The 144,179-nt window shown below is 39.9% G+C and overlaps 2 protein-coding genes across 2 annotated transcripts in view; one reads left to right on the plus strand and one right to left on the minus strand.

The window, feature by feature from the left end:
- Window positions 1–10,459: 10,459 nt before the first annotated feature.
- Window positions 10,460–93,937, plus strand: bmp1a (bone morphogenetic protein 1a). The gene is made up of 20 exons (XM_036578510.1): window positions 10,460–10,670; window positions 40,239–40,352; window positions 44,440–44,583; window positions 46,218–46,335; window positions 51,765–51,943; window positions 55,566–55,671; window positions 64,769–64,893; window positions 67,694–67,809; window positions 68,130–68,232; window positions 69,365–69,481; window positions 70,663–70,808; window positions 72,524–72,719; window positions 73,150–73,275; window positions 78,673–78,833; window positions 79,585–79,765; window positions 81,195–81,320; window positions 81,857–81,984; window positions 83,307–83,520; window positions 84,657–84,907; window positions 88,541–93,937. Exons 1-20 carry the CDS (start codon window positions 10,532–10,534, stop codon window positions 88,676–88,678), a joined length of 2,928 nt encoding a protein of 975 aa, XP_036434403.1. The 5' UTR covers window positions 10,460–10,531; the 3' UTR covers window positions 88,679–93,937.
- A 3,535-nt stretch (window positions 93,938–97,472) lies between these two features.
- The window catches only part of disp3 (dispatched RND transporter family member 3), a 78,923-nt gene continuing 32,216 nt past the window's right edge, over window positions 97,473–144,179 (minus strand). Inside the window, exons 2-21 of the mRNA XM_036578511.1 lie at window positions 139,994–141,019; window positions 137,814–138,033; window positions 133,988–134,124; window positions 133,228–133,362; window positions 129,987–130,147; window positions 128,638–128,777; window positions 128,437–128,528; window positions 127,261–127,425; window positions 121,137–121,298; window positions 120,580–120,720; window positions 118,199–118,335; window positions 117,112–117,281; window positions 115,650–115,780; window positions 111,948–112,123; window positions 106,740–106,866; window positions 105,377–105,522; window positions 104,288–104,447; window positions 102,373–102,486; window positions 100,681–100,850; window positions 97,473–99,321 (exon numbers count right to left, since the gene is read on the minus strand). Of these exons, the coding sequence (XP_036434404.1) occupies window positions 98,965–99,321; window positions 100,681–100,850; window positions 102,373–102,486; window positions 104,288–104,447; window positions 105,377–105,522; window positions 106,740–106,866; window positions 111,948–112,123; window positions 115,650–115,780; window positions 117,112–117,281; window positions 118,199–118,335; window positions 120,580–120,720; window positions 121,137–121,298; window positions 127,261–127,425; window positions 128,437–128,528; window positions 128,638–128,777; window positions 129,987–130,147; window positions 133,228–133,362; window positions 133,988–134,124; window positions 137,814–138,033; window positions 139,994–141,011 (4,059 nt within the window). The 5' untranslated portion in view covers window positions 141,012–141,019 and the 3' untranslated portion in view covers window positions 97,473–98,964. The remainder of the gene's footprint in view (window positions 99,322–100,680; window positions 100,851–102,372; window positions 102,487–104,287; window positions 104,448–105,376; window positions 105,523–106,739; window positions 106,867–111,947; window positions 112,124–115,649; window positions 115,781–117,111; window positions 117,282–118,198; window positions 118,336–120,579; window positions 120,721–121,136; window positions 121,299–127,260; window positions 127,426–128,436; window positions 128,529–128,637; window positions 128,778–129,986; window positions 130,148–133,227; window positions 133,363–133,987; window positions 134,125–137,813; window positions 138,034–139,993; window positions 141,020–144,179) is intronic.

Consider the following 144,179-nt stretch of genomic DNA (forward strand, 5'->3'; position numbering starts at 1 on the left):
AAATTATTACTTTGAGATAACGAGTTAACTGTCTTATAATCTCAAGGTAACAAAGTTGTTGTCTCGAGATCACAAAATAATTAACTCGTTATCTCAAGATAACAATCCAGAATATAATAGCAGCAGCTCATGGCCTTTCTGGACTGCTGTAGCCAAGACATATTTGGTGTCAAAATTTTGCTTCTTTATTTTACAGCTTGGGCTGTGATGCTAATGTTGCTAACAAACACTGGGAGTCAGTCCTCTCCCAAACAGAGATGTGGACTCAAGTCAACTCAAGAACGTTTGATAACTTGCGACTCGACTTGAGAAAATTGAGAAAGACTTGTGACTCAACTTGGACTTCATGACTCGGGAAAAACTCAAGACCCGGAGGTGAAGAATGTGGAGAGACTGGCTGCAGAGGGACTCTTTATCATCACTTACTTTTCATGTGAATGGTTTAGTTTCCTGTGGTTGGCAGGCCTGAACTGCACCAAATTAAAAACCTGAGACACAGCAACATCGTCAAATGTCTGTCGCTATGCTTGTCTTTGCCTCATTTTATTTCGGAAGCCAAGCAAAGCGTGAAAAGTTCAAGTTTTCCTCGATAAACTTGAAAGAAGCAAAGCAACAATATCATAAACGGCCTCGCTCAGCTCTTAAACTCCAGTCTTACTGGAGACACCATTTTCCTCATGGCAGCTAACAAAAGGAAACAGCGAGGTCTGAGCCGATTGGCGATAGTATGTCCAGTCTCTGATAGATTCCATCTATCCCAATGGTCAGATGAGTTGGACGATTTATATGTTAGATTACGCTGTACGTGGCTTTAAGATGCACAAAAGTAAATTTGTCTAGCAACCTTCCAAGAGTTTCCTTTGAAAGTCCTTGACCTGAATCAGTCCTGATTTGTTTTCTGGCTTTAAAATGTTCTGTAACAGAGCGAGGTAGAACATTTTCCCCCATCTATTGTTGTGCTTGTTGAACTGCGAAAGCTGTCCAGCAGCCTTCCACACACTAAGAGCATGCTAGGCTGAACGAATGGCCGTATGCAGATATGTTTGTGGTTGTGACATCACAACCATGATGAGTCAATAAGGAGTAGGGGGAGAATGGTGCCCTTAAAAACCTTAACAGTGATCTGACATCCAGATTTCAAAAAAAGTGAATTTGTTTTTCCGTAATATGGACTACACATAAGCAAAGGAGGACAGCTGGCTCAATATCAGGAGGATTTTGGGTCACTACTGTCCTGTGGGAGATTTCTGCCATTTATTTATGCATGATCAGCTCAGAAGATGGACTGTGTGAATGTCCCTCTTCACAGGGAAGCATTACCCCATATCAGAAGCTCTTTGTAGGAAGTTTGAACAGGTTGACATGACAAATGTTCTGAGATAAAGACAATAGGTGGCACCTGAGTCAGTGAAACGGTCACTGCCTTTGTCCAGTAGATGGTCACAAAACATGGGCCTTCAAATAAGCAATAAGAAAGAAAACGCAGATAGAAAGCAAGTGAGACTTGTGAGTGAGAAACACTGTGGCAACTTTAGTTTCCTGTGGGTTTCAATGAGCTGCTTTGACAGGAAATGAAACAAATTAAGGGGGGGGTCTCTTACAAAGAGAACTGAAGATTAACTGAAAATTAATCAAACTGTTATTGTTTTACTATGTTTGTCATATATTCTTTCAGATAGTCGTCTGATTGGCTGTTTTGTAAGGTTCTTGGCAGGGCTTGTTCAGCTGCTGGCTTATTTTTCAGTGTAATTTTAATCGGTAAAGACACTGAGGGTGATTTCCCTCCTGACTCGAGAGGAAACAGGAGGCTGACACTTAAGCTTGGACTATAAACAGACCAAACTGGGTCATTTGATTGTCCAAACGCTGAGAGACGCACACAGAATTAGTCAGAAGCAGCAACTCAGTTGCAACTTGTTTGCAAACAGTTGATGATGAACTGTTTGTGATCATTTCTGATCATTTGGATTTCCTGGTCACTACATATGACTCATCACTGACTCATTTGATAGGAAGTGTTACACTTAAAGGTTTTATGTTTGGATGGACCCCTTCCAGCATGAGCTGCATCAGCACCGATTCAGGAAGAATTCTGAAATTATTGTGAAATTATGAGCTGAATGATGGTCATATTTTTCAAAAAGTGACATCAAGCTTATTTCACCAGCGAATCCTTGAGAACCCAGATATGAATTATGACACTACTGTCATCTGTTATTGGTCATGAATGATCACTGACTCATATACTAATAAACATTGCACTTAAAGTGCTTACGTGTGAAATAATACGTTGAGCTGTGTCAGAGTGGATTTAGGAAGGAACCTGTGGTCAAGGGGGCTGTATGTGGTCATATTCTGGGAAAAATGGTCTGCATTGGTGTTATGACAGCATGTTATGAGTAATATGATCAGTTGAATTAGTTTCATCATGTTTCATGAATGACATCAGTACTTCTAGAACTCTAACCCACTGAATACATCATAAACTGACAGATTTAGGCCAACTGTACAGTGCATGTAAGCAACAACCAGTATGTAGTAGCCACAAAAAATACATGCTAACAAGTAGCTGATTGTAGCTGATGGTCAGTCCATTATGACCATCCTATTAATTGATTTTTCTCCTCTTTCTTCTTTAATTGTTTATTTTTGCAAATATTGAATAAAAAATCGTTCTGTCCAAATTTTGCTTCTTTAGTTTAGAGCTGGAGCTTTGAGGCTAATGTTGCTAACAAACACTTGAACTCAGTAGTCACCCAAATAGCCCAAATCGTTTCTGTGAAAATGCATCACCAAGATTTCTCTCAAACTTCATTCAGGTCTTCTTTAAGGTCACCTATGTGGTTGAGAGCACAGTATTCCTTAATATATGCTACAAAAATGAACAAAGAAGCCATTTCAGACAACATTTTATTCACAAAGCAGGACCGATCTTGGATCAGATTCCTCTGTATTTATGACGCTCATTGTCACAAATACTGATTCTAGATCAGCACTTATACACCTGAGGTGGTTTGTGAATTGTTTTCTAATGTGGCTGCCTGCAGTTTTATTCAGTTCAGTTCAGTTTTGGTGATTTTTTTTTAGAAACAATTTAGGGCTAACTGGGTGACTATTGAGTTTCAGTGTTTGTTAGCAATGCTAGCTGCACTGCTCCAGTTCAGAACTAAAGAAGTAAAATTTGGACTTCAGACGTGCCTCGGACAATCGACTACGTAGGGGGTAAGAGGAAAATGGGGTAATTTGGATTTTTTGCCATGTCGTTCCTTTCATTTTTTAGTTTTTTTGAGTTTTTTCCATTGTAGTTCATTTTTATTCAGTAGAAACATGCTTGTATTTAAACAATACAAATATTACAGTACTACTATTGTTTTATTAGTTAAGTTTTGGATGGAAACAAAGAGATCAAATTCTTGAAACTCTTGAGTGGAAAATTGGCCAATCAGGGATTGTTTTTCTCTGTTATCTAGGTAGATATAGCTGAGCAAGCACTCCTATTGGTTAGGACTTCAAGAGCTAAAGAGGCCTAAGGCCTAAGATTATCTATCAACATAATTACAAAGTTCCTGTGGAATCAACCGATCATGTTTTTTCAATTTTCAATAGGCAAGACTATATGAGAAAAAAACATCAATCCAAGTCTTCTGGAAGTCTCAGATACATCACTGACTGTGAATACAAGTGGCAGCCTAATCATTAGGTTGTTAGAAATGGAAAACAGTGACGGCAGCTCTACTCCAGCCTCCCTGAGTCACTGTGAAACTGCTACAAGATATACTCATGTCTGTCAGAAGCTTCAAGCAAAACATGGAATGTTTTTAGCAGCTTCAAATGTTTAATCTAGAACGGCCAAAAATATTAGTGAATTGGCCTTAGCTTAGTGCTGACAAACTACTAGAATCCCATAGGAACGCTAGCAGAAGTTAGTATTAATGTAGTGGTGAATTTTTCCTCATGTTTTCACTGAGTTTTGTTTTTGAAGGCCTCACGGTTCACCGCTGATATATATCTCATTATATTCTTGCCATATCGCCCACCCTTAGCTTGAAGCCTATTTTCCCATCCGTGCTGTACAAGCGAATCCCTGAGAACGTGACGTGGGCGAGGGCTAATTTCAGAGTCAGAGTAGCAGTCGGAATAACATGCTGTTCCGCGCAGCTCCTGCGCCGATGACTCACAACACGGAGACTGAGGAGCGAAGCAGGCAGCTGGACCCTGCTTACATTCGGTCTGTGCTTTTTAAGGCTGGATACATTAGGCCTGTCAGACTGGTTTCAGCAGAACTGAAAGCTGTATTTATGTTATAAAATGGTTTTATGGCTTTAAATTGAAGGTGAGACCACAGGTCACCTAGTGACACCATCCATCCAAATGTAATGGACATCAAAGCCCATATTTATGACCCAGGATCAGCTCCACACCAGCCATATTACTATTGAACTGAACAGTCTCCAGTTTCATAGATCATTTTGTGTAAAGAAAGTGATTAAAGTTAAGTGAGATGCACAAAAAGACCGTAGCCCTCCTGTTGTGTTGTGGGTTAAACTGTCCTGTTTCAAAGTTTAAAATGTCTAAATAAGAGTAAATGAAACAAATGTGTTGAATGTCTAGTTTTTGGCATTGTACAGAAAAAAACACTTAAAAATGATTTTATATTGAAAAATGAGTGCATTGTAATAAGTAAAGCCACAGTCATATGCAGAAGTTTGTATGCGAAATGTTTGCATACAACTGTACACTTGTTCTTTAAAATCAATCCTGGAAGCGCTATTAAAAGAGCGTGACTCTCATTTTCCAAAGGATTTTAGACCGTACACTGAAAAATGAAACAATATTGCACGAATGTTGTGTCTCTTTATTTTTATTCTACTGGCATTGTCTAACTGCAAGTATTAGCACACAGAAAGTTAGCCTACAAGATATCCATCTGCAAAGCAGCAGTCAAAATGTATATTAAACTGTGTCACTTCAGGGTTTCTCTTACCTAAGGGAAACCCTTAAGACACTTTATAGCGCATTCTTATTTAATAATCGAGGGAAATCTGACTCTTGAGTAAGGGCATTGTGTAAGGTTGTGTACAACCAGGCGCAGGCCTTTAGAACATGTCTGTTTGTTTTCAAAGCTGTTTGATTGTTGCCAGTCGTCGACGCTGCCAACATAATCACTTTCAGACCAGGTCATGGAGGTCACATCCCAGTTGGCTGAGGTCACTTTGGGCCTTAACCTTTGAGCTTTTCACCCTGAAGTCGATAACAAGACCAGCATGGCCTCTGAGCAATGTTTCACAGCTGAAGTAATGAAGACTCGGAGTGACATCACTGTGGTAATGCCTTTATGCCACGTATCATCTGATACCAGAAAGAAAAAAAGAAAAGGAAATTCACATCATAAATGATTACACGGCAGTGCAATGACCGGATAAATATTTGTACAAGTGTACAAGCCACAGTGGAAGTAGATCAGAGGTTGGTAAACCCATGTTCAACTTACTTTAAGGTTTATACTTTAACCTGACTTATACAGTTAAATGCAAATGCTTAAATACACCCTGTCAGCTTATGTGTTTAGTTGCAATGACTTTAGCACAGGACACATTTTATATTTCATTTTTCCCAATATGTTAAATCCACGAGTGATTGTGCAGTAAAATGTGCAGAGACTTATTCTCACTTAGAAAATCCACATGGCACTCAAACTGTATATATAACATATATTAAAGTTATGTGGTCTTTCATGCAGTACATATTCTGTAACTGGGTTTGCCAGCTGTCATATTTTGTTATCAGACCTTTTTTTTTGAAAGAGTGTATGGTATGGTATAGAATGTTATAGATTAATATAGCAAAGTTTAGTTTAGTATATCATAGTATAGTTTTCAAAAAGTTTAGTATGGATTAGAATAGTTTAACATACTGTAGTATAGTATGGATTAGAATAGTTTGATTAAACATAGTGTAGTATAGTATGAGTTTGTATAGTTTGGTTAAACAGTGTAGTATAGTATGGATTAGTATAGTTTGGGTAAACATAGTGTAGTATAATATGGATTAGTATAGTTTGGGTAAACATAGTGTAGTATAATATGGATTAGTATAGTTTGGTGAAACTAGTAAAGTATGGATTAGTATAATTTGAATAAACAGTGTAGTATAATATGGATTAGTATAGTTTGGTGAAACTAGTAAAGTATGGATTAGTATAGTTTGGATAAACAGTGTAGTATAGTATGGATTAGTATAGTTAGGATAAACATAGTGTAGTATAATATGGATTAGTATAGTTTGGGTAAACTGTAGTATAGTATGGATTAGTATAGTTTGGATAAACAGTGTAGTATAGTATGGATTAGTATAGTTTGGTTAAAAATAGTATAGTATAGAATATTATAGTCTAGTAAGTATAGAGTAGTTTAATACAGTGCAATATAGTTTAATATAGTGTAGTTTAAAATAGCGTAGTGTAGTTCAACATAGTATAGAGAATAGAGATGAACCACGGCTATGAATTTTGAAGGAGACTAATAAGGAAACTTTGTCATCCTGATTCAGATAAATAATTCAGATTTCCTCGTCACTGTTATCATCTAGTTTCATATGACTGACTACTGACTCTTTAAATATTAGTGAATATGTCAACATTATATTATGCCTATAGTACACCACTTTAAGTGATTGCATTTGGATTAAAGCATTTGAATATCATCTCTGTTTGCTGTTGTATATGTTGTGAAATGAAGTGCTGACTGGTTTACAAACTGCTGCTAAAGGGCCCATATCTGACCGTTTTCTTGCCATATGCAAAGGAAATACATTTTCATGTATTTTTCAAAATTGATGTGAGGTTAGTAATATATTTCCATTTCTTTGACATACACTCACTGAACACTTTATTAGGAACACCTCACTGTCCTTCTCCACTCTTTGTCAATTTTATCAGCTCCACTTACTATATAGGTGCACTGTAGTTCTACAATTACAGACTGTAGTCCATCTGTTTCTCTGCATACTTTGTTAGCCGCTTTTCACCCTGTTCTTCAGTGGTCAGGACCCCCACAGGACCACCACAGAACAGGTATTATTTGGGTGGTGGATCATTCTCAGCACAGCAGTGACATCAACATGATGGTGGTGTGTTAGTGTGTGTTGCGCTGGTGCAAGTGGATCACATACAGCAAGGTCCTGACCACTGAAGAACAGGGGTAAAAGGGGGCTAACAAAGTATGCAGAGAAACAGATGGACTACAGTCTGTAACTGTAGAACTACAAAGTGCACCTATATAGTAAGTGGAGCTGATAAAATGGACAATGAGCGTAGAAACAAGGAGGTGTTGCTAATAAAGTACTCAGTGAGTGTATGTGTAAATACTAAAAATGGCACTATTACATATATTTAGCACATATATGTTTATAATGTGAGCAAATATAGTCACATGCAAAAGTTTGGGCACCTCTGGTATATATATATATATATATATATATATATATGTGATCTTTTTCCGACCTCTCTTTATATTTAATTATTAAACAGGCTGTTTTTGTTACTGTGCCTTTAAGACTGATATGTGTAAATGGACTCTGTTCAGTCCAGGCTGAAACACTCCTTATAACTTCTGTGTAAATGATCAGAACCATGAGCTTTATTGTTCCACTGTGTCTTGACAGTGTTGTGCAGTTTGATGAGTCCACATCTTACTTTATAACCAGAAAAAAATTGAATGAATTAGATTTCAACCTTTCTGGCTAATTTCACACAGCATTGATTAGTGCTATTAACACAAAGCTGCGGCGATACACTGAGATGGTGTACAAGAACGTCAATATCACACTCACAGACAGATCTGTCAGCGGATCAATAGAGTCTACTGTTGCTCTGCATACCAATTAGCCCAGCGCCGTTCACTGATACTCATGCATTTGAGAGCGCACAAGAAAGTGAGCAGCATATCTGCTAGTTTTGGGGCGTGACGGCACATTATGCATTCTATTCAGACTCATTTTAGCATTGACTCTGTGTGCAGCCGTAACTGGCGTCCATCTCTGCTCATTGTTTGTGCACACACACACAGACACCCACATGGCTTTGTCTGGGGGTTTGGTATCATGTTGCCATGGAGTTTATAACAGGAATGTTTTGAGGCACCATCACCTGATTATTACAGGCAGGTTATTCAGAGTCCAGCTGGGAAAAGCTTGTTTGTGTTTTAAATAAAAGACATCACCCTGTAATATTAGTAAAGAAAAGGGGGGAATAATAATAATAATAACAACAACAACAACAACAATAATAATAAATACGTTTGAAGTGAGGTCAACATTAAAGGTAAACAAAGTGTACCCCTCTAAGAGTATAAATAACAACCAAACAAATGTGAAAACAACAAACACTTTTAAACCGCAAACATATACATACATACATACATACATACATACATAAATACATAGGGGCTATAAAGAGAAAAAAAAACAAACAAACAAATAAATACATACATTTTTTGAACAGAAGTTGACGAAAGATTAAAGTAAAAAAAAGTAAATAGAACAAACAAAAAACACGAAACACTGAACTTTGAACTGAAGAATAAAATAATAACATATTTAATAATAATGATAATAATAATAATATTAATTACCTATTAAAAAATATATATTAAATAAACACACAAAACATAAAACAAAAAAAATAAATTTTACAATCCACTTTTTAAAAAATAATAAAGTTCATATTTGGAGTAACAATGAAAAAATGATTGAGTGAATCACTGACTGACTGAATGAGTGAGTAAGTGAATGAATGAGTGAGAGTGGGTGAATGAGTGAGTAAGAGAGTAAATGAATGAAGGAGTGAAGGATTGAATGAGTGAAGGAGTGAATGAGTAAGTAAATAAGTAAGAGAGTGAGTGAATAAGTGAATGAGTGTGTGAGCGAATGGGTGAGAGTCAGTGAGTGAGTGTGAGTGAGAGAGTGATTGAGAGAGTGAACGAATGAGTGTCAGTCACTGGGTGAGTGAGCGAATGAGTGAGCAAATGAGTGAGATTGAGTGAGTGAAGGAGTGAGTATGTAAGAGACTGAGTGAGAGTGTGAATGAGAGAGTTAGTAAGTGAGACTGAGTGAGCGAGTCAGTGAATAAGTGAGTCAGTAAATAAGTGAGTCAGTGAATAAGTGAGAGAGCGACTGAGTGAGAGTCAGTGAATAAGTGAGAGAGTGAGAGACTGAGTGAGTGAGAGAGTCAGTGAATAAGTGAGAGTGAGAGAGAGACTGAGTGAGAGAGTCAGTGAATAAGTGAGAGTGAGAGAGAGAGACTGAGTGAGAGTCAGTGAATAAGTGAGAGAGTGAGAGAGACTGAATGAGTGAGAGTCAGTGAATAAGTGAGAGAGACTGAGAGAATGAGAGAGTCAGTGAAAAAGTGAGATATTGAAAGAGAGAGACTGAGAGAGTGAGAGAGTCAGTGAATAAGTGAGAGTGAGAGAGACTGAGAGTGAGTGAGTAAGTGAATAAGTGAGATATTGAGAGAGAGAGACTGAGTGAGTGAGAGAGTCAGTGAATAAGTGAGAGAGTGAGAGAGAGACTGAGAGAGTCAGTGAATAAGTGAGAGAGTGAGAGAGAGACTGAGAGAGTCAGTGAATAAGTGAGAGAGAGACTGAGAGAGTCAGTGAATAAGTGAGAGAGAGAGAGAGAGAGACTGAGAGAGTCAGTGAATAAGTGAGAGTGAGAGACACTGAGAGAGTGAATAGGTGAGAGTGTGAGAGAGACTGAGTGAGTGAGAGTCAGTGAATAAGTGAGAGAGTGAGAGAGAGAGAGACTGAGTGAGAGAGTCAGTGAATAAGTGAGAGTGAGAGAGAGGGAGACTGAGAGAGTCAGTGAATAAGTGAGAGAGTGAGAGAGAGACTGACTGAGTGAGAGAGTCAGTGAATAAGTGTGAGAGAGAGACTGAGTGAGCGAGTCAGTGAATAAGTGAGAGTGAGAGAGACTGAGTGAGTGAGAGTCAGTGAATAAGTGAGAGAGTGAGAGACTGAGAGTCAGTGAATAAGTGAGAGAGTGAGAGAGAGACTGAGAGAGAGTCAGTGAATAAGTGAGAGTGAGAGAGACTGAGAGAGTCAGTGAATAAGTGAGAGTGTGAGAGAGACTGAGTGAGTGAGAGTCAGTGAATAAGTGAGAGAGTGAGAGAGAGACTGAGTGAGAGAGTCAGTGAATAAGTGAGAAAGTGAGAGACTGAGAGAGTCAGTGAATAAGTGAGAGAGTGAGACTGACTGAGTGAGCGAGTCAGTGAATAAGTGAGAGAGAGAGACTGAAGGCAGCAGGTCTGCCGTGGTGGCTGAACTCTGGCTCTGATCCTGCTGCTCGGCCTCCACAAATCACAGCGCTGCTGCGGAGCCCCGAGCGCGAGGCGGAGAGGAGGCAGAGCCGTGCTGTTAGAACCCGCCCTCCGCGCGGATCTCATTTCCCCCCTAAAACCTCCCTCCCTCCTCCCTCCCTCAGCTCTCAGTCCTCCACTCTCTCCCTCGCGCCGTGTCCCCACTCTCTCGGTTCAGTCATGGATCTCGCCGCGAGCTGCGTGCTGCTGCTGCTCTCCGCCCTTCGCGTGCTGCTCAGCCTCGAGCTGGACGCGCTCGAGCCCACTTACTACGAGGAGCCGCCGGATGCCATCGACTACAAAGACCCGTGCAAAGCCGGTGAGAGCCCCGCGAGCGCTGCCTTGGCTTTTTTAACCTGCTTTCTCTCTCGTTAGCGTGCTTTTTTCCTTCTCTCTCTCTCCCTCTCTCTCTCTCTCCCTCTCCCTCTCCCTCTCTCCCTCTCTACCTCCTCCCTCCTCCACCGCGCACAGCCACGTAAATCTGGAGCAGTAACGTTAAGTGTGCATGCAGTGCAGACCGAAGGCTTTTGCTGACAGCGGTGAGGAGCCCGGGTTTGCAGAGCGCCGCTCGAGCTCCTACTTTTCTTGTTTTTGTTCGCTTGACTTGAACGCTGCGCTCTGCGCGTGCACACAAAATTAACCAAGACAGTTAACTAAGTGAAAAAAAAACAACGAAAACAGGAGCTGACAGTCAGAGCGCGAGCTGAGAAATCGCTCGTGAAGTTGATTGTTGTTGTTTTTGTTGTTGTCATTAACGTGACTTAGTTTAAGCGAGCGCGTGCAAAGTTGCTCGTGCAGAAAAGTTTAGTTAAATAAGAAGTTTCCGAACTCTTCTGTATTGCCGTGCTGTGACGTCACGTGCTGCTGTTGTTGTTTGTTGTGGTGTTGTTGTTTTGCACTTTGTTGCAATGCAAATTCCTCCTTTGGTGCTGTTAAGTTTGCACAGATGGGTTTTCCTGCTCGAGCTGCTTTACGTCACGGTGCCCCCTGACACCCCCCCCCCTTTCAGCAGGTCATTGTTGTCCAGCAGAACTTATTTTGAAGCATAAGTTCTGGCACCCGTCAGGAAGACTGTTGCATTATCTTTGTGGACATAGCACTGGTCGTCATCTCAGTCTTATGGCTGTAAAACAGTCAGAATGATCTGGGTCAAGCTTGTGGGGTCAGTTTGGGTCCAGCACGTTGAGTGCAGTGTGTGGCATTACTGGAAATTTGCTGTCATCTGATAGAGGGGCAGTTTTAACATGACTTCAGCCCCCCTCTCTCTCTCTCTCTGCCTCGTTCTGTTTTTCTGACAGGGCTGCTCAGGAGACGAGTGAAGTCTCCTAGACCTCCGTCTCTATTAACTCCTCTCCTCTCCTCCTCCCACCCCTCGTTCCCTCCCTCCCCTCTCTTTCATCCTGCTCTTTTTCACTCTTTCACGGCCTGGCTTTCTCCCGTGTCCTCATTTGCAGCTGAAAGGAGCCCTTGGCTGTTCATTTTTACATTTTCACCCCTTGAGAAAGGCACTGTTCCCCCCTACAAGTGGCTCAGGGACAATAATCCCAGCCCACCGGCCCGTATTGGTATTCCGGGCAGGTTACCCTGGTTGACCCGTCAAAGCTCGGGTGCTGTAGATCTTTCATATGAGGATTAACTTTGTGGATAGCTGTTCTTCAGACTCTTGAGCTGTTCTTAGGAGTGATATGGAGCTTCTGGTATTTGAGTGGGCGGATTATTTAAAAAAAAATATATATCAACATATCGCTGCTGTCGGAACAAAACCTTGTATCTCTGTTATTGTCGTTTTTCAGTTTTTCACATAATCTGAAAATGCCTGTTGCCCTTAACATTGTATGTAAATTTCATAGTGAATGAACCAAAAGAAACGGCCCAAAATGGCTTGGGAAAAATTCTGGTTCCATTGACTTACATTAAAAGTAAAGTAGGTTTTTTCCTTCTCCTGTAAAGTTACCATTCTGGGGATACGAGGTTTCGTTCTGACAACAGCGGTATGTTGTCAGTGGTGGTGAGCGGTATGTCAAATCATATGATATTTAAGGGTGGTTTCACAAAGCATGATACGTATCACAATGGTTTGACACAAGGCACAAGTAGAGCTACCTTTAAAAAAACAGCTATAAAACTGTGAATACAGTGGGATTTATTTAATCCTGCACTTCATTCAATTCCATAAAACTAATTGTGCTCAGTTTGTAATGAAACATGCAGTTGACCACTATAAGCAATATGGTCAGAAAAGTATGTAACAAAAAACTCATCACAATAATGGTAGAATATCATCAAGCTGCCCACCTCTAATTATTCCAAAACTTGAAAAGAATGTATTATCATGCATATTCAGGATGTGCTTTATTTTGTTTGCGTCAGTCATTGAATCACAAGCTGTTTTGAATGCAGTGTCACTTTGTGTGCTGCTCACCTGATTTGGACGGTTCTTATGTCTTAATGCCAAAATCAAAGTGGTGCTTGGCCCCCTTTTGCGTCAGACAGTGCTCATTGTTTCTAAAAAGAGATAAACATTTCTCAGGAGTCAAAGCTGGGAAGACCCTGTGACGTGAAATTTGAAGTGCAGTCGGTTTTACACAGCTGCTGCCCCCCCCGACCCTTCCTCTTTGCCAGTGTAAACAAACAAATCCATCGCTTTTAAACAGCCTTGCTTCTTGCATCATCAGCTCTGTCCTTTCCTCCATTGCCATTTAGTAGCTCTACCAGATTTGGATACATGGCACGCAAAGGGGAAGCGAGGCCCGAATTTCACAGCTGAGAGAGCTCCAAAGCGGCCAGGCCTCGGCGGGCCAGTAAGCATCGGGCACGAGGGGATTCCGAGTCTGGCTCAAGCCCTTTGCATTTTTTGAGTCCCTTTACTAGGGTTCATGCCAACACAGCGAAAGAATTAGCGAATGTGCCTCTTGGGCGGCTTTGTAGTAATATGAAGTTATTAAACCCTTTCATCTTTGCCGTCCCGAGGGGCCGCTGGGAAAAGGCTCCAGATGGGGGTGTCTTTTCTGTACATTCTTAGAAATAAAGGTTCCCAAAAAGGCTCTTGCCTTGGACATACAGTTCTAGGGGGACCTTTACATTATGCGATTCTTCCATTTACAAGGAACCATCCCTCATCCCTGGTTCTTCTGTGGCATCCCTCCAAATGACACCTCATTTTGAAGAATGTAGTGGACTTTAGGAGAAGGTCCGGCGTACTGATGTTTTGTTTACACACTGTTCAGGGTTGAGTGAACCGTTCCTTTTCTCTTGTTTGTCAAATACTGTATTGATCTGCTTGTGCAGAAATGTTCCTGCAGTTTTGGCAAACCAAATCAGGACCCGTTGGGGCTGGATTTCATGGCTTGATTTAAGATTCACATATGAATCAGAGGTACAAACTGAGGGAAGTTACTAAAGCTTACAAGGGATTGCAGTAACTATTGCGATATTTTTGTTAAGTACAGCATGTTTGTTGTCTCCTTCCTTCCTGACTGATTTATCAGTTGGCCAATAATATCAGCCAATAGTGAGGTCCCATGGGTTGTTGGCGTCAGCAAAAGTGTTGCATATAATGCAGCAATATGTAACGTCTTTTTTAATATTGATATTTTAATAAGTTGTATTTCTGTCATTTTTTTGAGTTTAAGAAATGTGACAATAAGGGAATGCGCCAATATGGGAATTGTGATCTGATATTTTTCATATATATGTTTTTGGATGCTGATAGATAAACATTTGTCAAATGTAGAAATATGAACTAGATCCACCTGGAGTAGCATTGTGGAATAAAAAATATTTATTAGTCATTTATTTGTAGAGCATTACAAATCCAGAAAAATGAATAAAAGTAAGATATTTTAGCTCGGTAGCCCACCGTCAACTTAAAGGGGAATTCCACCAGTTTTTCAAAGTGTCTGAATGATTCAGAAGTTGAGATATAAACAAAGTCATTCAGAGTGGATTGCTGTGAAATAGTTCATTTATAGAAAAATTTGCAGACTCTGATTTCTTTATAGTGACGGTGATAGGAACCAGGGGTCCCAATGTCTACAACACAAATATAGACATTTTATTTACTATCCAAAATGATCAGTGAACATACATATACTTTCTGAGATTTTTCTATGTAATATTAATTGTGGCAAAATAGTGGAAAATCCGGAAAAAAAATTCCTTGAGGACTGTTTTGCCTCCATGTATCCCTCCACCATGAATAGATTAAAATAAATTGTTAAGAATCTAAACATTTTAGGCCAAACCTTTATAAAAAAACTACTGTAAAACACTGTCTCAGGCATCAGGCTGAGTATTCATAACCATTGCATGTAATAACTTTCTGTGAGGGGGCTTTTAGAGGCCCTTTAGAACTCTTCAGACGTCTGGTTCCTATCACCACCACTGTGAACAATTCTGACTCTTAGAGTTTAGTAGTTTTTCTAGAATGAAGCATGTCACAAAACCACTCCAAATGACTTTGTTTACATCTTAACCATTTAATTATGCAGAAATTTTGAAAGATTGATGGAGTTCCCCTGCCACATTCTGTTCTTTTGGACTATAATAAATACATGATTAGATATAGGTTTTAAAAATTGGCCAAATCTAAACATCTCTCCAATATTTAAGCAAATATCTGATATGATATGATTCCAAAAATGATATGATTCCAATATAATTGTACATCCCTAGTGACAATCATATTTGACAGTGCATTTGACAGCTAGCAGTTGTATAACTAAATTGTTGGTTATCGGAAATTCTTAGTCATTAAATTCTTAGTCAGAAAATGTTCATATTGGTTGGGCCCTTCTTCCAGCACAGTGGGGATTTGGGTAAATTCCATATTTTAAGAGTGAACTCTGTTGCTGTGGTAGATACAGTATCTGTCTTCATAGAGTGGAGAGAACATTTTAAAGGAGGCAGCCTGGCTTCATCTGTTTCGCAGATGTCCTCACGGTGCCTAAACTCCGCTTTAATCCAGACAGCGCAGACGCACTTCCATGCAGGACTTATTGTCCCTTATTTAATGAAGCCGTTCTCACTGCTGGCACACGCTGTACCACGCAGACTCTTTCCTAGCATGGTTTTAATAACAGAGAGAGGAAAAGACTCTTTGACCTCAATCCCTGTTGCAGCACTCACCCAAAATGTGGTTGCTCAGTCCCATCTCTCTTGTTCCTCCAGATGCTTGGAAAAACCACACGGGCCATGTGCCATGCATGCTGGTGACATCACACAATCCCACAGTTCTATTTTTCTGCCAGAGTGGCAAAAGGACGAGGCGAGAGAATAGCTGTTAAATGGATTTTCTCTTTTAAAAAGATTTTGTGTGTGAATTTTCTGTGAATTGTTTTTCCAGTTTTCAAAACTACCAGATTTTTGGTTTTTTTTTGTAAAATGTGTGCTTTTAAAGTAACATTGTGGGAAGTGGGAGCTCAAAATTGTGTCAATTTTTTGCGTGTCTGTGCCGTTTTATTTTGGATTTTGTCCTTTTGGAGGTTTTTCCTCCGAATTCCGAGTTACAAGCTTCAGTCAAGCTGTAATTCCGAGTTACAAGCTTCAGTCAAGCTGTAATTCTGAGTTACAAGCTTCAGTCAAGCGCAGCGTAAGATATGCTAAATGAGCTAATCTGTTATGGGCTTCTGTTAGCATAAAGCATAGAATTGTATCTACATCCTGGTTAAAAATGGTTTCATAAATTAAAAAAAAAAAGGTAGAAAGATGTTCTGCAACGCCACGTACTTGAGTTCTTGGGTGAATTTCAGTATTTTCACTGAAAATATTTCACGTAAAACTGTTATTTACCTGTTAGCCTGATAGCTGTATTGTATGCTAGCTTCGGTTTCCTGTGTTTCTCCATTTGAGAGTGAGAAAAGTGGAAAGTGATGCCAAACACGATGCTACTCTCAGCCTTCAGCCCTCAGATGAACCCACGGCTGTAAAACAGCTGCAGTTCTAAGATTTTTCTGCGTCTTTTCTTTATCAGGTCACCATAAGATGGACATAACAGCACAACTGTTGTGAATGTTGCGTCACTTCATTAGCGCTATGCTAGTGTTGCTGTGCACACTTTAAAAAAAAAGATGGTTCTTCAAGGGTTCTTTAGTAAAGAGAATGCTTCTGTTTTGAACTATGAGTTCTATGTAGAAGCATTTCATGCTTAAATGGTTCTTTGCATGGTAAAAAGGTTCTTCCTATGGATGGAGAATGTGTTGTAGATGATTCTATAGAGAACCTTTTTGAAAATGGCTCTATATAGGACCAAAAAGACGACTTCTGTTGTAACAATGTCAAGTTTGTAAGAATAGAAAAAAACGTTTTTGGTGCTATATAGAACCATTTTCAAAAAGGTTCTATAAACACGCTTAAAAAAGACGGTTCTTCAGGATTTCTTTAGTAAAGGCAGTGGTTCTGTTTAGAACCATGAGCTCTATATAGAACCATTTCATGCTTAATTGGTTCTTTGAATGGTGAAATGGTTCTTGTATATTTTTGAAAATGGTTCTGTATAGCACCACAAAAGGCTCTTCTAATGTTACAAGCTTTACTTTGTAACAATAGCAGAACACTTTTTGGTGCTAGAACCATTTTAAACAAATTTCTGTATAGAACCATATACAACACATTCTCCAATTCTCTAAATTGAACCATTGTCTCTACTAAAAAAACCCTCAAAGAACCATCCTTTTTAAGTGTGTAGAACCATATACAGCGCATTCTCTATCAATCTGAAGAACCATTTCACCATGTGAAGAACCATTTAAGCATGAAAGCATATAAATACAATTATTGTCTTTACTAAAGAAGCCTTGAAGAACCATCTTTAAGTGTGTAGAACCATGTACAACACATTCTTCATCAATCTGAAGAACCATTTCACCATGTAAAGAACCATTTAAGCATCAAAGTGTCTAAATAGAACCATTGCATTTACTAAAGAAGTCTTGAAGAACCAACACATTCTCCATCAGTCTGAAGAACACTTTTTTGTTACTATACAGAACCATTTTCAAAGAGGTTCTAGCTGTACAGAACCATATACAACACATTCCTCATCAATCTGAAGACCTATTTCACTGTGCAGAGGCACATTTAAACATGAAAGAGTGCACATGTAGAGCTCATGATTCTGAATAGAACCATTGCCTTTACTAAAGAACGAGTCCAGAAAGAGTCCAGAGGGAGGTAATTTGCATCATATTTCACTTTAGTAAACCACTAAAAGATGCCATTTTCTGTTGTTCGTCTTACTTCTTAGGTAGATTGTGTTTTGTTGGCGGTAAAATGCATTAAGAACCGTTGGAGCCTGTTTACACCGTTCCAACCTGCCATGCTTTCCTCCCGCTGATGTGTTAGAGGCTACATGGAGAGCGAGAGAGAGAGGAACAGCATGTGCTAGAGAGAGAGAAGCCTAATATGATTAAATACTAAAGTAAGCATTGCTTTTTTCAACACGCTGAATTCCATTATGTCATTCTCGGGAGAATTCGAGCTGCATTCACTAAGAAAAACCATTGTCTTGTCTTCTTGGAGCTTGTGAGTGTGCGTATGTACGGGCAGATAAGGAGGCCTAGGAGATAAAGATGTTAAAGAATGCCGACCGCAGCACAAACGCTAAACCTTAATTATGCCTTTTTACAAGGCACCTTAATCAAAGCTGCGCAGTTTGGGGTAGAATCAAGGCCTTTGTTTAGTGAGACCTCAGCAGCTCGAGCATTACGTTGGCTTCTTAAAAAGACGGAAGCCCTATTTCATAGCATCATCATAGAGGAACGATATAAGTTTCGAGGCTTGAAAGCATCCCAGGAGCTCTTTAAAGATTGGGCACCATAATGAGCTCTATGAGTCTGTGAAGAATGAATTGACGGCGTCAAAACTTTTCCTTTGTAAAGGGAGTTGAGAAGTTTAGCTTTTCTTTGGGGAGCTGCTGACATTTTGCTATAATTGAGGCTAAATATCACTATGAAGAAGTGCCGTTACTGCGCCCAGGGCGAGTACAATGCTTGTTTTCGAAGCTAAATTTAGAAGTTATTATATGCACCAAGTGCCTGCTTATCATTTCAGGCCCATCAACTCTGATGCCAGTTTAGCAAACTACCAAGGGTATACTAATGAGGTTGGAGGAAGGGTCACCAACCCTGCTACTGGAGATCTGCGGTCGTATGCAAAAGTTTGAGCACCCCGGTCAGATTTCATCTTGTAAGAACACACTTCTGCACATTTAATGCACAGCTACTTTTTATTTGGTCGATTTAACATACTGGGGGGAAAAATGTACCTCCATCACTAATCAACTGCACCTGATCCATCTGATGGAAGTCTATAGAAGTCCTTGTTTGGCTGAATGAGGTACGATAGATTTAGGATGGAGGTAAAAGCCTCACACCTTCACAAAAGTAGATCTCCAGAGGGTGATGACCAACTTTCTGGCTGTTCTTGGCCAAATGCTGTCTTGATCGGCCAACTTTAATACGTTGGGCGGCCTTGATCATAGCATTCTACGAAGTCAGGGGCCTGTCAACACTTGCTACTACCCTGACATAAATCTAAAGATATATCTTGTCCATTCACTGTCGTATGATGCAGAATGTGATGCTCAGTTCTAATGTAGTGTGAAATTGAGCTTGCGTCTTCACAGCTGTTTGAGTTTGATGCCGTTTGATTGAAATCGAGCACAGTTGTCTATTTTAAGCCTGAAGTCACTTTGGTCTAGTCCTGTTGAGCATGCTGACGGACTTGGTTGGCTCCTTTTAGCCTCTCTCAGCTCGTTTTACCCAGCAGACATTCGTGTCTGCAAAAGGATGTGGGCTAGATTTACACTTGGGAGATATAATGACTTCTGTGGCCCAGCGCTTCTGCAAGGGCATTTCCTGTTTGACTTTGGGTGGTTTCACTTGTAATTTGCTTCTTTGTTGCAGATTTCTTTTCCAGGTTTTTACAGAACATGCTTTGTTGCATGTGGTGAATAAACATGAGCTACGAGCCACGACCCCGGTTGATTATAAGTCTGTGCCTGTAGTCGGTCTTATGGTATCATATGACAACATCTGGGCCATGTGGTATCACATCACAACATCTGGTTCTTGGCTTTAAGATCCCTTTGGCAGGTAGCAGGGTTCATTTAAGCCAGGGTTTGTGCTTTACATAATGCTGTTTAGAGCCAATCCTGAAATCTTCAGGAAGAGGATTACATTTGAACAAGTTCAGAAACAAAGGAGCCAGAGGGTTCTTTTGGGTTCCCTTAAGAACCCTGCAATTGAGATCATAAGAGAAAAGGTCGGAGAGTATTGTGTTGTCTTCTCTTCTCTTCTTGTCTGTCTGAACAATCAGAGAGAAGGAAAACCGTTGGAGGGGAGAGTCACCCATGATGTGGCACAGAGCAGGGAGTCCAGACGTGGGTAGGAAGGGAAAACGAGTGAGTGAGTAAAGAGAGGAGTGAAGGAAAGGGAGAGAGAGAGAAGGGGGGGGTGGAGAAGGAGATGTCTGCAGACTGTAGGTCATTCAGAATGTGCCAGCCCTGGCCAGTCCAGCAGCCCGAGGCACGCAGGGTTGCGTCGGCCAGCTGACGTGACTGCAGGTCGTTCAGGGTCCTCCTGGCTGGCTCGCTGCAGCTTGTTTACACCACTCAAAATTTGCTACACTTTTCTGCTGCTGATGTGGGACCTGCTTTTACAAATTAGCACAAGCATTATAATACAGAAGTACACTGTAATAAACAAAGCATTGTAGTACAACAAGAGAGTATGAAACAAGACCCCTATCTTCCTCCCTCCACCCACACGTATGTGCAGATGCCAGAGGAAGATAAGAAAGACCCAAAAGAAAAAGAGAAAAGGAACAGAATGGATAGAATGTGCATCTGTCACAGTGCTCACTGCTAGAGGCACTATGCTGTCCAGTTCATTTTCTATAAAAGAAAAGAACAAATGCTAACTTTATCCATCATTTCAGTAAATCTGATCTTTTTCTAGCTGTTAGCTGTTACATAAATGGTGCATAAACATTTCTGATGCCTCTGTGCTAGTATGTTATACGTTTTTAAGTTTGCTAGGTTTACTCTTTAATTTGTAAATAACATGTCAGTTATCTTGTTTGAACATGGTTATGTGGGCTTCATTGGGGCTGGAGGGCTGTATATGATATCTGCATTCTTGTTGATGTGTACACAGTCTTGATATTGTGTTGTGGCTTCCGTTTACATAGGATGATGATGACTGAACTGCTGTCAGCAGTAGGTTACAGCCCGATGTCAAGGCATTGAGGGACGTAGCATGTTTGGAAATTTATAACAACAGTGTTGGTGCTTGTATATTAGATATTCTACCCTTATAGCTTTCTTGAATATAGGAATGTTTTGGGCAGGTTTGAGTGGAGATCAACACAGGATCAACCCTTGTGCCAGAAAAGTTTGTTGGAAAAAAAACATTTTATACATTTCCAAACACGCTGTGTCCTCAGTGTACTGACATCAGGCTTCAGCCTACTGCTGACACCAGTGCAGCCTTCCTAATCTGAAGCTACATCACAATAACAGGACTCTGTACACATCATTGAGAACACAGGCTTCGGATAAAGCCAACCAGCACCAATGAAGTCCGCATAACTGAGTTTGTATCAGACAGCTGAGAGGTAATTTACACAACAAGTAGGGAAAACAACTAGCACCTAACTTAAAAAAACAAATAGTTAAGCATTCTAAGCTATGCCATACTACAACAGCAGGCGTTAGAAATGTTTAATCACTATTTGTATCTTACCTTTGAAGACTTGATGTACATAGACATTTGCCTTGACAGACTATTTAAAGCATTTTTAGTAACAGTGACAACAATGACACAGACAAGGCAACATATTTCTCATACAAGCTGACTTAATCCATTGACATCAAGCTTACAGAGGACATTTAGCCATGCTCAGCTTTTTCAGTGCTACAAGTTGAGGTTAAAAGTGTTTCTGATCCTGATAAAAGCGAGGTTAGGGGAGGACAGGGAGTGTCAAAATATTTCAGAGATGACATCTGTTCTTGGTATTTCATTTCACGAGGCTACACAGATAAGTTTGTCAGCACCAGCCCTAAAATATGAGTCCCCAGCTGTGATTTTATTACGTCTTACGCATTAAGTCCATACCTCGAAACACCTCAGCTGTGAAAGAATTATTCCAGGCTATACGTTTGCTTGCTGTTGGACGAGTGCTCTGTCAGTTATGCTGGAAAGTTCATTATGAAATATGCATTTAATAAAGGCTTAGATTATGTGATGCTAGTGTTGTTGTAGTCCAGGTTAGCATGAGGATTGATTGCTCCTTAAATAAGAGGCTAAAATGGAGAGAGTAGTGTCAGCATTTCTTCCACTCAGTCACTTGTACAGGCCTGCTCCTGCCATTTATTCAAATAATGACACAGCAGGCCCCAAAAAACAACATGGGGCCCCCCCTAGATCTCTTAAGCATATGTTTATGTGGTGGGTTGGAGGGGCTTGTATGTGTTGAGTGAAGAAAGGACAGCAGCAGAAAGTGAGAAGCTGAAGTTGTCTGAACGAAAGGAAGAGCGGGGGTATGGCTACTGATGCATGTGTGATGAGTGAATTTGTCAGCGGCAGCAGTATAAGCAGACAGTGAGCAATGAGCAGAGGAGGCATTCCTGTTGCAGTGAAGTGTTTAAGTAGGCCTGAGGATATTTCTAATCTCTACATTGTGTACAGAAAGCAGGGAGAGGGCAGTAGCTGGTAAAAGTATGTCCTGCAGCAAGTGCTTTCCCACTATGGCATATAACTAAGACCCTGTTTACACCTGGTCACTTCATGCATCTTGAGTATCAGGATTATATCTGGATGAGGCCAAACCACATAGTGTAAACGCACCCATTTAGAACAGATACAAATCGGATCGCTCAAACCACTTCAGGAGGTGGTCCGAGAGGCATTTGAGCCACATTATAGCAGCGTAAACACATCCGTCTCTCCAAGACACATTAAACAACCGAAACCCCTCCCAGTACAACCAAAACTCCTCCCCGCTGCCGTCACTGGGCACATAATCCGTGTCTGCGAGGAAGGTAATCGTGGAGGACGCACATGGTTGGGGACTGGGTGAAACGAAATGCTTAATCGCAATATGGACAGACGCTACTGTGCAAAACAAGCTGCTGATCAGTTGATAAACAGTTGGTAACTGGATTTGCACATTCCGCCCCACACGGCAATCGGATTTCAGTCGGATTAACTGGAGACGCTTTTGACTACCTAGTGTAAATGCATGCGTTTAAAATTTTAGCAGCATATAATCCAGATACTTCACAAAGTGACCAGGTGTAAACAGGGTCTAACAGTATGGTAGTGTGAATGTGGGGAGTTCAGTTGTGGTCGCTGTGAGGGATGCACTGATTCCTATTTTTCCGTTCTGATATTGATTCAAGTATCTACACTAGTATCGATACAGATACTAACTTTACATATATCCAAATAAAACAATTTCAGATGCTGAAGAAAATCTATTTTTGTAAGTTAACAGTGGCTAACAATACCCCTGCACTTTTAATACGAACCATATTGTACAACTGGAGTAAATTAAACATTTTTAGTTGTTTAATTTAGTAAATACCTGTAAGCACGTGGCAGCTTCTCTGGCCCTCCAACAACGGTACTAGAATGTTGTTTCTTTTGTCCCGTATGCGTGTCCCGTACCTTTGCTCTTGCGTCGGTGCACATCAGACTGTGCTGAAGTTTAATAACTATACAAGGGAAATTTCATTTTGAAACTACTAAATTGACTGTAAATAAATAATAATTCAAATACAATACAAACAATAAATACAAATATGAAAGCAAAGCTATCAATAATGTTTTTGATCAGATGTTTTTCTGTAAACATCATGATTGACACAAGCAATTTAAAAGAAAAGACAAAAGAACCCCAAAATATGTAGATCAATAAATTTGATTTGCTGCAGGTCACCTGTAGCTGACACATCCAAAGCCTCGTCTTAATGTTGTTTAAGTGAATTCTCTGGAGGCCCCGGTTTGGGTTAATTAAGAATATGTGCATTGCCTTCTAAACAAAGACAAACTGTGTGTGATGCATTAGCGAGAACAATATGCTTTGTTTTCAGTGTGAAGCAATTCTGAAAGCCATGGGAGTGCTCAATCCAATCACCTCACTCACGCCCAATTAGGCCCAGTAATTAGAATGCAAACTGACGAAGAAATGCAGGCCTTGATTTGGGCTGCGTTGGCCCTCGCACTGCTGCTGCGAAAGAAGACGCCTCCGCAAAGAGTTCATTTTCTCTGAATACATGGAGAAGAGAGAGGAGAGAGAGAGAGAGAGAGAGAGAGATACACACTTGTAATCTATGGTAAATACCTTGGTACCACAACTTAGAGCTGTATTCTTTATATTAGAAATCAAACAATCTAATAATAACTTCTGAATCTAGAAAGTTTTTTTTAAGCCAAACAATAAAAATAGAAACAAGCCATAGCTTTTTTTAAGGAGTCCCAAATACATTCGATGTAAGATTAAAAAAAAGAAAAATGTAATGTGGCCAGAAATGCATAGAAATACCTGTGGCTCAGGCTTCTGTACTGTAGGAGGGTTGTTGTGAGGGTATTTATTTATTTATTTATTTTTGCTAATGACATTTTTGACGTAATGCACATACACAAACATGCACAAGAAACTCTGCAATGTAACAAAATTAATTGGGGGGTAAATAAAAACGCCACATATCCAGCAATATGTGGTAGCAATTAGATTTTACATAGGTTTGTATAGATATTTATTGTCTCTCCATACAAGATGTTTAACAATGGAAATTTCTTTGCATTTCATCACTGTCCAAAAACAAACAAACAAACAAACAAACAAAAAAAAAACAAGTATAAGTGGACTGGTGACGATTTGTCCAGTAACAGATTGTTGCTGCTTTTACCTTATGATATCTGGCTGTATTTTAGAGTCTCTTAATAAAAGTATGCCTGGACTTAAAGGAATATCAACGTTTAGAAAACTGGACATGGTTGTGGTTTTACATAAACCCAGCTTGAAATGAATTGATTGATGTGACAGATTTTTGGAGCAGATGAAATATCACGCCAAATCAAATCTCAGTTTGGACTCACATTGAGCTCCTTGTTCCAAACTGGAACCGCACCTAAAACTGGGCTTTTAAACGTAATAAACAAGTCAGACAAATATGAGACCAGGTCGATTTACAGTTGTGCAGATGCTGAAAGTATTATAACCGTCTGGTGAATGTTATAGCAGATGGTTACAATGGTGTTACAAGGCCGTTGCTGTGGTATCCCAGGTGGTTGCTAAGGTGTTTCTAGGCCATGTTATGGTAGCCCAGATGGTTTCTAATATATGTGTGTGTGTGTAATGTAAGTCTGTGGGTAATGGCTATGAGGGGCTGGGTGAAGTTTCCTTTGTGACATCATTTTTGGCCGTTAGATTTGAATTTTGTCGACGTTCTGCCACTTATTTCCTTCGGGAAAATGTGTTTTTATTATTTTTTTGTTTGTTTATTTGAATGAATGCTGTACGAAAACTTGTGATTGTTCCCAAAAGCACCTGCGCACTGTTCCCGTATCGGCCCCACGATCCTGTAAAGTTTTGTTGTTCTAGCTTGGGAACATCAAGTTAACAAAAGGGAACAGTAAGTTGGTTTTGCCAGCCAATTTAAAAGTTGGCCCTAATCTCAATTTTTAAAAACATGGTACAGAAAAAAGATTTGTATTGCATTTATTAAACTCAAACACTCAAAAAAAAAAGCCCTTCCACGAAACCCATGCCTCAGTGGGTTCAAAACGTCGCTGGTGATTGGTAACATTTGTCTGCTTCACGATTTCAAAGCAGCCTTTAAGCTCATCAGGTGTCAGATGTACACGTGTGCGTTTCCGTATAAAAGTGAACGCCTGGTTTGGTGGTGTGTGTTGGATCAATAGCTCCTTGTGTTTGCAGTAATTGGGTTGTTATGGTTTAGCTGACCGCAGCCGCTCTTCCGACCCCCTGCTACCTCCACAACAACTGTTTCCATTTATCACACTCGCCCAGTGTGTGTGTGTGTTTCTGAATGTGTGTACGTGCATATTCGTAGTGTGTGCTGCCTTGTAATTGTTGTAGTTTTTACATCAAAGTGCAAGATGTGTGTGACTTTTATAAATTATAGTTCTTATGGTTTGTATGAACCCTGAACTAAGGCAAAGCTGTGTAGAGCATTTGTTAAGCATTAGGATCTTTGCTAGAGATGGCCCGATACCACTGTTTCTCTTCTAATACCGATACTGAAGCCTTGAGTATCGGTCGATACTGATACAGATATTTGATGTTTCTTCACTTGGAAATTAGTAAGCTTTATAATCAGCTAGATTTGTTACAAGATTGGATTACATTCGTTCTTTTTTTCGTTCAGCATTTTCCGCTGATATCAACCTGATACTGATACCGATTAATTCGGGCTGTTAATCATTTTGTATCAAAATCACAGCTTGCTAAAGCACAAGAGCTACAGTTTTAAATATATGCTACATTATTTAACATTGTCATAACATGTTTTAAGTGGGGAAATTTAACCTAGTAACACAAAGCTGGTGAACTGGCAGTCTGGCATATTATTCAGTATTCAAGCCTCAAGCCTGAAAAAAATGCATGTGCTGGTCCTCTTGAGGGAAAAAGGCCTCTAATTTTTAGAAAACAAACAAATTTAACTTACAGTATTTATCGGAAAAATTGCAATTAGATATTGTCCCCATTAGTACTGATATTATGGATGTAAAAATATATTGTATTGTAAAAAAATGTAATCTCAGCGCATCATATAATCATAATACAATCATTTAAAAAATCATATAATTATAATACAATCATATAAAATTGTATTATGTCGTATCATTGTATCTTGACCAGCATCCTAGCTTGGCACCCATGTGTCAGCTCAGGGCTAACATGTTAATGGCTAGAGCACTAGATTGGGACACTATAAAGCACATCTTTTGTTTGTACATTGTACAAAGTTGAATACTATGATAAAATGAAAAAAAAAAACCTATACATTACATTTTTAGCCATGTTTTATTTTTGCTCTATCGAATCAAGACACCATGGTGTTGTATTGGATCGAATAATGAATTTTTTGAATCGTTGCACCCCTGTCGGATGTGCAGTCTCTAGTCCTAGAATTATGTGACGATTAAAAAATATATATGTATCTTTTTTTGTTTTTTTTTCTAAATTATTTGAACATGGGAGCTGTCCATTACATTGTGTGAAAACTGAATGATGAATGGACCAATAGAAATGTTCCAAAATTACTTATAATGTCTTTACATGTCTTTACAATCTCCTCTCATTCATTATGCACTGAAGTGGTCAGTATGACAGCCCCAAACAATATCCGAATGGGATAAGCACTAAAGGTCCTCAAATTGTTATGGTCCTGTTTTTGGCCCTCTGACAGCTCTTTTCTCAGCTGGAAGAAGTTGCCAAACGACTTGTTTGCATTCCGAATGACAGGCAACTAACTGGTCGCGTGGCTTCTGCAGTCGTCTCTCTTGCCCTCTGGCCGTCTATTAGTCCAGCCGTCTGTAAACCCCCCCCCCCGCTTCACTCTTTCTTCCCTGGCGTCCCTCTAACAAGCCCTAAAGGCACCGCAGCGCTTGTTATGGAATAACCCCCCTCCAGGGGCTCGTCCGGGCCTGGGCTGTGTTTACGGCTCTGAGGAGATGCAGCCGCGTGAGCTCTCAGCTCCTCTAGCCTGGGGTTCAAATCATGGCATTAGGAAACGTCAAGGTAAGCATTTGCTAAAGAAGAACAGCTGGAGATGCTTCTACAGCAAAGACAAGTGAGGGGGCCACAGTGTTTACGAGATGTTCCTGTCCGCGCGACAGGGAGCAAGAGACAATGACCATAATCCAACACCAAGAAAGGCTATTTTCAGTTAGAGACTGTGCAATTACTGTGGTTTGTGCTTGTGATTTGTATACCATAAAGACTTAAGATGTGCTACAGTTAAAGTTCACTTTAGATTCAACCAGCCTGGAAGGAAATTGCCAAAAAAAAACAACTTTGAGATGTTCCACTCCATCTTGGATAGTTTGTCAGGGAAAATATGAGATTTTCGCAACGTCTGTCATAGTCTTGAAACTGCTAAGAACATGTTCATAAATATTCGAGTTCATAAGCATCATGCAGATCAACAGTATTCTTATAGTTTAGTACATTAGCTGGAGCTCTGTGGTACATCAAACAGTTTCATTGTTCTGTTTAAAGTTCTTTGACTTTTTTTACTACAGTTCTCATTATGTGTCTACGTATCACTGCTGTCGGAACAAAACCTCATATCTTCAAAATGATAACTTTACAGGAGAAGGAAAAACATACTTTACTTTTAATGTAAGTCAGTGGAACCAGAGTTTTTTCTCCAAGTCATTTTGGGCCGTTTCTTTTACTCCGTTTAGCATGAAACGTACACACGATGTAGAGGGCAACAGGCACTTACAGAATATGACACTAATTCAAAATTGACAAAAATGGAGATGCGAGGTTTTGTTCCGACAGCAGTGATGTGTTTTTTCATTCTTGATATTTATCATGTTTTACTTTTTTTTAGTTGGTCTATGGCTGTAAGGTGTGAACCAAAACATCCAAATGTTATCTTGCACAAGTAAAAAGAAACACCTGTGGCTGTCAGTGTGTAGCAGTAATGACATAAAATTGCAAAACACTGAATTTTGCAAAGAATATACAGCCATATGCTGAAGTTGGTCAAATTGCATGTTGTTGAAAACAAGTGAACACATGGCAGACTTCAATGTGGCCTTTTTCTGTTTATTCAGTGCACAGTTTGTATTTATTTGTTAAACATATTGGAGAGGGGACTAAAATATACTTTGCACAGGCCACGTTTTATGTTTCTAAAGCAGTAGTTGTCCATGAAAATGTACAGATGTCCATTCCCTGTAGCGGATGTGTTCACTTACTTTCACTTGGACAATCAATTAAACAAGTCATTTGATCAGGCGCGTCCAAACTTTTGTATATTTTAATGAGTAGCTTTAAAATACATAGTCCGCTGAAAGTAGATAGATGGATAGATAGATACTTTATTGATGCCGATGGAAATTTAGAAAGTTCACAGAGAGAAGTTGTGGAAAAACTCAGTATACAGGTATATCTTTAAACATCACTGGGTAGCGGGAATAAGAATTTAACTCACTTAAATTGGAAAATGTAACTAAAAATTATTATAAAACTATTGTTTGGATATCCAAAAAAGAGCTAAAGTTTAGATGTTTAGTTAAGTTTGCTCCCAGTATTTCTCATGTTTGTGAGATTAACTCGTTTGTTTTAAGTTGTCTGTTGACTCGGGGAGAAACTTTGAGATGTTCCAGACCATCTAAAGAAAAGAGTCAAGTAGTTGATGACACGTACAATGCTGGTCTTTTGTGACCTTCGATGATTGACCCTCCTCCTTCATCTAATACACTGCTACCATTGACGTGTTAATGCTGCGTTTGTATTTAATGGGGCTTAATAGGTGTAACTGGTATTGTCATGCACGAGGACCTTGTTGTCTAACTCAGATCTCTGGCCCCCTACCCCCCCTTACCTCAAAGCCGCTGAGGGGGTAGAAAAACCCTAATTTTGTAGGCGGCAGCTTTAAGTACCTGTCTAGACCCCTCGTATTATGCCCATGGGCCTTTTCAACAGTAACCGCTGTGGGTAAAGTAGGCGTCTGGATGGCTTTTGTTTTTGTCCTGTAGAGACTGCTATAGGAGCCAAGGCAGAGACGCTGGAGTAGGCCCGGGTACCCGCAGTGAAAGAGTGAAAGTGAGCTGAGGGGAAGGGGAATACCCTGAGAAACCTCAGGTGTTTTGCCTGTCAGGTGTTAACTGTAATGTGCTTTGTGTCTCGCCAGCAAAAGTCCCAGAGTTCTTTCCTTCATCCAGCAGCAGCTGGAACATAATTCCCGCGGTCTCTGACATCTGCCGTCATCATACTTTGCAATTTTTTTTTTTGTAAGACATCTTGTTTGCCTGTACGGATTTCTACTGTTTGTATTGGTCTCAAGAGCTGCATCTAGTTAGAGATGCTCTTCTCAGAAAGAAATGAGTCAGTGTTGTGTGGCTGATATCAGACGGCCTTTGTACTCTTAAAGATGACTCATGATTTAGGGGATTTTACCATGTCTGAGAAAGTCAGAGTTATATGGCTTAGGTTTTAAGAGATGCTCAGAAGAGATTTGTGCTATGGGTTAAGCCAGGGGTGTCCAAAGTCCAGCCCCAGGGCCAAATGCGGCCCACGGACAGATTTTAATTGGCCCCTGACATTTTTTCTTTACAGTGTATTGTAAGTGGCCCGCCAGCCAGTACGTTACAGTTCTTCCCTTCACCTGATGGTGGCGGCTGACCAGACCTGCCTTTTGTCAAGACTGCAGACATAAAGCTCAATCTAAACACTGAAAACTGATTTTGGTGAGATGCATAACTTCTTATCAGAGCAAATTCAGTAGTGAATATTAATCCTTTAAGGTTGAACAAAAACGTGGCTACGCTGTGTTTATTTCATATGTAAAGAACATTACCTAACAAATCCAACAATTTATAGATTTATGTTTAGTTTGTCTCGCAAATTATATTTTTTGACAAGGAAACACTTACATAGGAATATGATTAATACATTAGACATGTTGTATTGTTACTCAGCAATTTAATCATTTATTAAAAGCGCTTATCGATCCAAACTGTTCTGAATGAACAGTAGAAGAAGCCTCATGCATCTTTTATACAGCGATAAGAGACAGTAGCTCACAGAAAGCTCAGATTCTATGCGCTGATGTTCTGAAAGCTTAATATTTTGAATCATTTGTGAATAATATGTCAGCCTTCAGGTATTTCAACACAGTATAATCTGGCCCTCTTTGAAAAAAGTTTGGACACCCCTAGGTTAAGCCAAACTGATACTGTAATCATAAACAAAGTTTCCTAAATGGCCTGGACAGAAGTTCTAGTGCAAACCCCAGCTGGTTTATATTCTTTGGAATCATAAGGCTCTCATCTCATTTAAATCCATCGAAAGGTTCTCAGTTGTTATTGTATAGGGCTCCCAAGAATTTAGTCAGAATTCAGTTTTTTCAAAATTTCTGCTTAATTACATTATGGTGTAAATGGTCATTCCAAGTTTGAAGTGTAATGTGCCATTCTCCAGAAACTTAGAACGAATTATTCACTGTGGTGTTGATAGGAACCAGACGTCTGAAGAGCTTCATGCCTCTAAAAGCTCCCTCACAAAAAGTTATTACATGAAATGGATAAGAATACACTGCCTGATGCCTGAGATTGCTTTACATTAATATAGTGGCCTATATTTCAAAGGCAAAATAGTCCCCCCAAAAAAACTTACCTCTATTTTACCACCATAAACATTACATATAAAAACCCAAGACACATATAGGTTCACTGATTGCTTTGGATGGTAAGTAAAATGGCTCTATTTGTGTTGTGGACATTGTGACCCCTGGTTCCTATCACCACCACTGCAAAGGAATCTGAGTCTGTAAGTTTCTCTACAGTGAACCATTTCCTCAAACCTCTCTGTTTGACTTTGTTTACATCTCGACGACTGAATTCTGCAGGAAGTCTGAAATTTAATGAGTAATTTAATGAGTTACCCGCTGAGTGTGACACTCTCTGTAGCATTTCTGTCTAACCTTTTAGCCCCATGAAGTCAACAAATGACTATAAGCCAGCTCAGTGGTGAATATTTAAAACCGTGTATCAAAATCCCATGGTCCTCTCCCAGTCTCAAATATGAAATCTGGTGTATTCCATGGGTGCCAGTGCTAAGCTGCAGCTGTTGAGTGTTTTGTAATGAATGTGTCTGGAAAGCAACCAGCCAGACCAGGCCCCCATCTGCCACTCCACTCGTTTATTCCCTTTCATAAAACACTCCATCCCCTGTTCCCTTGCTCGATTAGTGCCCGTGATGTATTTACTTGAGATCATTAGTTCATGGCTGCGGTTGGATTTGCTTGATGTCTTTTGGGCCCTGTGCGAAATTTTGCTCCTTCTTGCAATTCTGTGCCTTTTCTCCAATAAGCCACTTCTGCGTCTTTCTCGCCACCGAACGCCGGGACTTTAGTTGCCATGATCAAGAGCAACGGCTGAAGCAGCGGAGGGAATTAATGCAGGGAAAAACACTGCGTCTCCACGACAACCGTGCAAAAAGCGAAGAAAAGGAGAGGGAGATCAGGCTGGTGTCGGGTCGCCTGTTTGTGCACTTGCCCTCGTCGGACTTGGCCCTGGAGAGAGAACAATTACATGGCAGATTAAGAGCTTGGCCCCGGTGGAGAAATATGGATAGTTGGGTCTCACCTCTGAGGAGGGTTGGATTTTGGTTCCCTGGAGAGTTCCAGAAAAAAAAAAGAGCCGCCTGTGCCGGGCAAGAGGACGCGGTCTGTCCATGCCATGTGTGGTTGGCGTTCCGCCTGGTGTGGTGGCTTCGGCCTTGGCATCAATAGTTGTTGCTATCTGGAGAGTTCAGACTCAGAAAAAGTGAGCGAGGGGGCCAAGCTCTGGCAACTGTTTGTTTGGGTTTTCTGTTGTAACGTCGCAGGGATTTGTAGCCCTGTTTAGTTCAGTTGAGGCATGTTTTTAAGTATTGTTAAAGGAATAGTTTGCAGTAAAAAAATCAAATTTACAGGCATTTTCTGCGTACCTCAAAATGTAATCAGTCAAGATCGGTCAAGGCACGTTTGGCATGTGAGGTTTGCTTGTTTAGTTTTGCACTGGCCATGAGGCTAACGTAGCTAGCAACTAATGGAAGCTCGTACCTCACATAAGCAAGTCTATTTGAGATTACACTGAGGCAGTAGTGTGACGATGCACTTTGCATGATTGCAATTCATAGTGTTAAAGCTTTCATTGCTTGTCAGCTACATTAGCCTCGCAGCTCTAGTGCAAAATTGAAGTAGCAAACTTCAGATGCCAGACATATCTTGGCTGAGCGACTGCATTCGCGATAAAGAGAAAATACTCAGTTTGAATTTTTGCCAGTCTACTCCTTTAACTTTTTCAGCCTCTTCAAACATCCTTTATTTCGTTGAAGACAAATCACTACCTTGTTTTTGTCCAGGTCATCAGGGAGGCAGCTCTGTGATCCCGGTTCAAAAATAATTCACCTAAATGGACTAGTGCAGGTCCTGCACTAGGACCCAAGAGCTTGAATTCATTTCTTTCTTGGCTTTGGTGTAAGATTCTGTCCCCAGTGACATCACCGCCACCATCCCCCCACATCACATTTCTCTGGCAGCTACCTAAGCCCTGAAGTTTGGAACATTCATGGAATTTCCAACTGCGGTGCTGCTCAGATGCAGACGTGCGGTAATCTTCTAACTGATGGTGGTTTTCAGCCACTTGTTATTTTGCGAGATTCAGTTGCTCTCACATGGGACCCAGTAGGGGCTAGATAAATGGAGGAGGGAGACAGATGCCCACCTGGGTACATGCTACAATGAAGCTTCATGTGCTTCTTTCACATGTGGGAGCAGTTTCTTGCAGGATTTATTTTCGGCTGGATGCTGTTAATGGTGTGTTGCTGTATGTGGCAGAGAAAAGCTGTAAGCGTTTGCTCTCTTTCAATGAAATTCAAAATCAGATTCTCCCTTACTCTTAACACAGTCCCTCAGCCAAGACATGTTTGGAGTGGCACATTCTGTGTACAAAATCAAGAATGTTGCATAGCTAACAGTAATATTAGTAGCGGCCATCTTGTCGCCTGGTTGTTTTTCTGTACTTTTTTATCCGTTTTGCTTGGAGGAGGAAAGAAAATACAGAAACTCATTCATTCACATGGTTACAGTCACAAACACGTCCCAATTGTGATGTGTTTAAAGTAAAACCCATAGTAAACATGCTAAATTGCTAACCTGCTAACAGGCTAATCCAGTAGTATTCAGAGTTAGGCTTTAAGTACAAGAATGTACTGAAGGTTTAACTGTAAAGTACATATAAATGGAAAAATACTTCACCTCAATGTGTTGGAAGGCTCAAATGTCCACAATTAGGCTGGAAATGATATTAGCAGTTTAGGCTTATAGATGCTACATTCAAATTCAACTAAGCTAAAACTATCTTTTAACAAATACAGGAGAAAACCACAATGTAGGCTGTAGAAATTAAACATTGAGATCGCCCTGAATGGAAAACAGATTGAATCATAAGGTGCTTATAGATTCTCAACCTTATTTCTTAGCAAATCACATGTTTTGAGGCAAAAGTGTGATGATCTGGTCATGCAGTTAGAACAATGCTAATTTGAGAGGAATATGCTACCACTGTTAGCCTCGTAGCTCCAGGGCAAAACTGAAGAAAGAAACTTCAGACACCAAACATGTCTTGGCTGACTGATTATGTTTGGAGCAAAGGGAAAATTGTCCATGTTTCTTTTGGTCAAACTGTTTGGTTTAAAACATGAAGTGTCTTCAATCTGCCAGAAATATCTAAAGGTGTCTTTGTAACATGCCTGGTCTTGCTGAGGGAAACATAGACCTTTTACCATACACATTCAGTTACATTCTTTATGACACACATTGTTTTGCTAGAGATTGGAGAACATGAGCCGAACCTTCTTCCCGCTGCCAGGAAGTGTCTCTTGCTTTTCCACCATATTCCTCTATCTCTCATTATTCTGTAGTCTTTTAACTCTCTTTCCTGCTCTTGCTATATCACTCTCTGCCTCAACCTTTGTTATGACAACCTTAAAGCCCGGTTAGTGTAGCACCATCCGGATTATGAGCAAAAAAACGATCCTTCTTGCTGCCATTCCTCCTGGAGCGGCCCACTCTGGGATTAGCCAGGATTGACTCTGCCTGTCTTTCTTGACTTGTGTGTGCGTATGTGCCGGCCTACAGAAGTAAAACCCTGTCATTTCAGGCCTGTCATCCATTTTTAGTCAAGGCTTGTGTGCAGTCAAACCTCAGTGAAGCTAAAAGCTAGACTGCGGGCTCTGAGATGAGTTTCAGCTGAGTTTAGCACAAACAGAAGTCGACAACGCACAACTGAGCTTTTAACCAGTTACTTGAAGGTTTTTTTTTGTGTCCTGTGAGCATCTTGATCAATCATAAATTTCCTTTGTAAGGTTGTCACGACACCAGAATTTTGACTTAAATAGTGATAGTAAGTGTAGTGTAACAATGTGCGATACCAAAACAATGCTGTGTGGTGTTGACCGTACATGATCATTTGCCTCTCTTATTTATCCCTCTGAATTAAACAGGCTGTTTTTGTTACTGTGGCTTTAAGACTGATATATGTAAATCATTGAATTCTGATTGGCTACTCTGTATTGTGCCCCATTCAAAAAGCAGTCCAGGCTGAAACACTCCTTATAACTTCAGTGTTCACATACAACATCAAATCCAATATATATTAGTATAATCACAATGTGCTATTTTGTTCATATTGTGCAGCCCAGAATACTGAACTACAGCAGCCATAAAATGCAATTCCTCTTCTGAATTATGCAATATTTATGTTTTCTTCAATTACATTGATGGAATATATTTCAATGCGGATCTGCATGACTAAACTAGAAGCGAGGTAGATTTTCTAGCTATCAGCTTAACACAGAGTCACCACAAACACAAAGAGAGCTGACAGGGTCCTAGTTAAACTGATAACACAGTTACAGGAAAAATGTTTTAATTGGTGATATTACTTAAAAATATTAGAGTCGGTTTTTATTCCTCTGGCGTAGTGACCACAGAGTTTAATTCCTTCTCAAAATGCACCTTTTCCATTGCTAGAATGTTTTTGACTCCTCCTCCCCAAAACATTGCAATATGTAATGCAAAAAAAACTTTGTTTGGAAAATGTATGTTTTTTTTTCCTCACCCATGTTGCTCAGCCTTGGTTTGAACTTGGACTAGAACACAGACAGAAAAAGAAAAAGAGAGAGAGAGAGAGGGAGGAAGGAGAGAGAGAGAGCGAGCTTGTGTGTGTTTGACGGTAGACTTGGCATTACAGGGTAGAATTCTGTTTGTACAGGAAATAACAGGTCCTTGCTCTGCTCTTCTGCACCCTCAGGCAGGGGTTGTGAGGTGGGCAGTAGCTCTTTTTTGATGGCCCACATCTCCCACATTCAGATTCCTTCTCCAGCAGCATCAAGGCAGTAAACTGTGGAAGTGCCTTGGTGTTAAAAACAGTAATGAGACACCAGCTACTTGAAAACTTCTCACACAGCCGCTGGCACAGAACTTTTAGTAAGGAACTCTAGGAGCCCCCGCGTTGCTCTTAAAGCCTGTCTGGGGTAATCTCCGCCTTCTTGGTCTTGTTAAGAGAAAGAATGTGTCCTACTTCCCAGGTGTATGCTGACTAAACACTGTAGCTTTTTTTTCTTTTATCTCCTTGGATCATCCTTGGCAGCGGAGTTGTTTGGGTGCCATTACTGGAAGGATTTGGCGGATAATTTTCACCAGGTATGAAGAAGCTCCCAAGGCCACATGTAGACCCAAACAAAAGACAAATTCCCAGAGGCTGTTGGAAATATTCAGGATGACTCAAGCTGTTTTAGGGGTTTTCTTGTGCTGGAATATGAGGATCTCCTGCTGTTCTCCCCCCAAGGAGAACCATGTTTTCTTTAGTGCGCAGGGGTAGACAAAATAATGGAAACACTAGCAAGTACTCCCGTATCAGTGACAACTGGATTAGCTTTTCACTTGAGAACAAATCTCCTTCCTCTTGGAATTCTCATGTGTATAATGTGCAGTTTCTAAGAAGAAATTCTTGGTTTTCAGAAATGCCAGTGAGATGGGAACAGGAAGCACAGCTGCTTTTTTGGAAAAGAAAAAGCCATCCAGATGTTGAACAAAAGAGTAAAAGGCTGGTTATCAGAGCTTATTACACCTCCAACTGCCAAAAAAAGGCTTTATGTTCATAACACTATGTAAAATCGTATTTCTTTGACTTGTACTCACTTCTTTTGGTCATAGCCAGTTCCTATCCAATAGCTAGGTTAACCCCCATCATGCAATGCTACCAAGCGGGGAGGGTGAAGGCTATCATTGAAGCACACTCCCATGTCAGCTCAACACGCTTGGAGGAGAATGTTAACTGCCAGTTCTGTAAAGTCAGCTAACAGACACACGCACTGGCTAGCATTGTGCTGAGTGATTGGTGGGGGACAGGGAGGGCCATCCTGCCCACCCAGAGAGACAGCAAGGACATTTATGCTTTATTGGACAACTCTCTTGCTTTCTTGGACTCACAGTTTTCCAAAGTTGGGGCCAACGTATGGACAGTTGCGCCATTTGGGAGCCATAATGTTTTTATTTTGACACTGATTTGGTTGCAAGTGGTTTCCAGATGGCAGGCCTGTTATAAATGTCACCTTGTGAAACAAATTATGTACACTTTGGGGCGCTGGGGTTCCAGGTCTTCCTGGAGGTTTCTGTTTTCTTTAGTAATTTTCCCCTGCCCACCTGTCTCTTTCAGCAGACGAGCACGGCAGTCTTTTCAGCATCCAAGTGCCTGTCCTCTTTCACAATTTATTAGATGTTGTATTACTTAGGAGACTTCATAAAATGTGACTTTTTTTAAACACCATTTGAAACAGCAGCTGTCCTTTAGATTGTATGAATGTTTCATTATGAATGGACTAGAGCTGGGAGTTTTATCATTTTCTAATAGCCATGAAAGTTAAAAAATGGTGAGGATTGAGCTTCACTCTAATGTTAGACATTCTCTTTATTAAGAAGCATGAGATGTCTGAACTCCTATGCTCCACCAGAGGGCAGTGAAGACCCTGCATCTTACATTTTGGTTAGAGTTTCTGATCAGTTTTGTCCAGAAAAGAAAGCCCCGAAAGATTACTGTAGCTATCTAAAGGCTACCACACCAATTTATAACATATCCGCTAACTAACTCTTTACAAATGTGCTATTTTTGCAGCTAAAATAAATGAGGAAAAATAAGATATGATGTGACTAGGCTAATAGCATTCGCCAAGTAAATAATGGATACTTAGTATTTGTCCGTTAACATTAAAGACTTTAGATTAACTGCCTTTCTAAAGTGTAAATTCGGGTCTGGGTGTAATATTGTACAGTAATTGTAAGAGCAAGATGCCGAGTGGTGCATTTTTTCCGGCTGTTGGTCATCTGACTGACACCAGAGACCTATATAGAGATGGAGGAAACCGGTCACTTGTTGAAATATGGGAATGGGAAAGCTCACAACACTCGAGAGTACTGTGTAGATTTTTATGTTCTATAAGGGGGTATTTTTCAAATATTTGCTGAATAATGTATTACAAATTTGACCGAAATGCCCATATCCGGAACAGACCAATATAAACGGTTTGAAAATTACTAGAAGAATCTTTCCAGCAGCGTTATGTACTGGGACTTTATTTGAACATTGGGCTATATATATTGTTGCTAACGGAAGCAAACATTGTACCTCCTTTTTCATCATTTTTTATTTTTTTCCCCATATTCCTTTTACATTGCATTCAAATTTCTAACAAATGGACTGGTAGAAAGGTCCAGAATGACTTACAACAAAATAATGTTACATTAGCTTACATTAAAATTTAAGAAAGATTTCCTGTTTCCTGTAAAGTTATTTTTTTGGAGATACGAGGTTTTGCTCCGACAGCGAGGATATGCTTACGGAAAGTAAACGATTTATATTTGTATTCCTTGGTTTGAAACAGTGCCATGTTCATCTGTCTGCTCTCCAGACAGACTGAGAGGGCACTGTACGGCTGTGTGAGCGTGGACGGGGTGGCGGCAGGTGCTGAGGGTGTTACTGAGAGCTTCTTGTTCTGTAAGCTGTTATGAATGGGGAAAGAAATCTGTATTTCATTAGGTAGCTCTTAATCACCGCACCTATGAGTCAGAGAGAGGGAGAGGAAGGTGATAAGCTGTTTATATTCACCCACATAACACGTTATTACAGGTCACATAGCTGCATATCCATGGAACTGAGGTCAAACTGCACAACCTGCAGTAAATAGCAGACCACAACGTGGTTCACCATCGTCTGACACCAAAATTACCATCTACACCTTTTTAGAAACCCATAATGCCTGGATAACGCTGTTTAAAACCTGAATTAAAGATTTCTCAGGATTTAGAATGACCTTCAACTGTTTGAGTCTGTGAGCCAAGTGACCTTGCAGTGTTCTTCAAAACCGTTCCTAAAGTCAACCTGAAATCTTAATATCATTATTATAACCTTTTTTACCTTCCTTGTTACTTCATATCCCTGGACATATTAAACAGTTCATCATGTAATATTTGAAAGTGTAGATCACATATAATGACTTTTTTTCCCACCTTTTCTGATTTGTGCTTACATCACCGTGCACCAGTGGGTGGTGATGTACCCACCACCCTAACCTGTCATCTTGAGAAATCAGAGACCCACCCTGATGTAAGGGCTGCAACTATGGCTCGGCAATATGGCTATATTTAACAATATTGTAATAAACTACATCACAGAATGCCACAATAAGCTTTCTTAAGAGAAAATTACTATAATAGATACATAACTAAACTCTAAAAACATGCACATTGTATGTTGTGCAATAAAGTAATTAAAACATGAAATAAATTAAATTAAATTATTTAATATTTAGCAGCAACAAAGTAACCATTTTAGGTGTGCTGGGATGTATTCAACTATGTATCAGACATATGTATGTGTGTGTGTGTGTGTGTGTGTGTGTGGGGCATAACTAAATATATATTCATTCATGTTGCATATATGTAAGTATCACATACTGGACGTATATGTATATATATGCCTGATTTGTGTGTATGTAATATATATATATATATATATATATATATATATATATATATATATATATATATATATATATATATATATATAAATGTCCAGTATGTGATACTTACATATATGCAACATGAATGAATATATATTCAGTTATGCCTAACCCTTCGTGATATATGTGCATATATGGCCATATTCTGTGCAGGATCCCTAGCAGTGGTAAAATCACTGCCTAACACTCATGGTTTGCTGCTTTGTTTACTTCTGTTTGCCCTAAAAGACTTAGGAATTGTAATTAGAGCCTGGACTGTGATAGAGAGAGTGAGAAGAACGGCTGAAATGAGGAGCTGATTATGTAACTAGTCACAGTGCTTGGCTGGAAGCGTTGGAATGTTCAGTTCATTACTTACTGTCCATTTAAACTGTGAACGAGAAGAAACAATTATTTTATTGGTTTTAATTCAGTGCTATCACAGCCTCACAAACTGCATAAAGGCTGGATGGCTCGAGTCTCCTGCAGCGCACAAGGGGCTTTAAAGCGCATTCTTGGCTTCTCTAATTAGCTTCACACATGCGTCAGTCTGAAGGACATTCTGCTAGAGAAGGTTTTCCTGCTTTTCTCTGCCGTTAATCAGCCCAGCCACACTTCCAGAGATGAAATGAGTCCCCGACGAGCTAATTAAGGTCTATGCATATGCATACGTTTCCATTCAGGCCATCACGACCACCACGGCAGCAGCTTCAGAGATTATAAACAGTAGAAGGAGAGCCAAAGTGTAGCGGCGCGCTAAAATCACTAACGCTAATCAGCTCCACGCTCTCTGTGGATGAATTATTGAATATGCTTTGGTACGAGTGTTGAACCCAGATATATACGGTGTCACAAATGATTAAAGAGTGATGAGATGTCTCGCTGCTTGGGAGGCCCGGTCGGCAAAGCCTTTTTTTAGAATTGACTTTTTGAATGACTGGCGCTCTTCAGCGCGGACCCTCGGTAATTATAGGTGACGCTGAATGATGAACTCAGAGTGTTGACACTGTTCAGAGAGCCCTTACTTTGCAGTGGAGATGTGATGGCTCATGTCAGGTGTTTCTTTTGTCTTTTTCAGTGGCCTATTGGGGGGACATAGCGCTGGATGATGAAGACATGCGAATGTTTAAAGTGGACCGCATCGTGGATGTGGTCCAGAGAACCGTCACAAACCTCAATCAGACAGACACAGGTACGTGTTTTTAACTTTCTGACTGTCTATGTTTTTAGTCAGTCGAACTTTAAAAATTACACTATTTAACACTATTTAAAAGTGTAGATCACACATGCTGATGATTAATGGAAGCTCATTTCCCACCAATTAGCATCATGCAAAGTTTGTACATAAACTGCCACACACTTGCTTCAAACTGTATTGAAAATGGACAGAAGTACCGGAAAAATTCAGGCTTCAAGATGTACGCTACTACTGTTTTAACTACGGACTCTTGTCCGTTCTTATTGATTGGTCAGTGACAAATAAGGCCTTTACAATACTAATATGATGTGCATTTTCTGTATCTGCATGAATCAGTTCAATGTATTAGCTTTTGGTTGATAACTTTAAGAATGGTATGAACTCATTTTGGGTCAGGATCATCAGTTTTACCATCTAGGTAAATGTCATGTGGCGCAACCGCACATTAAAAAAAACTATATTCTGAAGTTGTTTCACTACCCTCATCTCAAGTATATACATACGTTTTTACAAGTGAATAAACATTTTCATTGTTTTCCTGCAGTCACACCACCTGACTTGGTCTGCTGAATCACCCTAACCAGTGACTCAAAAAAAAACATTATTTTCAATTTTTTGTGGAATGGCTTCTAACCTTGAAGGTCACCTGAGGTCTTCTTTATGATTCAATACGCTGCCTACACTTATGTAAAAGCATGACAGAATAAAAGTCCTTTGTTGTCGTTGGTTGTGCCGCATGACATTTTATGGACAGAAGTTTACGGACAAAAGAATACTTTCAAAGCTGCCATATTTTGCTACTGAAGGTTTCAAACATAAAACCATGCCAAGCTATTTTATTTAGTATTTTATAGAATAAATTGCCCTTTTTAATAGTTTTTTAATCTATATAATTGGTTGGTTGCACCAACTTACATTTTTAGACTTTGAGGCATAAATGCCTAAAATGAATTTTACTTTAGTACAATAAAATATTCATATAAAGGAGGTATTGTAGAACAGTGTGATACATGTCATATGTTTATTAAATTATTGAATAGAAAAATAGTGGACAAAAAACAAAGTATGACGTTGATTCATTTAAGCAAGTCTATTTTTTTAGCTCAACACAGTTTGAGAGGCGATAATTTAGGCATGCAGTTTGCATGATACTACTTGGTGGGTTGTGTTAGCTTCCCTTACTTGTTAGCCACATTAGCCTAGTAGCTCCAGTGCAAAACTAAAAAAAGCAAAATTCGGACACCAAACATATCTTAGCTGATCGACTACGCTTAGGGTAAGAGCAAAATAATGTGAGTTAGTTTTTTGCTGGTCTGTTTTAATAAGTGAAGCCTTGGCAGTCTTTAAAGTGGATTGGAGATGATGGAGTGATGATATCAGGGTTTGTAGATGACTCAGCTGCAGCGGTTGGTTTTAAGGGCTAAAAATCCGGCAAGAATGTAAGTCCTCATATTACTATGTTTTGATGAGCTCTGCAGTTCCCTCAGTTAGTCTGCCCTTGAAAAAGGCACTTAGGGTAGAACTGGAGAGCATAGTCGTCTTTTTTGCTATGTAAATGCCAACTTTCGTACAGTAAAGGATATTCAGCTTGTGAGGCGTGTACATGGCTTAAGTTTACAAGCTGAGATCCCCTCTACGAGTTACATCAGTAGAGTTATAGAGACAGTAATTTCCACACTCCAAAAACACCCCCAACAGCAGCTTACAGAGGAAGAAGCAGCATATTTGTGCTATAACGTCAAGTCAGTTATGTAAAAGCTGTGTGAGATGATCTTACCTCAGAAAATGAGAGCGAGAGAGAGAGAGAAAGGGGTACACATAGAGACAGCGATGAGTGTGTAGACTCCAGCAGTTGATGGGTGCAACCTAAGGTCAAGCATCATTTCAAACAGTTGCTACACCTGCCGTCTTGTCTGTGAGCAGACTGCTAGAACCATCAAGAAATATTAGCCTACGAGTTGTTGTGTATGACACAGTACAACGTGTCCTTTGTTCTCACTATTATTCATAAACCCACACCCAACATCATTAAGAAAATGCTCTCAGATTATCTAAATGTGTGTAACAACCAAAGTAAAGCTGTTTTCTGGAAGAGTAATAATATTTTTTTCCCCACTTGTCAGCACTAATAGGCCAAATAAGCCTACAGGTGCAAACAGTTACTTTTTTTGGGGTAATTCTTCATGGATTTTTTTGCAGTTGCGTAAATTATTCTTAACCAGTTTTAACAACAAGACACCAGACTATCTGGTGAAACTCTTATTAGGATTAGTTGCTTCAGCCCAAAAGCAAATGTACATCATTTTCCCACAGTTTTACCTTAAACAAAGTTAATCAGGCAAGAAACGTTTGGCGTGTGACGTTTGGAGTGGAGCTACGATGCTAATGTAACTACCAGTATTGGAGGCTTTTAGCAGCTGGGTTAACATTTATGCTTCATGCCTAAATCATTTATCACGACCGCATCAAGTAATCCTAAATATACTTGAAGTTACTGTACTGTTACCTATAAAAGTGGATGAAAGTACAGACAGGCTTCAAAATGGCTGCTGCGACTTCTGTTTTTAGCATCTCTTTGGGTTTGTCTTATACATCTTATACATTGTTACAGAGAACAGTATGTCGTACATTGTCATAAGCTAAGTCTACTTGAGGTTACTAAACACCTCTGTTGGTTGAAGTGAGTATGTAATGATTTAGAGTGATAATTTGTGGCTGTGAACCTTCATTACGTGTTAGGTAGAGCTCACTTGATAGCTCGGACTTCTGATAGTCTCACTTGATAGTCGGACATTTGATGTACAAATTTTGCTTGTTTAGCTTAGCGCCGGAGTTAGGAGGCTAATGTTGCTAGCAAACACTAATCACCCAAATCTACTCCTTAAATACATCCTCGAAACTTCTCAGCCCTCTCCAATCACATCCAGCTCTTGGTTAAGGTTGCACAGACTTATCACTGTGGTTTAGGACAAAGTATGACTTATTGTGAACTATAAAGAAGAACAAAATTTCATGTGTGGGCAGCTATTTGAAACAACAGCCCCTTCACTTGCACACACGTCAAGCAGGCACATGGATGCTAACGGACATTCAAAATTTCTGTTGATTCTAATTTTAAATATAGAAAATTCAAGATTAGCAATTTATAAATGGAAACAACAGAAGTTGTGAACGAAATCTATAGTACCCATATGCCTGCGTACATGTGAAGTGGAGGCAGAATTCAACGTAACACCCCTAAGTTTGTTCGTTTTTATAGTTCATAGTAAGCCGTATCGTGCTAGTGTTTGTTAGCAACATTAGCCTCATAGCTCCAGTTTAAAACTGTTGAGGCAAAATTTGGACACTAAACGTCTTGGCTGATAAAAAAAAAAGGTGGGGTAGGCAGAAAAAGTGTAAAGTGTGTGAATTAATGAAGACCTGGATGTGCTTTGAGTGGGTTGAGAGAGGTTTTGGGGATGTATTTACAGGAATTATGTGACTTCTAGTGTTAGCAACATTAGCCTCAAAGCTCCAATTTAAAACTATAGAGGCAAAATTTGGACACCAAAAATGTTGGCTGATATAAAAAAAAAAGTGGGGTAAGCAGAAAAAGTGTTAGGTGTGTGAATTAATGAAGACCTGGATGTGCTTTGAGTGGGTTGAGAGAATTTTTGGGGATGTATTTACAGGAAATATGTGTGTGACTATTGTCTTCTAGTGTTGGCAACATTAGCCTCGTAGCTCCAGTTTAAAACTAAAGAAGCAAAATTTAGGCTCCAAACATGTCTTGGCTGATCAGCTGCATCTGGGGGAAAAATGTAAAATGTGTAAATTAAACTTTTTGCAAAACCATTCCTTTAAATGGGTAGAACTACTGTTACATGTAGGTTTAGGGAAAGGTGAAGCTGATGTTAATAGATACTTGGTTGAATGTAAGTTGATGACAAGTTAAGCATCTGCAAAGCATCTACAGCGTTAGCATAGTCTGTTTCAGGCTGCTGACGCACATGTAGGATTTAATTTGAGTGAATTATGATGACTGAACCTGGTGATTTTCATAGGCGAACCCTCAGTGTTTATTTGATGTCGTAAATGACAGGTTTGTCTGCCAATGAGACGAGTCCAAACACTGCGGTATCCAATCGGCAGGGCTCCCGTCGCAGAAAGAGGGCGGCGACGTCCAGGCCTGAGAGGGTGTGGCCTGAGGGAGTCATCCCTTATGTCATAAGTGGGAACTTTAGTGGTAAGTGACCCAATTAAGCAAGCCTCTCTGTCTAGAGGCTGTATGTACAAGCGTGTCTGTCTTCACTGACCTATTGTAAAATCTGATTTATGTCCTCAGCACTGACCTTAATCTGCTCTGAATGAACGTCTGTAATTGCCAAGGACTGTGTCTGCATGTCTTTCTTTGTTTTCAGCTTGGGAATTATGTTTGTGCATTTGCATATTGGGGTCTGCACAATAAATTATTTGCTAATTGTTATCAAAGTAGTGATCTTTGCAATGTGTATAATTTATTCAGCAATATGTTACATATAACATGAATACTGATATTGTAAAAGGCTGTAATATGGAAAAGATGTTTTTATTGTGTGCTGTGGGCTCCAGATGAGTTTCTATTGGTGTATTTTTTTTGGTCAAAATAATGTAGGCCAGTGTTAGAGGGCAACTCCATTTAAATTTCAACATTTCTGTGTGGTTGAAAAGTGTAAAGTCATTCAGAGTGGTATGATGTGGAATGGCTCATTGTAGAGAAACTTACTGGCTCAGATTTCTTTACAGTGGTGGTGATAGGAACCAGGAGTGGCAATGTCAACAACACAAACATAGCCAGTTTATTGACTGTCCAAACTACCAGTAAACCTATTTGGTTTTTATATGTAGCATTTGAAAAAAAAAAATCTTTTGGGACTTTCTTGCCTTATAACGGCATTCATGTACCTTTGCACAATGATTGATTGGATTTAAAAAAAAATGCATTTTAGCCCAAAACCTAATCTTGAAACAATCGTAAAACTATATTTCAGGCATCAGGCAGTGCATTCATAACCATTTCATAGCAGAACTTTCTGTGAGGTAGCTTTTAGTTCTACAGTTCTGATTTGGTAAGTGGAGCATTTCAGATCAAACCACTCTGAATGACTTTGTTCACGTCTTAATCATTTAAATATGCAGAAATGCTAAAAAATCAGTGGAATTTGTCTGTAAGCATGTATTTTGTATTGTTAGTCTACTAGAAGGCATATTGCAGTATACAGAAGTATATGGTAATTTATCCATAATTTGCAGCCCTATTTTCTAGATGTCTGTTTTCGTTCATGCTTCTTTCATTGACCTTAATCTGACCTGAACAAACTCCTTCAGTGCTTCGGGCTGATCCCGCCCGGTTGAGCCCATTGGCCCCGGTGTGGATTTCAACAAATGCTGTTTGAAACAAATACAGTGAAGTGAGCGCTACACAAGAACAGAGCGGCGCGGAAGTGCTGAGTCAGCATCGCATTCCCGCCCTCTTGCTCACTTGGCTGCTTTCGCTGCTTTGGTTCAGAACAGGCTTGTGAAAGCACTAAGAACACACGGCCTTGTTCTGGATTTAACTGTACAGAGCTTTCTTTTTGTTTATATATGGATGGCCTGGTTTTTCCAGACAAGGCTGAGCTCAGTCTTCTACTAACTGCACTGTCAATTAGTTGCCCTGTCGGTTAGGTCAATGTACTATCAATTAGAGGCCTTCAATGAAAATCTTAGTTTGTGTCTAAATAACTACATGTGGCATTATGCAAGTTATCAATTATCATGGTCTAGACTATTATTTAGCTCTCTGGACCTCATCTTTCCTCTAGTCGTCTCTCCTCCTCATTACCAGTGTGTGTTTTGCAGGTAGTCAGCGGGCCATATTCAGACAGGCTATGAGACACTGGGAAAAACACACGTGTGTGACCTTCATCGAGAGAACCACAGAGGAGAGTTACATCGTCTTCACCTACCGGCCGTGTGGGTGAGTGAGAGCGCACGTGTTTGTTTTTGTACGAGATCAGCAGGATTAAAAAAAAAGGTTTTCCTATGTAGGAAAACCAAAGAAAATCAGGACAGGAAACCGGCCCATAGATACCTACATATCACTGCTATCAGAACAAAATCTTCATTTTTTGTAACTTTTCAGTTTTTGACATCATTCGAAAATGCTTGTTGTCATTTACATTGTGATTAAAATTTCACTTGCACAGAATAACTTGGAAAAAATTCTGGTTCCTTTGACTTACATTAAAAGTCAAGTATGTTTTTTGCTTCTCCTGTAAAGTTACCAGTTTATGAGGTTTTGGTGTGACAGCAGTGATATATAATACATACAGGATATATATAGCAAATTACACAGAAGCCTCAACACCTCAACATATAAATATAATATAGTATAATAGTATTTAATGTGTCACTCTTTGCCTTTATTACAGCATCCATTCTTTTCAGGAGACTCTCTTTCAGTTTCTCTAAGAAATCTGCAGGGATATTTTTCTACACCTCCAAAGTTCAGTCTTAGAAATTGGTTGCATTTTCTGAAACTCTTGTCACTTAATTCCTTTTTCATTTCCTGTCCTTTTGATCTTATTTTATCTATTCTCCTTAGAAATATCTTCAGAAAAATTATTATTAAAATTAATATATATTATGGCCATTTGACTGGAAATGAAATAACTGAAGGACTTTGGCGCTTTACTGTTCTTATATATGGGAACATATTATATGCAGGTACTTGCATGTCGTCCCTGTTCAAAGAAAAACAAGTATCTCCAAAATGGTAACTTACAGGAGAAGACAAAACCTTTCTTAACTTTTCATGGAAGTTAATATAAAGAGATTTTGTTTCAAATAATTTTGGAGCACTTCTTTTGGTCCATTCGTTCTGAAATGCTCAAACGTTCAAATAGTACAGAAAAATAAAAATCGACAAAAGAAAGATACATGTTTTTTTTTTGTTTCATTTTTTGGACAGTGATAAAATATGCGTAATAGATATTACATATAGGTATATTACATACAGGTTTTTCATATATATAATACGTATGGTAGATATGTATGACCCTGTGTCCAAACAAGGTACTAAAACTGTGTGTGTGAAAGGGCACATGTGAGTGTGTTTAAAACTCCTCATGCTTGCTCATGCGTTTCTCTCACTTATCTTCCTTTTCTTTCCATTTCTCTCCTTTCCTCCTGACTTATCACCTAAGTGCTTTTCCATCCATCCTCTTCCTCACAGCCATTGTTCCACTCCTGCTTATCCTTGCTGTGTGCCAGACATGGCTTTGTGTATATGTGCCTGTATGCGGGTCGCTGTAATAGCCACCCTGCTGGTTTGGCTTACAGATCGCTGTATTCATTGCTGGAAAACGTCTGGCTACTTTGTCTCAACACTTCGGAACTTTCATTTGAACACGCATGCGCTTTAAACCCTAGGAAAAGCCTGCAGAGACACTGTGTGCGCGTGCAAGTATGTGTGTGTCATGAGTTCAGACCTCAGCCTGTCAGAACAGCACCCTTGAGAGTCCAGTCAAGCTTTGTTTGGCCTCATTATTTTCGACTCAGCCCCCAGTTCAGCTGTCTTGCTGTTGCTGACCGCTCACTTAGTCATGAAGTATGTCTTCATCTCAGGCAGGCCACTCCAGTAATGAATAGTGCACAAAGGAAATTAGAGGGTGTAGCAATTAAGAAACACTGTTGAAACTAATAAAAGTAAATAAAATTAATAAAAGTCTAAATTGTTCTGACAGGAGTTGAGGTGATGTAATATAGGTGTGGGTTATTATAAAGTAATGTAATAAAGTAATGTAGCCTCATGCATTTCCTCACAGTATGTTAAATTGTTAAATATTATATTCTACCAGTGTCCACTGATATTTCCCTTAGTTAAATGGTTAAGGTGTAAACAAAGCCATTCAGGGTAGTTTGTTGTGAAATACTCAGAGTCTGAATTGTTCACAGTAGTGCTGATGGGAACCAGATCTCCAAAATAATTAAAAAGCTCCCTTACAGATAGTTGTTATATGTAATGGTTATAAGTAATAATAATAATAATAATAATGTTTTATTTATATAGCGCACTTTTCATGACAGCATCAACTCAAGGTGCTTTACAGACAAATTAATAAAAAAACACATCTTAAAGTCTTATAATTCAACTTAAAAAGATCCAGAATTTCTTTAAACAAAACCCATAAAACACTTTTAAAAGGAAGATTCTTAGGATTCTTATTGAAAGATCCAGAGTTTCTAAAACAAAGCAACATTAATTTATTAGAACAGGTCTAAAAAGAAGTCTTAAGATTCTGCCTGATGATTGTTTTACTATAATTTTGAGACGTTTTACCTAAAACATGTTTTGAATGTGCATTCTTGACAGAGAGGTACATGCAGGGTGTTGTCAGGCAAAATAGAGCCCAAAGGAAACTAATTTATTTCAAATTTACCACTATTTTACCACCAACACCACAAACTTGACCCCATGCTTCTTATTGCCTCCACTGTAAGGAAATTTATATTCTCTAGAATGGAGAATTTCACATCAAACCACTCTGAATGACTTTCTCAAGCGTTGAATTATACAGTTTAATTAGTGTATCTTCATCATAGTGCAAACGCGCCATCAAAAACTATGGGCACAGTGCTTTTTATTCCCACATATTGTACTGGATTAAATCCAGTTAAACATGACTAATAATGCTCTCTTTTTAATGAAACATGCAGTTGGTCAGTGTTTTATGGACAGTATCCTCGATATACTCAGAAAAGCATATTTTTTTAACTATGACGATAAAATAAATCGCGATAATGATAAAATACCCTCATATTGCCAATCTTTAATATAGCTGCCCTTTCAAATAAAGTGATAATGATTGTTGTTCCTGCACACAGTCTATAGCAGAGGTGTTAGACTGGGAAAATGTTTAAACATTGTGCTGTTCCTGGCTATCAGGAAGCGAGTGTATCATCACAGCTGTCCAAAAATAGCTACATGTCCAAAAAAAGAGACCGAAGTTTGTTTATTCAGAGGTCCTTGAGAGATGAAGACAGGTTGGAAAATGGTAATGTAAAGTTAAATGACAACTATTTTTGGTATATAAGACCACATAATTATGGAGGAGATCCTATTAAAAAGAGCCAGTGTGCAACATGCAGTTTAGTTTAATGGCAATGTTTAGTCATCGTCACTGAATTTATTTTTCTTTAATTTTCCACGGATGCTTCCTGACGCTATTAAGCCATTCTTATTTATCTTTGCTGATTATTCTGTTTGAGGCTGTGATATGTAATTACTTCCTGCTTTACTCGGCGCTGCCACAGAAATAAAACTCCAGGGGAGAGAGAAATAATACACTTTGCTTTAATTAGCAGGGTTTATTTATTTGTTCGTTTATTTAACTTTTTAATATCATGCAAAATAGTCATGTTTCCCACCAGACATAGTTTTTGTTCACTCTGACATTATTTGTTTATCATGTTCAGATTATTGATGGTGTGCACGGCTATGTGTAGTAACGTAAAAGATTTCCACTTGTCCTATATTTAAGCTTTTGGCCTGTTTGCGCATTAAACATTGCTAGTTCCAAAAAAGTTGGGGTAGTTTGTAAAATACAAATAAAAACAGACAAAAAAGTCAGTACAAGGACAAGATGTTTAATATTTTACCTTATTGAGTAAATGAGCAAGGATGGGTTGAGGCTCAGCTCTTTGCCAAAAAATACATTAGTGAATAATCCAGCAGTTTAAGAACAATGGGCCTCATTCACCAATATCTTCTCAAGTTTTTTTCTTTAATGTGTTCCTGAGAAAGGTCCTAAGAGAAAGTCTGATAGATTCTTGACGTGTTCTTAAACTGCAGAATTGTTCTCTCCTTTCTGCTCTTGAGTGTGTGTGTTCTTACCTAAGAACAAATACCAAATGGGAAAACATTGGTGAATGTGAGAATCTTCATGAAAACTGCGTAAAGGGGTTTTAAGAAGAAATTTCTTCTTAAGAACGCTGAATGTGGTGAATGAGTCCACATTGTTCTTCATTGAGCAATTGGAAGGATTTTAGACATGTCTGAAATGGACAGATGTACTGTGGGAGTGTATATTGTGGTCTGGTGAGTCATCCTTCGATTGGTAATGGAAATAATGGATGTCATGTTCTATGGGTCGAGGCAGAAAAGGACCATCCAGATTGTTACCAGTGTAAAGTTCAAAAATCCAGGTCTGTCATGATGTATTAGTGCCCATGTCGTGGGTAGCATGCACATCTGTGTGTGTGTGAGAAAAAGAGAGAGAGAGTGTGTACGAGAAAGAGAATGTGTGTGAGTGAGTCAGTGAACTCTGCTGTGTAAAATTCAAGGCATCGTTTTTTGAGCCACTGGATGCTCAGTAATTAGAGAGTGGCCTGTTGCACCCACACACACAAGCTGAGAGTGTGTGTATGTGTTGACTTATACCCGTTAGAGAGAGAGAGAGAGAGAGAGAGAGAGAAATTCTGTGTGTGTGTATGTGTGTGTGTGTATGTGTGTTTATGGTCCTGCTGGGTGGCCGGTCCCTCTTCTTTTTCTGACTAGACTGCATTTATCAACAGTGTTCTGTCTTCTCTTAATTCTGAAACGCGTTATACAAACCCTGACATTAAAAGTTTAGGGACACATGAATTTTTTTTTATTTTCGCTTTTTTTTACTTCATACAATTATGCAAAATACCAGCAAAAGCTTTGCATATAGCAGCTATGCACTAATATTGGATATATTTAGCTTCAACACTTTTCAGCTTCATATTCATCACACATTACTCTTCCATTATATGAAGGTTGTTTTTGTGAGTTTTCTCTTCCAAACTATTAATAAAGGCACATATTGAAACTCCTTTGGCCCAAATGTGGTTTAAACACCTGAAACATTTGAGTGCTGATGAATGCTGATTCCAGTTCCAAATTGGAATTAGTAGTTCTGGGCCAAACTGACATTTGCAGTTTGTAAACAAAAATCGTGAATGAGACAGGCATAATTATGCTATAGCTTTTTGGTACAGGTGTAGCAGTAGCACTCAAATACTCAGCGAGTGCACTTACGTACCTCATGTTATTGTCATGTAAAATTACAACACAAATCGGCCAACATATACATAATAAATTGGCAGATTGACAGTTGCTTGTTTAAAGTAAAAATATGCCAGTTCTGATCTTGGCCTTGGTCCTGCATGCCTAGCACCAACATCCCAACAAGGGTTGTACTTGGCTGTGCCCTTGGGCAAGGCCTTAATCCCACACTGCACCATAACATAAGACTTTTGTTAGATCAAATCCCGACTTATATTTCAATGGCTAACCTAACAAGTTCTTTGTATTTAACGTGTTGAATAAGACGTATGACGATGATGATGAGGTGAGTCGTAATGATGTGGCTCTCCTCCCAGGTGTTGTTCATACGTGGGCCGCAGGGGCGGGGGGCCCCAGGCCATATCCATTGGGAAAAACTGTGACAAGTTTGGAATCGTGGTGCATGAGCTCGGTCATGTGATTGGATTCTGGCACGAGCACACACGGCCCGATCGAGACGACCATGTGAGCATCATACGGGACAACATCCAGCCAGGTAAGACAACTACCAAACAATGTACATCTGTGTCAGAAAGAAGTCACATCACAATCTTAAGCCATGCAAATGGTCACTCCACATTCATGATCAATCCAAATTATTTTTGGGGGGAACACTTTGTCTTATAACAGCCTGCATGTACCTCTCTGTCAGGAATGGTTTACAAAATATGTTTAAGAAGGCTAAAACCTTCTCAGAACTATCATAAAACAGTGTCTTAGGCATCAATCAGCAAATTCTTAACCACTTAGTGTAGTAACTTTCTGTGTGGGAGCTTTTAGAGTCATTAAACTCCTTAAACATCTGGTTCCTGTCACCCTCACTATGAACACTCGATAAGTTTCTCTAGAATGGGGCTTCCGAGTGTCACGACTATGGAAGAGTTGGCCCTATCATCCGGAGATTGCGAGTTCGATCTCCGGTGATTATACAGCTGTCCTTTTGTCCGGGAGTCCATGAGAGCACAATCGGCCCCGCTCTCTCATCCTTGCTAAGGGTGGGTAGGATGGCCCTCCTTCTCCCCCATCACTCAGCGTGATGCTAGCCAGCGCAAGCATTTGTTAGCTGAAGTAACAGATCTGGCGGTTAGTGTTCTCCTCCAAGCTCGCTCAGCTGTTCAGTGACATTACGCTAGCAGCAGTTCCAAAAGATACGGTAGTGCTTCACATGACTCGGAGGAAGCTTGTGCTTGCCTTTGCCCTCCTAGAGCTAGTGGTGTCGTATGATTGGGAGAGTCCTAACTAGTGTGTGGAACTGAATACAACTAAATTGGGGAGAATTTTTTTTTTTTAATCTAAAAAATTCCATACTTTAGAACAGAACATTTCAGATTAAACCACTCTGAATTACTTTGTTTACATCTTAACCATTCAATACTGTAGAACTCCAAAAAAATAAGTGGAGCTCTCTTTCAAAATTTACACCCCCTACAGATTATATATGGAATCTACGTTGCAAAAATGGCCCCTTTTGAAGTGTGGTAATGATGTCACAACCATGAGCTATTGACATATAACAGCCCTTTCAGCATAAAGCAGTTTGGCACACATTAGGATTGTTGCTGTAGTGGAGAAAAACATTCAACTGTTCCTGGCTCTTGAGAAGCAAACGGACTAATGCAGCCTTCCAGAGAATCCAGATATCTGAAAGGAGGAGGTGGCTGACGTTCCTGAGAGTTGCAGTGCAAACTTAACATTTTGTTCTGTACATTTCAGCCGGGACTGCTTTTTGATAAAGCCACAGGGCAGCCAATCAGAACAGAGGTTTCTAACATATCAGTCCTAAAGCCTGTTTAAGGAATAAACAAAGGTTGGAAAAATGATTAATGTTTTTGGTCATAAATCCTCACTTTCCAGAGAATAAAACATAAAAATGCCAGACAAATGTTATGAATATGGGCCCTTTAGGACCATTTTGTCAGGGAACATTTTTGTTCAAGAAACAAAAGAGAGCACATCTTCTGCTCTTAGACTGGTGAGAGAACATAGTACTAACGTTCAGTGAACATTTCACCAGCTGTTACACTGCAGGCCTGGAATAACATGGCTACCTTTACAAGACACATTCTTGGCAAACGGGATCAGGACAAATCCCCCCGTGTGCCTATTTCTCAGTCTGCTTTAATCCTAGTATTTAGGAAGACGGGCCAAAAACCTCTGCTCTGATGGTGGAACCTACCTGCCGTGGCCTAATAACCTACTACTCATGATTATGTGGTTGAGTAACAGCTCAATAACATCTCATTCATGAATACTTGGATGCCACTTTGTGCCAAAATCCTCTGACCTTAATTCTTAGGTGTGACCTGCATTCATTTTTTTATGGGTGTGTGACTCATGGAAGCAGTGCAGCCAAAACCCTCGGTGTAATATTGAGATTGGAACACATTTGAGATTAACCCTGTGAATTTATCATGCTGACTTAAAATAAATTTACAAGTTTACGATACTATTTGCGGTGAAAATGGCCGTTCAGTTTCTGTGAGGTTCCATATGTGGTTAGCTTTATGAACACTTCACCACTAACAGCCTACTTTGCTTAATTCCACGCAAAACCCACAAAATATGAGAAGTAAATTTAGGATTTGACATTGATGTCATTGAGGAACCTGTAGATCGTTATGGGCTAAATTAAAACATCAGTCTTCTTGAAACTGACTGCAGCTGCGGCCTTGAGTGTTATCATTTCCTGTGATGTTTTGGAAGGTTCCTTGTTTCAGCTGTAGTACGCAGGGTGGAAAGTAACAATTAAGAGCTATGCTCATTATAGTGATTATGTAAAATTGGCCTTGGCACCGTACTTTTTAGTGTAATTATTATAGGTCAGGGTAATTTTACTTGAGTAACACATTCATCTCTGCTATTGTAGTTCTTATTAAAAACCTATAATGTTAAAAAAATCTGCTTTTCTCAGTCCAGCTTCGGGAATAAATTAGCTGGCTGGCTGACTAATCCCACCTTATTTATTTTACCTGTTTCTTTGCAAGTGCCTGTTTTATCAAGCTAATTACTAACTAATGTAACCTAGCATTCAAGGTAAGCTGATGGGTATATCTGCATATAATTACCATAAGAGTTATTGTAAGAGTGTTTTCTTATTTTAAAATATCAGGAACAACAGCTTTTTAGTGAACATAAGGCTGTCAGTTATGTTCTATGCAAGTACCCATGTTAGCTAGCTAATTTAGCTAATGTTAAATGGTTTTCATGGTAAGCTAATGTGTACTTTTTTTTAGTATAATTATAAATCATTTCTAACAGAAATTCACTTCATTATTTTAATTTTAAATAAAACTTACAAGGTGAAAACAGCCACTTTTTACAACTCCACTTCCAGCCTTGGGAAGACATTACAGTTAGCTGGCTGGCTAACTAATCCTAGCTATATAATTCTAGCTGTGATCTTTGCTGTTTACTGTTTTACTCTTATTTTGCCATTTTAAAAGTACAAGCACGACAGCTTTTTAGTAAACACAAAGCTGTTGGCTATGTTCTGTGTGAGTGCCCATGTTAGCTAATTTAGCTAATGTAAACTGGCTTTCAAATAAGCTACTGGGTAATTTTTTTTTATCATAGGAGTTATGGTAAATTTACTTGAGCTTATTTCTAACAAAGTATTCATCTTGGCTGTTTTAATTTTTAATAAAACCTACAAACTAAAAATCCACTTTTTCCCACTCTTGGGAAGAAACTGGCTGGCTGGCTAACTGTTTCTAGCTAGTTCATCCTTGCTAAGCGTTTTACTGTTTACTTGTTTTAGATGTTTGTCATTTTACAATAATAAGCGCAACAGCTCTTTAGTAATCATGAAGCTGTTGCATATGTTCTGTGTGAGTGTTTGTGTTAGCTAGCTAGCTATTTTAGCTAATGCAAGTTAGCTTTCAAGGTTAGCTATGGGCTATCTTAGCTAGCCAGTAAGTTAGTTAACAATGGACTTTCTTTCTTTGAAGTAATTACTTAGTTTTTCCACTGCACAATTTTCACTTGAGGGTTTTTCTTTATTAATACCTTTACTTTTATTCAAATGAATGATCACTACAGTAGCTTAAGTTGAAATTTTAAGTGGTTTCCACTCCTGACCACAAGGCCTCATGCAGCATCTCTTTGATTTCACCACATAGGACAGGAGTACAACTTCTTGAAGATGGAGCCTGGCGAAGTGGACTCTCTTGGGGAAGTCTATGACTTTGACAGCATTATGCACTATGCCAGAAATACATTTTCCAGGTAAGAGGCTTCATTATCTTCCAGTAGCTTTTTTCCTGACCTACTTTGTGCTGTTGGAATCAGAACTAAAATAGGGTGTAAAGCAGATTCCTCAAATGCAGAACTGTTGGCTCTAGAAGAAGCAGGAATGGAATTGCAGGTTAATATTTTCTGTTCAGAACAGTTGGAGTCTTTCTCCTTGCTGCTGATACGTTACTGTCTTTCATTTTCTCCAGCATGTGCTTATGCAGGTTTAACGCTGAAGTACTGATGGTTCTAAATTTTTTCTGTCCTCCAAATTGAGCTGTCCATGCTCCACCCACAAACGCATTCTTTCATAGTAGTGGTTCCGAGGTTGGGCAAGCTTGAAGAAAATCTCTTCAAACCTCATGACTAATTGTAGCACACAGCTCAGTTTTTGTGGAAACACCTATACTTACTGGCCAGTTTGTTATACTATACTGTACAGTTTATTAGAAACACTTAGCACGTTAAGCTTGTCGGTGTACAGTTATATTCTCTAGCTCTTCATCTGTGGTCAGTTTCTGACCACAGGGCGGCTCTTAGGTGGATATTTTTGAATGGTGGTTCTGTCTTAACCTAGCAGTGACAGTGACATGTTTAAAAACTCCTGCCAACATCATCCAGAATCCAGCAACAGATGGGCTTCTTATTTGTATTAGTATTCTTATTTGTTGTCACATCTGCCAATTTTTGATTAGCTACAACACAGTGCAGCCTGATGGTGTAGCGTGGTACACAGAAAACGCATTTCACATTGGGTTGAATGGAATTCAGCACTCTTCATGCTACAACCGACTTTTAGTCACTAGTGCAGTTTCACTCAGTCGTTTTGTGCAAACAAAAGTCAAGATCGTTTTTCGGGCGGAGGTAATGATTTAAACTTGGATTAGGGCTGTTTATTTACATGCTTTTGCTCTTTTCAGATACACTGAACTGATGTACCGCCATCATGTCAGAATCCTCCTGTTTTTGAGTTGCTTGTCTTAAAACACAATAATCTCATCCTCAGATACACAGACTCTGTATCATCTCACTCACTGTCACAAGAAGTCTGTATCTTCTTGTCTGTTCCCTCAGAGTGACCTTTTAAATGCCGCGTCAGCGAATCCCCTGGACTAACACAACTATCCTGCCATCTTTCTCTTCTTACATGTTCCTGCTGAGCTTTCACAATGAAGCTGTTGTACTTCTCATGGCGCTCGGTGGAGATCAGGCTGAGAACAGGGGGGCCGTGTATGCATTAAAGTGTGTGTATATGTGTGTCAGCACTCGTGTACATGGATTGAAGGCTGGCTTTATATGGTGAAACTTTTATGCAGCTTTAGTTGCTTGAAACCTACATGAAACTGAATTGCATTTGAGTTGCATAATGTGAAGTGTCCTGCAACTGAGCCGCAGCGGTTGCAACTTTGTGAAACAAGCCAATCAAAATGGCAGTAACGCATCAGGTGACCCATGTACTTGATGCACTTTAGCCATTTCATGTGAAACCAACCAAACCAAATGAGAAAGACCCGATGTGATCAAATTCAAACTCTAGTCTGGACATTACAAAATGAAGATAATGTAAAAGAGGCAAATCGTATGCAGATATAAATATGTCTGTCAGTGTTGGTGTTTGTTTATTTAGGTAGTAATTAAATACATTTGGTTGGTGAACCTTTAATTGAGATTTTAGACATTGTTTGCCTCTGGTTTGATTTCTGCTTCTGGCTTGCTTCCATGGCAACAGGCCAGCAAGCCCGATTGGGTTTTAATCAGGCCCTGTCGCCCTCATTGACACCACAGCTGCTACCAGGCCTGGCTTTTACACAGTTCTTCTGCCATATAAAACCACAACTTAAAGGACCCCCTGTATTATTTTTTTTTTAAAGTTCACAGTGCGAATAGCCTCGTCACTGAGAGTAGCCTTTGAAGCCAGCCTTTGAAGGCTTGTAGCCGCCGGGCGGCTACTTCAGGCGTTTAATGTGAGCTCCTGTGTGAAGGGCCGGCTGTTTAAAGCTCAGATCGAGCTGCTCACGTGTGGAGACAAATGTCAAAGCTGCTCAGCTGGACCATTAATTTCCCTAATCAGCCAGGTTTTAATTCGCTCGGCTGTGATGTGAGGCAGGTGTGGAGGTGACAGCTTCAGAGCTTTTCCACCCATTATGCCTCAGCCAGCATGAAGAAGAATGATGATCAAAAACTGTGTTGTTTTCCATTTAACGGCTGATTCTTTTGAAATATGAAACGCGCTACATGGAGGCCTGCAGCTGCATGAAGTTCAGCGCTGTATAGTACAGATTTTGTGTACAGATATTTTTGTTCTTTGCTTCTTTCTTTTCTTTCTTTTATTCTTTCTTTCTTTATTTGTTTATTTATTTTGGGTTTTTTGTGTATCGTTCTTCTTTCTTTTTCTCCCATTTTCCCCATAAACCAGTCTATTTTTGAGGTATTCATTGCATTGAAACATAGAGAGTCTTTCTTTGTTTGTTTCTTTCTTTCTTTCCTACTTACTTTAATTCTTTCTTTCTTTCATTCTTTCCATCTTGCATTCTGGCTTTCTTTCTTTTGATTTTGTTCTTTCTTTTCTTTCTTTTTTTTCTTTTTTTTTCATTTTTCCCATAAATCAGTCTAATTAGGTGTTCATTGTATTGTGACATGGAGTACTTTTTCTGTCTTTCCATATGGGAAATAAAAGAAATGTAAAGAATGAATGAAATGACAAAAGAAAAAACAATTCTTTCTTTTTTTCTTTCTTCTTTTCAAATTCTTTTTTCTGTAATAATTTCGTTGTAACATGGAGAGGCTTCTTTCTTTCTTTCTTTCTTTTCTCATACATAAAGCAGATTTTGAGGTACGTATCGGGGCTTATTGTACTGTTGTACTATTATATTGTTATTACAGTACTGTACTCTGTTTCTTTCTTTCTTTCTTGTTGTTTTTCTTTCATTCTTTCCATCTTGCTTTTTTGCGTTTTTCTTTCACTTTCCTCATTAACAAAGACAACTTTTTAAGGTATTTATTGCATCTAATGGGGCCCTTATTCTTTGCTTTCCCTTTCTCTTTTCAACTGATTTTTTAACGACTAATAAAAGCACGAGTGAAGCACTGCTGCTCACTAATGACCGCTTTGTGTTGCTGAATTAGCCTGAGTGTTAAGCGCCCGGCACGTGTGCCTCGCTAGTCATAATAGGCTGCAGGGTTCCAGAGGTGTTTGAGTGCATTGCATAATCCTCCATTACCATGATGAGGTTTATGAGAACACTCGATTTCACCAAAGAAACCCTTACTTGTGGAAAATGACACAATGTGGCACGGGGGCGCATGTTCTTGTGACATTAGCTCTGAGAGAATGAAGTAATGCCTCCTGCAACATGCGGCATATTTCACTTTGGCTGTACAGTTAGCAGTGATGATGTTGAGTTTACAGAGAAGTGCACCACAAGCCCTCATTGGACGAGTGAATAATCCAGTAGCTGGGACCCTTCTTAAATCCATGAAAATGCTTTTGCTTCAGAGATTGGGAATTTCCTGAGGTGTAGCATGATGTATGAAGTTAGCATTCAGTCCTCTTTCATTATGCTTTCAGCATGGCTTGGGCTCAGGAAACCTAATAGAGTTGTGAGATATTCACATGCATGTTTTATCTACCACGTCATATGAACATACATGTAAACCTGAAAGAAGCTTTTCAGTCAAGCTCGGGTTACATGGCTTTGACATAAACACTGAACTCGTGGTAGTGACTGAACATAAGCTCCCCTTCTTTGGCTGAAGGAGGATGAATGTTTTATCTGTATGGCTGGGTCACTGTGTCCCAATGGACTGATCGACCCCATTTTTCATCCACACAGACAAAGGCACTCATTCATGTCTCTTTGTGACATCTGTGAAACTCCTCAAACGGTTAGCACTGTCATTTTGCAAGATGTGTTTTGGGGTCAAAGAGACTCTTAAAGGTGTGGGTCAAGGAGGGCTACTCAGTCCTATATCATGCTAAGCTGAGGTTCTTTCATTCTTGATGGCTTTGAGCCCTGCAGTAGAGGTATTATGTATGATAATGCTAGCAATAAAAGCACATGCTAACAGCTTGCATGAGAAATACCCTTGGCTCTGCACTGAGCCAGATAATGACACACAGGTGGAAGAGAATGATCGTCCTGACCCTGAGGTGCCTTGAATCTCAAATAAAGCTGGGCAATATTACAATATACACTAACTGAGCACTTTATTAGGAACACCTCCTTGTTTCTACACTCATTGTCCATTTTATCAGCTCCACTTACCTTATAAGAGCACTTTATAGTTCTACAGTTACAGACTGTAGTCCATCTGTTTCTCTGCATACTTTGTTAGCCCCCTTTTACCCTGTTCTTCAGTGGTCCGGACCCCCACAGAGCAGGTATTATTTAGGTCGTGGATCATTCTCAGCACTGCAGTGACACTGACGTGGTGGTGGTGTGTTAGTGTGTGTTGTGCTGGTCTGAGTGGATGAGCCACAACAGTGCTGCTGGAGTTTTTAAACACTGTGTCCACTCACTGTCCACTCTATTAGACACTCCTACCTTGTCAGTCCACCTTGTAGATGTAAAGTCAGAGACGATAGCTCATCTGCTGTTGTACAGTTTATGTTGGTCATCCTCTAGTCCTTCATCAGTGGTCACAGGACACTGCCCACAGGACACTGTTGGTTGGATATTTTTTGTTGGTGGACGATTCTCAGTCCAGCAGTGACACTGAGGTGTTTTAAAACTTCAGCAGAACTGCTGTGTCTGATCCACTCAGACCAGCGCCACACACACTAACACACCACCACCACGTCAGCGTCACTGCTGAGAATGATCCACCACCCAAATAGTACCTGCTCTGTAAGGGTTCTGACCATTCATGAACAGGGTAAAAGGGGGCTAACAAAGTATGAAAACAGATGGACTACAGTCTGTAATTGTAGAACTACAAAGCGCACCTATATGGTCAGTGGAGCTTATAAAATGGACAATGAGTGTAGAAACAAGGAGTTGTTTGTAATAAAGTGCTTGGTCCATTTAACTAGATTTAGTGCAACACTGTATACAAAACATTGAATAAAAATCTCGTTCACAACTTTTGATAGTATTTTTTAAAATGTCGCGCTACTGTTTTTCTGATCAGATGTCTGAGAAAATAAATATTGTCACATATTGTTTATCATGAAAATTTCCTGAAGTATCGCGATATATATTTGTCATATCACTTACCCCTAATCTCAAAGCAAAAAATAGTTTAATTCACCCTGTTTGGAAAAACTTAGCTGAGCGGAAGGGAATTCAGGGAGGATTTTCACGGGAGTTTTGTTGATTGGATCGAAGAATGTAATTCCCATTCCATGTGTCTATCCTGACTTTTCCTGACTGATTTTGACAGCCTTAAGCCAACTCTTGTTCAAATAAGGGGAAATGGCTTTGATCCCTTCAGTAGGGGTATTATGTACGTTAATGCTAGTGATAAAAGCACATGCTAACGGCTTGCATGAGAAATACCCTTAGATCCACACTGAACCAGCTAATGGCTCAAAGGTGGAAGAGAATGATCGAGCTGACCTTAAGATGCCTTGACTTCTGAAGAAGAAACTGGTATTTTATTCTCCCTGTTTGGGCGAGAACTTAGCTGAACGGAAGTGAATTCTGGAAGAGCTTTCAGGGGTTTTTTGGTGACGGGATAGAAGAATGTTATTCCCATTCCATGTGTCTAACCTGACTTTTTGTGACCGATTCTGACAGCCTGGACGCAAAGTTCCCCTAAAGTGAGGGTAACGTGAGCCGAGGCACACGCAAACAAGGCCTGCAAAGGGGGATTGGGGGGGGCTAAGACTGGGATCGTTCCTACATTGCCTCTATATGAGAACCAGCTGTTTCTTCTTCTTTTGTTCTTATTTTTTTTTAGCTCTTTCTCGTTCCCTCTCCCATTCTTTCTCAGTGCCTGGGCAGCTGCCCAAATATATTTCAAATAAATTGGATTGCAATAAATTAGGAAGATTCTGCTAAGAGGGAGAACATTTGAAATGCCTCACTTGAAGAAACTGTAATTAAGCTGTATATGTGAAGCAAATTTCATGCAAGTAGACACATGATTATTATTATACCGTATAAGGCTCTGGGTATGCCAGTAGATGTTGGGTAACAGTAAATAAATGTTTGAGTTTGTTCCTGCCAAGTTTGCAACCAATCCAAAATCCCAAAAACTAGCCACTGAACGGCCTCTGGAAAACACAGATTAGTTAGAGCCTAAGCGGACAGTTGGAGGTGTAACTAAGATTCATAGATAGGTTGGTGACCAGTATACAGCCTGTTTATGTTGATGGCATTTGATTTAGTTCAGACAGCAGTGCTGCTGCACTGTCTCTCTGATGGTCTTCAGGCTGTCTTCTGGGAGTTTTGCTGGAAACCTGAGCTAAGTATAGTAACTGGATGATGAAACGAGCAAAGGCTCATCCCAGAGCAGAACCTGGGTCTTTATGAAAACCTGTCTTGCCATAAATGTAAAATCAATACATCAGGCTGTTTCTGCTTGTACCTTCTGACTTTGAAGTTCTTGAAGCCTTCATGGAAATTCCTGCCTTTTTTTTTTAAAAAACTGAGATCCTACAACAAGAGTTTAAAACCTCAGTATTCAGACACGGCAGACTTTGTTAGCTTTTCTCAAGTCAATGCAAGGTGTCTGATCTCTTTCCATCTTCTTCCCTGAGTTCTTATTGGCTCCCGCACTTCTAGGAGTGTCAACAGGGCTCTCGGATTTTTCCCATCATGCACTTTTGTGTTTGGAGAGTGCTCATACTGTAAATCTCCGTGGGAAGCTGGGTCATTTACCCGTGCCTGTGTTGGGAGGATTTCATGGCATGCCCTCAGGTTCTCAACCTTTCCTTTAGGCAAAGGGGTTAGTGCTCCTGGGTGTTTGTCTGGGGCATGTTTTCTGATCCCCTCAGCTGCCTCTTGCCCCCCGTCCTTCCAGTTCTCCTCAGGGATACTTTTATTCCCGGGACTGGTACATATGGATCTGGGCCAAAGCAAATAAAGAGCTACCAGCTCGTCCTTTGTGTGAGCTGACACCAGCTAGAGCGCTAGTGTTTAGCCGCGCAGCTAGCGGCAGGCTTTGAGTGGGACTGGAAAGAGACCAACAGGCTGGGCAAGCTAAAAACTGTCACCTAGGTTCACTTGCTAGTTTAGCAAGCCCTGAATGTCAAAGCTGTTTTATCAGCTTTTACAACTACACCGTTAGCCTCAACTGAACCGTTACAATCCTGTTCCTTTGCCGTTGTTTTGACTGGTTCGCAGAGAACGCTTCATGCAAATGTTACCCCAGATTACAGCAATGTCTGCCTCTATTTTGCAGGCCAGCTTAAACTTTGAAGCTTTTGCTTTAGCTCAAATGGTTAGCTCAGCCTGCCTGTTTGAGCATGCCTGCTGTTGATAGGATGGTTCCCATGGGAACGAACAAATGAGCAGGCCTTTGCCAACGACCATACAGAGAAAAGCAGGACGATAAACTAGCAGAAAGTGTCAAAGTGAGAATTGGAGGGTGAGAAAGGGACAGGTTTTTGATACTGAATCATCCCGTTGTACTGTACAAATGTTTTTCCTTTTCAGTGCCAGGCCCTCATGCGCTAGCTTTTTTGTGGGCCTTTGTGGCTTTGACACAAGACGCTGAGGGGAAAACACTGGTTAGTGGTTTGTTAATCAGTGGGGGAAACTTGTGCTTTCTGTCTTTCAGTCCACACTTCTTTTTTTCTCATGATATCATGATTGACCATTCGGGAAGTTGGTCATAGCCCAAGAGAACGATACGGTCAGTGATGTCACATGGGAAGCTGTGGTGAAAATCGAATGGAAAATTACCTAAAATTAATCTCTATGTTAAGGATCCTGGTGTGTCTCTTCTCTTGTAATGATCCCAGGGTATAGATTCTATGTTAAGGGGCATTCCTTGAGCCTTACGTCTGACAAGAAGCAGGATGGGAGTGACGCTCGGATTGTACTTATAATAACATGGTAGGAGTCTTGGGACTTTCGAACCTTGGAAGTTCCTTTTTTCTTTTTCTTTATTTTTTACCACATTTACAGGCATCCACCTACAACTAGCATTGGTCTCAACTTGGTCATCATCTTAAGGGTGCGGTTTGAGGGAATTCAGATGTTCCACGTCATAATCTTCTAAATTCTGTGAAACATTTATGCTGCAGTCATTCTGTGCTGAACTTTGTTGCGAGCAAGTTTTTTAATTAATGCACATTTGAATCCAATCATGAAGAAACCAAGAAAAGATACAGTATCTCAGTCACCCAGGTGCTCTCAATGATGTCCCCAGTACTTTCCTATTTGTGCCACCCTCAGTTCAACAGACACAAGTGCAGGAAATCCAGAGCCTGTGAAACTTTGTGTCTGCAGACAACGGGATTTGGCTTCAATCCCAGTCGGCGAAGTGTCAGTCTTAAACAAGTGAATGTGCCACCCAGTGCATTCAAACCTGCCATCCTCTGAACCCTGTGCCTGTGCTTTCTGCTGGAACTACAGGAGCTTTGTTACCGACTGGCATCATAACTGTATAATTTATGGTGTGTTCGGAAGGTCTTCATGACCTCGTAAAGTCATAACTGCCAGTTGTTATTCAAAAAAAAAGATTTTGGTTGCTTACTGACAGTCATTTATGCACGTTATGACAGAAAGTGTCAAGTCTTTATCGACTTAAATTGGTGAATTTTTTGCTGGCTTGATCTACTGTGTTGATGTGCTGCCTTCAAATGCATCATAACTTATAAACTTGAGTTCACCTCTTGTATTTCCTACTTTGCCAGCCAGTTTCTTTGTTCACAAGTTTACGAGGACCAGGCAAATACTCCATTAGTAGTATTGTGGGTTCATGTTTTGAATCAAGCGCAGTCTTGTTTTTTGAACCACTATCTAGTATCTGAGAAGGTGCAAAAGACATAAGGGCTGTGAAGGGAGAATATGAGGGAGAACGATACAAGGATTTGGAACGTATAACAAATAGATCACTGCCAGTGCCATACCAAGAGATCGGGTTACAGTTAGACTTACATTTATGAGTCTGTTTATTTTTGCTCTTGTCTGATTTGCAGAGGGATATTCCTGGACACCATCCTACCACGGTACGACATAAATGGAGTCCGTCCACCCATCGGCCAGAGGACAAGGCTGAGCAAAGGAGACATCGCACAGGCACGCAAACTTTACAAGTGTCCAAGTAAGAACAATAGTAATATAAACTTGTATTCAGATGCATAGGCATGTAAGCTTTTTTGAGTTTCGAGCCAAAACCTAAGCCAGTGTTGTAAAGGAAAGGACTGGATAATATATGAGAGATGAAAGATAAATATACAAGTGCTGTGAGTCACAAGTCTTTGAAAGTGTCCTCTAGCATGATCCTGCAAACTTTATAACAGTCTTGGGACATCATCAAGCCAGCTTGTCAATTACTTGTCAAAAGCCGAAATGCCACTGTCGTGCAAACTTTACAAGTGTGGTGCGCCATCCGGCAGTAGCTGGGTATTCCTTCATCTGATTTCCCGATTTTGTCTGTAGCACACATGCAGTGGGCAGCAGTTTGCAGTTTCTGATGAAGAAGAAAAACCCTCGCCGAGGTTTCCCAGATGCAGTTTACGTTGTCTGGAAATAGCCGAGCATCCACGATTGATGTGGTGCCGTATCTTGGCGACGGTCGCCTTGGCTCCCAGGCATGTGGAAGGCCGAGTAAACATTGGCCAAGCACAGGAAGTTTGTCATCCCTCTTTTTTCCCAGATAAAAAAAAGAGATGAGAGAACAGCTGCTCTCTGGGGTATAGTAATGCAAACGAGAGCAAGGAGGTCAACACATTTACAGTGTAAACTTTACAGAGACGTCCTAACATACAGCACCGCAGAGTCAAGCAACCCATTACTCAGAAGGAGAGACAAGTATGGGAGACTTGAGGGTTGTATATCAGTCGGTAGGCTAAATACAAACTACAGGCTTCATTCAGAGAACAGGAGCACAAAGTCAGTTCAAATATTATTAAATTGAATGGCAGCAAATTTCCTAGAGGTCCATCCTGGGAAGAGCTCACTCAAACCACTTCAAACGATTCCTACAAATAATTGCAGTGCCGGCAGTTGCTCATGCTATAAATGGTCACCCGTATTTAAAGTCCATTTGAAGAGCCTGCGTCACGTGACTTTGTTTCCTAGGAGTCAGTGCTAACAGATGATGTGGCGCAAGGGGGGGTGATGCTGAAAACCGAGCTATGGAAAAAAAAGGGGGGGAAAAACTTCCCCTTGTAGCGTGGCGGATCCAAATTTTGCACAGCATTCCTCACAGCATCAGTCACTCCCTGTGGCTCGCCAGGCCGCTTGTTAATGGTTTTAAACATCATGGGCCTCTCCGATAGGCCTTGCGGGCCCGGGCCCTCAGCAGCTTCACTTTTATACAGCTGCAAAAACACGCCTGTAGGAAGGTAATGAGTGTAAACAGAGCAACGTGGCCCATTTATGAGCTCTCTAGTGGGACAGAAAGGGGGAAAAGTGAGCCGCTAGGTGATTTTATTATAAATACCTCAGTCCCAAATAGACTACCTCTGAAGTTGTGACATTTCTACTGCTTCTTTTATAAGCACCTTTTAGTCAAGACTGAAGTAATAATTGGTCCTGTAGGCCGAAAGGTGCTCTTTGAAGCCTCTGAGCTTTACATGGACTTACTGTAAACTTTCACAGTTCCTCAAACTGGTCAAAAGGAGCACTGTGTACTTTCCTATGGAGCTGTAGGTGTCGTGGCTAATTTATGAAGAACTATCATAATGAAGCTATATTGCTGTGGCTGTATTGATGTATTCTCCAGATGGCCGGCAGTGTTTTTTTTTTTTTATTTTCTAGCACACTGTGTGCAGTTCAGTGCCTTTCCTTAGGGATGCTTTATTTATAGCTTTCTTGGTTCTATATTTAAAGACTATCCAATACAATTCCTTCTTTTGTTACCTCACTGCATGGTTCAGAATTGAGCACTACACCTGTTGTCTATAGTACCTATAGCGCTCAGCTTTAGGTTATATTTTTATTTATAGGTTACATTTTTATAGTTCACACTAAGTCATATTTTGCTCTAAACCACATCACCACATCATCACATCAGCACAACCTTAATGAAGACCTGGATGGAGTTTGAGGGGGTTGAGAGAAGTTTTTGGGATGCATTTACAGAAAACATTTGGGTGACTATTGACTTTGGATCTTTGTAGCTTTAGAGCTCCAGCGCTAAGCTAAAGAAGCAAAATCAGGCTGATTGTCTGCATCTGTGGAAAACTGCGTACAGCTTCCCCAGATGTAGTCAATTAGCCAAGACATGTTTGTTGTCTGAAGTAACAAGTAATGGAAGCCAATAAGCATTGTGCATAAATAGTTGTTCACTGGATATAGTGCTTGTCATGACCACAAGAAACTAAGTCTGTTTGAGATTTTAGCATGACTATTTAGGCAAAGTCTGTACAATGCTATCTGCAGCAAAACTGAAGAAGCAAACTTTTGACACCAAACAAAACTTGGCTGATCAACTACAATTATCATAAGAGGAGTATTACATAATTTTATTTTTTGACTATTCCTTTTAGACACTGCAGCCTGAGTCTTTAATTTCTACCTGGATCAGTGCAACACTGGATCTTTTATAGTAGCAGTGTTCAAAAATGTGACATGGTCACGTACTGCATAGTGTACCGCTTAATATTAAGAGCAGATGTGCTTCATAACATTCAGTACTCAACTTGCTTTGTGAAAAAGAATATCTACGTCATTGTCAAGCTAATCTGTTTTGGTTTCTTTTTTGTTTTCTTTTTTTCTTTTGTGTGACGTGGGGCTAGATCACAGTGTATAGCCTATGCTGCACTCCCTTTTAACGATGAACAGTTAAGCACACTGCAGTCCGTTCTTGTCCTCATCATTGTTGATTGTAAATCACCTTTAACCTGAACTTTCTTTTTTTCTTCTCCCTTCCTCTTCTTTGTTTCTTTCTCTAATAGGATGTGGAGACAGTCTGCAAGAAAGCAGCGGTAACTTCTCCTCCCCCGGCTTCCCTAATGGCTACTCAGCGTATATGCACTGTATCTGGAGAATCTCAGTAACGCCAGGCGAAAAGGTGAAAATACCAGACGGACTGACTTATCTGTCTAATTAGGTGCTTCACGAAGAGTTCAGTTTTAATGAGCTTCTGCTGGTGACGTCCTGCCAATAATGATATCAGAGCCTTGGACCATTTTTCTTGGTTAATAAGATGGATAAAGAACTCTCGAAGTAATTAGAGCATGCAGAAAATCAGACAGCTCTTCACTAGCCCCTTAAATGTCTCAGAATTATTGATGATAGTTTGACCACAGTTATTAGACCCATATTTCTCCAACTATAGCTGTTAAGTGATTGAATACAAGTTGCCTGAATTTGTGTTTGATTTCAATTTAGATCATTCTGAACTTTACCTCTATGGACCTCTATCGGAGCCATCTGTGCTGGTACGACCATGTGGAGATCAGAGATGGATATTGGAGGAAAGCTCCACTGAAAGGTCTGGCTCAGATCAGTCTTATCACAGCCTTATCAGATATCCTCTGGATGACAAATGTTTGCTCTGTATCAGTGGTCTAATGGGCGCTGCCCTTAACCACATCCTCATCTGGCCGGCAAAAGGCTTTTTATCATCACTTATTGTCTTTAAAGGCCTCTAATCTAGTAGATTTATGTGACATCTCGTTTTGAATGTTTGTGGTGGTCAACCATGAGTTCTTGCCAGGCATTTTAAAGAAGTAGTAGTGAAATACACCAATTTCAAGAGCTTACATTAGTAATGTTAACATTATGTTAATAATGTTAACACAGCACTATTATCTATCAGTTAATGCCACTGTGACTAACTAGGCCTGGGGTTGGCAACCCAAAAGTTAAGAAGAGACATTTTGTTTTTTAAACAAAAATCAAACCCACTTGGGAGCCACAACATTTAATGTCCATTTTATTGAAGTCGCGTTTTACCATTTTGGCTGAAAATATGTCTTAATGTGTGCTAGCTAATGTCCTAGTATAGGATAAAACGTATAAACGGAAAAAACGCAGACTTACTTTGCTCTGTTTTAAACTTCAGCTCTTTAACGTTAACTTTATTGTATCTACTGCAGGAAACTTTTCCTCAAAAGTGGAATAGTTTCTTTTAAAAATTCTCTAAAAGTTTGACTTTTTACGAGGCTGAAGTCAAATTCTCTTTCACCAGCTTCTCGTTCGTATTTTCTGGTTCCACCTTAAATAGTGTATGAGGCACCAGAATGTAACTGCTGCACCATTTAAGGTGAAATGGGAAAAATTTGAACAAGAAGCTGGCGAGGAGTGTTTGCCGCGTGTTGCCGACCTCTGAACTAGACTAACTTAGTGACTGTTTTCTAGCTAATGCTATAGCTGAACACAAAGCTCATTTGTTTTACCTCCTCATGTTAACAAGTAACAAGTTTTTTCTTCCTTAATTTGCATAGGAAAGATAAAGTTATGTTATAATAAAATAATAAATGCTTTTTTAATAAACCAGCTTCTATAGGTGAGCTTATTTTACAAAAAATGTGCTTGTGCCTGAGGGCCACAAATGTTCACTCTAGGTTATTCCAAAGTGGTTAATTTGTGAGTGAAATATCTGCTGTTGTCTGCTTTTTCAGGTCGATTCTGTGGAGATAAGCTTCCTGAGCCAATCATATCAACAGACAGCCGTTTGTGGATTGAGTTCCGCAGTAGCAGCAACTGGGTGGGCAAAGGCTTCTCTGCTGTCTATGAAGGTACGCAAATCTACACAGCACCCAAAAGCTCTTGACCTTACATGAAATATACATTGTTTCACAACTGAAAGAGGGATAGACAGTCATATGCAGAAGTTTAAACACCCCAGTCCAATACAGAGAACACACTTTTTTAATGCTGAGTTTAACATATTTGACATTTTGTTTAGTTTTTTGTGTTAAATTCAGCAGTAACATTTTTAGAATACAGTTAATTAGTGCTATTTATTATTTTCAACCTATTCATTAATTTAACATAGTGAAAACAAAAAAAGAGAACATATTAAATGTGACATAACCTGTGGTTATGCGGTTTACTCGAAGTCACAGTGTATGACAAACTAACTTAGCGTTATTGAAAATTCGCATTAAAGATGTCAATCATGTAATTGTTTTTGCCCCACCGATCTAGATCTGGCCCCGCTCTGCAAATATTGTACAGAGAAGAACAGAAGGGCAGTTCTCAATGCAACAGATGTGGCAGTAAAGACACAGTTGTCTGCAAAAGTTTCAGCACCCCTGGTCAAATTACACCTCTTGTTGATTTTCTAAGTAAAAATACGTTAACACATCCTCTACAGCTGGCATGTCAAACTGCGGGCCAAAGTGCTGCGGAGCATTTACCCTCATCTAATGCTCTGAAAATATTTCATGAAGTCTGCAATGTTTTGGCCCACGAGGACTGGAGCGTGACGCGTGCTCTACAGAGAACCCACTTAAACATGGCATGTTTCTGCAAATTTTAGTGCACAATTTCTATTTATTGTTGAACAGTGGAAAATAATAAAATGTCTAATATAAAATGTGCCATAACTTGCAGAGGCGACTTTTTTTATAATGAAATATGAAATTTAGCAAGTAAATAGTAAGTGTGCATAAAATATGCAGAAGTGGGTTCTGTAGTGGACATGTTTACTTATTTTCACTTAGAAAATCAAAAAACATACAGTATGACCGGGGTACCCCAAAGTTTTGATGTGTGTATAGCGCCATCTTTTTTTGAGTGTACATTGATATTTACTTATAAAGTGTACAGTATCAAAGGTCCAGTTTATTGTAGTGTGGATTCATGAATGTTAAAATGACTCTTAGTTTAATGTGTTTAATGTTGTCTCTGAAGAGTTCAGTGTGATGATGGTGATGATGTTGGATGATCAGATATGACGTGTGTTACCTGTTAGCTATCTGCGGTGGTGAAGTGAAGAAGGATAATGGGCAGATCCAGTCTCCAAACTACCCAGATGACTACAGACCCAATAAAGTCTGTGTATGGAAGATTACTGTTGCTCAGGGATACCATGTAGGCCTCATGTTCCAGTCCTTTGAGGTAAATACTGTTATAAATGCTTTGTAAATGTTATTAATGCTTTATAACTCATCTATTAATGCATTATAGCATTAATTGTTTACTGATATGTAGATTAGTCCTTAACTAAAAAAAAATAGAAATGAAATCTAACAGTATTTTCAAAATATCAATTCATGTATTTAATTATGCATTAATGATTTAAATGAACCCCTGGTACCATGTCGCTGTAATATTACTGAACAAAATCTGACATGACAGCTTATAACAGCTTATGTCATCTGCTATGATATGTATTATTATGTAGAAGGGCTACATAATAAGTGTTACCCAATATTGCTTCTTATCTTCATTAGTGTTGATAGATAGCAAGTACTTAGTTAGCCCCAATGTATGTCTTCAGATTGTTTGAAAGAACAGGTAAAAATACATAAAAATTAAATAACTAGAAAGTTGATTTTGATCTGGTTAAGGTTTACAATATTGTGTAAATTTCCTTTGGTATAATTTTAAAAGCAGAAACAGAACAAAGCAGATGAAACCTAATAAGGTTAGCTTCTCTAGCAAAGATACTCAGGAGGCAAGCGTTTATTTAATTTATGAAGGTACAATCAAAGTACAGAGTGATTCAGAAAGATTCATCCGATTTCAAAGCGCCTTATTTTTGCAATCGTGAGGCCCCTAGGAACCAATCACATACCAGTTGAAAGAGGGGATCATAGAGTTTCTGGCTGTCTATATGGCAGTGAACCTCCAACAGCTCAGCGTACCAACAATTCCAAGAAAAAGGTCACCAGTATCACCAGATCTCACGCCATTTGACTTTTTTGTGGGGGAACGTTAAGGATTCTGTATGTGCCACCACTCCCAACAATACGGGGTGATCTCCGAAATCGCACTGAAAGAGCCGTAAGTACAGTGACACCCGACATGCTCAATCGAGTATGGGATGAATTTGACTATGGCGTTGTTGTCCGTACAGCTGGAGGAGGTTCATATTGAAAACTTGTAAAATTACATAATAAATTTTATGCTCACTTAAACCATTTACAGTTTACTGCATTGTTCTGTAATAATTTACAAGTGAAATAAATCATTTTGAAATCGGATTAATCTTTTTGAATCACCCTGTATATCAACTGAACTTAGTTGGAAAATACTAGTATACCAGTATATATTGGCATATCAGCCAGCACTAAGCCCAGCACTGTAGATTTTTTTTTTTGTTTGGACTGTAAGGTTGTATTTGTATAATTTAGATTTACTCCTTGTTTCATAGTCACTGTGACAATAGCGAATAGCAATACAAATTGGATACAAAATTGGACTCAGCTAATTAGCTAGAGCCTGAGATATCGGGTTGCTGGATTGGAAACCGCACTGCCTAGATATAAATAAAGCTAAGCTTAGCTTTGCCTGTGCTTCCTTCTCTACTCCTTGCCTCATTCCTCTGATTCCAGCACTCTGTTCCAGCACACTGTCTCCGGGTTCGTTTTAGATCGGGTCCTGCTTCCAACCAGCTGGTGCAAATAAAGACAGAGCCCTGCATGATCCTCACTTAGGAGCACAGGCTGCTGAGATTCTGTCGCTTTTAGCATAGCATTTACAGTTGAAAAAAGGGAGTAATATTCAGTCAGGAAGGAAATGTCTTGAATAAAGCAGATTAATCTGGCTGTATCAGTTGATTATATTACCTTTTATGACATGGCCCTTTCTGTTTTACCCCCTTTTTGCAGATTGAGAGGCACGACAGCTGTGCTTATGACTATCTGGAAGTTCGGGACGGGAATTCAGAGACTAGCCCCCTGCTGGGCCGCTTCTGTGGCTATGACAAGCCTGACGACATCAAGACCAGCTCAAACCAGCTGTGGATGAAGTTTGTGTCCGATGGCTCTGTCAACAAGGCCGGCTTTGCTGCTAACTTCTTCAAAGGTGAGCATTCAGACCACATCAGAACGGTAGACATAACAGCGCGTGTGTTATGACTGGGGTGGTCATGTTTTTGACATGTTCGTTTAATCTTTAAGTTTTAGAAGTGCTACATGAAATGGACAGATTCACTGTGACAATAGCGAAAGTTACATGACTTTTCCTTGTTGTTTTGATCAGTATTCTGTGATTTGTTTGTCTCCGTTTGCTTCTTAATGCATGTTCTTAGAGGCATGACATTCAGTATGACTGTTGCGGTTGAGTTTTTGATGTTTGCTTCAAAGTTCTACATGAAAAGGGCCTGATTCATCATGAAAAGAATGAAACTTGCATGACTTTTCCTTGTGAACACAACATATTTTTTGGCATGGACCCTAAATTGGTTAGTTTGATGAATCTGCTGCAATTTGCTTCTCAATGTATGCCGTTGCAGAGATGGACGAGTGTTCCAGGCCTGACAACGGTCGCTGTGAGCAACGCTGTGTCAACACACTAGGCAGTTACAAGTGTGCCTGTGACCCAGGCTATGAGCTGGCCGCTGACAAACGAAGCTGTGAGGGTGAGTACACCATGATTAGCCTCAATATGGCAGACTAGTCCCATATATCCACAGTCAAAAGGTAGATGTCAAAGAGAAGCCCCTTGTTTTTGTTTCTGTATCCCAGAGAGATGACAGAGATGGAATGTTGAGTGGCCTGTTGTTTGATTTCTCTCATCTGTAGGGATTTTAAAGCTGTAACTCTCCAAGTGTCATGAAATTCCAGGATCTCTAAAGCCTTAGTCTTTCTGTGAAAGTGAACTAGTGAAATGACCTCGCAATAATTTGATTCAATTATTTTTTAAAGAAATTGTCCTCAATTCATTTTTATTAGATTTTTTGACAATTAATATTTTTTTTTACAAAAATACACCAAATACACAGACTGAATAAAGCATTTACACTTCAGTGGAAAATAGACAGTAAAAAATAGAGAATGTGAGTTTGGCCAAAAAAATCTTTATGGACTATTATTTTCCTTGATTGTTGTTAATTATAGCTTTAAGTATAAACTTAATGTAACTTAATGTAACAAGCCAGCGAATACTTGCTGTGAATTGATTTTGTTCAGTCTTCCACCTAATCCCCAGAAAGCACATGATTCAAGTTCTCCTTTTCCGCTTTCTTCCCTCCAATTGTGACCACACACTGCCCCTAGTGGCCAGCCAGGTCACTGCTGCTGCATCCTCTTCTTTTCTGTTATACCTGGCTTTACCAAATTTACATCCCACCAAAAAGCTTTGACCTTTTAAAAGTGGTTGAAGCACATTGCTAATTTGTTATGATGATCTGTTACAGTGATGTCAGATTTATCTGAGTTACTTAACCGCTGTCAGAGTTACTTAACCATAATCCACAGTGGCGGTGGCACCAACAATGCTATTGTCATACCCCCACGCGTAAGAGCTGTGAAAAAGGCATGACTGAATCATCACAGAGTTGCCTGAAACTATGTTGTTAAGTTTTTTGTTAACACTTTACTGTAGGTAGTGTTCATAAGGCTTCATAACACCTACATAAGCTCTTCATAGCAACTGACAGGCCTACTTAAACACTTAGCCATGACATTTTCAGGGGTGACACAGTGAATAAAAGTGAACGTTTTCTGCGGTCCTTAAGTAAACTGAGTTTTTAATGCTGCTTTCACATGTTTGCGTTGAAAAAACCCTCAGTCCACACCTCGCCAGCAAACGTTGGCATACTGACAGCTTTATTGGTGAAAATGGATAATTATCAGAGAAGAGCTTTAGCAGTTTAGATTGTTTGTTTATTTAAGGTGGAAAAAAGCAGGAGCATGCTCTATACTTTATTTATTTATTTATTTATTTATTTATTTAGTATTGGGTTTAGATGGAATTCTACGAAACGTTTGCCATCCACAGCGTCCAAAAAAAAAAAAAGAACATTCTGCAAAAGTTAGGAAGATTGACCTCTTGACAGAGCATTCTGCTTTCCACTGTAATCTACAAAATGTTTCTGCTGGTGCGGACCGAGTTTTTTCATCACGACTCATTGAACATTGGAATATCTGGTTTGCTTTCAACTGACTACTGCCAAAATGTGAACACAGCATAAGTCACACTGTCAGCATTATGTCACTGTGATGAGCTACACTGAGCTACAAAGTCACTTGTTATAGTGTGATGTGTAATTTTACCCTAAAACGTATCATTATACAATCATGTCAGAAAATAAATTGCCACCTGATGAAGTTTCCATGTAAACTTGACATAAAAATTGACAAAATCAGTCTTTTATGAAGCTTATGTAGGTGTTTTGTAGCCTTGTGAACTCTGTTGTACAGTAAAGTAAAAGTAAAGTAAAATCTGTGGAACAGTCAGGCTTCAAGGTTGTTTTTGCTACTGTTTTAGCTGTGTAATGTACTTTTGTCCAATTCTCTAGAACGTTTGGTCGCCCATCACTGTATACTGTGATCACTTTTTGTTGTATAACAATAAACATATGATAACACAGCACTGTTTAATGCAAAAACCTTTACTTCATAAGTACTTTTTGGTCACCAAATTACCACCGCGAGTCTTATTTAGCACCAATCCAATGTTGTACCTCTTCTCATGCTGGGGCTGAATCTCAAATTGCTCCCTGCTCCCTACATAGTGCACTATGTAGGAATTCAAATACTTAATCCTGCACCCCAACAGTGCATACTATAGCTAAAAATAGTCATTTGTGATTCAGCCACATCTATACTCCAACAGTAGTACACTACTTGGCTGTAGAGGCTAGAATTTCAGAACTTCCACTATTTAGGGAATACAGAGCCTTTGGGGTTCAGCCTGGGTTTGACACTACTTCTGACTGAAACATGGATATTTGACGCGTGTAAGCCATTCAAGTGGGATTCTTTAGATTTTCATATTGCTGTATTACAGTGAATTATATAGTGAATACTTTAATTCAATGATAGAGTTGTTTAGGCTGTTAGCTACATTTTAGCCTGTTAGCTAGCTGACCATCCAAATAAGTTGTCAGCCCCTCAATTTAAACAAAAAACAGGTTCTTACTTCATCAGTACACTCAGTGCTCCTTGCAAGCAGCATGAGAATCAAAGATTATTCTACTAAAAGCACAAGAATTTTTCTGACTTGGCATATTAATACAGAGTTAAGTTGCTGTGAGGCGGTCATAGGTGTGCGTATATCGTGTATTTTACGACGACTTGAAATGCGACTCAGCCAATCAGATTTTAGGAACTATCCTTTTTATCACAGCCATTTTACTATTACCAGTAATTGTCATGACAGATGTCATGATGTTTGATGTCATGAAAGCTCACAGTAGTGCACTTAGCAAAAATGTGCATGTGACTTAAGCAGTCATGGTAACATGACACTAGTTTATTACTGAATAAAATATGTCATGACAGCTCATGACGTGCCATGACATGTTTATGCCATTGGTATGTCAGTGTTATGTAGCAGGGTTCAAGTAAAGTGTTGATGATGACCGTATGATCTCCCACTGTTTTTTAGTGAGGTTTTCTGTGCTGTCATGAATGTTTTCTTTTGCGTTTAGAAAGCTGGCTTAACATTTAGCTGTCACCTGTTCTGCTGGGCCCAAACGGACTTGGTGTCTCCTCAGCCGTGCCTGCAGCATCTCGCCGCTGACTCACTTGGGGCTTCAACTTAGCCTGCCAGGAAGAGTGCGATAGAGGAATCATCTACTATTATGCGAAGGGATGATTCACTCGGCTTAGCATGTTCCCCCAAGCCTGTCATATCACCGCTAAACTCTTGACACGGCCATATCCCGGGGGTTCCTGCTTGCTGCCTCTACCCCTTTTCCTTAGAAAGCATGTGCAGTAAAACAGAAGGAAGCTGTTGGGTCGCAATCAAGCGGGGTTGCTGCAGGCTGGAAGCTAAATGTAGACACGGCCACAACTTCAAGGCCTAGCCCCTCTGATGGCATTTGTAAGTGGCATGGTGGTAACCATAGAAACTCCTTTCTTCTCCCCCGGCTATGCGTAGTCCACATGGATGGCCGACGGGGACGTTTGCCGTTAATTGATTTGGATCAGACTGCAAATAAATGCCTGTGTTCAGACGGTTCAAATGTCTGGAGGGGGATTTTTAAAATAGTTTTTAATTAAAACGGGACTGTCCTAATTGCAAAATGTTTTAATGCGAAGGCCAGAGTTTTATGCCAGGACATTCTTAAAGGATAATTGACAGGCTTTCATATCCAACAGTCTTTAATGAAAGTTTTATTGTCTGCGCCTTTTGACTGTCACAGCAGAGTACTGTCGTCGCCGTTCATTGGGTACAGCTGCTATTCATCTTTCACGTGCATTCTGTGCTGCGGCTTTGGAGATTGCAAGTTTGGAGCGATTCGGGCACTGTATATTACAAGCTGTACTGTAATGTAAAACATTCTTCCTTCTTATTTTCCTCCCTCTTTCTCTCCCTGGTTTTTTAGCACGGCTTCCACTGCCTTCAGGGGATTATCTCCCATCGTCATCTTAGCCACCTAGGTATCTTTAGCAAGTCAGATATATAGATTTCTATTTTCCTTCTGCACTGCTGAGTGTGCTTACATGATAAGGATGCATTTAAGTGCATCTGCAGCAGACATATAGAAACCTCAGTGCCCAGAAAGTTGTGACAAGATGTGAAATGCTAATAAAAACAGAAAGCATTGATTAGTAAATTCTGTTTATCCTGTTTTAAATAGAAAACAGTGCACATATATTACACGTTTTGCCTTATGAACTTTATTATTATTACCATATTTTTTTTTAGTAAATTAAAGCTCATTCCAAATCCTTTGACTGTAGCCCATTTCAAAATACTTGTCACAGGAGCATGTTACCTCCTTAAATAAAAGTTTTATTACATGCTTCTATAACCTAAGAATAGCTAAGCACTGTAAAGTTTGCACTGAAGACCGTGTAGTTACTGAGTAATAAGCCTTAGTATGTGATAAGCCTGAGATTTTAAGGGGTTAATATATTTAATAATTGTTTGGGGACTGAAGACACTAATCAATCCAGTTTTGAAAGTGAAATTTTTTGCCATTCTTCTGTTATGCCACTCTTTCGCTGTGCAGCCATACTTTGTTGTCGTATTTTGTGCATCATAAAATGACACATGTTTTCAATTGGAGACAGCTAAGCTGTCATAACACATCCAGAATGTGGCTTGGCGTTGTCAGGGTGTAATAAGCTTGGATGTTCCCGAAACAGACTTCATCTAGAAGGCAGTATTTGTTGCTTTAAAATGTGTTTCTATCCTTCAGAATTAATGGTGCCTTCATAGATGTACAAGTTACCTATTTATACACTGCCATATCATGATAGACCCTGGCTTTTGAACTTTACACTGGTAACAATCTGGATGGTCTTTTTACTGTGGCCCAGAGAATACAATGTCCATAAGTTCCATATACAGGCAGAAACTTCGGCAGTGTTTCTTGACATTGTTGACATATGGCTTCTGCTATGCATAGTACAGTCCTGTCCTGCATTTGTAGATGCAGTGACAAACAGTGTTTTTTGGAATGTGTTGATGGCATCAATTTCAGAATATGCATATTTTAACATTGTTAATGTTAGCTAGGTAATTAGCCTGATCTATTTTTAAATCTTCGTTTTGTCTTGTAGAATCGTCACAGATGTAAGCAAATATCTATGGCCTAATTGATGACTACTTAAATTATTATTGTGAAAAATAAAGAATTGTATTTATTTAAAAACTTTTATTAGTCAGACACTATTGTTCTATGTTAACCCTTAAATGGTGGGTCCAAACATTTATTACACATTTCTGTAACTTAAGAATATCCCAGTAAGTTTTCATTGAGGTTTATGTAGTCATAAATAATAAGCCTTGCAGTGTAATAAGCCTGGGACTAAGTGTTTGCCTCATCTCTCACTGTCATTGTGTCTTATTGTCCTTCTAGCTGCCTGCGGTGGCTTCATCACCAAGCTGAACGGCTCGATCACCAGCCCCGGCTGGCCCCGGGAGTATCCGCCCAACAAGAACTGCATCTGGCAGCTGGTGGCCCCGACGCAGTACCGCATCACACTGCTCTTCGATGTCTTTGAGACCGAGGGCAACGATGTGAGCACTAGATTTTTGCCTCGACGTGGGGTGGGTTTGTCCGGTTCATTTACATTGAAGTTGGGTGTAAAAGGTACCGGGTACTAGACGGGCAGCTTCACAGAGTGCTTCTAAATTTTCATCCTTCTGTGGATGAAATGCTTGAAACGTGGTGAGGGGTTGGGTACTTGTGCACTGTGAAAACTGTGGATGTAGCAGTTTAATAATGAGGAATGGAGGAACCTCGGCCTCATTAGGGCTGAAATACAAGGGGCACAGTCTCAAACATTACTTAGTCACAACCAGAAGTCTTTCACTGTGGGAGCACACTGGAAAGAAGTTTGGAAAAATGGCATTAAAGGAGTAGTCTGGTAAAGTTTTCCCCTTTCTACAAATGCAGATAAAAAAATCAAGAGTGCTACTGTTTACTGTTTTTAGCCATACTTAGGTCCATATTCATAGATAATGTTATGTCATGTGGGGCTACAAACTGCATTACCAAGTCTGCTCCACGTGGTTTGATGCACGTGTTGATTTAGGCTTTAGACACCAAATATGTCTTGGCTAATCATCTACATATAGTGTTATGGGGAAAACTGTAAATTTGATTTTTTGCTGGACTAGTTCTTTAACTCTCCCTTTAAGTCAGTGTTCTCACTCACTGCATGTGGCACAAGCGTACTCAAATGAGCAAGTAAATCCAGTTTTAACTTCTTTAGACAGCACATTCATATAAAACTGTCTGACCCTTCCTGTTCTGTCCCCTGCGTAGGTATGTAAATATGACTTTGTGGAGGTCAGGAGTGGACTCTCTGCGGACTCCAGGCTACATGGGAAGTTCTGTGGTGCTGAGAAGCCAGAAGCCATTACCTCTCAATACAATAACATGCGCATCGAGTTCAAATCAGACAACACTGTCTCCAAGAAGGGCTTCAAGGCCCAGTTCTTTTCAGGTACAGTGGTTAATTTGTTAAGAATGAGTTAGACCCTTGGTTCTAAGACCTGGTTGTGAAGAACCCAGGCCCTGTGCAGGGATCTTCCCGCTCACCAACATGATTCAATCGATGGGCTTGTTAGCTGACAGTCTCAGCCTTAGGGGCTCCACTCACATGTACATGGACTCCCTGATATCTACTGCTCGCTAAACTGGCCACAACTTACGAGTTTTTCATTTAGTTCCATTCTTATTGGCTTTTTAAGCAGCTGTGTTTACTGGTTTTGATCAGTCTGACGGGAAACAAACTTCACAAAGCAAAACGGGAAACAAGTTGCAAGCAGTCAGGAACCAAACCCGTGTCCTTCTATTCTATTCTATTCTATTAATAACCTATTAATAACTTTTTAAAAACAAAACATTCCTGTTACTGTTTACGATATCTATGTTCAATTGTATTTATTCCCACTGGTTAATAACATGATAACGTGAGAAATTTTTAACACCACTGTTTTTTAATGCCATTAATGTATTTTCCTAGTTTGACCCTTCTAACCATCCATTAGAAATAAAGGTACTGTGCAGGTACATTTTTCATTCATCAGGGTACAAACAATGTAAATGTACCCTCAAGTGTGCAAAAGTGGTTTTAAGGTCCAATTGTATACCTTAAATAAGGTTTTACCAGTGGAAAAGAACATATTTGTACCTTTTCATAACCTAATATTTTAAAACGGAACGATAAAATAAAAAGTCTGGAGACGAGATGGGGTGTGTGGAGTCAGTACAACTTAATAATTTCAGTAGATTATGGTACAGTTATGTCCCCTGACTAAAGGTACTGAGATGTACACTTGAGGGTAACACCTTAGTGACAAGAGGGGCACCGCCCCAGTGAGAGTTTCATACCTTTTTTCTGAGAGCGTAGGAGGTAGAGTCGTGAGTAAGCAAAGCAAAGCACTGATTCCGGCAATATCAGTAATGTTAGCACTAGGGGACGCCTTCAGGAGTGAGAGGCTATAATTACAGAGGAGTTGGAATAACTGATATATACAGTCACTGGTTGGAACATGCAGCCACTGTTGCTCTCTCTGGACATCAGTGATGAAAATTGGAAACTGTTAACACTGGAAATCTGATTTCCATATTCAGGTTCATGTGTACTCTGTGTTCACACAATGAAATGTTCATTGTTATTGATGTGTTGAATGTAATACATTCCGTTGAAGCTTATTTTGTTCACATTTTGTCACACAGCTATAACAAAATGCAAATCTTTTGAGTTTAACCACACAAACTAATTAATCATGATTAATTTAGTCATTTGATAGCCTTAAGATATTGTAATGTTACACTGTTTCTTTGCTGCCTAAGAAATATATGTATATATATTTTTTTGCACATGTTTGTGAGCGTGGTCACTGAGGTTCTCGCCTGTCTCCTCACAGATAAGGACGAGTGCTCGAAGGAGAACGGCGGCTGCCAGCATGAGTGCGTGAACACTTTCGGCAGCTACAGCTGCCAGTGCAGAAGCGGCTTTGTGCTACATGAGAATAAACATGACTGCAAAGAAGGTACACACACACATGCATACCCTCTAGCATTGTACAGGGATCATCCACGTTACCCTTCCTCTGCTGAACAGTCTATTTAAGGAGATTTTTCCTCTCACTTTTGAGAAATTGACTTGTCTTTGTCTCTCCTGCTTTAGATAAACCTGTAGCATATATTTGTTTGGTAAAGAAGCACTATGTACACTGTTGCTCTCTAGGAAGATAAGAGTGGTGCGCTGAGGGTTATTTAAAACCCTCCCCATCGATTTCAGCTCGCTGACACTAATTGCCAGGAGGATATTTATAGAGAATCCATCCCTATTGTGGAGGGGCAGAAAGGGGAGGGAGGCAGAAAGAGAGAGAGAGAGAGAGAGAGAAAGAACAGAGACTGAGCGGGTAGGCAAGTGGTTGGCTCAGGATGCCAAGAACAACACTGGCTTTCAGCAAACAGCAGAGAGATGGAGGGAGCAAAAAAACAAAAAAGGAAAATAAATAGAAAGAAAGAATGAAGGACTGGGTTTTTGGTGCTTTGTTGACGTTGCTTATGTGCTCCACAGCCGGCTGTGATCACACGGTGAACAGTGTGAGTGGGACCATTACCAGCCCCAACTGGCCTGATAAATACCCCAGTAAGAAGGCCTGCACCTGGGCCCTCTCCACCACTCCGGGACATCGCATCAAAATTGTACGTTCCAGCTAGCCCCTGCTAGTCTTTTGTGTAGCATTCCACTGTAGAATACCATTTTCTGATTGAAGTATGCCTGGGCAGTATGTTATATTGTAGAATTCTTGATAACAACTAGCTGGCCTTATTTTTGTCTAGGGGTTGCCGATATGATGATATTTATCATAATCGTGATAAATCACAGCATAATACGTAGAGATTCACCAATATGGAATTTTTCATATGATAGCCGATAATTGATACCTTGGTGACACTTTATTTTGAGAGGTCCTTTTAGATGAAACAAACACTCAACAGACTCTCAGTAATATGTCAAAAACATATGAGGGTTAGGATTAGGTTTTGGGTTAGGGTTGGGTAAGGTTAGGTTTTGAGTTGGGGTTAAGGTTAGGGTTAGGATTAGGGCCAGGGTAAGGGTTAGGTTTTAGGGAAGGTTGGGTAAGGTTAGATTTTGTGTAAAGGAAGTAACATATTAACAACACATCCACTTAATGTAAGTAATGTATCAACAGAACATCTACAAGATATTTACTTCAGTGTATTCAGACGCTTCACTACTGCTACTCCACTGATATATTTTGTTGATGTGTTACTGATACTCTGTTAAGAGTTTATTAATCATCTACAAAGGACCACTCCAAATAAAGTGTTACCGATACCTTATAGTAACCGATACTAATCGTAATTGAAACCAGTAATCAAAATGATTATTTAAGTAGTTTCTTTGATGTTTTACAATACTTTAAGTAGATGTTTTATATTATTCAGCAGACACTTCTATACTTCTATACAGAACATATAGAAGAGAATATGTAATTAACTAACTACAAACAACTGACAGTGTACAAGGTCATCATTACCAAGCAATGAACCTGATAAGAGGGTGTAAAAATGCCTTGATTGATCAAAACACAAACAGAACCCTCACATCTATGATTGCTCATTCACAGTACAGCACAAGACATTTTGTCGTTTTGTGTGCAGCCCTAAATGCCACCAGAATGCTTTATATGTTCTTCTTGATTGGGTAAGCCATCAGTCCCCAGCCACAGTGTACTCCTACAGCACCTCCTACAGCTCTACCTCACCTGATCCAACTAATGAGCTGATTAACAAGCCCTTCCCTGAGTTAAACAGGGCAGAGACAGAGCAAGAAAGCATTAAAATGTGCAGATCAGGGCTACCAGGATCTATTTCCTCTTTAGGGCTGTAGGTTCAGCAGAGTACCAGTCCTAACATATGCAATATGCAAGCAATATAACAGCCTGATGCAGGTGACGAATTATTTCACTATGTGCATCTACCAAAACTGTCGCTTGCAGGCTTTCAATGAAATCGACATGGAGCCTCATTTAGAGTGTGCCTACGACCACATTGAGATCTATGACGGACGGGACGGGAAAGCTCCCAGCCTGGGACGCTACTGCGGGTCCAAGAAGCCTCCTCCGGTCACGTCCAGCGGCAACAAGATGTTCATTCGCTTCTTCTCTGACAACTCCGTGCAGAAGAAGGGATTTGAGGCCTCTCATACTGCAGGTAGGATAGTATGTTTTAGCTAGAGTTAATTATTGTGACTGGGTTTCTTTGTCCACTTATGAAAGAAATCCCAGTTCTGCATCCTTGACAAACACATAGGTCCACTATGTAGGTTTGAAGCTGCTTGCTTAAAACATCTCAAGGATTATCCTAAGCTAAATGCTGAAGGGATGAATGTAAAACTATCCACTGGTTTGTAGCCCATCTGTTGTCATGCACATTCTGTTAGCTACCCTCTACCCTACACGTCATTGGTCGGTTTCTGACCACAGGACCGCTGCTGACCAGATATTATTTGGGTCATGGATCATTCTCAGACCAGTAGTGACACCAACATGGTAGTGTGTGTGACAGGGCGATTGCTACAGGGCGGCTTGGGGGGGCCTAGGCATCCTCATATAGAAGCCAGGCCATCTCAGATTTCTGAGTGCTGACGGCCATTAAAATGTTACAAAACATAACTTGTCTTGTACTCTTATAAAATAGGATGAACCCAAAGGCGCCAAGGTCTTGTATGCTTGTGTCGTTTTCCACCATAAACAAAGTAAAGTGACCGCCAGGACTCTCCTTTGGTCATCACAAATTCTCTGCAGCAACATGTACATGGCTTGACATGCAGCATAACTCTGCTCAGTTGTTTTTCCTGCCTGTGGGAACTTATGCAAATGTCTGGGCCCCTTTGGTCAAATCATGTTTTACTTTTTCTTTTCTGAATATATAACATACTGGAAAGAAAAATGAAATAAAAAATATGACCTGTGCGAAACTGTCTTTATGGTAGCTACTCTGAAGTAAGCTGATTGGTAGTGTTCAACTCCCTAAAATGAAATTCCGGCTACGCCACTGTGGCGCTGGTATTAGGATATCAAGCACAGCAGTGTTGCTGATGTCACTGCTAGGTTGGAAGCAGTCCACCTCAGAAAAATATCTAGCCACAGTTTGTTTCTAATGAACATTTAGAAGCTAAGTAAGTCTATATATCAGTTGACTGAACATTGTTTATTAAGCATTGCTGAACCATTAACATCTTAACAATTATCCATTTGGGCACTTCAGCCTTCAGTGACCCGCTGCAAACATAATTGTCTTGTTGGATTATTCTGAACATCTATTGTTTTCCCTCTCTGTGTCTCCAGAATGCGGAGGAAGGCTAAAGGCAGAGGTGAAGACCAAAGACCTCTACTCGCATGCTCAGTTCGGAGACAACAACTACCCTGGGGCATCGGACTGTCAGTGGGTGATCTCAGCTGAGAAAGGCTATGGTGTTGAGCTCATCTTCCAGACATTCGAGATCGAGGAGGAAGCAGACTGTGGCTACGACTACATGGAGCTGTTCGACGGAGCTGACACCAAGTCCCCAAGACTGGGCCGCTACTGTGGATCAGGGGTAAAGGCTCTAAAATGGGTTTACAGTGGGATAGTCAGGCAGCAGTTCTAGATTTAGCATCTTGCTGTACTTTCAAATGAGAAGTGAGAATGTTTCTATTTAAAAAATCTTATACTTTTATAATCATAGATGTGAGGGTTAATCTTATTATTTTATTGGTGCCATCTTATTATTCATCTTACATGGTTTTTAATTATTTAAAGCATTTGAGAATATCAGCAGACTTACGGGTAGGATCATTTTGTAACAGATCTCTCTTGCTCTTTCACACTCATCATCTAAGCCGCTTATCCTCATGGGTTGTAACAAATCTGCCAACAGAAATTTAGCCAGCAAACCATTTAAAGTTTTTATGGCATTTTGTATTTGGGACAGGAACAATATGCTGCTTACAATTTTGAAGTTAACAGATCAAAATGAAAACTGTTTCAAACTGTTGCTACATCAGTAAACATGCCTCTTAGCCTCTTTTGTTGGGTGTTGGTGCATCAAGAGGGTTAAGAGTGAGTTTTTCTGGTTTTAAGGCTAGGAAAACCCTCTTCTTGAAGGTGGGAGGGAGGGAGTTTTAGTTTTTCTGCGAGCTAGCTAAGGCCTTATTCACACCTACTGCTTCTGTGTGGCGTGAGCGACGCAGCAGCGGGAGTGCTACAGCTGGCCTTTCATACACACAGCATTTGTGCTGGTAAGCGGAGCAGCCAGAATGTTATACAGACGTTCCTGTTTCCAGACAGATGAATGGTCACATCAGTCACTCTGTTCAATAAAAATATAATTTATGAAAGTACATGGTATGCTTGTTTGTCCTCGACAGCATTCTGACTTGTGATTAGGCAAAAGTTTCAAGCGTGGTAGACCAACCGGGAAATCTGTCTGCAGCACAGAATGTTTAGCATTTCATAATGAATTAAATTCAATTTTAAAAAAACTAGCATTTTTAAGTTTGCATACGTTTTCTTTTTAACTTTCACTGATTTTCATGGGTTATTTCAGTGTATTTTGCTGTGACGTGGGAAAAAAACGGCACCGTGTCTGTTCTCTAAATACCGTGCTGCTTCAGTGCGGCGCCTGGGACTCTGCCGTTTCACACACAGCCTGTTTGAAAGCGCTGTATGTGTTAATCAGGCCTAATGCAGAAGGAAGCCAAAGTCATGTCTGCATTTATTGCTATCAGTGGTATATCAGTGGTTTTACTTATTATTTACTTTTTATTTGCAGAATGCATGCTGGGTATTGTAGTGAGAGAAAACTGATGGGTGATAACACAAACAGGAGAATTGTTTCAAACTGTTGAGACTGAGGCATATAATATTACACTACAGAATATTACATATACATATTAATAACATATTAATTGCTAGTTTTGTACCAGAACGCCCCTTTAAGTTATGAATATTTTTCCATCGTTTGTAAAGTTACCACGTTTTTGTTTTGCTTTGTTTTTTTTAAACAACACCAACAATATCTTGTTCACACCTGAAATGCCAGCTAACATTATCACTTGTTCTGAAAAGTCATTGCCTGTCAAACGCTACATCAAACGTTGAGCCTGTTACGCTAAGGTGCTCTTGCGATGCAAGTTAATTCCCTTCAGGCAGGAAGAACATCAGTTGAACCCGAAATCTCTTGCTTATACTCCCTCCGTAAAGCCTCAGTTAAGCTTGTCCTGTTCCTGAGGGCTGCCCGGCCTTATTGTGTTGTGTCCGCCGGCCCATAGAGCCGGATAAAGAATGGCAAGGCAATCGGAGGCTTTCTGCTTCCTGTCTCTGGAGCCGTCGAGTAGAGTTAATAAGCGTAGAGGTGGCGCTACGCTAGGCTAGGAGCAATAAGGGCTCAGGGGGAGAGGGGAAATGAGAGAGCGAGCTCAATAGGTTGCCGAACAGCTTGATTCCATTTAGCCGGGCTCAATAATAAAGGCTTCCTCTCGGCTGATGACTGGGTTTTTGTTCGACGGGATCTGTCAGGGTGACCAAAGTATGTGTTGGACTGTTGGGGCTGTTCAGCCATTAGGAAAATCTCCTTCATAAAGAAGGAGTTGTCTGGCTAATGAGGAGTGCGAAGATGGAGTGGGAAGAGCAGAGATTCATTAGAGATGAAGGACTATTAATCTTCTTAGTGTGTTCTGGTAAAAGCTTTCATGTCTGTTTGGTGTGTTTTGATCTCATTAAGAGTTTCATTTGGTTGTTGAATTTGGTTTCAGCTGAACTAACAGCCCTTGTCTCAAATCGACATCTGCCTTAATCTGGGGGATATTTCACACAGGATTTCTCAGGTAGCCAGATAGCTTAAAAGTCAGGACTGTTAGGAGTGTTTCTGTTAGACAGTCCTCACTTTGGGCTTAAGTTGTCCACTTTGCGGAGATGTCCTACTGTGTGAACAAGGACATTTCTGTACATCTGGAGGCCCTGAGTAATATGTCCCATGTAGTATTCCATGGGCAATAAAGAAAAAGGGTTAATACTTCATACTTCATTCAGTTGGGATTGAAAAAAATATATGAAAATGTCTGTGCTTTTTCAAAAAAAAAAAAAGAGAGAAAAAAACTGCACAGTTAAGCCTATTCCATTTCATTCTAATTTATTTGTATAGAACATTTAACAGTGGGCATTGTAACAAAGCAGCTTTACAGAAACCCGGGTCCAAGGCCCAAATGATCGAGCCAAGGGCAACAGTGGCAAGAAAAAAACTCCCTCAGTGCAAGAGGAACAAAAAAGACAAAAATTGGCCCGTCATTGGACAGAAGTATTTAGATTAACCATAAATAACCAACAACAGAAATATTCAGGTTAACCAACGTATAAATGACAGAAGACTTAGATTAATCAATAGTAAACAATGACAGATTTAAACTTAATCAATAATAACTGACTGATGATCACTGTTAGAAGCATATTAGAGTTAACTTCATGAAAACCAACGACTACTGTCAGAAGCTTCACTGCAAGCAATGGCATCTTGTCAAGTAAAATGATTTTAAATATACTCGACAAATTCTGTTGAAACTAAGCTTAATTTAAGATTGTTTACCTTATTTGTTGACACAGCTCACTTGTTTTAAGTACAGTTATCTCACTGTACTGGCAGATAATTTTGCTTGTTTTTAAGAAATGTGCTTGAATCCAGCTAAATTATCTGCTAATACAGTGAGATGATTTTACTTGGTAAAATACCTAAAACACATAAATAATGTCTAAAAATAAGGTAGATGATCTTGTAATAAGTGCAAAACTATCTCAAAACGGGGAGATATTGGATATATCGACTAGATTTAAGATCATTTCACTTGTACCCTTTTTTGCAGTGTTATCATGACGACACATTAGTACGAATATGTGAGGTACTCAGTATCGTTTGAGGCGCATAAGCAGTGTCTATGCTTGAGTAGTTCTAGACAGAGTCAGTGCAGGCACCAATCTCATCAGTAGGGTGAGTGGGGCCTGCAGGAGCAGCTTTCTGCCCAGCAATAGGGTGAATGGACATGCAAGCCCTAAGCAACTGTTTATGCTGCTTATTGCCAGAAGTGGTCCTGTTAGCGAAATACCCCTCTGGACTGTTAATCGACATGTTTGTATTGACTTCAGTTCAGAGCTAATCCAACATCTCTGGATCTTTCGCTCTCTGTTTGTGTGCTCACAGCCCCCTGAGGAGATCTACTCGGCCGGCGACTCCATCGTCATCAAGTTCCGTTCAGACGACACCATCAACAAGAAGGGATTCCACGTTCGCTACACCAGCACCAAGTTTCAGGACACTCTCCACTCACGTAAGAAGTGACCCCTAGTGGCCGGGAGGGGCCGAGCAGGGCCAAGGGGGAGGAACAGGGGCCCCAAGGGAAGGGCCCTGTCCGACGCTCGGAGCCCCCCGGCCGCCAAGACCACCCAGACTCAACGGACCAGCCGCAAGAACGCCAACCGCACCTCAGTAGTTCCCAGGGGCTCTGGCGCCCCCTACTGACTGTGAGGAGTAAAGCCATTCCGCAGTAGACCTTGTTTTTACCTTTTTTATGATTATGGTGGGGTATGATGGGGTGGGTTTGGGGTAGGAGGAAGGGAATGTATCCAGATTAGATGGATATTATGGAGTATTGGGGGTGGGGGCACGGGTAGAGGAGTATAGATCATATTCTGATCACCATTGGATTCTATTTTTTTTTTTTTTTTTAAATGAGCCGAAAACGCGATTGAAGCAAACACAAACACACACGCACACACACTCAGAGGGCCCTCAGGATCTCTACCAGGACAGTGAAGCGGTCAGCTCATACTGAGCCACATAGCCACAACACATCATAAACACAGACTGAGACAGGCAAAAAGAACGGATGGAAGAATTGATGGAAGGATCAAGGGATGGATCAACTTTTTCCCCGGTGCATTTTGGGAAATCTCCATCTTTTTCTCCTTTTTACGCCGTTCCTCATCCACACACAGTTGTACCCGGCTGGTTCCATATCTTCTGCTACTTGAGTTAATTGACACTGTATGTCAGAAAGATGCATGTAATAACAGATATCAGGACAAAATGAAAAACAAACAAAAAAAAAAAACAACACCAGCTGCACCAGCATTTGTAATTTCTCATTATTTTGTTACTTCTTTTTCTTTCTTGGTTAGCCATCCAGGAAGTTCCCTTTCATATTACCGTAATCGAGGAAAATTAAAAGAAGCAGTTATCGTATTAAAAGACTAATAAACGAAATGTGGCCCATGTCTGCTGGCTGTTAATTGCTTTTCCATAAAAGAAAAGAAAAGAAATCAGTGCCCGGAAATGTATTTAATTATTATGACCTTCAACATACATCTTCCCCAAGCTTCTGTTAATGTGTCCCCAATTCGCACCGGTAATTCAATCTGCTGTGGGTAAGTGCTTTTCCCTATTGAGAGCAAATTATGTCCCCTTAGCTGAGATTCAGTGGGACTAATTTCTTGAACTGTCTTCTCTCGTCCTCACATGGTACCCCGGTCTCTCTTTCTCATTACTTTCCTCAGTTTTTTCTGTTTCTTCTACTTTTGTCTTTGCAAAATGGTAGTGCTTTTCTTAACTTTTCTACATTTGTTTGTCCTGATTCATCCCTTCCATCCCTCACGTCGCCATGCGAACACCTCACATAACCTGGGCATACCTCACACCAGCAGTTTCAAAGCTCTCAGTGAAGCTAAGCTGTCTTGATGTCTTCAAATGTACAGTAAGAATTGTCTGGGTGAAAAAAGGGTGTAGGTGTGAATATATATGTATATTTTTTAAGTCCACAGTTGCCTTTTGAAGATCTCTTCATTAATACCTCAGGCTTTTGGTGGTGGTTGTCCCTTATTCACTGCAGCCAAAACCACTATGGTTCCCAATGGTGAGCCTAGAAGTACACCTCACTTCATCAAGTAGAAGAGGAGATATTGGATTGTGATTTGAATTTGATGGAAAGTCATTGTGTATAGTCTTGTTTAATGGAAAGATAAGCTATCCCAACGTCAAAACAAATGAAAAAAGTCGCAGTTGCACAAGCGTGAGCCAGAGTGTAAAGTGACTTTAAATGTAATTATTTGCGTAACATACTATGTAATTATGTAGTTATGCAATTACATTTAAATAGTATACAAAAATGTAAGCAATAGCGTAGTGCTCAACTTCTGCAAGATAAGCAGATTGGGTCAAGTTTGTAAGAAAAAAACACCAAAATATTATACTGTCATGCCAAAACCTCATAACTCTGAACACCACTTGCCAGCTGCCTTTACGTTGAATGAACATTCCATGGTGAACGAACCAATAGAAAGGGTCCAAAATTACTTGAAAGAGTAAAATCTTGTTATAATAACGTATTAAAGTCTTTCCTCTCCATCTCCATTTCAGGGATATGAGGTTTTGTTACAGTGACTGTATACAGGGCAGGAGGACTCCAGGAGCAGGTTAGGGACCATTGCGAAAAAGACTTGAGACTGATTAGTGACAAAGGGGAACCTCGACCACTGCAGTACCTCAGAGAGAGTAGGAGAAAGGCTGAATGGTGCTTTTGGAAAAACTCATTCATCACCTGGTTTTTATTTTAGAACTTATTCTGCATTTCTTGTCTGTTTTATCCCCTTTTCCTCTAGTCAAAATCATCTCTCCATTCATAAAGCCACAAGCAATGGCATAGTGTTTTCAATTAAAAGAGTCAGTAATCAGTTGATTTACTTGAGAGGCCTCAGAGCAGCGTCTCAATGAGCAGCGTGGCTATCATGTTAAATCATCTTGGTGTGCTTTTCTGCGTGTATCATAAAAAGACAGTTTAAGGCAGGTATATAGAGCCTGTAAACAACAACATTCAGTGTATAGTAACTGCATAAACTGCACAGTAGCTGATTGGATGTGAGCCCATTATGACACCATCTTATTTTATTTAATTATGTTTTAGTTTATTATTGCAAACATTTAATAAATGATCATTGTAGTCAGTTTCACCGTAGCCTTTTTAAACATGGTACTGCTGTTTTGCCTGCACTTTTTCTTTTCAAACTTGTTTGCAAAACTAAATATCGTGATGCATATTGTTTGTCGTGAAAGTATCATGATATCTTTATGCTATATCACCCACCCTTAACACAGCATGCATTTCTGAGGTCAGCTGTGAAATGTGAAATTTCAGGCATGGCTGGGTCATTCTCACCACATCAAAACATCTATAGATATTTGAGTGTCATAATCATCAGACAAAAAATACTTACATAATTTAGCAGATGAGTGGCAGCTGTATATGGTCCAGCAACAAGCTGAAGTATACATTTTTCTATATTAAAGTTTTTTTGGCATTTTTTTTTTTACCCCAGTTTTCATCACTGCAATGCACCCACGTATCTGTTTCTTGTTACTGATATATATCATTTATTTTGAATTTTTTTTTATTCATAAAATGTGTTACTTACTGTATTTTAACTGGTTAAGCTCTACTTTTCCTTGTACACTAAAAGATGTGAACCAAAACAGCAGAATAATATGTGGTTAAAAAAAAAAACGAAAGCTGTCAGTATGTTGCGATGATGAGATAAAATTGCAAAATGCTATATGTTTGAAAAAAGTATGCATTTTAATAATTAGCTTAAAAATACTTTGACATCAGTTCACATATTTAAAAAAAAAGTTGGGATTTATTTTCAAACGGAAATGAGAATTCGGTCATTATAATGAGAAAACGTTACTAAAATCAATTTGAATTGATTTTTTTTAAATGATTCAACATTGTTTTAGCCATTTCCATTTTTTTGAGTTGGGTCCCAATATTAGTCATATTTGTGAGAGTAACCCAGCTGTTGCATGATTCTAGGCCTACTGCAATATTGAACCCCCCCTAGCACTGCATTATTTAGTTTTTTTAATGATCTGACACAACAGAGCCCTATAATTAGCCAATAATTATGCCCCAATACACTGAATTATGCTCATTAGAGTGAGGAAAATAAAAAATTCTGATGCAGGTAGGCCTCCTCTAGACCAGTGGTCTCCAACTCCTGGAGAGCTACTTACCTGCAGAGTTTAGTTCCAACCTCTGTTTAACATGCCGCCCCTCCGCTTACCTAACAGTAATGCATTTGATCCAGCCTATTTAGGAAGTTAATTAGCCGGAGCTGGTGTGGTTGGAAGTAGACACTGCAGGACCAGGGTTGAGACCACTGCTCTAGATTCCTTGTCGCTGTTTACACCTTTCTCTATATTGATTCGTATGTCGGGCGGCCTCGCGACAAATGTTGCTTGCTATCCTCCCATAATGGTAGAGGTTGTACCAACTGTTCTTTTCCTCCCTTTGCTCATTCCAGTCTTGTGTTTTTCCCCCCAGTCATCCAATCTCACTGTAATTTGTCCAAGTCCTTTTTCAGAAACAGGAGCTGATTACAAGCTCTGTCAGACGAGTGGAAAGTGAGGCTGTGTGTGTGTGTGTGTGTGTGTGTGTGTGTGTGTGGTCCTTGAAGGTATACATGGCCCGCCTGATTGGTCTGAAGCATTCCTCCTCAGATCTGGCTCGAGAATCAGCCACTCCCTGAATTATTTACCAGCCGTCACCTCGTTCCCTCTTGCAGAAATCTTTAGAAGGCAACTGGCTTTTACTTTCATCTCATGCTATGATCTTATTTCCCTCTGTCTCTTTGGAACTCCTTTTAGTCTCAGGTTCAGGGCATTGCTTTATTCTCCCTCCGACTCACTTCTTCTCACTTTGGGACTTGCTCAGTTCTATTGACGTGACAGCCACTCTCGGGCTGCGAGCTGGTGCAACGTTTGAATGAAGTTAAAGGCATTTCAAAGGGGAGTCGTACGCTATGAATAATAATGTTTTTTTTCTTTCTTTTTAAAGTAGGAAATTCAATTAAACGCTTCTTCCCTTAACTTGACCCCTGTGTGCAACAGCGTTTTTCAGCTGTTTGCACCTTGCTTTAGTACCGATACAGCATTGGCTCACTAAACTTCAAGCAACAGTCTGATGCACACTGACTACCAAATAGGTTTTCTCTTGATGAGACCTTTCGAGTCAACTTGATACGTTTGTCTTAAAATTGTGTTTTATTGTAGCCTTTTTTTTTTTTCTGTTTATTTTTAACGGTGGAGCACTTGAACGTTTTTGCTAATCAGAGCAGGTCCACCTTAACCTTGTGGCTTCGGTAGAATATTAGTGTTTCTAATGCCTCTTGATTTGTAGATAACTCATACGATGATGCAAACAGATGTGTTGTAGGTAGTACTTAATCCAATGAGGAAGAGTAAGATACATTTATCTACTTTAATATGTGTGTGGTTGTGTATGGTTGATCTAGTCACCCTAATTGATCAACGTCACTTATCGAATATGGGAAATGTTTATGCCTTTCATCGTATGTATGTATGTAAATATGTTTTAATTGTTGTATTCCGAGCACACTAAACCATAATAACCTGTTGAGAAATACGGCTATGTGTAATTGCAAACAGAAGATGCAATTTATTTATATTGTATAGCTGATTATTGCTGATGTATTGCACATAGTATTAACAAGTGCATCTATTTCATAAAATGTTATTTTCATTTTAAAATGCCTCGTCACATTTTCTTGACTTGCAGATGTGGCAACTATGGTAGGTCTTTTTTTATTTAATAATTAAATTTATATAAGTATAAAATATACAGAGTAAAGAAATAAAATTGTTCCTGTTATATTAGCATCATGTTGGAACATATTCAGCCTAAAAGCAAGAGAGAAAGTGCCAAAATCACTTTATTAAACAGTGGTGTTCCTCAAGGATCACAGTTGGGTCCATTCTGATTTCATAAAAAATAGACGTAAATCACGTATCTATCATACATCTGCATAATATCGCTACATCTGTTGTTAGTATGCCTACTTGCGTCCCACAGAGGTGCTGAATTAGTCTCTAAAGTGAGATTTTTCACTTTAAAAACTAGGTGAACACGGTTCTGATGTGTCTGATTATTCAATTATGTGCAAACAAGAGGTTTTGTATCCTCATTATGCTAACATCTTTTTTCCTTGGGGTCAATTTGACCCCAGTGATTTAAACCTCTGGGAAATATCAAAGTTGTGGTGGGAATTATGTTTTCCCCTCCCCCATGTGGTGTGAATTATCAGTGGTTCTTGCACTACTACAGGTATGGTTCTGTTAGGTTAGAACCCTGAAGCAGAGTTTTTTTGAAGATTATAAAATTGTTCTAGTGACCTCAGTATCGTCCAAAATAACCAAAACAAACTGTGTATGAAATGTTGATATTTATGTTTTATACAGACTAAAACAGCCTGGAGTCAAATTGACCTCAAAGAACACCAATGCATACAAAATGTGTACAGGACATTGAAAATATACCATGTTCATTTTATGTTTGCACAGATGTCCTGATTAAATTGGGAAAAGTCATTAAATATGAAGCGCAAAATAAATGTTTTTCATTTAGAGATGCTGAATGGGTTCAAATGTATCCCTAAGATAATAGGAGGGTTAATTGCATTTGGAGTCCATTACTATATTTTGGTGGTTAACGTAGTTATTAGCCTGATTTAAGAACTTTTGTACACCACTCTATTATCACTCCCCTCGTGCTGTGTTTCGTTTATTGCTTACAAGCTTGGTTGGTTGTTTATTGTGTATCCTTTTCCTGTGGTAGCAACAAATTTCACAAGAATTCATGTTCCATTTATAAACAGTCTGACGGTTGCCAGGCGAGACCCTACGGCAACATTTCTGCTGTATTTCACCCAACACGCCCGGACCAAGAAATCAAGGCTGTGAAGAAATACCGATTATCTGGCTCGTGTGTATTGGACGCTGCAATGAGAAAATAACAAGTATGGGGCCTGGCTAAGGGTCACTGAAGAATGGACTTGGGAACATTAACTTACCTTCTACATTCAACCAGTTTTGAACCCCTATCAAGATCAATATATTGCAGTTGGGATTCACTGTAAGTGGTATTTTTGTAAACTGTAAAAAAATATTAGAATTTTACTTGTAACCTAAACCTGTCTTACATATATATGCCTTTCAGGTATGAGGTATCAGTGAGATTTTCAGTACGAAATCATGACAGTGGAGCAAAACCGTTTTAGTGCAGCCAGACCTTATCATTGGAGCATCCATTATACATGGCCTCCAAGTTGCATTATTAATGGCTATCTACTGTTTCAGGCATTAAATATTAACCAGAATTGATGGAAAAGTCCAAATAAAGTCAAGTAAGCGCTTTACTTAATGTGAAGGTGATGACAGATCCCTGACAGGCTGGGCTTGATTCTGTTACTGATGGTACCCATACAAATAAGAAGGGGCTTTCACTCAAGGGCAAAGGATACATTGAAGTCTCAATTAAGATACAGTGGCCCCAAAAAGTATTTGGATACTGACCAACTGAGCTAACTTTAATAAAGTTATTTTGTTATTGCTGCATAAATACATTTGTTTCAGAGAAAAACTGATGGTAGACTCTTTGTGGAGAAAGCCTGGAGAAGAATTCCAACCAGACTGCACTATGGATTCTGTAAAGCACTCGGTTTGACATTATTTCCAGACACTTTTTGTTATTCACTACACTACCAGAGCATTTACCCACTTCAGCTATACACACATAATGTCTTCTGACTTTGTAAGTTTAAATATAAAGCAGCAGTTATGTGGACAACAATAAGCAATAAAATGCATTCCTACACCTCACACAATACTTCTCTGCTAAAGATTCGTGTAAAATTTGCAGAAAAGCATTTGGATAAATCAGAACTATTGGAAAAATGTAGGCCTTCTCTGGTCAGATACAACACTGGCAATAATTCAGCTCATCATGTCTGGAGAAAGAAGGGTTGATGATCCCATGAGCACCGTCCCCACAGTGAAGTGCGAAGGTGGGAGCATCATGGGGCTGTTTCTGAGCAAATGGTTCTGGAGCATTAGATATCAGCCAAAGAAACATGAAGAGAGTGAAGTACCGGGAAATATTAGGCACTGTTCAGACTGTTTTTCAAATCAGATCTTTTGAAACGACTGTCCACACTGTTATTTGCAAGTGATCAGATCAGATTTATGTGTCCAGACATTACCAGCCTATCTGCATGGGTTGCTGTGTTAATAACATAAGCATGAATCTTTGGCGCTCTTCTTGAATCACAGCACTTCCATCACTCTGGATCTAACATTGTCGATGTTTGTCATGTTGCAAGTGATGCGAAAGAAATCCAGTTTGAGTGGCCAGAGCATCCAGACTGAGATGCATCTGTTAAAATCTGATTGGAACTGCATTTCAAACCACCTCCAAATGTGGTCTGGATCCGTTTTTTTGCTGTCCAGACTATCAAAAATCAATCTGGATACAATCTGTATATGCCAAAAAATCAGATTTGGACTGGCAGTCTGAACAAGGCCTTAGAAGAGAGTTTAAACTCATCGGCCAAGAAACTGAGTCTGGGATTGTGGACGTCTCAACAAGACAATGACCCCAAACATACAGCCAAGGCTGGTTTCTAAAAAAAGACTGTGAAGCTGCTTGCATGGCTTTTTCAACCTCCTGACCTCCTGAATCCTATTGCAAATGTATGTTTTTAATGTATTTTAGAGCTGTGAGTACATCAGAGGGACCCATAACCTTGGGGATCTGAAGACGGTTTGCCAAAAGGAATGGGTCAAAACTGAACCGCAATGCTGCAAAAAGCTGATCACTTCTTACTGTAGATTCCTCAAAGCTGTAGTTGCCAACAGTGGCTTTACAACAAAGTATTAATGTTATTAAGTGCAAATCATCAAATCATATAAGTACAATGTCAAAGGACATAAAGTGGGTAAATTTGAAGAGGATATATGTGCTGGAAGTACCTGAAATAACAAAAACGTGTTTCCCTTCACTGTATGGTACACATATTTAAACATAGGCCATGTGTACAGTAGAGTTTGTTGGTGCATAAACAAATCTAGGTTTTTCCAATCTTGATGACCAATAGATGATAAATGGTTTTCTTCCTCTCATGAATCCAGATTTTAACCGTGAACCCTTGCAAAACATATATGCAGTTATTATTACACTGAAACTGGAATTGTTTAATTATTACTGGCAATTTCAATAAGCAATCCCATCTTTTTGAATCAGACCCTTCATTTATTGAAAACTGTATTCATAACAACCACAGCATAAAAAAAAACGAAAAAGGAGAAAGGTGAACACGCTAAAGCATGACCATTTGAGCAGGTAAACATCATGAGTAGGCCAGTGGATCTCTTTATAAGTGCTTTTTTTCCTCTGCGGTAGAGTACATCAGCTATTCATCGCATAGTGACAAGCTCCGCAGAAGGGCGAGAGAGTCCAAGACAGAGGTTGAGGAGCTCTGAAATGGAATATCATCTCCAAACTGGGTCAAGTCTAACAAGGGTCAAGTCGTTCCAAGCGGGGGCAGGCGGGCAAAGCCCGTTGTTTATGCACATCTGTTTACGAGACGTATAAATCACAGCATACAAAAGAGTGAACATGCCCTCGAGGTAAGTGGATTGGTTTGGAGAAGGAGAAGCACGCCACACGCCGTCAACACATGGTATAAATGGCTTTTAAAATGGGCTATTTAACAGAAACACTTTCTTTTTAAGCATGACAACTACTCCGAACTAGTTTTACAGCAATTTAAAAAACATTACTACAGCCAGTGTTTGCCACAGTTCCACAAAATGAGCCATTGTACAAAATACTTGAGGAGCCCATACTGTTTTATGTACAACAGATGTTAGAATGGAGCCGTTAACCTTTCAAAGGAAATGCTGTCATTTGCCTATACAGGTTTCTCATAAGGTATTCTTTCATGAGTATTCGTTTATAAGCCTATCACCAGCGGCCTACAAACAGAACCCTCGTCTTCCCGAAAAAGAGAAAGAAAGATTACCCATTCCTTTCCTCAGGGCCACAAAGGTACACCACTGTCAGAGCTGATGTATGTTAGAGTGGCATTTTAACAATATTAGTTCAAAAGACAAACTGCCGCTGATATCCCACAAGCACAGATCTGGGAAACACAGGACCTAACATTTCTCCCTCTTTCCAAATCTCATTTCTTGACTTTTCTCTTCGCCTCCCCCCGCTAATCTTCAATATTAAATCCAGGGCAGGTTCTTTTTTGCCTAATCTAAGATAAATCTTTACATAATCCGAGATAGACCTCATTCCATGGCACTCCACCTTCCCCCCTGGACCACCCTTTAGTTACCATTTTGAAATATGTAGCAGATAATAAACCATGGAAAACCATCCTCAACTTTTCCTTCGATGCAGTATATGGGAAGATCTTGAACAGCTGACATTCACTCAAGTACGCCAACTCACGCATTCATCTTAACCGTCCCTAACATTCAAATTCAGTCTATTTAACAGTGGTGTTCCTCAAGGTTCACATTTTGGTCCACTTTGATTTTGTCAGAAACAACCACATATCTATCACATATCTTTAGAAATGTACATACAAACTACATTCATGGTCTGTGTTCTCGCCACACAGTACATGTAATAGTTCCATCTTCTGTAGTTCCTCCAAATTTTGTTGTAATCTTGGCTCCCATATTTCTCCTACATTTACCCATGGACCAACTTACGTAATGAGCGAGTTCCAGCTAACAGGGAGGAATTGTGATCCAGTCCACCAAAGGAGGCACCCGGAGGCTCCCACTGCCAGCACCACCAGGCTGGCTTTGAGAACTGCTCTGGGAGGCCGAGTGAAGTCAGAAGGCCCCATTGTGGCTAACAGGGCTGTGGTCACAACCAGGGTGAATAATATAGAGATGGCAGTGTTGATAGCCACAATCTGGCCAAACTTGGAGAAAGGCACAATCACGCAGAAAAAGAGCGGTACTGTGGAGATCACTGTGGTTACCGCGCTGGATACAATGGCAACACCCACATGATTGACTGCTTCCACTGTTCGTTGTTGACGCTTGGTTGATGGATCCTGTCAGACATAAACACACGAAAGCCTTAAAGATCTCAAACATCGGCAAGAATATTCCGTAGCAGGTTAGACGATGCTAAAATAATATGTTGGGTTTGTGTAAAGGCCTTATTAAGCTTGTACTGACATGGTGCCATTTTATACCTTATTAGTGGGAAACTAAGCTTAGGCTGTACTGTGTAAGATTTTCTTGTTAAAAACCAAAATGTGGTATTTGTCAGCTGCTATGAGTCACCTGGTAAAGTCTGAAATAATTGTCAGAGCCATAAATAAAGGTCAGAACCATCATGTTGGACCATGTGTTACATCTTCACAGAACATCACACACAAGAAAGCTTCAAAAAGAAGGTCCGCCTCGATTTTTATGGTGGTCTCAAATGCAAAATCAACATGATACTAATGAAGATATGATGATAATAGTAGATAATTGTTGTACACCCTCAGAAGACACAATATTCACCAAGTTCTGACAGAGTTCTCTTTGAATACACTTTCAACACACTCGCAATCATCAGATTCATCCACTCAGGCAGGGGTCCGAAGCATGACCCACATAACAACGTGTTCTACCACATGTTGCGTGCAATTCCACCAGAGAGGTCCCCAAATCCCAAAAACGTACATAGTGTAGCCTTAAAGTTATCTTGCTAAGTAAGAAATCCTGCTTCGTGCCTCAGGCCCCAGGGCACAAGAAACTATGTTTGTTCTTTTACATGAATTGATTCTTGACTCGAGCCTGAAGGAGGTTTTTGCATTTCATGAAATGGAGCCACAAACCAATATTTCTGCATTATTTAACAGGCATGTACACACATATGGCATTGAACAATATTGACTTTGCTTCTAACATAAGCTGTTGGTGTATCCAGGCTCTAAGATCATGCCTTACAGAGGCAAGCCTGCAGGTTTTTCAGTGACTAAATTATTTTCATTATTTAATCAATTTACTTCCAAACAAAATGGAAAAAATAGATTTTATGGCACACTTCACATTAGAGGGTGTCTGTGGGACGTTCTCTCCACATTTCTTTCATCTCCTAAAGCCGCCCACTGCACTCGAGGCAGCTTTGCGATAAGTGTTACATTTTCATCCCAAGCACTGCATCTGGTTTTAAATCTTAAATTGAGATATCTGGAACTGCAAGCATGTTTGTAACCATTCCACAGCTTTTTTTCAGCAAATGCCACATGATTTTAAACCGTCTAAGCGCTTTCATGTATTTCTCCTTTTCTAAATGTGTGTCTTTTGTGAAGAAACTATTCTAGGAAATATTTAGAGGAGCATAAAGGAGAACCATAGGAACTAGAAAAGTAAAGGAGAACATATGAATGCATTTATCTCCTAGTTTTGGTCCATACCATGTTGTGACTGACCACAGTTGTTAGATCTCCAGCAAGCAGATAGCCCTCCACCAGGTGCAGGCAGTAGTCCACAGAAGATCCCACCAGGATGGAAAGAGAGATGGCCTCCACTGCACCCATCTCCCAGCCCAGCCAGTACATTACTGCTACCACCAGGCAAACCACACCTGAACATATGCAGATTTTAGACAGATATATCACTCTTAGTGAGTTACATCAACGTTCATCTTTTCTCATCACTTAAAGGACAACAATATGGCAAAAACAGCACAAAATACATAAAATGTACCACAATGGTTAGCTTTTTTTGTGGATATCGATGACTTCACTGCCACCATTTAGGAACTTCGAGTTCACTTAGCTAGCAGTGCTGTGGCTGTGTGTAATGAGATAATAAAGCCATAACCAATCCAGCAAAGGCAGTAAACCACGTTTGTAAGCCTTTTTATATTTTTAAAGGACATCAGTGTATTTGAGTGTACTGACTTGATTTCATTTGATTTGTGATTGTAGTGATGACAAATAAAAGCTATAATCTAAACGTCTGACATTTCCTGTGTATGGAAATACCATGCATCCAAACAAAAAGCTCTATACAAGCCCGAATCACACAATCAGAACGGACAATCTGGAGTTGGAACGGCGGTGGTATCTCGAAAACAGCGGGAGGAGCAACGCGGCAAAAATCCGGCAGAAAAATAAGAATAATAAAAAAAGGAACAATATAAAATGAAGAGCAATACACCATAATTATTTGATAACTGTTATACAAATTATGTAGTTATGAGAGTAAGATGAATTGTGAATTGAAATGTGGGTCTATTAAGGGCTTAAAACAATGCAGAATAATCCCACGTGTCTTTTTTTGTCAGTTCTTTTACTTGGAGACGAGATCAGTAGTGCGTGTTGTAGCCTTGTCTATTTCTATGGACACATTTGCATTGCTTATAACCAGATATTGTACTGCTTTACTTTCCAAATCCGTGTCTTCCTTTATTTGACTCCTGACCGGTCGGACTGGCTGATTGAAAGTGTCTTTTCATTTCGAATAATTTATGAATTCATTACTTTTGTGTAATCGCCAATTGTGATTATATTTTCCAGCACTTATTAACCGTTTGGTTTGGTATATTGCATTAACATATAAATGAGCTGGAAATAGACAGAGGTTTCAAGGGCGAATGGTTTACACCATCAGCATGTTTAGCCAACAAGTGGCTCAGGTCCAACAGAACTGCCCATACACGCTAATATCCAATAGAACTGCCCGTACATGCTGATATCTGAACCTCTGAATAGGACCCTGTATGAGAAGCTTAGTCGGGCCTAATCAAGGAACGTATTTCGAGGATGTTTTATTGAATTTAGATACATACTCATGTATTTCAAGCCACATATTTACATGAAACAAGTTTAATTAAATTATTGCTTTGTACTTGATTCTCAAAATAATTTGTAAATCGCACTTAAACAGTTTTCAGAATAGCATCTTCTAAAAAGTGATCAAAGGAAAAACAAGGACGTTGATCAGTGAAGACGCACCTCATGCGAATAATTGCTGTAGTAAAGAAAGTTTTAGTCTGGTTAAATAGGGAGGGAGTAATTAGAGTGGGATATGCACAAATGTGCAGGGCAAAGTGTTTTGAAGCGGGAAACCATGCTAAAACATATTTAAGGGAAGTTTCTTACCCAGAATGCTAAGTAGGATGGGCAGCAACAGCAGCGGATGAGCAGTAAACACAGCTACAGACGCTATGCAGATGGCCAAGGACAGCAGCAGACTGTAGAGGGCGCTCTCCACACCTACAGCAGGAGATCAAAGGCATTAAGGAGAATTTAAATTTGATTGCATATTTTCCTCAATATCATGATCAAAGTAAATGGCCTGCTCCTCAGTATAATCCTTCATAATGATGGTCATTCGTTATAATAGCATAAGGCTAACCTCATTCATTACCCTATATCAGGGGTCAGCAACATGCTCTCTTTTACTGCGCTGTTGCAGCTCCACAGCAGAACTAGATGAAAAACAGGTTGTGAAAACAAAATGATCCTCCTTTGCAGTAAAATAAAGCTCTGCTGATCGTTCAACACAGTTTTAACAATAAACGGTCTGAACACTGGAGTTTATGCAGCTTATATTGGCTAATTCACCTTTTAACCCTGAGGTTTGGCATGCAGACTGCTGGTCACCATAGCAACGCAGATAATAATTACGCCTAGTAAGTAACGAAAAGGAAAAGAGAAAGATTTAAGAATGGACTTATTTGCATTTATAATCACTCCAGCTGGTTCCTGATACGTTTAATCTGAAACAAGAAACTGTCAAACACTAAAAAGTCATGCAGCTGAAGTCAGCATCTCATTCGCCAGCTTCTTGTTCCAATTTTCCCGTTCCACCTTAAATGACGCAGCAATTCCATTCTTTTTCTTAAATGATGCAGCAGTTCCATTCATTTTAGGTGGAACGGGAAAATTAGAAACAAGAAGCTGGCGAATGAGAAGTGAGTTCAGCCTCGTAAAAAAGTCAAACGTTGAGAGACATTTTATAAGAAACTGTTCTACTTTTGCAGAAAAGTTTCCTGCCAGAGATGCGAGAAAAGCAGCTATATCTGAGCTAAAGCTTAAAGCAGAGCAAAGTAAGTTTTCTTGTGTTTTTGTTAATATTATGTTTTTAGCATATACTAGTACATGAGTACATACTGAGACATATTTACAGCCAAGATAGTGAAACAGACTTAAAATGTTGTGGCTCCCAAGGTGGTTTGACTTTTGTTGAAAGGACAAAAAGGCTTTTTAGAACATTTGGGTTGCCGACCCCTGCCCTGTATAAAAACACTAGGGAAGCACTGATACAGAATTTCTGGGCTGATAATGATAACCAATAATTGACACCCTGTTTTGGTTGATATCGATAAATATTTTAAAACATGATAATGTTTACATGATAATCCAATATATGAAGTGCAGAACGCCTGTTTACCTAGCATAGTGCATTTACCACCACAAAGGTAATGCTGAATTTCCACTGTTCTTTACTGGATTTGCGCTAATAAATGATGGTGCATTTTTACTGTTCCACTGCCACATATAGCGGCACATATAGCCATCAGATTGTTAGGCAGAGTGAGTATATAAGCACCTCAGTCTTAATCTATAATCAGAATGTATTCAATCAGATGTAAACACAGCCAATGCTTTGGCCCATTGGTGTCGGCTTTATGGTTGTTTTTACCTTGCAAAGAGATAATTTGATTGGGAAACAACTCATTGTTATGTATGCAATGTGAATGAGCGTGTGATTGGATGAGAGGGTCAGGATTGTGTGAGGGATGTGTGGGAGGGGGGACATTGAGGGCTCGGCTCTGCAGCAGGTAACATCTGTGATGACCCTTGCTCTACGCCATTCAGTGCTTGCACAAGCAAAAACAGGGCACCACGTTATCAGCTGTTGACTGCAATTCTAATATAATGCTGAAAACCATAATTACATTTTCCCAACCAACGATAAATCATGTACCCCTCAAAGACACTTTACAATGTATTCTCTCTCTCTGTTTCTCGTCTTGTTCTCACTCCCTTTCTCTCTCAAACACACACACACCTATGATCTCCATAAAGATCTGCTTCCAATGTTGGCAGGTTTGGAACCCTCGACGCAGCGCTGAGGACTCTGGGAGTGATGCTAACTGTTCCTGCAGGAAACGCTCCCATTGGAGGAAATCAGAGTGAGTCTGGAATGAGGACTTCCCTTTGTAGGTGGTCTGGGTTTTCAAGACAGACAAAACAAAAATGTAGACCATAAACATTCAGCTTTACGCATGACAGACCAGTGTTACCTCCTTCTGCAGGCCCTCTAGTGGCCACTTGGATATTTTTAATAATTATAATAATTCCCCTGTTTTACTGTGTTACCCAGATTAACTAGGACATTATTTGCACGCTCTGCGTGAAATGTTGTGGCTCTTTGTTGAGCTGCTGGTGAGCAATGAGGGGTAAACAGGAAGGGGTGAGAATCCCTCGCTGTAAAAAAAACTATTTACACCTCTCCACAAAGACAGCTGTACTAAAGAGATAAAACAGACACTACGACTGCAGTTTTCTTCATATTTAAATACTACGTCAACAAAAATAGTATTTATATATGTTAAAAACTCTTTTAGAAATGTTGATTTGGTGTTAAGTAAACACAGACTCACTCATGTTGTCTCTCAGATACTGTTATATATAAATAATAACAATGTATAATAACAAAAGTAAAGGTTTATCTGAAACTAGACTAAAGACAGGAATCTCAAATACATATAACTGGGTCCTGCTTGGCTGCCCTGTATTGTGCCTCATTTTAAAAGCAGTCCAGGCTGAAACACTCCTTATAACTTCAGTGTGAGTGGGTGGGGCTAAACTGCTGTTGTAATGAATAGGCAGATATATTCAAATGTGTGGAATTCAAAAGTTTTTTTCAGCTAAAATTCCATATATGGACAGTATGGATTGGGGAGTGATATGAGCCCAATATCAATACCTGGTATCACATCAGTTACCTGCTCTTGGCTGATCGACTACAGGTAAAATGAGAAAACTGTGTGCATCTGATTTCTGACTGAAACTTATAGCTACAGTACAAAGGGCTGAACTGATTTCTGCTCTGAATTATTGTTTCCCACTGAGTTTGAAACCAAGTTGAACTCACTGACTCAAAGGCCATGGATATCCAGTGCACTCTGCCTCCCTGCATGCCCACTGCACCATGAGACAGCTGACCGGGCAGGAGGTTTGGCTCAGGAAGAGAGTGACAATCAGGGTGGAGGAGAGGAAGAATAGAGGAGAGACTGTTACCTGAGAGAGAGAGAGACAGCAAGAAAGACAAAGAAAGGGAGAAAAAGTGAGACACAAACAGAGAGTGAGAGAGACACACAAAGACACATACCGACCAGCCACTTCATAAAAACCACCTCCTTGTTTCTACGCTCATTGTCCATTTTATCAGCTCCACTTACTATATAGGTGCACTTTGTAGTTTTACAGTTACAGACTGTAGTCCATCTGTCTCTCTGTGTACTTTGTTAGCCCCCTTTAACCCTGTTCTTTATTGGTCAGGACCCTCACAGGACCACCACAGAACAGGTGTTATTTGGGTGGTGAATCATTCTCAGCACTGCAGTGACGCTGACATGGTGGTGGTGTGTTAGTGTGTGTCGTGCAGGTAGGAGTGGATCAGAGGATCAGACACAGCAGTGATGCTAGAGGTTAGAATTTCCACTCACTGTCCACTCTATTAGACACACCTACCGTGGTATGTTAAGTGGAGCTGATGGAGTGTAGAAAAAAGTGTAGAAACAAGGAAGTGGGTTTCAGTGTGGGTTCATATATATATATATATATATATATATATATGTATCACTCTTTTTCAGTCCTGTAAAGTTACCATCAACTCAGAAAAAAAAATGCAATTTGCAAATCAATCAAAGAAGCTTCTGCTGTTCTCAGAACAATGGACTGACCACTCCAGAGTCCAGACCTTAACATCACTGAACGTGTTTGGATTACTTGGATTGTGAGAAGCAGAAAATGCTAAACCAACTGACTGAACTTTGGAGGTATAAAAAATATCCCTGCAGATTTCTTTGAACAACTGAAAGCAAATCTCCTGGAATGGAAGCTGTAATAAAGGCAAAGAAATAAATACTGAAATATTTGGCCTGTTTAGTTTAGTTTAGCGTAATCTTTTGTTAAATATGTTTCTGCTTCTCTTCCTGATGCTGTAAATTGAATAACTTACACTTAATGGCAGTTTTGACCAGAAATGAAATAAATGACAGGTGGTATCTGACTTTCACACAGTACTGTGTACATATATATATATATATATATATATATATATATATATATTATATGTGTTTATATAAAGAGAGAAGGAAAGAAAGACAGAGAGAGAGAGAGAGATTTAGAGAGGAAAACAGGCCTGAGAAAGCGGAGAGGAACAAAAGAGCTTACAAAGAGAAGTGACCTCGGGTGATTTGATTTAATTTGTGTGTGTGTGCGTGTCTTTTCACCTGAAGGTAAACACTGTGCTCCGCCGGGCTTGACGAGCTGCGTGTTGGCGCTGATGGCTTTGCAGAGTTGGCATAAGTGACCGATTTCATTGAAAAGATCAAAGTCGGGATCATAGATCACACTGCCCTTTGTGGAGAAAGTCAACAAAAATCAATCAGAATGAACTGAAGCTGGAATCAAAGCAAACCCCACACATCTGCTGCATACTGACTCATTCCGGCCACTTCTTCAACTCCGCTCTCCAGCAGTGAAAGCGCTGCAATGCTCTGATATTGAATCTTTAGAATGCCAGTTACTAAAAGAGCACACAAAGCGTTCAACTCCCTCTTTCTGTTCAGATGCAGTCAGTAATAGTGCAGACATGACAGCTATTCTGGAGGCCTGTACAGCACATTCTTCTCTACGCATGAACAGGCTTGTTGGCAAAGGCATCGGCTACCCACAGAAGTAATTTAAGTTTCCATAACTCTAAAAGCAAACACAGTATTTTGGATAAAAAAGTTAAAGTGAAATCCATATCAGGAAATATAGTTCCAAAATTTTGGCATCCCTGGCCAAATGACATATTGTGTTGCAAATAAGCAAACACAAACTCTGCAGGTTTAAAAATAAATAAATAAATAAATAAATAAATTGTGGCATGTGCAAAAGTCTGGACAGATACTAAAGCTTGCAAATGCTTTTCGTAGCCAGCTAGTAGCTTTTCTCTTGTTGTTTTAGGAATTTTCACCCCACCTCCCTCGCAGAACGCTTTTAGTTCTGCAATATTCTCAGGCTGTCTTGCATGCACTGCATGTTTAAGATCTACCCCCAGATTTTCTATTAAAAACTGTGATGACCATTTCAAAAGCTTCAGCTAGCATTTCTTCAAGTACTACATGGTGGATTTTGGTGTATGTTTAGGATCATTGTCTTTTTGTAGACACCAGTCAGTTTTCAACTTCAGTTTCCAGAATTTGCTGATATTTAGTGGAATCCATTCTTCCATCTACCCATGCAATGTTTCATGTGCCACTGGCTGCCTCTCAACCCAATGTATAACAGATTCATCCCCATGTTTAACAGTTGGCAAGGTGTTCTTTTCATCAAATGCTGCTCGTTGTTTTTCTCCAAAGAAATACCTTTGGTGACCATAGGCAAAGAGTTCCATCTCTACTTCATCAGCCCACAGCACTTATTTCTAAAAAGTCTCTGGCTTTATCCAGATTTTGTTTTGCAGACATTGTCTTCAGACATTGACTTTTGTGATGAGGTCGCAGGTAACGTTTTCTTCTGATAAACGTTTAATGAAGATCCATCTTTGTGCAAGATTGCTGCACAGCACAACAGTGCACCATCACTGCTGTGTCTTTTAAACCTTCCTGCAAGTCCTTTGCTGTCATATGGGGGTTTTGGTTTGCATTTCTTGCCAGCATATGTGAAGTTCAAAGTGATCCGTTTTTTTTTTCGTCTTGCAGGTTTTGCCTTGACTTAATGACATTTTGGATAATGGAAATTGCAAGCAGGAATAAAAGATAATATTATGTAGTCTTCCCCTGCTTTTTAGGCATCACTTACTGTCTGCTAAGTAGTCTATACTAAACCTAAGGCTAAACTTTTTGTCATAGTGGGGTCAAAGTGCAACGTTTGTGGTGCCCCGTGGGCCAGAAACACAAAACTGTATACCGTATATAGTGTATACAAATAAAGAAGTTTTTTTTTTTATATGTCATTAATATAATTTAAAAATACACACTATAAAAAGATACATGGTATAAAAATATGTTCTCTCATTGGTTGGGTGGGGGGTAGGTTTACGGCAACTTTGTGGTCGGCCAAATCAAACATTCTTATAGCCAACTTTGGCCTGCAGGCCACAATCTCACAGTTATCAGATTATTATATGCTCGTATTCATACTGACTGACTGACTGATAGGTAAGGAGTCCTGCTAGGTACAGCTACTTCATAGAAGTAAAGATATTAATAAAGTTACTCAAGTAATAGTAAATAAGTCATTTACAGAAAAACTGCTTGAATAATTTTTTTGAATGACTTTTAATTAATATTCGTCTCACTGAAAGAAGGTCCAGTGCTCAAGGCTTCAAAGACTGTTTGTCTACCTATGCTAACTCTTAAGCTTACTTGTTAGCTGGACTCTCTTTAGAATAGTTAGCTTAGCTAGCTAACAGGCACTCACAATAGAGCACAGGAGACACAGCACTGGATTTAAAAAGAGCTATTGTGGTTGCTATTCTTAAAAACTCAGTAGCTGTTTAGATTAATTAGCCAGTCTAACTGCGTCTTTAGGAGTCATGAAAGCAGAGATTCTCTTAACTGCTAACTGCTCATTTTTTAAATGAATATCAAAAGGTTTATTATAAATTTTATTTTTTTCCATCTGAATTTACATGACGAAATCGTAAGGCAAATTATTCAGTAACTGCATATAACAAATGCACTTTTTTTATTTTATTTATTTATTTATTTTTTAATAAAAGCACCCCTCAAATTAACAGAACATGTGTTTTATGATCACACATATTTCTATATGCTTACAATTTACTGCTGAAAGCCAAAAATCTTCTGATCACTGAAGAGACGCCATCTGTTTATAGTTTATAGCCCAGTTGTTAAATGTTAACGTTAAAATGACATCACCCATCTATTTGACTGGAAAGAAGACAGTTACAGCTCTCATATGGCACCCACCTTTAGAATGTAGCTTATGAAATATGAAAGTTATGAAGAATATGACGGAGTATGTTTTGGAACCACCGGTGGTCCCAAGGAGTTGAAAAGGTTAATTATTCTAAAAAAAATCATTACAATTTGGAATTTGTTAAAATTTAATTTGTAACTTGTTGTCCAATAAGAGCCAACCCAGCCAGAAAAAACAGTAAAAAATATAGCCGCAAGCGGCAATGAGCAGGTTCAAGCATGCAACAGCAGTATGGGCCCTTCTGCAGGTTTCGCCCATTAGGCCTAAAAAGGCCTCAAGCCTTTTATTATATTAGGCCTAAAAAGGTCTCAAGCCTTTTATTATATTAGGCCTAAAAAGGTCTCAAGCCTTTGTATAGTAAGTCTTTGTATAGTGAAATCTTTGAATGAATAAGCCAAAATAAAAGACAAGCAGTGCAATTTTTGACAGAACATGTAATTAGAAAGTTGTTCATCTTAGTGGACTGAGTCACATGGCACCAATTATTTATATGTCGACCTTGTAATAACACTGTAATAGCATTTTTATTGATATTTCAGTGTTTTTGAGTGCTGAAGCGCCTCCAAAGGCCAATCTGGACCAAACTTAGCATACTCCATCAGAATCTCAATTTGTATAAATACTCAAAGTTTGGACAGGATCTGATCAATGACTGATGAGTTATAGCTAATCAAGCTAACAATGCCATGTATGCAGGAATTAAGTGATTGATCCACACGACCCTGAGTAGAAAAGTCAACATGTTTTTCATAATTATTTACCTACAGATGCCAAAGAATTGTTCTTGACCAATTTTGAAAAGATTGGATCAAAATCCTGAGACTAGTTCGAAAAGTATGGTTTTCAAACAGTTATTGATTACAAAAAAACTATACAGATTTGTAATAAACATGTATTTGCAAAATTGTTTGACAAATTTCAACATATCCAACTGTCCTTATAGATGCCCTTGTAGTCTGGCCAACTGATGCTGTGTGCAAAGTTTCATCTTGATAGGATGTACGGCTGCAGAGAAAATGCCTTGTCTCTGTTGCTCCGCCCCCTAATTACATATGCGCACAAAAATCGAATGGCTACCTCAGAATGGGCTACTGAATAGACCTGTCAAGTTTGAAATTTTTTGGCTGAAGGATTCTTGAGTTACAGATTTTTCAATTAATTCTAAATTATTTTGAATTTATCCAGAAGGGTTCATTTGCATATGGCAGCCATGTTGTATGGAAAACTTGTTTTTGATAATTATTGACCTTCAGGGTCTTCTGAATTTTTTGACACCAAAAACATGAGGATTGGGTGAAAATTGTAGGACTAGTTCACAAAAGTAGGTTTTGCATATTTGGCAATATTGGTAAAAATCTCCGTGGGCGGAGCTAAATGGTCCAAATAGCAAAGTTGTTTGTTTGGACCCAAGGAACTAGGAAAAAAATATGACTTAGCTGGCAAAAATCTAGTTTAGGAGTTATGAGGCAAAACTGATTTTCCTGTGCTATAGCGCCCCCTTGTGGTTGACTGTGCTGATTTCTTGCGCCTGAGAAGCGGGAAGGACTACTACCTATTGACCAAGTTCGGTGTCTCTAGGACTTACGGTTTGGGCTGTGCGTTCCGTTTCAGGGAAGAAAAAGAATAATAAAAAAAACCCTGACAATTCCAATAGGGTTCAATGCATTGCATGCTTGAACCCTAATAAAGTTAGAATTCTGGCTTAAAAACTGATAGATGTTCTCTAACTAGCATGCAACCTACGTAAACGTTTGTTTATAGCGTGCTTTGTCTTTTTTCTTGAATTCTCTTTTGATTCAAGCAGCCGTGTTTTGACTGAGTTCTGCTTGTTGGTGGGGTTAAAACGTTTAACCACAAAAGTCTTGCACTATTTCAGTGACAAGATCAGCTAGTGGAGCTTGTCAAATACCAACTTGTCAAATGACAGCGCAGATTCTGTCAGACACGCTCCTTTTCTAGCTTCAAAAAAAAACCCACAAAAGAAGCTGCTATTGTGAATGAATGTTTTTAGTCGTTTACTAAAACGCACAAAACGAAAGAAATAGGAAGCAAGGAAACCGATATAAAGTTGTAAGCAACACTTTAAACGCCCCTGGTCAAATGACAGGTGTTGTTGATTTTCTAAGTAAAAATAAATGAACACATCCTCTACAGAGAACACACTTATGTACGTGATTTTTCTGGAAATTTTGCACACAATTTCTATTTATTTGCTGAGTTTAACATGTTGGAAAAATAAAACGTAAAATATGCCGTAACTTCTTCACAGGCCACAGTTTTATTTTTTCCCCCAATATGTTAAAATTCAGAAAATAAACAGTAATTGTGTATTAAAATGTGCAGAAGTGTGTTCTCTGTAGAGGCTGTGTAACTTATTTTTTCTTAGAAAATCATGTCACTTGACCAGGGCGCCCAAACTTTTGCACACGACTGTATATATGAATTTAATTCCAAAACAAGAAAAATAAATATATAAATACAACAGTTTGAATATAGAAAGGTCTCACCAGGTCTCCGATTACATGGTTGTCTGCGTGTTGAGTACGATTAACTCCAAGTATCCCGAACACCACGAACACCATGGCTCCAGTGTCCACTAGAGGGCGAACTGCTGGCTTCCCACACCCACCTCCACTACAGGGGTTAAAGCCAGATGTCATGGAACTCTTCACCTGTTTGGGAGCTGAATAAGCAAAGATTAATAACATCAATATGAGGCAAAAACCTGCTCTGCAAACCAAGGAAGACATTTTTAAATAAGCTGGTAAATATTGTTTTTCTCTTACTTAAGTGAAAATCAAACACTGTTCAAAAGAAGGACCCAAACTTTTGCACTGTATGTCCAAAAATATCCAGAAACCCCTTCAATTTCAGCTACTTTAAGGTGCACCAATTGCTCACACAGGTGATCAAAAAGCTTTTATAATCTCCACAGAAAAACACTGACCAGCAAAATGAGACACTCTGGAGCAGCTGCACATGAGCCTAATGTCACTATGCTCAACACTAGAGGGCTAGAGGGGTATAAAGCCCCCCCAGCACCTGGCTGGGGAGCAATGGAACTGAGTTCTCTGGGGTGATGGGAGCTCTATCCGTTGAGATGAGCTTTGGGATGAGTTGGAGTGTCCACACTAACGATCCAACATCAGTACCTGACCTCACTAATGCTCTTGTAGCTGAATGCAATCACATCTGTGCAATCAAGAATCAATAACTGTGATTTTTAGACAGGAAAATATCATGCTTATTATTTTTAGATATCGCCCAGGCCTACTTCATAATCGGAAGGTAGAGTGGAGGCTGTTACAGCCAAATTTACACCTGAGATCCCAGAATGGAATGTCCAACAAGCTTATACAGATGGTCAGGTGTCCACATACTTTTGGCCACATAGTGTGTGTTAAAGTATTGAGTTTTTATCACAATTTTGGACCATTTCTATTGGTCATTTCATTAAATTTCCACACATTGTAACAATATTTACACGTTAGCTTGCATTTTCATCTATCAGGATCAGGTGTGTTAGAGCAAGACTGGATTCCACTGGATAAACAACAACGTTCTACCCAGAGCATCTATGAAGATTCATGATATGGGCTTTAGTTACTGAAGGGGATTTTTCCCGTTTTCTACCTAATTCAATGGTTAAGATGTAAACAGTCATTCAGAGTGATTTGATATAAGATGCTTGATATGAAAGTCAGAATTGTTCACAGTGGTGGTGATGGGAACCAGACGTCTGAGGAGTTTGTCTCTTAAAGCTCCTTCAAAGCAAGACATTACATGAATCGTTTATGAATATCCTGTCCGATGCCTGAGACAATGCTCTATAATAATTCTGAGAAGGTTTTGGCTTAAAGCATATTATCTTTCAAAAATACATTCAAGGTTTTTTTAATTTGCCACTATTTTACCATCCTCAACATTACATACAAAAACTGTAGAAGTTCACTGGTGGACTGGGATAGTAAGTAAAATGTCTGTTTTTCTGTTGTAGACATGGCAACCCCTGGTTCCTATCACCACCACTGTAAAGACATCTGAGTCAGTAAGTTTCTCTACAATGAACCATTTCACATCAAACCATCATCACAATGAAATTCAGTGGAATTCCCTTTCAAACATTCCAGCTTTCAAACCATGTATCATGACACTGACAGCTGTAGTACGCAGTATTTTCTCGGCTGTCTTTTGTCAGGTATAATAACTACTGATCTGCAGTGTTATTTCTGACTCCTCACACAACCAGAGTCTTCTTCGTTAAGGCAGCGAGCTCACTTGTAAAATCAGATGCTATTGTGCTGCATTAGAAGGATTCAAATGAAACCATATGGCCATCGATGGACCATGTTGAGCATCCCTGCTTAAAATGACTTTTCATTCAGTGAACAATCATTTAATTATGCAGTTTAATCAAGTGGCATCTGGTCAAGTGAAATCAAATTAGTGATAAACGAACAGATTAACACTCGTAGTCTGTTCAGGAGCGACCTGGGAATCATCCGACCTTCATGATTTCACTTAAAAAGAAGGTGTTTACACGGCATAAATCCGACAGCTGATCAGGGGCTGTTTGGGTCATCTGCACAGCAATACAGAGCTATTTTTAGTCCAAATGATTTCTGAATATTCTTCATCTCAGAGAAACGCTGTTGTGTATATATATTATATTCGTCTACATAACATATATATTACATTAATCTACAGAAACGTCCACTTTTCTATCTCTGCATGAGTGTCACTGGTGTTACCGATCCTCATTGGTGTTACACATAAGAAAGGTAACACCAGAGACATTTTAATGAAAAATGCATTATACAAAATGGCTGCTACAGAGCATCAAACCACATGTTGTCAGTCATGGAATGTCCACTAAAATATGTAATTCAATCCATTTGTATTCTATTGCTTCACAAATACCTAAGAATAAAGTAGGTCACACCAGTGACGTCAACTAAGAGCTTCATATGAAATCATGAGCTAAATGAGAAATCTCTGATAACTGAAAGACACAGTGGACTCACCATGTGCTTTTCTTCATAGATCCTTTAGAAAATAGGTAAAAAGAAGTCAAGTGATGTCATCAGTGTGATTTTTATTTCAAAATTAGAGATTTTTTGTTATTTTTTGTAGAAATTGACGACTCAAGAAGGTGAAATTGTTAAAATAACATGTTTTATTTTAAAATATAAATAAATTAAATAAAAAACATATTTTTAAGTGTAATATATCTGTAAATGCTAGGGACACAAAAACGGACGTTTCTGTAGAATGACCCATATATTTCTGCCCCAGCAACTAAACAAGAACATTTGAATAAAAAAAAAACGAGAGAATCTGTCACTATTTGCATCTATGCTCTCATTTAGCAATTCTCGTTTATTTTTGTTCACTGCTGAAAAATGTGCTCACACAAAAAAACTGTCATGTCAGCCTCACTGGATTAACAGAATTCACAGCTTTGGTTCAATGTTCTCTCACAACAATACCTAGCATCAAACTACCTTTGAGAACCACCCCCCCGCCAGGTGGCTGCGGAGGAAGCGGCATGTATGGGCAGCTAAAGCAGCTTCAATAAGAGCCCTGATGAATTTAGCCAATTGCGGCGATCAGCTGAACCGATAACAGCAGGTGATTGTGGCCTGGGCTTGACTTCGTGGCCTGCCTGAACTATCGCAATGCTGGAAATGTGATATTTGGCATCCTAGCATCTAGTTTCCATCTGCATTAGCCAACTAACAATAAAAACACAGCCCACCCCTAAAAATCCACTCCAAGCAGCTGCCATTTTTCAGGAGTTCCTCCCACCTTCAAGATGCATCATCAGAAGGGGGAGGGTTTCCTAGTCCTTAAACCAGAAGATCTCAGTGTAGAAACTACTGCAGCACTGCTGTAGTAGGTATGTTTATGACAGATGTAGCAACAGTTAAATTTTTCCTTTTGGCCTAAGTGCCCCTCAGATGGACTAATATTGAAAATGTTTTTTAGCATATCTCGTCTTCTTGACACATCTGCTCATCCCTGCGGTGGAGAAACAGTGAAAGTGACTGCACTCTCAATGCTTTCTGTCAGTCTGTCAGCCCTTCAGTGCACTGGTTCTCCGCAAATACGACACTGTCCAGTGATGAATAATGCATTAGCCGCCACGCTTGCTGCCCATTTGAATGGGTGTCCTCATATGTGTGAGTGGGAGTTTGCAGTTGGTGTACCTGCAGGCAGCGGGGCGTAGAAAATACCCTTAGTGGGTCCATCTGGCCCAGAGCCAACCGTGCAGCCTGGGGGTCCGTCACACACGCGGCTAGGGTACGGACTGAGTGCGTTCTGGGCAAAATAGAGCTTCCTGAGAGAGAGAGAAACAGAGAGAGAGGGAGAGATACTATATTTATTATTATGGCTATATTAGAACATATGGTTTGCCCTCTGTAGAACAAAGGACTGACTGTGATGAAAACATTTTTTTTGGCTCTGAGCGAACTTTGAAAGAGCCCATAACATTGAAAAGCACATTTTCACATTTCCTGACTTTCTGCAGTGCTGTGCAAAAGTGCAAAAGCATTTATTTCCATTCGAAAGTTATTCACTTTTTAAATATCAGGGAAAAAAAGCAGAAAACTTGTTTGACAGAAATTTTCACAGAAGCCTCAACAACCAAATGTAATTATTTTTTTTCGGTATTTACTGTGTCCCCTCTTTGACTTGATTACAGCATTCATTCTTTTTTGGAGACTCGCTTTCAGTTTTTCAAAGAAATCTGCAGGGATATTTTTCACACCTCTTAGAAATTGGTTCCATTTTCTGCTTCTCACAATCCAAGTAATCCAAACACATACAGTGATGATGAGGTCTGGACTCTGGGGTGGTCAGTCCACTGTTCTAAAATCACCAGTAGCTTTTTTATTTGATTGCAAATGTTCTTCTTTTTTGTCTATATCCTTTTCTCAGTGAGGTTCTTCTTGACAGCTACACACCTTTCAGACTCGTAGAGCTGAGTTGTCTTCTCACAGTGGAAGGATGGACAGAGACACCTGTGGATTTTTTCAGATCTGAAGCAGCTTGATCTTTCTCCTCTCCTCAACTGTTAAATGCTGTTTATCTGATAGTGACAGTTTTGGTGTCTACCAGGTCTTTCATGGTTGTTATGAGTCTCATTTTCTCTGTATCTTTTAATCATTTTTTAAACTGCAGTTTTGGAAATGTCTGTATATGGAAACTAAGCTAAAAGAACAGCCTATTTTGGCTCTGTTGTCACAACTATGAACATATGACCACTTATTCAGCCTAATTTTGGATTATCCCCTTAACTCGCCAGTGGCAGGCCCCAAGTTTTACTACGCATTTTTATAAGCTATTTTTAGAAGCTAAGAATAGCTCAGCCAGTTTACACTGAAGTCCCTGTAGTTAATGAATAATAAGCCTTAGTATGTAACAAATCTGAGATTTTAAGGGGTGAAGAGAGGTCATGTTACAATGAATTATCACTGTTTTTGGTTCATAAAACCACACAATTGTTCTAAACAGCTTTAAGGGTTTTAAAGCTTTTATTAGGTTTTAAAAACCTAATAACTAAATATGAGAAAAAAGTAGAATATGAACCCTTTAAAGCACATCTTAAGCGATCACTTATCTTACCTTTTGGCTGGAACAAACCTATTCACCCTTCTCACTGCTCACCTGCTGTTCTTCTGCTCGCTCAGTGCCACGAAGAAGCTGAACTCCGACCTCCAGCCATGGCGAGGGTCGCACGACCCCCGGGTCAGCATCCATCGTGGCCGAGGATGGTAGGCATGGGACACGCAGACTGTAAGCTGAGCGCTGAAGTTGCCATGGCGACTGCTGTAAGCCTATTACCGCGATAACAAAACAATCATAAGCTGACAGTTTACACTGAACAGAGCCAGCTAGAATGCTTAAAAAAACCCTGAAGTGAACATTGAATTTCTAGGAGGGAGATTGACGCTTTAAGAGACAATTGGCTCGGGGTGAAAGTATCCACTGCCTCTGCTGCAAGGCATAAGTAATGAAGCTTATGGATTTTTCCAAAGTGGTCCGGCCATTAGGCTCCAGTGAAATCCCATTTGCTCATGCTATCAATGCTCGCTTTCTTATTGTCTTCTGTGGCAGATTACTGATTATCTGATCAAAACCGTGATTGATAATGCGATATAAAGTATTACACAAACTTGGTAATGGATTCCGATTACGTCCCATTACTCCGAAATGGCTCTCTTTCTAAACTCTCCGTATTACGGTTTCAAATGAGCTGCTGGCTGAAATTTTTGCCCTGAAGGCTGTGTTTACCCGCCAGCGTGTCAAATTGCACCGTTCTTTTGTAATTTCCCTTTGTTAGCATGTTCCTTTGTTGCTGGAGAGGCCACGCTGCCTGAAAATCCATCCTAACTGATATGTTTGTTCTCTTGCGTCTTTAAAACGCAAAGCCAAATAATCACATTATTCTTCGGAGGTATCCGTATAATTATTGCCTTTGTAAAGAAGCTATAATGGTTTAATTGAAGCTTTTATATTGGAAGTTAAAATGGTAATCCCATTATATCTACAGCATTACTCCCAACCCTCATGCTAATGATGTTTTCAGGAAAAAGGGACTTTTCTCAGTGGACTCATAAACATAATGTTCTGCTTGAGGACACCAATATTGTTATTAGGCCTGATGTGTTTTAGTGGGTCTAGTGCTGAAAGAAATTTGGAGATGGTGGTCTATATAATGTGCATTAGCCAGCAAAAAAAAAAGTGTGCCGACCTGAAAGGATGGCACGTCTCCGTGCTCGGCAGTAAGTGCCCTCCAGGGAGCCTGCACGCTGGCACTCAGAGAGTAGCGGTAGAGCGTGATGGGTGTGTCCACCTCCAGCTTAGACACGTAGACTGTCAGGAGGCCGTCTGTAGGAGAAATCAGAGTAGATCTGATCAATATCCCGTTCACACACTGTCAAAAGCTCAGACAGCTAATTCTGAACACCATAGCAACGTTACACTGGTGTCCATTTACAGCACCTGAACAGGATTCTCAGATGTCCAGCTGTTATATGCCAAAGTACCTTATGATCAGGCTTGCTAATAAGTAATTAGCTTGCTTATTCACCTTTAGCAGGTTGAAGCGGCGCTATTAGCACTAAGTAATCTTAATGTGCATCAATAGCCAAGTTTCCATCAACTTTATGCACATTTTGCAAGCAATGAAATGAAAATGTTTTGCTGCTGGCAGCCTGTTTCTATTACACTGACTTATAATTCTCATAAATCATATGCCTCAGCTAATCACCACAGTTAACATTCTCCAAAGACAATGAAACAGTTGCTCACTAGATGTAAGAAACTGCCAACCGTAGGCAATATATATGGGAAAGACATGACGTCTTTTTTAAGCCAGAGGTCGGCAACATGCGGCTCTTTTACTGCCCTGTTGTGGCTCCACAGCAGAATTAGATATTTAAGTAAAAATAAAATAATCCTCCTTTGCCGTAAAATAAAGCTTTGCTGATTGTTCAAACACAGTTTTAACAATAAATGGTCTTAAACACTGGAATTAATGTAGCTTATATCTGCTAATTCACCAGCCTTTTACCTCGAAGGTTGGCATGCAGACTTCTAGTCACCATAGCAATGCAGACAACTTTCTTGCAGCAGTTACATTCTGGCACCTCAGGCACCATTTAAGGTGGAAAGGGAAAATTTAATCAAGAAGCTGGCGAATGAGAAGCGGCTTCGGCCTCGTAAAAAGTCAAATGTTGAGAAATTTTACAAGAAACTATTCCACTTTTGCAGAAAAGTTTCCTTCCAGTGATGCGAGAAAAGAGGCTATAGCTGAGCTTAGGCTTAAAGCAGAGCAAAGTGAGACTAGGCTTTTTATATTTTTAGCCTTTACTAGTACATTAGCACATACTGAGACATTTTTACAGCCAACAAAAAGCCATTACAAAATTGTTCTTCTTAACATTTTGGTTGACAACCCCTGGTTTAAACAAACATGCGTTCATTCTGAAATTGATGCCTGCAACATATTTCCAAAAAAGTTGAGACGGGAAATTTAAGGCTAGGAACATCGTAAAATGTTCAAAAAACTTCTTAAACCTATGGGAATCATTTCTTAAACTTCTTAAACTTCTTAAACCTATGGGAATCATAGGTTTAAAAGGAGCCTCCAGGAAAGGCCTTCATGAGCAAGAATGGGTTGAGACTCACCACTTTGCCAAAAAAGCAACACAATCCGATATAATATCCATCATAACAATCTAACAGTTTAACAACAATATTCGACAAAGAGTGCTTTCAAGGATTTTAGGTATTTCATCCACTACAGTGCATAATAACATCAAAACTTTCAAAGGATCCAGAGAAATGTGCATAAAGCATGTGGCTGAAAATCACAACTAAATGCTGGTCAGAAGGCACGGCATTAAAAGCACATTGTGGCCAAAGAAGAAAAGATTGTTATCAGTATAAAGTGCAAAAGCCAGGTTCTGTCATGGTATAGAGGTGTATTAGTGGGTAACTTGCACATCTGTGAAAGCACCACTAACACTGCAAAACATGCACACATTTTAGAGTAATGTATTCTGCCTTCTAGATGACGTCTTTTTCAGGGATGCCCATGCTTATTTGAACATGAAAACACCACATTCTGCACGTGTTACAACAGCACGGCTGCGTAATCAGAGAGTGCAGACACCAGACTGGCCTGCCCACAGTCCAGACCTGTCTACCCAATGAAAACATGGTGCATTATGAAGCGCAAAATAAGACAATGAAGGCCCAGTACAGCTGCACAGCTGAAGACTTGTATAATGGAAATGGCAAAATGGCAAATATTTCACTTTCAAAACTGTATCAGCTGGAGTCCTTAGTCCCCAAACGAATCAAATTCGAAACCTGTACATTTATAAGAAATAACAATAAAGTTCATAAAGCAAAACATCAAATATTGTGCTTTTGTACTGTTTTCAATTTAATAGAGGTGAAACAGAATTTATTAATCACTGTTTTCTGATTTTATTAGCACTTCGCATATTGTCCCTGTATTTTATCCAAAAAAAGGCACTTCTACAACGATAATAATTTTAAAAATCAAGTTTAAATATGCAGCTATGACTGGCTTATTGCAGGGAATCCAGCAGTGAGGCAGACCTGTCAATGCTTGTGTGGAGTTAGCAGTGTCTGGCACTCTCAGGCTGCCCTCGGCCTGGCTGTAGGGCAAATGCTTCCTTGAGTTGGAGCTCATGGAGTGGACGCTATTGTGCAGACTGTGAGGTCTTTCCATAAACACTCCTGTGGGACAGAAATGCAGCTATTAAAGCAGAATCTGTGCAGTCTCAGAGCAGAACCATTACATAACAAAAGTACAACTTTTAACCAAATTAAACATTCATGAAGTGTCGAACAACACTCGGTCAAAATGGGCTTCGCTGTGCCGCGAGCTTTTTAATGACATTTTTGGAGGCGACTCACTCGCGCACATGAATAATTCAGGGCTGTTAGGTCTGTAGTATGTTTCGGGTCCTTTCAAGCGCACGTGCTATTCTTACGTTCTGACAAGCTAATGAGGCCCCGTGAATACGGGAAAGAAGAGAATGGGCAAACTCCCGGGGAGGAAAAAAAGGTGTGGAAGGAGGAAGACAGATTTGTTCTGTTGACTGATATATTTAACGCTGCTTGTTGCAGGGCGTGTGTAGCCTCAGGCTCACCTGAACACATGTGGCAGGAGATCCCCTGGGCGCTCAGGTTGCTACGGAGATCCAGCAGCCGCTGTAGGTTAGTGTCCCGGTGGAAGAGCACAGGAGCGTGACTGGCTGGCTTCAGCAAACTGCAGCAACACGCTGAGGCCAGCAGCACTAGAACATACAGCGCTGAGAGAGAGAGAGAGAGAGGGAGAAATACTCAGTTACAAGTGCGTATGCTAGCACCTGGACATGTGACCTCCTGGGGAGTCCGTAACACAAAACCAGCAAGTTGATGATCAATACAGCAACCAGCATAAACTGTGTTTTGAATACTGGTATGCTGGTCAACCAGCATGACCATGCTGGGTGAACAGCTAAACTGGCACCAGGCCAGCACAGACCACTATAGCTGACCAGCAAAACCAGCATAGTTTGAGTTTTGGTTGCTGGTATGCTGGTCAGCAGCAGTGAAAGCTGTTTTGACAATCAATACCAAAACCAGCATATCGCTGTTGTCAGAAGAAAACCTTGTATCTCCAAAATGGTAACTTTACAGCAGAAGGAAAAAACCTACTTTACTTTTAATGTAAGTCAATGGAACCAGACTTTTTACCAAGTCATTTTGGGTCGTTTCTTTTGGTCAATTCATCATGAAGTTTACACACAATGTAAAGGACAACAGGCATTTTCAAATTATGTCAAAAACTGAAAAACTTTTTTTTGTTTTCTTCCGACAGCAGCGATATGTTGTGTTTTCCGTGGTATGCTGGTCATCTAGAATGACCATGTTGGGTGAACAGCTAAACCGGCATCAGGCCAGCATAAACCAGTATAAAACAGGCTAGACAACTATGGAATTCCGGTCTAAGATGTTTTTCCTTTTTTTTAAGCAGGGTAGTAACGGGGGCTTAGGCCTACACCCTACCAATTACTGTTGTGTAAACTACATGCATAAATCACCACATACTCCCCTCAAACCACATCAAATTGTTACATAATTCCAAAAAAGACTCACTGATGTGGCTTCCGATACTGTATGACATAATGCTGGAGAAAGTTCAGGCCTCTAGATGGCTACTACTACTGTTCTTAGCTGTGTAGTGAAGGCCTGCATGAATTACCCTTCTTTATACTGATCTAGTGCTGGTCTGGTGGTGAATTAGCCACTCAGCATGGTCCTGTTGGTTGACCAATATATCAGTATCCAAAACACAACATATGCTGGTTTTGGTGGTGGTCAGCCTATCAACGTCCATTGCTGCTGACCAGCATACCAGCATCGAAAACACAACATATGCTGGTTTTGGTGGTGGTCAGCTTATCAACTTCCATTGCTGCTGACCCGCACACTAGCATCCAATCAAAAACAACAAATGCTGGTCTTGCTGTTGACCAGCCCAATGACTTCCATTTCTGCTGAGCAGCTACGCTGGACCATTCTATTTTTCGCAGGGTACTTTTGTGTTACAGCCTCGTAGCTCCAGCACAAAAGATGCAAACTTTGAATGCCAAACATGTCTTGGCCGGTCAATTACATTTGTGGTAAAGGGACAATTTTTCAATTTTCTTCTAAAAAGATAGATTTTTGACTATTTCTGTCTCACAAAAGAGACACAACAAGTAAACCTCCTCTAATGACCTGCTACAGTAACATGTACAGCTGTCAATGCAAATGCAAATGAATACAGCATCGATTCTTTCATTTATCTTGTTGACGTGACTGTATTGCTGCTTATTCTTCACACTGGTGGGAGCACAAGGAATATTTATGTATCCTTAGCTCTATGAATACAGAAAATAGAAAGAAAATAAAAAAATAAAAAGAAATCTGATAAAGAGAGCTGGTTTTCAGCTCAGTAATCAGATTTCTCAGTGCATGTAAACTCGGTTACTCGGATTTCTTTCGGATTTCTCAATCTGTGCATGTGTGAAAACAGACCGCGGTACTGGAAATAAGCAAGCAATGTTGCCGCGAGACGCAACAAAACACTTCTGGAGTGACGCTGAAACCAACTACATGCTTGATATAATGAAGGATTTAAATATTCTTCTGACTCACACGGACCCGGAGTTTCCCCATTATCTGATTACTCAAGTGCATGTAAACGCGTTGATCGGATTACTGGCAAAATCTGATATTCTGCAGTTATCAGATTATTAAGTGCATATAAATGCACTCACTGAGACAGAAGAAACCCACACCAACAGGAGCTGACCTATACACAAGCATCTGCAGCCAGAAATTTCAAAATGGGACAACGGAAAATAGTAAGGACAGTTTCTAAATATGATCATGTCTTTGAGCTGTACTTGCATTTTTCAGAGTCCTTAATCATTACTGACTTTATATTAAGCATTACAGCCTCAAACTAAACACCTTTAGGACACTGTGTACATCATAAAACCCTCCGGTTACAAAAATCTGAATGTATTCTACGGTGTTCAAATTACTGGATGGACTACAACTACCATAAACACTACAATTTAACTTGCGTGTGGTTCATGGCTATTCGTAAGGAGATGGTTTGGGAATTTGGGAAATGCTGTTTAATATTGCAGGACTTGTAGAAAGAATAGTTCACAAATTACATAAATGACTCAAACCTAAATGAACTCAAAATATTTGGATAGAGACACTAGATATGAATGCACACAAAGTTCTGTATCGCTGAACAACAATATTGTGTCCAGTTGTATTAGGGTTAAGCTGATTAAAGGCAGAAAGAATGGTTTATTAAATGATAAAAGCTTTCTGAAGTTTTCTCAAAAGCTGGGGACCAGTGACACTCCTGCCGCATTGAACACATCTCACTGTGAAATCAGCTTAACCTGTCCAAGGAAACATTTTAGGAAAAAAACACCCTTAAGATGACATGATTTGACTGAGCATTAAAAAATGGCTGGCAAAAAAAGAAATTTGATCTGATAAAGGGTTCCATTCACGCACATTCAAAAGCACCTTCACAGTTACACAAAAGATTAAATACTCAGAAGATGAAAGCCTGGAAGTAGAAAAGTGCCTGAAGTTTTGCTGTGATTTTTCTTTCTTTTTCTTTTTTTTTAATGAAAATGACGGATGACGGGCTAAAAAAATACACCATGCTGCACAAATGCTGCATACTGTACAGCTATAATTGATATTCCCCTTCTATCACTGCAGGCCAGACTGGTGATGGGGATGATGGGATTGGCTGGAAATGAATACAGCAGCGATTCTTTCATTTATCTTGTTGACATGACTGTATTGCTGCTTCGTCTTCACATTGGTGGTAAAGTAGAAGCACAAGGAACATTTATGTGTGCTTAACTCTATGAATACTGACAATACAGGAAAAGAAAATATCCGGAATTGTTCAAACACACACGCATTATCTAAGCCGCTTATCCTTCTGGGTCGTGGGGGAGCTGGAGCCTATCCCAGCGGTCATTGGTGCGGACGGCTGGAAACACACTCTTTCTAAAATAAGTAGGCAAAAGACAGGATTGGCGCCCCCTGGATGCACATATTGTTAAGTTAGTTCAGGTTCTGAGCACCTAAGTGTGTAATGCAGAATTATCTGATAACATAATGAGATAATTTGGTCCAGATTAACATAGAAATAAAGTAATAAGTAAAGACAACACTGGAGCCATACTATGCTGAGCCTGTGCAGCACTCTGTTCTGTCTAAAACAACAAAATTAGCTTTGGGAGTGATAAACTTCTTGCTTTCCTCTCTCTTCTTCCGTTTCTCAGCTGTACTTGGATGACTTTCTTTGATTTTTCCTCTCAACACTCAGAAAACGAAGGCCCTCCTCTCCAATAATGTAGACTGTTGTTATACTTGTGTGTCTTTGGACATCTATGGATGGTTTAAAGGGTCAAACTAAGAAAAAGTGTTAATGGCCTTAAAAAAATAGAGCCTTTACATTACGTGGAGGTTCTTTAGTGTTGCTCTTCATACTCGCACATCTCATTTAGAAAAGTGTTTTTTTTTAAGGACCATCTCTTTGAAAGCCTTTAGAAGAGCTGGAGAAAAGTAAAAAAAAACAGAATTTCATCTAGCTTAGCAGCCAAAACCCAAAAGACAGTCCCACCACTTTGTCTATCATTTAACTGTCCTGACCTAAAGGATCGAAATCTACACCGTGATAGATATTCAGTTAGACAGTCTACAGTGAAGTGAGATGCCGAGTGAATAAGTGCGCTGCCTACAGTATTTCATAAATCAATGTTTTGTGAGTTTGTGTGAGGGAGAAAAAGTGGGAGCGAGGATGGTGGCGGGGGGGTGGTGACGGGGGGGAGAGAAATCAAGTAAAAACTTTATTACCAGTCCTCAGCGAGGGGTTTGAGCGCGACAGTAGCAGATGTTGATGTAAGAATAAAACTTGTTTGTAATTTTTACTCTATGATGTCCAGCGTAATATGAATGAGGCTATCATAAAGCAAATCGTTGAATCTGAGGGGATTTTAACCAGGAGGCTATTTTACGAAGCTCAATTTCATTCATTTCGCTGGAAGCGTCCATAATATTAGGATCTGCTCCAGTGCTCATGGAATATGCTGTGCCAAATTTAATATTAATGACTGATTTTCTTAGTGGGGGAAAAAAAGACTCAAATTCCTCACAGACAGAGACAACTCAATGCACGCTTTAGTCACCGCGGAGGCGTTTAAAGGCTGATGAGATGCTGGAATACCATACTGTCTCTGTTTCACTGCTCCATGTATTATTATTTATTATTGATTTTTTTTCTCTTTGCTCCACTTATGAGGTTTGTGTGAGTTGATGTACCACAAACAGTCATTATTCTTTTTTTGAAAATGACCATTTTATCATTTACCTCTGTCTATGCCTTAGAATGAAGACTGGTATATGTAAATGAGCTCTGTTCTGATTGGCTGCTCTGTGCTATGGTGCCTCGTTCAAAAAGCAGACCAGGCTGAAACCTTGCTTATAACTTCAGTGAGTGGGCGGGGCTAAACTGCTGTAAGCTGAGTAGGTGGATATATGTAAATGCATTGTTTTTAGTGACATCAAAAAGCAATGAATTCAAAATGTTTTTGCAGCTTAGTTTCCACATATGGAGTGGAAAGTTTTGAAACTTTCACAATGCTTACATACTACGAAACTTAAAGGAAGTTTCAATTTTTTAGAATCTCTGTATAAGTCAGTCGTTGAGATGTAAATAAAGTCAAGGAGAGTGGTTTGATGTGAAACTTTATCTAAAAACTATCAGAAAGATGTACTTTAAATATATATATATATACTCAATAATTCAGTCATAATCGGATTTCTGCAGTTATCCGAATATTCAAATAGTCATGTAAACACCGTACTCTAATCTAGAAATCTGATAAAGAGAGCTAGGTTTTAGCTCAGTAATCAGATTTCTCAGTGCATGTAAACTCTTACTCTGATTTCTTTCGGATTTCTCAGTCTGTGCATGTGCGAAAACAGGCCGTGGTACCAGAAATAAGCAAGCACCATTCCTGCAAGATGTCAGCAAAACACTTTTGGAACGACGCTGAAAGCAACTACATTCCAGACGAAATGAAGGATTTAAATATTCTTCATCTTCTAGATGATGTATGTTCATATTTTCAGGTAAAGTGGCGCAATGTTTAAAAGAAAAGCTGCGGCATAAAGTTTGAGTTTTACATTTTGTTTTCGTCTCAACTTCTTCAGCGAGTTTAATGGCTGGTTGCAAAGCAGAAATCTGATTACTGCCTGACTCATGTAGACCTGGAGTTTACCCATTATCTGATTACTCGAGTGCATGTAAACACGTTGGTCGGATTACTGACAAAGTCTGATTTTCTGCAGTTATCGGATTATTAAATGCATGTAAACACATTCGGTGTCTCAGACATCAGGCAGCGTATTCATAACCATTTCATGTAATAATTTGCAGGGAGGGAGCTTTTAGAGGCATTAAACGCTTCTGACGTCAGGCTCCTACAACCACTGTAAACAATTCTCACTCTGTTATTTTCTCTAGAATAGAATTTTCACATCAAACCAGGGTAAATAACTTTGTTTACGTCTTAAAAATGTAATTATTTTTAAACATGTATGGAATTCCCTTTAAATTCTTATTTAAGAAAACGATAAGCCCTTTAATAGTCACTGATGATGTGATCTGTTGTATCAGCATTTCAGTCTCACCTACAACAATTTTACGTTTCTCCACCACAGGCTCAGCCACCCAGCGCTTCAGCGCCCTCTGGAGCTTGGCGCTGACCACCCCTACGTTGCCCTCTGCGGACTCAGCCTGGGAAGGCTCCAGTGAGAGAGACAGCAGAGCCGCATCAGATTCCGAATCGTGGAGTCCTGCACCAGAACAAAGGCAGAGGAGGTGTGTGATAATAATACATACTAAAAGTCCTCATGAATATATAACAGTGACTGAATTAGAGTGTATTTGTAAAAGTCAGAGAAGTATTGCTCTCTTTAGTAGAAGAAGAATATGGTAGTGTAACATCTACACTATATAATAATACAGTTGTATGCAAAAGTTTGAACACCCCGGTCAAATGACATGTTTTGTTGATTTTCTAAGTGAAAATAAGTGAACACATCCTGCACAGAGAACATATTTAAACATGGCATTTTCTGCTGATTTTAGACCAGAAGAGTGTAACATTGAAAAAAATGTAACAGTATTAAATGTAATAAACAGCAATTGAGTATTAAATATTAAAATGTGCAAAAGTGTGTTTTCCTTAGACGGTGTGTTAACTTATTTTTCACTTGTCATTTGACTGGAGTGCCCAAACATCTGCAAACAACTGTATGCACTACAGCTGAGACCATGAAATGATTTATTATGTAATTCTAATATGAGATAACGGCCATGAAATCGATAGATATAGTTAGAGATAGAGCCATGTCACAGGGACAATGGCTTCAGTGGTATTTTTCATTCTTAATATTAGTTTAAGGTTTAGTTGTCTAGGCTGTTTTCACAGCTAGTTCGTTTGCTGAAGTCCAAACCTCTGTTTGGGTTTTTGTGTTATTGCCAGAGAATGTGTAGTGAGGAGAACTGCCATTCAATAATGTCTTCCAGGCTTGTCAAACACTAGAGGGCGCTCTCGAGTGAGTCCAAAATGAAAAGGTTAATATGAAGCTTTTGGGCCACATCAGTTTGTAAATGCTTGACCATTTTCTAGAGTTAAATGCATCCATTTAATACAGAGCAGTATAATATATTTCAACACTGCTGCTATATTTTTGAACGCTTTTGAACTCAAGTTATATGACTTTCACTTTTATGTATTCACTGACCGAACAGGATTTTTATGAACTGTGTGAATGGATCTGTCCAAACAGCAGTGAACCCACCTGGTTCCATCTCTACAGTCAAAAGAGCGACGTCATCATCCTCATCAGAGAGGGGGCTGAGATTGACCGACAGTTTCGTCAGAGCACTCCACCTGTGTTGTGAGAAATGAACCACGATCACAAATCACTGGTGGTGCCTACAGAGTTAATCACACCGACACACATTTCTTGGCATTTTAGAAGGATAAGACAGTACTCTACCATTTTGGGCAGGCGTTAGCATGGGCAGCGCCACACTTATCCCAAAGACAGAGGGCAGCAGGCATTAGAATGGACACCCAAAGCCAGCAGCAGCTCACAATGAGGGACATGAAGAGGCCAAAGTCGTGAACCGCGGGGATCTGTTAATGTGGGGTGTTAAAGGTCAAAAACAGTCTGAATTATGCAGCTCTTTAACATATTTTATTATTCATACCAAATTAGCTTTTAAGTTCCCACTATCCTCATTATGTAGCTATTAAATAAACATGAGTTTGTGACACCAAGGAGAACCCTGTGGGTAAAGTGCCCACGCTCTGCCATAGACAGAGTTCTCTTCTCTTTTTTGTCGGTTTCGCTTAGATGTCCTTACAGCTTATTTCATCATGTGCGCCTCGCCTCTTGTTTTTCGAGACGCCGCTAAGCGTCTGTCAACCTGAGGTTCATTTACACTCCCTGAGCTTGTTCGTCACTTCAAAACAGAGAAACCTCACAACTTCTGACTTTGTGTTTCATATAGCCTTGATCATGACGCACACTTCAAATGTTTGTTTTACCCTTTGTTAAGAATCCCTGATTGTCTATTCAAGAAAATCTACTGACAGTTGATATGACATACTAGCTTTGTACGTGACAGCAAGGAAATCACCACTGGAATATTGGAATGGTGGAGCTGATCTTTTAATCAATATAAAACGGATAGTTCTGGTCCTAAAATCTGATTGGCTGAGCCGTTCGAAGCCGTGGTAAAATCCACGATAATATGCACACCTATGACCGCCTCACAACAACTGAACTCTGTATCACTGTGCCACAGCACGAAAAACCCTCGTGCTGTTAATGGACTGATCTTGCTCGTGCTGTTGATGGATTGAAAAATACTTGTAAAGTGGAGATTTTTGCAGTGGTATGTTATCATATGTTCGTTGTTCTACCTCAAAAAGTAAAAAAAAATCATGAAATGACCGCAATATACAGCCATGGGTAACCGAACGTTCTCATTCAGCGGTCCATGGTTGCTTGGCATCGATACCATATTCTAAAGGAACTACATTTCTTGGTGGAATACTTGTTTATGTCGATCATTATTAATAATAACTTAAATTCTTTCCTGAAAAATTGTGTATTTTATCATATTTTATGTGGGCTGCCATTTTATAAAAGCAATAAGCCACTTGAGGCTGTGCGTCACTGCAATTTTATCACAGGGAAAGGACTTTTAGGCACTCCACATCACGTTGTGCCAAAGAACACCCTTCCCCGTGATAAAATCACAGTAACGCACGGCCTCTCGTGGCTTATTGCTTTATTATACTTGTCGATCATGCTGAGCCAGAGTGGTGTTTCCCTACCTGGGAGAAGGCGTTGGCAGCGTAGGCAGCAGCCGTGGTGAAGGAGGTGAGGAAAGTGGCCCTGCCAGCCGTCTTCACTGTGTAGATCATGCGCTGCTCGGCGCCTGGCACATGAGCTGCCTGTCTGAAGGTGCTGATGAACACAAACACATCGTCCACACCTAGAGAGAAGGAAGCAGGGAAATAGAGGCCTGATGCTGAAATAGGCACAAAAATATCTCAGAAGCCACTACAAAAACATTACAAAGGATAATTCCTGTTCATACTAGTGGTGTTACATGGCCTTTCGTTCACATGGTCACCACTAACCTCCTAACCTGCTAGTTCAACCTGATAACCTGCCCATACTAAGCTTGACATACACAATGTCCACCTTTAGGCCTTATTACAGATTCCATTCTTTTCAGGAGACTTTCCTCTCCTGCAGGGATAGTTTTGCACACCTCCAAAGTTCAGTATTAGAAGTTGGTTGCAGTTTCTGCTTCCTACAATCCAAATATGTATCCCTCCACCATGAATGGATTTAAATAAAATGATTAGAATATGTTTTGGACCAAAACAACTGTAAAACAATGTCTCAGACACCAGACAATGCATTCATAACTATTGAATGTAATAACTTTCTTTTTGTGAGGGAGTTTTTAGAGGCGTTAAACTCCTCAGACGTCTGGTTCCTATCACCCCTTCTGTGAACAACCTTGACTCTGTAAGTTTCTCTAGAACAGAGCATTTCTAACACCAAACCACTCTGAATGACTTGTTGACATGTTAACCATTTAATTATGCAGAAATGTTGAAAAATCCATTCCTCTTTAAGCACTGTGAGAGTTTTGGTGGACTGCCAGGTCTTGCAGGTTGTTGTTAGGAGCCCAATTTATCTGTAACTTTCATAATTATTGTACTTCTAGTTCTGGGAACAGTTGTTTGTTTCAGTTATTTTCTCTAGTTTAAAATTAAAGCTGCAAAATTTGGACACCAAACAGGTTTCAGCTGATCGACTACATCTGGGGTAAGTGGAAAAATGAGTTAATTTCATTTCCACCAAACTGTTGATTTATATGCTAGGACTCTGTATCCATTCTCAATCCCTTTCCTGAACAATTGGTTCATACTGGTCATACTGGTCATCATGAACCACCATGTTCACTTGTTTTGCCATACCTTCACAACAACAAGGGCAAAAACAAAAAATAGTCTCATATTATAGCAAAGCTGCTGCTCCTTCTACACCAAAAGACAAGGGTCAAGTCTTCAAACACCCAATGCAATAGGTTGGTATAGAGCACATGTGTCAGCCTCCAGTCCTTACGGGCCAAAACACTACAGACTTCAGCACTCTGCCTCAATAGACACACCTGAGTCAGCTCATCAGCTAATTAGCAAGGCCTTCATGAACTGAATTCAGAGCGTTAGATGAGGGTAAACGCTAATCTCCACAACACTTTGGCCTGGAAAGTCCCCAGTTTGACATGCCTGGTATAGAGGTTCAACAGGGTGGTCACTGAATAGCTCTCCCTACTCTGTAAGACTGGCACCTCCACATGCCATTGGTTCTGCTGGCATGCCATTCAACAGTCTAGGATTCAGTGGGCTTCACAGATGAAATGACTGGGGGCTGCATCAACCTTGTTGTGACAATCTGGTGCTGATCTGGTCCCAAGGTGGTGGTCTACCTGGCTTTGTACTGGAGTAGTGCTCACCCACTCCAGCCAGAGTGAGACAGAAGTGGATCAGAACTCTAGCCGTCAGACATTCACGGTCATTGAGCAGGTATGGGTATAAGAAGAAGGGACACTCCGAAAGCTGGAACTGCTTCTGCAACAGCTGTTTGACGTGGTCTCCACGGGGACTGGTTAGCCCCCAAAAACAGCCTGGCTCAGGTGACAGATGAGGGTAGACCAACAGGAAGCCACTCCAGCTCCTGTGGGGGAGGCTATAGGGGATACATCAGCCAGCTAGCAGAGCTGTCGACACCAGCTGAGCCCTAATATGTTTAGAGGACTTTGTTTATGGTTAACAGGGCTGCAGTGGGGAAACTCTGTTTATTTTTGGGGGGGTTGGGGGGGTGGGAGGGGGGTAGCGAACTAGCAGAATTGCTCTCATTTATCTTAGCAATGTTCTGTTTTCAGCCAATAAAGGCCAGCTTCATTTACATACAGGCAGGCACTTGGGGGATTGCACTTGCCATCTGCAACAGATGTAAGGTAACCTTAGGAAAGACATTTTATTACACATATAGCCATTTTATATGTTATATGAAACAACCATTTGACCTACATATGTCTTCTATATGTAATGCTAAAAAGGTAAAATAGTGATAAATCTGAAATGTGCATTTTCTTTGGGGACCACTTTGTCTTACACTGCTCTCCATGTAAATTGCCACCATGACTTTTTATATATATATATATATATATTTATATATATATATATATATATATATATATATATATATAATATTTTAAAATAATTCTAGGCCAAAAATCGTATCTCAGAACTATCATAAAAAATGTCCCTATGTATTCATAGCCATATTGTATAACAGATTTTGGTGAGGGGGCTTTTACAAGCATTAAAGGGGATCTATTGTTCTTATTTTTGGTGTTCATAATTTTATTTTTGGGGTCCACTAGAATAGATTTATGGCTTCAGTGCTCCAAAAACACATTCATTTTCTCATAATGTACATCTCTATTCCCTCTATCTGTCTAAAATGCACTGTTAGAGCTCTTGTGTCTTTATGCCCCGCCTCCCCATGAGCCCAGTATGCTCTGACTGGTCAGCTCACCCACTCTGCTCTGACTGCATCATGCTACAAGTTCTGCCCCTACACCGTTGTGGTTGTTCTTACAACGGCGCCGGTTCTGCCGTATCGTTTTGAGGCACAGTTCGATCCTGAAAGTCAGCTGTTGGTATATTTGATGTACCTTCACAAACTAGACTAGAGCAGGACGTTTTAGAGAGGTTTTACTTTGTAGCTCTCTTGTGTGAGTGCGTGCCAAGCTTGCAGATAGGCAGGCAATAAAGACAGTGTTACGAGATTACATCATCTTCTAACAAAGGAAAAGGGCTGACTCGGTAAGTTTCTCTAGAATGGTTCACTTCACATCAAACTTCTCTGAATGACTTTTGTTTAGATGTTACCCATCTACCCATAGATGTTGCGCAAAACGTTTTTTGAAACATTGATGGAATTCCCAGTAAAGAGACTATATCAGTCCCTAAACCAGTGAGAACTCACCAATGCCGATGATGACGAAGGCTGCCACACCGTTAAGGATTCCCAGGTATTTCACCCCAAACACCACATGATAGAGGAACAGAGCCACCAGGCAGCTGAGACCAATACTAGCCAGGCCAAAGAAGGTCAAAAACACTGCACATGCGGAAAGAAAAATTGGGGGAAGAGCTTTATATTAGTTAGGTGAATTTGTCCTGGCAAATTTTACAGTACTAAACTTGTTATTATGTACTTTACAGGCTTAAGAAAGATGCCGTACCTGAAGGAAACAAACATCAGCATTCTTTGTGGTAATGTGGTGTTAGTTGACCTTGGACAGGGCTCAAAGAGGTGCAAGCTACAAAAAGAGGTACCCCTGGTTTATTCTATGAGCTCTTTTGAGAGCATGCTGAATAGGGCTACTGTAAAGTCTCAGTGCCCTCTAATAGCTTTGCACCAAGCCAATGTACTGAAATGCACACCTTACAGACTTCATTGGAAATTCAAGATTAAAGTGTTGAGGTTATGCTAGAAAGTTCAAGGATGCCTCTTAAAAGTGCAGAGGCCATGTTATGTAATACTCCAGAGGATGACTGAGGCTTTTATGAAACATATTTTTCTCTTGTTTATAGTGTCTGTAGCTGCCAGAGCGTATTCCTTAAGGAATACAAGTCTACTAGGAGCTTAAACAAGGTATTAGTGACAAGAGAAAGGAAAAAGATTAATTTTCTTCAGAAACAGCATTCAGTTTAACAGGGTTCACAAAGCTGCTTAGCCTTACGTGAGAAAGAGGTGAGGACGTAGACCAGCACAGTGATACAGGCCCCACTGAACAACGCCAGCAACATATCACTGTGAAAGGTCCTTCTGACCTCGTCGTCAAAAAGCTCTGTACCACCATACAGCACCTTCACCTTGCTGAGGAAGAGATGGAACGAAAAGAACAGCAGAGAGATGTTAAAAGGATATACAGTGAAAGGAAACAAGTATTTGGATACTTTTGATTTTTGTTATTTAATGTACTTGCAGTGCAAATACCCACTTCTTCTGATTTAAACATGTCTTTTGACTTTGACTAATAAATTTGACCACAAAAGTATTCATAAGCATAAACAAAGGTACAATTATCGGGGACACTATACTAATACTGGGTAGGGCCTCCCTTTGCTCTCAAAACAGCCTCTATCCTTCGTAGAATGGATTCCACAAGATGTTGGAAACATTCCCTTGAGATTGTGGTCCATGGTAACATTTCAGGTGCACCTTTATGCTGTGAATGGCCCGTTCTACCACATCCCAAAAGTGTTCACTTGGATTCAGATCCTGTGACGGGAAAGGCCACTGAAAAACACTGGACTCAATGTCATAAACAACGTTTGAGAGGACTTTTGCTTTGTGACATGATACATTATCCTGCTGGAAGTGGCCATTAGATGATGGGTAAATTGCGGCCATGAAGAGATACGATTTGGGTTTGTTGTCTTCAGTGTGATTCAGCGTCTTGGCCAATAAGACTAGAATGTCCTCTATAACAACCCGGTACATTACTCCATTCATGTTGCCTTTAATGCCCCAATACTGTTTGCAGAGAGGCACCTTCATATCATGATGCTCCCACCTTCATGCTTCACTGTGGCACTTCTTTCTCCAAACATGATGAGCTGATTGATGACCAAAGAGTTCCATTTTTGTTTCGCTTGACAAGAGTATATTGTTCCTTGTCTAGTTTGTCTAACTGCTTTTGGGGCAATTTTAGACACACACTGACTCAGCTTCTTTTTTAGCAGAGGAGTTTTCCTTATCATTAGTCTGAGAGTGTGTTCTGAAATCTTGTGTGATGCACCTGTCTAGGGACGAGAACTTTCCACTTGCATATTATCGAACCAATTGTACTGACGGGGATGTTTAAGTTCTTCGCTGTGGCTCCAGCTTTTTCCATTCGAGTACTGTTTAATAATGCTGCACATGAGAACTAAGGAAGCTCCTTCACCTTCACCTTTATCACGATAGCTACCATCTTCTCAACCAATGGCAACATCCTTTATAATACCACCAGGTGCAGTTTTCACAAGAACATTTTCATTAGCATAAGGGAAGACTAGAGAAATGTAGAGCAAATGGACAATGAGGAAAAACGAGGAAGGAACATGAGTCAAAAGGACATTACGAAGGGGAAAAGAGTCACAAAGGCAAGAACAAGACAGATTAGAGCAAAGAAAATACAGACAGCTCATCATGGTTGGCCGAATGGAAGAATACTTGGATTATCTTAATTACATCACGGTTCATACTGAGCCCATCTTAAAGGAATAATTTTGTAATCATTACAATGGTGTAGTTTAATCTTCTACCCTGTCATTCACTCATAATATTCCCAATGTCATATTCAAAGCAGGGGGATCTCAGTTTCCATCCCTGGATTGTCTTGAAGTGTAGTCAGAAAAACGTCCCTCTATGATAGCAAAGATTGGATAGAGAGAGGAGAAATCACATGGAGTAAATTAAAGAATCTTGACACATGATGTCCGCTGGCCAGACTTGAGTGGCTTTATGATACCCTCTCAGATGTGTGACTATTCCTCCAAGCACTTTATTAGCAAAGATGACTAATGCCAAGAGCTGAGCCTGTGATACTGGCAGATGTCCATTGCCAAGTAACTGGCATTCATCACTGGCGTTGGCGGATTCGTAATTTACCCGAGGTACCAATTTGTGTTGGATTAGTTAGCCAATAAATAATAAGAGAACTTTGAGAAGCCTCAAAGGTGCAAGTGTTTGGCAGTGGTGGGTGGGTGCAAGAAAGCTTGTAGCTCACCATATGGTTTGAGATGTATATGTACTGTCAGTGTTGGCTTGGAATTGACCAGGAGTGTCCTTTACTCGAAGCTTGGTTTGATAATGTAGACCTGTACTGGTAAGATATCATGTTTGGATAATCTTGTGGAATCGGGGGTAGCTGTGCCAATGTTAAAGACCACCCCTCATTAGTTTTGTGAGTGCGTTTACATGCACGCAAAAATCATAATTGGATTTTCAGCAGTTATCTGATTCCTTAAATGGTCATGTAAAAAGCACACTTTCTTAGATAGGATGGAGGTCTAGAAATCCAATTAAGAAATCTGATAAAGAGAGCTGGATTTTAGCTCAGTAATCAGATTTCTCAGTGCATGTAAACTCTTACTCGGATTTCTTTCGTTTCTCTCAGTCTGCGCATGTGCGAAAATAGACTGCAGTACCGAAAATAAGCGAGCAGCGCTGCCGCAAGATGGCGGCAAAACACTTTTGGAGCGACGCTGAAACCAAATACATGCTCGATGAAATGAAGGATTTAAATATTATTCATCTTCAGGTATCATCATCTTCTAGATGATGTATGTTCATATTTTCAGGTAAAGTGGTGCAATGTTTTAAAAAAGGCCGCGGCATGAAGTTTAAGTTTTACATTCCGTTTACGTCACGTCTTATTCTGTGAGTTTATTGGAAAGCAGAAATCCGATTACTGTCTGACTCATGCAGACCCAGAGTTTCCCCTTTATGTGATTACTCAAGAAATGTAAACCGATGTAAATTCGTTGATCGGATTATGAATTGAGTGTAAACACACTCAATATGTTTAACAGACAATTACACAGAACAAGCAAATATAATATCACATTTTTGAGTATTTAGTGTGTCCACCTTTTGCCTTTATTACAGCTTCCAACTGCAGTGATATTTTTCCACACCTCTAAAGTTCAGTCTTACAAGCTGGGTTATCATTTTCTGCTTCTCACCATCCAAGTAATCCCAAACACATTCAGAGAGTTTCCTTTTCTCAGTGAGGGACACATTATATTGGACCCATCCTACACATCTTTTCAGACTTACATAGTTGTCTTCTCACAGTGGATTTTTTTCAGATCTGAAGCAAAAGTGCAGCTTAATTTTCTCCTCTCTCTCAAAGATGAAAGCAGTATCGATGGTCTACCAGGTCTTGCATAGTTGTTAGGAGTCCCATTTTCTCCATAACTCAATCACTTCTTGAACTCTAGTTTTGGACACTTTTTTTCTTTGACTTTCCTCTGTCTTATGCAAGTGGATTATCTCACATCTAATCTCCTCAGAAATACCTCCTGAAAACGAATAACTTGGACTTAATGGTCATTTTGACTGAAAACCAAATAAATAAAAGAGTCATTCATTTGCATCAGTGTAAACACCCATATGACGCCCTCCTTCCTCCACCCCATGCAAATATGTAATTTGTTTGTTTACTTTCTATTTACGTGGCAACCAAGTTGAGTATATTTTGTTATCATAGCTAGCCAAGAGTCATGGGTAAAACTGCATAAGTAGCATAAAGATGTTAGGGGGTTGCTAGGGGCCCCACCAGCACTGCCAGTAGTTATGCCAATGAATTCTGCACTACCTGTAGTCTTACTGTGGTCTTACTCCTGAAGCACTTGATTCAGCTCACGAAAACAACTTGATGATTATACTGTATAATGAGTGGCGTCAGGTGCAGTAGAGAAGGGGAACTAAAGCGTCTGGTGGAGGCATCTCTCAGGACTGGAAATGATCATTTACAGCATATAAGCCGACAGCAAGAAGAGTAATTTGTCTCCCACCTGGTGGACTGCTGAGCCAGAATATCTGCATATTGAACCACAAAGTCCCTAAATCTGCGCCTCTGCTCCAGAGGGCGGTCCTGCAGAGAGTAGAAGGAAGGAAGTGGTGCTCCAAAATGGATCTCGCTGCGGAGGAGGGAGGAGTGCAGGCTGTCTGGTGTGAGGGTCTCATCCACATACCAATAAAACTGAGGGTGGGTGATCGCCAGACTCAAAGCACCTGGAAGCAACAAGGAGTAGTCAGAGGAAGTTCTATAAAGCTATAGTGGTAGTTTCATTTTGAAAAGCTCATTTTTTTGCTCAAGTTTACCACATTTGGTCAGTTTGCAAAGGCATTTTTGGTGTTTAAATCTGCTTATTTCTGTCCACTTTCATAGACAACTGTCACACATGGTCAATAAATATGGATGTGCTTCTACAAATAAATGGTACATTTCTCTGTTATGCTGACCTGTTGGATTTAATCCAGTTTATACATTTTGTGAATGTGATGTTTTGGCAAAATATCAGATATCGGCAGTGAAATTTCCATATTGGTGCATCCCTATTTTATTTACTTTACAAATGCATTTAAAAAAAACATTTTATAAATCCATATTTTAGAAATGTGTATGTATTGGCATATACACATATGTATATATAAACATTCTGTAAATGCACATTTTGTAATTATATATTGGAAGAAATATTTTATACATGTGCATTTAATAAATGCATTTATAGCAGTGTAAACATTTTATAAATGTGTATATATTGGCAGAAACATTTTATAAATGTGTACATATCGGCAGACACATTTTATGAATGTGTACATAACAGCAGAAATATTTTAGAAATGTGTTTATATCAGCAGAACATTTTAGAAATGTGTACATATTGGCAGAAACATTTTATAAATTTGTCTATATCGGCATAAAGATTTTACAAATGCATATATATCAGTAGAAGCATTTCATAAATGTGTATAGCACAGCTAGCGCAATGCTAATAGGTGGCTATAAGCTTCCATGTCTTATTAGCTATATTAGCCTTGTAGCTCCACTACACAACTACAGAAGCGAACTTCAGACACCAAACATATCTTGGCTGACTGGTTATATGTAAGATAAGGGGGGATGTGTAAATGTGATTATTTGCTAAACTCCTCCTTTACTGTCGTGCTGAAAGGCTAAAGCAAATATTAGTAATCATTCATAAACTGACTGGTCTCTTTAAGACCGGTCAGTTTATGTGTAAACGTTGCTGTCATAAAGGCCTGGGTCAGATACACTAAAGAGAAAGACAGGATAAAGTGCTGTGATGAGTCTTCGGAAGACATGTTTTTAAAAAATGTACGAGGGAGGTCAGTTCAGTTCAACTAGCGTAATAAATAGCTGCAGTCTTAATCTGTCTGTGAATCTGAAATTTCACCCTTACTAACTCTCGCCTGCAGAAGCTAAGAGGTTCAGCTGTTGACTGACACTGAAGCACAAGGGCCCAAAACACGTGGCTCGACACCTGCAACATTTCAGATACACTGGATTTTTCGAAGTCAGCACAGGGCTTACGAAAACATTTCTGAATGGCAAAACAGCGGACGACTGCTGCATATTTTTTGCATGTGTTTGCAGATTGTCTGAACAGCTTGAAACTGTTTTTCGAGGCGCAGCTGAAAAGTGTTATGTTGCATTCATAACCCTGTGCTTTTGGAAATACGACATTGTGTGGTTTCACAGTGCAAAATGAATTGAGGGTTTCAGCAGTTCTTATTCTTCAAAAAGAACTTTTTTAAATAAACCCCCATGTCAGGTACACAACTTTTGAATTTGATTGTTCATTTATTACATGGCCTCCTAAATATCTCAGGTGCTCTCAGAACAATGGACCGACCACCCCAGAGTCCAGACCTCAACATTTACTGGATGTGTGAAAAATGAATAATTTGTAATTAATGGCCATTTTGACTGGAAATTAACTAAATGAATGGTGGTCTCTGACTTTTGCAAAGTACTGTAGGTCTTCTTCCGTTCCTTTTCTAAAAATCTCCAAAGAATAATCAGCTCAGCACCTCTATCTACTCTATGTCAGGATCTATTTCTTCAGTGTAACTATTCACCATCTGCAGGTACTGGTTAAAAATATGACTGCTGAAAGTCAAGTTTTTTTCAGCTGTAACTGCCTCAGCTCTGCGAATGACTCACCGCGTATATCAGCCAGATCCGGACCCATGCCATCGAAGTAGATCTTCCCTGCCCGCTCGCTGGGGAACAGGTAGGACAGGAGGGAGCTGGGAGGAGAGCAGTAGGAAGGCCCGAGAGGTAGATCCCTCAAAACTTCTAGAGGCTTCCAGCAGAACTGCTGGAATTGTGAATGCTGCATGAGCAGTTGCTCCACGTGGTGGATAGTGTGAAGGCGCTCTGGGGTGAAGATGTTGTTGTCCTTGTCCCCCTGAGCAACAAAGACCAGCTCTATCCTCCAGAGGGCTTGCGTCTGAAGGTAAGAGTAACCTGCAAATCTTGGTTTTCTAATCAGAGATGAGCTTGACCTGTTATGAGCTTCTCTTCTGTTGGATTCCAAAGATGGATGTAGGCCAGAACTTGTTGTACTGGCACTTGGGATTTCCCTTCCTCCCTCGCAGTCTGCCACTTTCTTCATCTTTTGTTCTTTTGTAACATTTTGCATCTGTTTTACCGCCACTTGTTCACTTGCCAAGGCACCCGGCAACTTTGTCTCGTTGGTCACCTTAGGGGACTCCTTGTCTTGTCGGTTCAGTTTCAGCAACAGCAGATCTCTAAGAGCATTTGAGTCCAAATCGAACCCTTCGGCATCGCGCCTGTGCCTGTCCCAAGACCCTAACTGACTCTTGAGTGCGATGGCGAGGGCGTCAAAACGCTCTGCGGATGAATGACTCCTCACTTCAAAGGCACTGTAGGAGAGGTCAATGTCCAGGGGCTCGCAGTAGAGGAACATGTAGGCAGAAAGAGCAAGGGGAAGCAGAAAGCCCACTGCAAGAACCGCTCCACTTGCCCAAGGCTGAGTGTACAGCCAACCCGCTGCCCACCATACTCCCTTACACACTCGATCTCCTCCACTTGCGCCTTCCACTCTGCCATTGCATCCTTCCTTCTCTTTTTCTTCTTCTTCTTCCTCCTCTTGTTCCTCAAACTCACTCAGGTCACATGGAGCCTGGAACAACAAGGGTTCGTCCTCCGAATCCATGACACTGCCTGTAAAGAGATGCACAAGCTGTGAAAAGGAATTTGACAAAAATCTAGTTTACACAAGTTTCCCTTTTTGTCATATGAAGTCGACCTCTCAAGAGAGATCACTTCTGCCTTCTGAATTTGCTTCATTAGTTTTGCACTGGGACTACACTATATTTTATATACTATATAAAGTATATTTGTAGATACCCGTTCTAATTAGTTAATTTAGTTGACACAAGTGATCATACAGCTTGTATAATTCCCATAAAAAGCACTGTTAGTAGTATAGAGCTATGGAGCTCTATCCACTACCTTTGGGATGAGTTGGAGTAAATAACTATTTATGCAATGTTATATGGTGTGCTTGCACGGTGGGGCAAGGGGTAGCACTGTTGCCTCCCAGCAAGAAGGATCTGGGTTTGGTTCCCCAGCCGGGTGACCAGGTTCTTTCTGTGTGAGGTTTACATGCTTTCCCCATGTCTGTGTGAGTTTCCTCCGGGTGCATCCCCTCCACGACCCAAAAGGATCAGCAGTTTAGAAAGTGTGTGTGTGTATGGTGTGCTTGGTTACTTTCATGCTCTGAATAAGCTGTGTTCTTGCTTCCTGGCCATATGAGACAGTGATGGTCATGGTGTGGCACATTCCAATGTGGCTAATGTAGCTTTCAAGTGATGTAATCTTAACATCCAGTTGGCATTGTGTACACAAGTTTTCATGGCATTGCAAACTTGCCTCAAACCACTCGTTAAAGACTCAGGGAACCTAAATCTGTGTTTTCTTTCTGATTAGGTTAAACTTCTTCTTGCAGACAAACAGTAAAAAAAATCTGAGTCAGAGAGGAAACTAAAGCTAACCCAGCATAACCAAAAGCTAGCAAGTCCAACCACTTGTCTGTAGCTCTCTGTCACTAATTCATTCATTTATCCATAAACTATTAATTCATTTATCCATATTGTTCAGTCGCCTGTTCCGTCATTCACACATTGCTTTATCTGTCTGTTTGTCTGTTCATCCATCCATCTACACCTCTGTTTGTTTGTGACTTTTTTTTTGTCCAGCCACAATTGCATAAAGGCTGGATAATGATTTTAGTTCTGTATGAGCAGCGGAGCAAGCTAGCAGTGTTGGACAGAGAGCTGTCAATCAAGCTACTTATTAGTCATGCAGACTCAGATCTGATCAACATTTTGTAAGCCATGTTTAGTCTTATATTTTTTTATATTTAAGCTCTGCTGGATGTTCAATATAACACTCATTTTTAGTATCATACAAACATTTTTAATATTTTACTCTGAGACTTTATATAATCTCGGATAGACTTTGTGTGATTTCCGGCACTGTAGACATACTGTATCTATAACAATATACACAACTACACTGCAGAGCTAAACCTAGCAGCAACCTAAGGCCTGGATTTGGTCTGTACTCTCCATTTTTATAGATTACAGGTCTGAAGTGAAATTGTGCAAATTTGATTTTTTGCCAAACTATTCGTCTTAAATCTCTGCTGGCCCAGTGCACCCGTCTGTTTGCACCGCAGACAGGTTAACTCTGCAATAAAATGAGTGCTGATTTACGGAGCAGTTGCTGGAGAGTGCCAGGTTATTCGTAAATGGCTAGCGCGGGGGGGGGCAAGGACATGGCCGTTAATTCTGTCTTTCAGTGGGCCGCCAGAGCAGAGGCTGCGGCGAGTACAGAGGGTATAGGTGATGAAGGAGAAAAGAGAGAGACAGCGAGAAAGGAATTGTGAACCGAGTCTCCAGGGGCAACAAACGGGCCCGGACCACTGAGCGCTCGGTTTGAGATGCCAAACACAGAATCCGTGTGTGTGTGTGTGTGTGTGTGTGTGTGTGTGTGTGTGTGTGGGTGTGTGTGATAATATATTCTTCTCACTTGTCTCTCTCACTGTGTGCAGACCTTTCTCTCTCAGCAGGGGAGCCTGCAAGCGGCTTTCGCACCAGCAGTGGACAGTTGGTGTTTGTGTGTGTGTACTTGTTTTCATACCTTTTCAGGATAAAATATCCTGACTTTGTAGAAAAACTGAGAGGAAAAAAAAAACGACTTTCCCTTTTTTTCTGTACCCTTTGGCTTTTGGAAAGTGTTTTTACAGAAGCTCAATTTTTCGTTTGTTCAATATACAGTTCAGTTTTTTCAGTGGCAGAGAAAATTTTAACATTTAATTTTTTTTCTTTTTTGTATTCAGTGTGTCCAGTCTTTACCTTTCTTACAGCTTCCATTATTTTTCAGGAGACTCACTTTCAGTTTTTTAAAAAATACCTGCAGGGATATTTTTCCACAGCTCCAAAGTTCAGTCTTAGGAGTTGGTTGCATTTTCTGCTTCTCACCATTTAAGTGATCCAAACACATTCAGTGATGTTAAGGTCTGGACTCTGGGGTGGTCAGTTCATTGTTCTGAGAACAACCACAGTGTCTTTGTTTTATTTCTCCTAGTAACAGTTCTTCTTTTTCTCAGTAACAGCTTCTTGAACAGCTACACATCCTTTCAGACCCATAGTGCTGAGTTGTCATCACACCTGTGGATGTTTTCAGATCTGAAGCAGGTTGATTTTCTCCTCTCTCTCAAAGATGAAAGCTTTAAGGACTGTTTATCTGATAGAGACCGTTTGGGGTGAGAGGCAGGGTTGCCAGTGTCCAGTTTTGGGCTAAACAGTGCAGTTTTGAGCTCTGTTGTCTGGTTTACACACCCAGCCAAACGTTAAAATGTTGAGTCTTGCTTTAAATGCATTGCATTAATTAAAGCAAATAAATAAACAAATAAGTGCTGTTCCCTCTCTCGTTCGCTCTCTCTCACTCACTTTTCAATTGCAGGGTGAGAGAGTTCTGTGTCTCAAATCACTGTGTGAGATAGCACCTCAAAAAAGTACACCATCAACCAACACCAGATCATTCAACAGGTTTCATGGGCGTGCGCTCAGGGGTCTGAACCACTAGGGGGCCCCTGCGAGCACTTATGAGAAAATCAAATAAAAAATGTCAAGCTGTGATAAGACCCAACCACCCCCCACCCCCCCACTCCAACAAGGGCTGTCTGGTTTTGACACAGCTGAAATCTGGCAACCCAGTGAGAAGACAACACAGTGCTATGGGTCTGAAAGGATGTGTAGCTGTGAAGAAGCCTTTGCTGAAAAAGGTAATAGACAAGAAAGAAGAAACTGGACAT

The sequence above is a fragment of the Colossoma macropomum genome, unplaced genomic scaffold (genome assembly GCF_904425465.1).
Source record: "Colossoma macropomum unplaced genomic scaffold, Colossoma_macropomum, whole genome shotgun sequence".
Classification (NCBI taxonomy): Eukaryota; Metazoa; Chordata; class Actinopteri; order Characiformes; family Serrasalmidae; genus Colossoma; species Colossoma macropomum.

Bases quoted from the DNA above. Each gene is read 5' to 3' on its own strand.
- bmp1a (XM_036578510.1), top strand. From the start codon at position 10,532: ATGGATCTCGCCGCGAGCTGCGTGCTGCTGCTGCTCTCCGCCCTTCGC. The intron at 55,672-64,768 runs GTAAGAGGCTTC...TCTGATTTGCAG, and splicing joins GCCAGAAATACATTTTCCAG to AGGGATATTCCTGGACACCA. The intron at 78,834-79,584 runs GTGAGCACTAGA...TCCCCTGCGTAG, and splicing joins TTGAGACCGAGGGCAACGAT to GTATGTAAATATGACTTTGT.